Below are 130,358 nucleotides of genomic sequence, written 5' to 3' on the forward strand. Positions count from 1 at the left end.
GGAAGGAAGGAAGGAAGGAAGGAAGGAAGGAAGGAAGGAAGGAAGGAAGAAAAATGGATGCATGGGTCTGACAGGTAAAGACATAACATCCTGTGCCCTGACTGTTTAAGGAAGTAGAAGGACATGGGACACAAGGCTCAGACTCACCACAGACTGTGGAACTATTCCATCTCTGTAGTCTGCAGCTGACCTGCCTAATGTATTCTGTCTATAAAGAAAGTCACAGACACTGTGCAGCGAGGTCCTGAGATGCTCGGCTTGCTTTTCTTTTAGGTCTCAGGAGTGGAAGTTACTAACATTGGTGGGGAAAGAAGGAGGGAATGTTGTCTTATCTGGAATCATTTCTAATCGGCTGAATAGTCCTCTTAACTACCAGATTTTTGAATTCATAGAAAGCACCGAATGCAGCTGGGCAGGGGAAATCCTACATCTTTCCCTGATGATTGTTGACTGATCACCCCATGATCACAAACTGCTCTGCCCTTATTTTTAATTTTTCTACATATTTAAATTTTTGTTTAGCCACCAAGAGTCCTTTTATTGCTGCTGTGTTTTTTTGTTTGTTTTTTGGAGAAATAATCTTACTCGTGTTTATAGATAAAATATTTCCCTCCTCTCTGAGAAAGTTAACAATGGTATTTTGGAAGTTGTCCTCTTTCGACAGCCTCGCTTCTCCTCGTGGCTGTCTTCTGCCAAGTCTGCTTTCCACCTTGAAAGTCAGGGCCTTCAGTCCTTTCTCTGACTTCTCCATTCTCAGTTCCATGGTTGGCTGTGAGCGTCCGCCTCTGTATTTGTCATGCTCTGGCAGAGCCTCTCAGGAGACAGCTATATCAGGCTCCTGTCAGTATGCACTTCTTGGCATCAGCAATAGTGTCTGGGTTTGGTGGCTGTACGTATATGGGATGGATCCCCAGATAGAGCAGGCTCTGAATGGCCATTTCTTCAGTCTCTGCTCCAAACTTTGTCTCTGAATCCCCTCCTATGAATATTTTTGTTCCCCCTTCTAAGACAGACTGAAGCATCTGCACTTTGGTCATCCTTCTTCTTGAGCTTCATGTGAATTCTGAGCTTTTGGTCTAATATCCACTTATCAGTTAAGGGTTTTTTTTTTTGTTTGTTTGTTTTTGTTTTTGTGATTGGGTTACCTCACTCAGGATAATATTTTCTAGTTCCATCCATTTGCCTATGAATTTCATGAAGGAGCTGAAGGGGTTTGCAACCCCATAAGGACAACAATACCAACCAACCAGAGCTTCCAGGGACTAAACCACTATCCAAAGAGGACACATGGACAGACCCATGGCTCTAGCTGCATATGTAGCAGAGGATGGCTTTGTTGGGCATCAATGGGAGGAGAAGCCCTTGGTCCTGCCAAGGCTTGACCCCCAGTATAGGGGAATGTCAGGATGGGAAGGCAGGAAGGGGTGTGTGGATGGATGGGGGAACACCCTCATAGAAGAAGGAAGAGGGGGGATGGGATAGGGGGTTTGTGGAAACCAGGAAAGGGGATCACATTTGAAATGTAAATAAATGAAAAGATCCAATTAAAAAACAAGAAAGTCAGGGTCCCTTTGAAAATCAGGTCTTCTGGGTTGGATCTGAGGTTCGAGTTCTGAGTGGTTGGATGTTTTTGAGCTCATGCAGCTCACGTGATCTGCTGTGCTTTGTAGGTGGGTGTCCCGGATACTGGTCGTGTCTTTAGGAGAATTTCCCCCTGAGCTCATTAGATTTCTGAGTAAAGCTTTTCATCACTTGCTGGAGGCCTTGAGTTCTGAGAATAAGTTGGAGGAAGCTGAGGATCTTGGTATTAGGACAGCTCTCCAGGGAATACAACTGATAGTTCTCCTCACTCAGGAATTAATTTACACCTCTCAAGGGGCTGCAGACAGACCATTTCCTGGCAAGAGTTCTGAGGTGGGTTGAGGACCTGTTTTGGTGACCTTAGCAGGTTTGCTTTCCTAGGAGAGGAGGAGTCCGAGTAAAAAGACCATGAGGAGAAACCGAGAGGGTGCAGAGTCCCCTGGGAGATGACCTTCATTCCAGAGAGGATAGATGTGGTTGTTCTGGTTTGCCTTACTCAGTCCACTGAGCGGAGACCAGTGCCCTCCTCCAGTTAGATTTTAATGTTCCTGTTGGCAGTCTTTGAGGTTAGGAGCTGTGGCCACTCTTTGGGATCTCCCGTGAGCTTTCAAGGCAACATAGAGGACTGAGTCTACCCTGGAACATGGAAGGAACTAGATGGGCTGGGATCCCAGTGTGAGAGGTGCTGAAAGGCCCCTATCTGTGCAACTGGATGAGTCCCACTATTGCCAGAGATGACAGAGGGAAGACTGGGTCATACTCCTTGTTTCCCATTGGTGAGGAAGAATCTGCTGCTTCCCTGAAGACCAATAGGCCCCTTAGAGAGTCCCCAGTGTCTGCAAGAACAGGGCACACTATGGCCTTCTCCACTGGAGAAGTTCTTGCCTTCTGTCCTGAAGCAGAGCCATGAGCAAAGAGGGTGGGTACGGGAGAAAGGACAACCAGTGTGGGCCAATGAATGTGGTTGTAATGTTGTGTCCTGAAGTTCGAGCTGTGTAGAGTCAATAAGAATGCCAGACCTCCCTGGAACCAGGATGCAAAGCCCCAGTGGACTGTGGGTAGGAAAAAATTGCTGCTTAGTTACCTGTATGTCAAGGCCCCAAATCAGGATCTTAGCCAGGATCAGTCAGGAAGGGAGGCAACTTTGCTAGGTGGCAAAGACTCCCTATCCAGAATATCCCAGGGGAAGACAGCAATGGGAGGAGACATAACCTGCCTCCCCACCCCTGGTTTCCTGGACACATTCAATTAAAAAAATCTGTCCAGTGGCCCCAAGCACAAATTGTAATGGGGGAAAAGGCAGAAGCTCAAATCGGAGATTTGCATCTTATCATAATGAATGTAGTCTCAAAGATGAAACTCTCTATAAACTTAGTGACTTAGAGTCTGCCAATCAGTGGAAAAGGGACCAAATTGGACAGCATGGTGTGTGTGTGTGTGTGTGTGTGTGTGTGTGGTGTGTTTGTGTATGTGTGTGTGTGGTGTGTTTGTGTATGTGTGTGTTTGTGTATGTGTGTGTATGGTGTGTTTGTGTGTGTGTGTTTGTGTATGTGTGTATATAGTGTGTTTGTATATATGTATGTTTGTGTATGTGTGTATGTTTGTATATGTGTGTGTTTGTGTATGTGGGTATATAGTGTGTTTGTGTATATGTATGTTTGTGTATGTGTGTGTGTTTGTCTATGTGTGTGTGTTTGTGTATGTGTGTGTTTGTATATGTATATGTGTGTTTGAGTGTGTGTGTGTGTGTGTGTGTGTGTAATAAGTTAACAATCTGCCAATCTGCCCCCAACTGGGTTCCTGATGAGAAGGGCACGCTACTATTTCTAATCTTTCTCTTCCCAAACAGAGTCCTGAGACTATGAAAGAAAGACTTGAGGTTATTTTCCTGTTACTCGACTCCCAAGTTCCCAAACCTTGTCTTGAACAGCATCTGAAAGCAAGATTTCTTTGTTCTTGGTCTAGACCCTGGGTGTAGAGTGAGGGTTCCATTCTGTTTGCATTAAACCTTCCCAGAAATCCGCTCTCGCATGGCTTCGGTAGCACGTGCAGTTAGCTAGGCCTCTGTCTAAATAGCTCCAAAGGCAAAAGCTTACATTTACTTCTTTGGTCAAGTAAAATTGAGCTTCAATCAGAGGTGACATGTGACCCATTCTGACACTCCACAGTGTCAGACGACATCACGACAGATGAAGGGGTCCTGGGTGGAGGCTTTAGCAGTGAACAAAATTACATGTATCTTCCTGAGGCACCAGCAGTGCTACTGTTCCTAGGGTTGGAAGGCTGCCAGTACGCACCTGGACACGGCTGGGAAAGGCTTCAACCTGTCTCCGGCTTTAGGCAGCTGACAGCGCTCCAGCCACAGGAGGGAACTTTTGCTCATTCAAACCTCAGGGTCCGGCAGCGCCCCTCCACGTTGTTTCAGGAAGGTCTCTGGTTAGAGCTCTCTGGATTACCTATACTCTCAGTTCATTCTTACTTGAAATTCATGATTTGATAATAAGCCAGCATTCAAGGCACTGTGGTCCTTGAGAGTTATTCATTGAATGAATCAGTATGGGATAATGGAGGTCTGGGGACCTGCTGTTGGATTCCATTGCTGGAAAACATCTGCCTTTGTTTTCTTTCCCTTTCCCTCTCTCTCAGCATGAGGATTGAGGATCTGGTAGAAGGGCAGCAGATGTGTAAAATGAAGCCATTAGTTTGGGAAGGCCCCATCCAATGGTTTGGCCCAGCACAGCTTAATCTCTTAATTTTTCAGCTACTTTCACATTCCTCCATTCTATCCGAGTTGGTTTTCCCACTACTGTCAGAATACCTGGGACACTGTACACCTCCAGTTTGTAAATGTCTTTTCTTTTTTTGTCTTCACTGTTCATTTCTCAGGAGTTCTCTCAGATCTCCTGCTCACAGAAGAAATTTCCTCTAATGATCCAGAGAGAGGCTCACCGCAGAAGGCAGCTCTGTTTTCTCGGTGTCTGTGGCAACATCATATATGCCCCTTTGCTCTTCATCAAGCCGTATGCCAGTCTTCTTCCCATGACCCTGGGTCCTCTAGGACAGCCACATCCTTTGGTAACTCTAGGCTGTGGAAAATGTAGCTTTGCAATTCTGTAGCCCTGTAACACTTAGGGGGTGTGCAGTGGGTTGAAGATGCAGCCCATGGTGTCTCTGAACCTCAGCATGGCTACCATTTTACTGAGAGACTCTTTGTTGGCTCAACATAGACCCTGATGACCCTAGCTATCTCCACTCCTCCCCCCATCATGTCCTTAAATATATTCATTGTGCATTTCTTTCCATGTAATCATTTTAGATAAAGCTATCCGTCAGCTTCAACACTTTCACCACACACACACACACACACACACACACACACACACACACGTCTCCCATGTCCACCTTGAGGAGGGATTGACTGTGTGACAGAAAGTCAGGAGAAACTTCCAAAACAAAATGTTGTTAAAAAGTAAGAACTCTGAATCACATTTATGGTGAACAGTGACATTTATAAGTGACCTTATTTTAGAAAACTTGTAAAAAAAAAATTCTCATGGGATTTCGGCTGTACCAGGGAAAATCTGGTGGCTGGTTCCATGGGAGCTGTGCCAACATTTCATTCACATCGAGTAAACGATATTAATGTAGAGAGATGGCAAACGCCTGTCCTGGCTCGGCCACGTCACACACATGGAAGCCCCTCTATTCATTAGACATATTATGAGCGGAATGACATCCCTTCTCACTAGGCTGAGGCTAAGTGAGGACTGTGGGAGTCAAAGCTGCAGCCAGATGGAGAAACAGAACACAAGGGTAATCAGTGCCACACAGCACTGGGAGATGTTGATAGAGACCTAAATGGGATGTTTCAGACATGGAACACGGTAGCTATGAATTCCCGGCCAAGGGGTAGAGACCAAAGAAGAAATACACTTCAAAAGAGACGGGGAAGGGCTTCCAAGCTGTTTTAGTTTAAAACTGTTGCAAACAACCGAAGGACTGCTACACTTGCTCAACAGCTGCTCCCCACCCATCCCACCTCTTCTTTCAAGCTGTGACATTCTCAGAGACAAACAATTACAATGTTTCCTCTTTTAAAATGTTACGAAGTTGCTTAAAATTGGGTGTTTTAAGAATTTACAGGAATTTAAGCTGTAGACTCCAGGATTTTAAAAAAATTTAAAAAAAAAATAACCTTTGGCTCTTTCAAAGTTTCATATATTATTCTATGTGTATTGATTATAGTCGTCCAAACCTATCTCCCTAGTGCTCCCCTTACAGCCTCCTCCTCACTGTGTCTCCTTCCTAACTTCATGCCTTTTCACTGTTACTAACAACTCACTGTTAATGCCTACCATATGCACATGGCTATGTGGTCATTTACTAGACTGTGAGCAACCTACTGACAACCACTTCTCTAAAGGAGAGTGACTGTCCCTTCTTCAGCAGCCATTAACTACCAATATCACCTCCTGGAGGGGTGGGGCCTCAAGGGCTCCTTCCCTTACACGCTGACATTTTGGCTGGCTTCATCTCGTGCAGTAACCATAGCAGTTGTGGGTTGACATGAGCAGTAGCCATGTCATGTCCAGACAGACTGTCGGATTTCTTCACTGCATTTCCATCAGCTACTGCTCCTATTGTTCTTCACAGTAGGACTGAAGTTGTCTACTTTGCAATGTGATCAACTAGTGTTGCGAGACAGCTGTGGTGATGGTAGGACGGACCGCAGTGCCTGAGACTTAACTATTCCACTGTGTTGAGATTTGATCTGAATGACCACTCTCCAGACGCTGGTGTAATTAGAAAAGGGCAGGTTCACTGTTAATATTTCTAATGTGTTCATATTTATTTCTCATTATCACTCAGTATCCTCTGATGAGCTGTAACAAATATTATCCTTTAAGTAATATATACATAAACGTGTAAACAAATTTCTTTAAGTCTTTGATATTTTTCACAACAAGAAGGGTTAGCTTTTTAAGGGAGCCAAATGAGGCTCTAGAGGAGTGTTATCTATTTTCACAGTTACCATGGAATTCCACACCTCAGTTCCTTCCTTGTAAATTATGGGGGCTGGGTTGTTGTGGGGAACGGCCACTTTCAGCTCTAACATTTTGCTGCACAGTACATGGCAGGCAGCTTGGAGAGATGCTGGGAAGTCATCTGGAATATCTACAGCCTTCCAAAAAAAATTACTCCTTAATCAAAACAGGTAAAAGAATTTGGATTGGAAATCCTCATTTCTTATTCCCTGATTCCCAACACTTTCCCCAAAGAAATTACACAGCCTTGTTAGAGAACCGACTTTGAGTTGTCCCAAGCTCCCCATCTGGACTCGAACAGCTTACCTCCACTCTGAGGCCTCTTTTTGAGCAAGGTAACATAAAGAATGAGGTGACCTGTCAAAGACTTCACAGTTCCTAGCATCAGGGGAACTTTCTTCTCTGCCATTGCACCACATAAAACTCACTGAGCTGCTACAACAGATGGGCTAGCCAGTGATCTCTGAAAGGAGAGCATGCCTGTGTCAAGTTGATGTTCCTGTCAGACAGGGGAAGCAAAAGCCGCATGTTCTGATGAAAATATTTTCTGATAATGTGGAACAAGCATTCTGTTTCTCATCATCCCTCAGACCAGAGCTGCATTTGAAATCAGGTTAACGAGAGCTAAATTTAATCATTGTGTGACCTGATTGGGTATGTGCAGCCCGGGTTATCAAATATCCTACTTTCTGTTGCTCTTGGTTTCATCTTGCTATTTCCTTAGGGAATGCAAAACAATGATGGCAGAAAAAAAAATGAAATGTGGTAAATCTGGTCAGAGAGAACTGTGACTAAAATTCCTTCCTTTGTTTCATTCCTACAGCCTCATATGTAGTGTGGTTACTTTGGTTTACAAAGCACTGAAGCCATTTCTTAGAAGGAAAGAAGCAGAGTGCTCTCCTTTATAACATATAAAAGTCCTTTGTTTTATAGATACCTTACAAAAACAGGTCATAACCATTAACTGCCATTTGTACAAGTTTTCTGAGCTTTCACAGAAAGCATGTCATCAGTTCTCTGTCTACACAGAAGGCTCAATTCTCAGTCTACACAGAGGGTTCTTAGGCATCCAACCTTTCATCCCTCACCTCTGACCACACGCATGGATCTGGAGTTCAGAGGGTGGCAGGGAAACATGTTGCTCTGGGAGACGTTGGGCTCCCTGAGGACAAAGCTGAGTGTCTGGCCATTCTGATAGTAACTGTGAGAAACTAACAGTTATTTCTCATATAAGTCTCAGCATTGTAGGCTAGGAAGATTTTTTTAAAGCATTATGTCCTCTATTTTTTAAAGATTTGTTTATTTATTTCATGTATGTTGGTACACTGTCGCTGTCTTCAGACACACCAGAAAAGGGTATCAAATGCCCATTACAGATGATTGTGAGCCACCATGTGGTTGCTGGGAATTGAACTCAGGACTTCTGGAAGAGCAGTCAGTGCTCTTAACTGCTGAGCCATCTCTACAGTCCCCACATCTAGATTTTTAAAGAGCTTTGTCAAGAATGTCAGTTCCATGTGTCACCCTGACTCCCTCCTCACCACTGAGTGAAATACATGTTCCTAAAAGAAGTAAGTTTATATAGGAATGCTGAAAGAGAGAGAGAAAAAAAGGATAGCGAAAACGGATATTACTCTGAGGAAACATCTCAGAAGCTGTGTGTTCATAGACTACTCACATCCTTTCAAATAACTGTGTTAGGATGTCTTCTTTGCACTTTGGTTGTATCATGTTTTAAAGTCACAGAGCAGAAATAAAACCAGGCCAAGCTTCCTTCATTCCTGTTCTAGTTTGCTTCCTGTTGCTGTGAAATATCACTGTCCAAAACCAAACTAGAAAGGAGAAGATTTATTTGGCTTACACATTGCAGTCCATCACTGAGGGAAGTCAGGACAGGAACTTAAAGGCAAGATTCTGGAGGCAAAATCTGAAGCAAAGACCATAGGGAAGTGCAGCTTACTAGCTTTCTCCACTGGCCTGAGCAGGTGCCTTCCTTATTCAACACTTCCAAGAGAAGGCATTGACTATGGTGGGATGGGCCCTCGGATGGGGGCTCCTGTATCAATTACTAAATTGCCTACAGGCCAATCTAATGGAAGCAATTCTTCATAAGGTTCCTTCTTCCCAGGTGACTGTAGTGTGTTGTCTAGTTGGCAAAAACAGAAGTTGAAATCCAGCAGGCGTGTATGCAGAATTACTAGAAACACTTTCAATAAGTCATTGACCCCCTTTACACTCATGTTGATATCACAACATAAAAAGAAGTCTGACTCAATCTTTTAAAAAATTGACACTTAGAAGATCAAAGTCTTAACTCTGTGCCCTTGTAAAACTAAAAAACAAACAAAGCAAAGCAAAGCAAACCATGCCAAGATTAAATACTTCCTTAGTTCAAAGGGGAAGACGGAGAGAACAAAAACCATCACACTGAAGCAACACCAAGGTCCAGCAGGGTAGCGCCAAACTTTGACATCTGGGGCTCACTCACAATCTTCTGAACCTCAGAGTGCTTCACTGTCCCACTTCTCTGCCTCTGCTATTTGCAAAACCCACACAAACATCTCCAAACGTCTCAAACGTCATAAGCTAAATCCCCATGGCTCTCATAGAATAATTCATCAAGCTCTCAGCACTCAATGACTTTTCTAGTCCAAAATCCTTGCATAAGCCTCCCTCAGAACAACGTGGTCAGGTCCATCACGACAGTATCCCACTCCCTGGTACCAATGTCTGTCCTGGTTTGCTTTCTATTGGCATAAAGCATGGCACTTTCTTCTTAAAGCCTCAGTCGTCTTCAAGGACAGTCAGTATGGATCAGTGCTGCCTTATCTTTATCCACATAAGACAGGGTCTGAAGCCCAGCAGAGCTCAGAAGAACAATTATAAAACCGAAGAGTCTTACGACACAGCAAGAACAGGATACAAGGGAAGTGGGGTCCCTGAGAGAATTAACAGTGGGTCTTTTGGGAATAACACGCAACATGCAGTGCCCTAATCATTAATTGACACTTAGATGGATATTCCACACGGTGTAGAGATCTACTTGGGGTCTCCAGAGCTTCGCTGTCCTCTGTTTTAGAGCCCTATAGCATGAGCAAAGCAGCCATCCTCATCATTGGAGGAGGCAAAGAGGTTCATTGTACCCTCACTTACCACTCTCCAATTGCTCCCTCCTGAACCTCCCATATACAATTCTGACCTAATTGCTCGTAATCTCATGGTCTTGGGAGGCAGTTGAGTACTTAGTGTGTGGAAAGCTAGCTCAAGAGGGACTCCACAAGCTATGAGAGTGTCATCATCCATGTAGGGACAGCATTTTCTGCTGGTGTGGCTACTTGGGTGTCACCCATGGTCTTGTATATAAGCCTTCACTCTTGCTCTTCAAAGCCCCATAACTCATTGCTTCACCAAGTAGACTGTGATGGAATTGGACTTATGTCTGTTATCGATGCTCTGTCTTGGGGAAGCAGATGTCTCCCTAAGTAAAGGTTCACGTAATATACTCTGATTTGGAGAGGTGGAAAGAAAGGTGCTCAGCCAAACTCTTATACCCATCCTTTTTTGTGTTTTATACTAATATTGTCTAGTGCTTACTGAGTGGCTTTCCCCCCTACACCATAATAGTTTTCTCGTGGCTGTGAAGAATGCCTACCTACCATAAACAATTTAAAGTTTTATTTAGCTCAGTTTCAGTTCATCATGGCATGGAGGGATGGCAGAACAGAACAATTCACAGAACAGGATATCCCAACCTTCCATAGCCCTTCTACCTCCTAAGAATCTGCTCAGATTTTGATCCCATCAATGAACTAAGTATTTGTTGAGGTCAGACCCCTCAAGGGACTATGGAAACACATTAACAGTCACACTCCTAGCCGTGCTTCTTAATCACCTAGATATTTCTCAAGCCAATCAAGTCAAGCATAACCACCACCACATACAATGTGCTGCAGTATTTCTTATCCTCTACCAGGTAACAAATTACCTCCAATACTGTGGCTTAAAACACACACGAAAAAGATTTATCTCATACAGCTTCTGTGAGTTTGAGATTTGAAAGTGGTTTGGATATGAGAGAGAGAGACCCAAACAGGCCTCTTTGGGAGGCCTTTAAAGCTTCTGGTGGTGCCCATAAGGTACTGAGTGAACTTGACCTTTTTCTTTTCATTCCAACACTGAATATATAGAGATTATGTTTACTCCATAATTCTTATATAATTTAGCTTTAAATGTCTGTCTCCTACTTTGGGTAAGTTTGGGGTTAGGGGTATTTGATAAGTCGATAGATATGCTAAGCTCTAGTTACTTCTCAACATCTCTTACTATAACACTTGTGTTTGTTTTTTATGTTAATAGAAGGATTTTTTTGTTTTCTTGTTCTTTATAGTTAATCATGAAGGTGACACATAGCTATTTCAGGCCAACACTAGTCATGTGCATGCCTAATACGAGAATGCCCTGCCTCTGCCTTTTATTCTCAGGTCTGCATCTTCATTATGTATTAACTAAACTGGAAACGGGGTACAAGCATTATGCTTCATATCAGAATGCACATAAACTGACTTCTTAGGACCAAATTCCATAAAATAAAAGTTATATAAGAGAACTGTAGGCCAAGGCTACAGCTCAACTCACTATGCTTTACTTTTTCTAATGAAAATTCCTCAAATGGCCTGATGTAATTAGAGCATTTAACTTCATGCTACGGTAGGTCATGTGTAAAATTTGTACTCTACTTCTAGCCAGCTCAGCAGTGACATTTTCTGAGAACTCTGATTATTCATAGATTTAGTTTAAAATTGCAGTAGTACCTAAAGTCTTGCCAGTTACACAAATTGACTTCCACCTTATACAGGAGAAATGCCTTCTTGCCAATAGACAGAATTTCCCATATTGGTACCAGATCAGGAAGATAAATAATTTCTTCTTCCATTTTCTATATTTCAGACATAGAAACATATTTCATTGGATGATGCTAGATCTCCCCCCTACAAAGCAACTGTCCTAAAGAAGACCAGAGCTTAACTACAACAGGACAATCTTTCCTGGAGGAGAGGGGCTCAGCTCACCACATAGCACCTAGCCTTTCCCAGCAGTCAGGGGTACCCTTACCTTGTGGGCTGTACAGGGCTTGTCTGTCTTAAGAGGGGAAGCACCAGAAGCAAGTTGGACTTTGGATTATAAGAACTCTGAATGTGGAGCTGGTGAGATGGCCCATCAGGTAAAAGTGTGTAGCGTCCTTGCAGAGGACTGGAGTTTGTTTGGTTCCTAGAAGCAGTGTGGCTCACATGGGCAGCTCACAGTTCCAGCTCTAGAGAATCCTAGGGCCTGCAGACACTTAGGGTCACATGCTCATATACTCACATGTACACATAATTAACTTGTAAAAAGTCTTAAAAAAAACTCTTAGAGTTTTCCCTTCCTGTGAGAGGAGGACTAGGAAAGCACAGGGGACATTGCCGCTGTGAAGGTGACTGGAACTAGTGCATGGAGTCGCCTGTCTTTGTCACATACCAGACCAACTTCTAGGTTTTCTCAGCTCAGGGGAGGTGCATTTACTTTTCTCATGGCCATTACCCTGTATTTTAGCCTGATCCTGCCACACAGTTGGATGTATTGGATTGAGCAGATTTTGGAAATCCATCAGTTTTCTTAACTCAAACTTACCATAATTTTCTCATATTATAATATTTAAATGGAAATGGTGGCAAAGTACTTTTAATTACAAAGTCTATTTAACAAACTAATATCATAGGTATTTTTTCAGGGTTTGGTATAAATAACAATGATTATCAGAAAGCTTTTTTGAACTTGATAATTAACTGTAAATACTTAGAAATTGTTTTGAATACCGATAATACAGAAATATTAGGGCCTAGAGTAGTGCTTGTAAATTGTATAAGTTATGTCTTAGCTGCTTTTCTACTGCAGTGATAAGATACCATAATCAAGGCAACTTATAAGAAGAATCTGTAATTTGAGGCTCATGGTTCTAGGAGATTAGAGTCCATGACAATCATAGAGAGGGGCATGGCAGCTGAAAACTTACATCTTGAGACACAACCATGATGAAGAGAGCTAACTGGGAATGGAATAGACTTTTGAAACCTTCCAGCCCACCCCCAGTGACTCACTTCCTCCAACAAAGGCCCATACCCCCAATCCTTCCTAAACAGTTCTATGAGGAAGTATTTGAACATATGAGCCCATGGAGGTCATTCTCACTCAAACCATCGATAAATGATTTCTAAACTACAAAATTTCACTTATAATAAGTCACAAACGTCTGCACTTCCCTCTCTTTTTGCTAGTGTTTCAAGTAGAAGGAATGCTAGTGCATTTTAGGGGTTAATTTGTCACTAAGCTGAAACACTTTGGTGAAAGCAGTGATCACTCTATTTTTTAAAACAAAGGATTTTCCTACTAAGGGTTTAGAATCATTATTCGTTTTCCCCCTAATGATTTCAAGTATAGGAGAAGAATCAAGTATGTATTGGGGCATAAAGCCCCTGTGCTTCTGCCTGGTTCAGGCACCACAGGCTCCATTATGCTGGTAGAGACTGACAGAAAACACAGGCTCCATTATGAGGAAGGATGGCTCCTAATCCTTGCCCTCTTTGATCCACAGAAATTGCTCATCAGGGTCATCAATAGCCTATACACTGTGAAGTCCAATAGTCAATTCTATTCTTTCTACTCCATTCTACTCCAAAATCTGTTTTTTTTAAAAGAAATTCATCCTTTCAAGTAAACAAACTGAGAACATTAGAATCATTCTAGACACCACTGAATCCCCCAACCCCAAGCCAATGGGTTCTATTCTTCATAATATATCAAGAACCATTATTTAAAATGTATTTATTTATTCATGTATATGAGTACACTGTCACTCTCTTCAGACATACAAAGGAGGGTACTGGATCCCATTACAGATGGTTGTGAGCCACCATGTGGTTGCTGGGAATTGAACTCAGGGCCTCTAGAAGACCAGTCAGTGCTCTTAACCGCTGAGCCATTTCTCCAGCCCCAGAACTTTTTTTTTTAACTTCCTTAACTGCAACCATGGTAGTCTTGGCATTTATCAGATGCCTGGACTCTGGTCTCCCGCCTTCTTTCCCATTCCCTGAGCTATTCATAACACCTTAGCTAGAGTATCCTTCCAAACCCTGTCAGAATGGACCACTCTGTGAGCTCAAGGCCACGCCAGTTGGAATAGATCAAATCCTCTTTACAGGGACCGTGGGACCCAGGTGGTCAGCACACTCTCCGGCTGGCTCTTTGTACTCCAGCCATTCTAAGCTCCTGGATACTCTTGAGCTACAGGCTGTTCTTTGTGCTCGGGAATCTCATCTTTCCCTGCTCTAAGACAATATCACCACTTCCTTATAAACCTCACTAATGCTTGGCCCATAGCAAATACTTTAATGCATAACTCTCTTTTGATTGTTTTGAGACAGGGTTTCTCCATATAGTCCTAGCTGTCCTAGAACTTGCTCTGTACACCAGGATGGCCTTGAACTCAGAGATCCTACTGCTTCTGCTTCCCACCCAGCTAATGAATAACTTTTAAATGAAGAAATAAAGGTCTTTTGAGAGAAAACTCTATGATGTACTAAGGAGCTAACCGACCTTAGGAAATGAACTACAGTGGAAAAGGAATTTGCAGGGGACCTAAGTTTATCCATTTCTGTCTATAGTTACTCTGACATCTGAAAAATGCATGCATTTGAAATGCCTTTATTGTTTGCCATCTGAAATAATATACAGCATGAACAATCTAAGCATAACTATGTAAGGGTCATGCGTCTTTGAGTCCTCATGCTGATTATTCATAACCTCCAACAGATGCTTGTATATTAGCAGGTCCAGCATTACAACAAATCTTATGTCATGTGAAAACAGAGAGTGAAAATTGGTTGATAAATTAGCCAAATAAAAACCAACCACTGAGAAGCTTGAAATTTTTATTTGCTACATTTAGTAATAAACACATACTAAAAATAATTATAACATAATAAAAATATAAAAGCAATTACAAATATAGTAAGTGGCTCCTATACATGAGGAACATTTTTACATAGCTATAAATAAGACTCTTGGCATTAACTTAGGTCTATTTCCATAAGTTTGTTTTGGTGTGGTGGTTGATTTCTAAGCCTCTGGATATAGGCAAGCATAAAATTGTTTATGGTTTAAAAGTGTAATGGCCCTGTAATACAGAATTGAAAATAAGGAATGAATTTTTGGAAGGGGTCCATACTGCAAACGAAGCATCCAAACCTAAAAAAGGAAAATTTGCTTTTTTTCAATTGGCAGTGCAATTATTTTGGCTTTCAGAAGTTGAGGTCTTTTAAAAATATTTATTGTTTATGAGTTTTGCCTGCATTTATGAATATGTATCATGTGTATGCCTGGAGCCTGAGAGGCCCAAAGGAGGGTGTTAGAGCCCAGATCCCCTTGGAAACCACCTTACAGATGGTTTTGTGTGGCTACGTGGGAATAAATGTGCATCCTTGACAAGAGGAGCAAGCACTCTTAACGGCCGAGTTATCTCAGGCCCCTAGAAATCAAAATCTTTAATATGAACCAAGATCTTCGCTGATTTCTCTGGTGAATTTGCACACAGAATTTTGCTCTGTGTGTGTGTGCATGTGTGTGCATGTACATATGTGTATGGAAACAGACTCATATAGATTGGTTTTAGCATAGCAAGCCTCGCATGCATGTGAAACCTTACCTTAAATGAAATGCTGGTGCTGGAGTATAGCTCAGCTGGTAGACTGCCTGCTTTTAGGCCTCTCAGGCACCAGGCACACACATGATACACATATGTTCATGCAGGCAGAAACACTCATAAACATGAAATAAAATAAATATTTTAAAAAGACTTCAATTTCTGAAAGCCAAAACGAACAAAGCTCTGGATTCAATTTCCAGCATGACCAAATGAGCAAACTATAAGAACCTAGCCCTCTGGAAGAAGAGGTTCAGACAGAATCAATCCAAGCTACACAGTGAGTTCAAGGCTAACAGGGGTACATGATGCCCTCTCTATAAAGAAAACGGAAAGAAATATTAGCTGTCAGTTCTAAGTAGTTCAAACTAATAGAGGATGGATTACTAAGACTCTTAAGAATGGGAAACATTACACACTGCTTCAGCTGTAGACTTATCTTTTAACTAGTGTACTTATTTGAGTAATATGACTTGTTCACAGCCTAAGGCACAATGATGTAGCAGCCCCAGAAAGCAGCCAGGTAAGGGTTATCCATGAATGACCATGTGTGCCTGACTATGTTAACTACACATGCATATTTAAATACATCACTCTCAAACCAACCATGTTTCTACACAAGCAAAACAGTGTCCTAGTCTTACTGTGGCCTGCTGGCTCTTTATCACATGAACTTCATGGGAAAGGAGAGGTTCAGATGGGCTTTGAATGACATGTTTGTTCTTCGTATGAAGACATGTCGGGAACTAACAGGTCTGGAAAGCGTTAGTGCTCACGGTAAAGGTATAGAGCAAATCATGGGTAGGCATGACTTCAGGAGTGAGAGTTAAACTCACTCTTGTTTAACTGCAGTGTTTTGATGAATTGGTAGCAACAACAAGCCATGTTTAAACAATCATAGTTCAACTTAAACTTGATTTTTGGCTTTGTATTTGCACTCATATATCTATGGATTTTTGTAGTAGGATTTTCAATAAAGAGTTCTGACTTTTCAAATATATGCTAATCATGTTATCATCAAGTCTAATTAAAGCCTAAAATGTTTGGGAGTGAGGAATGTCTCATCTAAACAGCACGATTCATGCCTCTCCTTTCTGTTCCTTTATATGTTGGACAATTGTTTGTGGAGGACACGCAGGTGATTCTGGACACTTACTTCATCACATATATAACCCTAAGCCTGCGTTTGCTAAAGACTATACTCACCCTCAGAGCAAGTCCATCCATTTCAGGAGAGGACACAGAGCATGACCCACTAGCAGGACTAATGAATACTGTTGGGCATAGAAATCTTTGCTGCAATATGGGCTCTAATTCTGTAGTGAAATTGACCTCATGCCTCTGGGGGCTTTCTGATGGTCATATATAAAAACAAAAGTGAAATTTAGTGGCAATATACAACACCATCTGTCCCCCAAATAAACAGTAAAACAATCTGCCCAAGATTATGAAGAAACACAGTAATTACAAAATAGAATCTCTGTTCTCGTAGAACTGCAAGTGATATACTTGCTTTGGAAACAAGCATAGGGGATACTCTCAGAACGTACAATATAAATGCTCATACATATTCTTTTCTATCAAACATCCATTATACCTTATGTTAGAGTTATATTATGAAATGTCCATGAGTAAAATTACACAATGCCTTGAATTTGCTTTAAAATGTTACAGTAGAAGCACCTGGACAGAACAGAGGTGACAGTGTCCAGATGTTAACCACCAGCAGTTTCTCCACACTACTGTCTACTATCTTTATACTACTGATCTGTGAAGCCCCAAAATCAAATGGAATCACTTCAAACAAAGAAAATAGTAAGGGCAAAATAAAGGTATTTTCAACTATCAAAAGATGCCAGAACTTGGGAAGTGGAGGCAGGTGGATCTCTTTGGGTTTGAGGCTAGCCTGGTCTATGTAGCAAGTTCCAGGCTAGTTGGGGTTACAGAATAAAAGTATTTCTTTAAAAACAATGTATAACATAACATATTGATAACTTACAACATTCTGCAGCGAACATTTATATGACTTATAATATTAAAAGGTTGTAAATGTCTTACGTCATCAACCAATAGAGGTCTAGTTAAACATGGGACATGTCCACATCCAATGAAATACTGTGCAAAAATTAAAAAGATAATTGTTGAGTAAAATGAGAGAACCCAGAACAGTACACACAGCCATTTGCTTGGCCACAGGCAATGTCTGGAGGAACTTCATCAGTATTCCTAGTTATCCCTGCAAAGCGCAGTTGTAGATGGGTTTTACTTCCAGAAATGTATTATTTTATTTTATATGTATGGCTGTTTTGCCTGCATGTATGACTGTGTACCATGTGCAAGCGTGATGTCCACAGAGTCATAGGATGGCATTAGATCCCCTGGAACTGGAGTTATTATATACAGTTGTGAACCACAATATTGGTCCTGAGAATTGAACCTGTGTCTTCTGGAAGAGTAGCCAGTGCTCTTAGCTGGTGAGCCACTTCTCCAGTCCCCAATTTTTAACTTGTTTACTTAACTACTCCTCATTACTCAAAAGCTTTTACAGAAGTGTCTAGCTGATAATTGGGTGAGAGTATTGCCCCTAGAACACTATAGAAACTACCATGTTCTCATTATGTTAGTCTTCCTAATAAAATGATTCATGTTAACTTTGTGTCAGACATTAAGTAATCCAAAATAAGAAAGTGACATACTTCTAAGACAACATGGAACCTAGAACAGATTTCTCTCTAAAAAGACAAATTGCCATTTCTAAGGCACTTACCCTACTTTCCTTTACGACATGAGAACATTAAAATGAAGATGTTTAAAACTATATAAAATACCACATCATAACATATGTATGAATAGAATTATGTACCTTTTAGCTAATTCAAATCATGTTCAAAATTCTACTTGCTATAGGAAGAAATTGCATTTGGAAAAGAAAACTGTTTTTCTAGTTGGCTCTTAAGAATCTGAATGTATGCCAATAGTTTTATGTGAAGAATACTTGTGGATGTTTTAGCAATGTGTTTGCTCTTAGAATAGAGCAGATGGCAACAAGGAATCAAACGTTATTTACAGATGTACAGTTTTGTGGACTCAGTGTCAGGGACCCAAAGTGAGAATTAAGTCTGAAGCTTAAGCATAGCTGGCGCCATGGCATTCGGGAGAAGACTTTAACTCGATGATCATCTCTGGGCTCCATTTAAGGTCCTTTTTGGGTTATGCCCAAGCACAAAGACATGCTAGAGGGATCATGGTTCTTCATATTCACCCTGCTGCTATGGATGCAGTGTGGTGCTGGATTCCTAGTCTGTGAGACCCCAGAACTGGAGAGAAGAAAGCCTGAGGAGTCCTTTCTCAATGCCACTCCTCTTGGGAATACATAACATAAAACAGTTGCTTGTTCACAGGACGTGCTGTTCCTGTCTCCTTGCTAATCTAAGCTCAGCTCTCTCTACATGAGTAACTTAAGAGCTAAGTGCTGCCCACTGCAGTTACCTGGTGGACAGTCTATGTCCCTCGCTGTACTCAGATGCAGCGATGTTGAGGAAATTCTTGGGCTTGGCTGTATTAGAAACCTGTATCAAATTGAAGAACACCATTTTGTTACAAACTATATTCCTAACAGTTTTGCTTCTTAAGAGAGTTGGTCTCTCTTTTTAAAATTCTTCCACAATTTCTTACATGTGTATAATAAATTTTGGTCATTTTCATTCCAGTACTTTCTCAAATGCTCCCTCTTCCACCAGAGCCCTTTCAAACAAGTCCTGCTCCTACTTTGGTATCTTTATTTTGGTGATCAACTGAGTTTCATTTTGGTGAGCATGGTGGGGAGTTATTTGCAAGTAATTATGGATGGGCAGTTTATTGTGACTACGCCACTAAAGAAAATGACACCCTTCCCTCAGCAACTAATAGCTCAGACTCTGGTTGGGACTCGTGAGCCCTTCCCTGTCAATGCTGAGATGTGGAGAGCCCAATCTTCTGCAGGGAACCATAGCTACAGTGAGTCTGTGGGTGCAGTGGCCATGCCACGTCCAGACGCCCTGCTTCATAGCGCTCCTGCCATCCAGCTCACACCCTTCCTGCTCCCTTGTCTGCAGTGTTTGGAAAACCAGAGAGGTTTAGGTGTCCTTCTTAGGGTGGAGCAGAGAGGGCTTTTTAAATTACTATGTCTTTACATCCACTTGGGCAAGCTATTTACATTATTTTCTTCAAAATAAATTTTTGTGTGTTTTTATAATTTGTTATTTTTATTTTATTTACATTGGTTTTGTTGCCTGCATGTGTGAGGGAATGGGATTCCCCAGAAAAGAAGTTATAAATAGCTGTGAGCTGCCATGTGGGTGCTGGGAATTGAACCTGGGACCTCTAAAAGAGCAGCCAGTACTCTTAACTGCTGAGCCATCTCTCCAGCTCCAAACCCTTATTTTAGGGTCTAAAAATCCAGCCTAGTTTGAATTTGTGCAGATTATTTACCTGGGTCTTAGAACTATATTGCCTCTGGTGTGCAGCACTGGAACAGCGCTTTGTAGAAGCCCTTGAAGACTCAAGGCACACTGTCTGTCTGCGGCTGCGGGCTGCTCTGCTCTCTATTGGGCTGTGTTCAGCTGCGTCGGCTTCTTGAACCTGATTTGCTAATTGCTGCTGTTGGAGTTGGGAGTCTTCAGTTTCTAAGTCTGATTCAAAAATGTGTGGCTGGCTTTTGAGTTTTAGAGACTCGTGGCTTTTCCCCAAAATTTGTGTTATGAATCTGCTCGTTAGATTGTCTTTTCCACCAGGGTGGATGTCAACATTGTTTTTCACCCCAGCTACACTGTTTCTTGACGTCTGTGTCACCGCTCTAGTACACGATGGTCTAGCTTCTCTAAGGTGCACAGTCTGTCTCAAATCAGACAAGGGCTGTTCCTTCTTCCGATCATAGAACTCGGTGCCTTTTTCTTGCAGAGGTTTGGAGCCCTTCTGACTTAAGTTTCCAGCAAGTACTCGAATGTTGCTATTCGGTCTTTTTCGAGTGGCTGCACCTAGACTAGGTTTGCCTCCCTGAGTAGCCCCAGTCTCCTGCGCCAATGTGGTGGGTTCTGTAAATCCACTCTGTTTTCTTTTCAAGGTGCTAAGTGCTGAGACGTTTTTGTTCACTTGCTCAGATTTCCTTTTGAAAACTGGTATGAATGGCGGGGCTCTGTTACCTTGTGAGCAAAGATTTTTGTTCTCCGCTTGTGTATTCTCTCTGGTGAGCTTTGACTCAACCAAATGTAGCTGTGGTGCTTTGAGAGGCCAGTAGGGCTTTCTGTCCTGAAAAGACCCAGGCTGGTGGCAACCAGCTGAGAACAAGCCTGACCTCTGCTGGCCAACAGAAGGCTCCACTTTGTGCTTGGCGGCTGTTGACTGTGGGATGAAATTTAGAGCTCTTGTGGGTTTCACCAATGTGGCTTGAGTTAGAGACTCTCGGAAGAATTTTTTAGTGGTCAGATTGGATGGTTTGACTTTGTTTTCCTGAAAGGACAGAGATTAGGGAAATTTAAAGATGTAATAATACTATAAATGAAAAGAGAAAAGAAATACAAAGCATTGGAATAAGAACAAAGTAACACTAAAATACATAGAACAGTCCAGAAAAAGAATATAACTGAGCTTCTGCTGTAACGTGTACATTTCTCATGGCACAGTATAAGGCTAAGTTAATCAACTGTAGAATTACGCACAGCTACCATCTGTTTCTACACTGTCTTCCAGATGTGCTCAGGCAAGCTTCTGGCTCCCAGTGCTCCCTTTTCTCACTGCTCTAAGCGGTGGTCTCTCCTCTCTTTAAAGTCCCATCTCCCATGAGTACTGTGCTCTGATATTTTAGTGTGTGTGTCCTACCTCCTTAAATAGATATTGGCACTTTGGAGTGAAAGAACTATGGCTTATTTACTCTTACTTTTTCTAAAGTTACTAAGAAATTTTTGCTGAAAAAATCCTCATGGAAGTGAGGGTTCATTTGCATGGCATCTGTAAGTGAGATTTTGACTTCAGGCAGAGCTGTCTACAGGTTCTAGTGCCCAGTCCTAACTCAGCAAGTATCTGTCAGACTGAGTAGTAAGATACATGTCCTCTTCTTCGAAAACTTTGTGTACGTAGAAAATCAAATTTTACCATGCTCACTCTGAACTGATGCTGAAACAATACAGAGCAGGTTAGTATTAGATTAGCGCCCTGCACAAGGAGGACAGCCATATTCATGAAGTGCTCCATATTTAAATAAAACAAACAAAAACAAATAAAATGTTAGCATTCTAGGTGCATCACTTAGAGGCTTCAATCATACTTATTACTGAACTGGGTGTGAGAACTATCACCAGCCCCTTCTTCATCCCACACAAAAAATGAAAAGCTTTGTACTTTGTAAAAAATAATTCACATTTCCCTTGACACTGGGACTCTGGTAAGTCCTGCTTTATTTTCCTTTGCTCTGTGTCTGCCATTCTAGATGCCTCATGCAGGGTGACATAACGTTTTCTTCTATGTATTTTCCATTCTAGATGCCTCACGCAGGGTGACATAATGTTTTCTTCTATGTATTTTCCATTCTAGGTGCCTCATGCAGGGTGATATAATGTTTTCTTCAGGGTCAGGCTTATTTCACTTAATATATTATTGTTTTAAGATTTAGCTGTGTTGTAACATGTATCAGAATTTCCCTTCTTTTGACTATTCCATTGGAGGTGTGTGGCAGTTTGCTTCTCTGTTCAATTATTTAAAATACTCGTCCTAGTATTTGGAAATAAATCTACACTGAGCTTTAGCTTTTGTGAAAGAACAATTATACTAGTTAATTCTGGTCAACTTGCCACAAATTAGAGTCATTTGGGAATAGGGGGTCTTAATTGAGGAACTCCCTCTATCAGATTGACCCATGAGCCTCTTGTGGAGTATTTTCTTGACTAATCAGTGTGTGAGGGTCCAGGCCTCTGTGGGTGGTGCCCCTGCTAGGCATGTGGTCCTGGTTTATACAAGAAAGCAAGCATAGCAAGCCTTGGAGAGCAAGCTGGTATGTACTGTTTCTCCATGAAACCTGACTCTGCTCCTACTTGAATTCCTGTTCTGAGTTTCATCAACAATTGACTTACTTGGTGGGCCAAATACTCCTCTACTCCCATGATGCTTTTGTTCACACTATTAATTAGCAGAAGGTAAAATGTAGGCCATAGATTCATCTTCTCACTCTTACAGATTAAAAATATGTCACAAGCTAAAATTGTAAATGCTATAGGAATAATATGCAATTCAGAACAGTTAATCTTTCCTTCTTTAACCAAGTTCCATTTTTGAATGAAGCTGAGATGAGACCAGGAGTTTGTGGGAGGGTCAGAATTATAAGCAGGCACAGAAAATTATAAGATTGATCCAATTATCTACTAGGCATGACAAGGCACATAAAAATGAAGTGGCTTGAAATTAAGAAAAAACAGGACTTCAATATATACACTTTGGGGAAACACAATGCCTGTGAAGAATAAAAAAGAGGGTGTGGACTTTCTTCAGAATAGTCTCCATACAGGGAGCTAATGTAAAACTAAGGTTATCTAACAAAACCCTGTGTAGCATTTTTGTCAAGATACCATATGAGTAAAGGCTACCACCATCATCTCAGGTCAAGAAGGAGGCTTCTCCTACTCACAATAGATATGGTGGACTGCTTCTAACCCTCTACTCTGCTTTCTCTGTTGGTCTGGAACAGGCTCCTATGAAGCCTGAAGTGCCATTTTCTTACTTGCACTTGGGGTGTGTTGACTTTGTGGTTGCCTGCTAATCAGAAGCACATATCAACTATTTGGAAGGAGAAGAGGGCAGGGTGGGGCAACACCTGAGCCAACTTTGCTAAAGCGTTCAACTATAAATTTTAACTGAGCTCAGCCACCACCAGGCAGAAACTGCACCGTTCACTCACTGATTTCGGGTGTCCAGTGCAGACAGACATTATCCGCTCATCTGCTATTGGAGAGTAGCAGATAACCGACCAACATACTTCCCCACAGACCACTCTCTTTGTATTATCCATGCTACATAAGCACACAGATGCCGTCATAAGAAAGATGGCTCAATTTGGTTGAAATTCTACCAAATACCAAGAGATAGTTGTCAAAACTGATGGAGTCACTGTGGAGAGCATGTGTTTTTCTATTGCCTTGAAAGAAATATTTAAGAACTAAGTTGAAATTAATTATTGACAATCAAAGAATACTTCCTTTTTAGATCCTTGGCTTTCACAAACTGTATGATTTTTAAAATGTACCCAAAGATACCCAAAGAAACACTCAAGGCAGATTTGGATAAGGGCAAATTACTAGCACTGAGAGGATGTGAATCTGTGCCTGCGATATGTTCCACTCACACCAGCCCTTTTTTCTGTCTGAGGAGTGCGTGTCTGGTGAGAAGAGTTTCCAGGAGACCGTTGTGCTCCTAGGTTGTCAATGTATTATTTACTCATTGTCTTAATTTTTAAAATACTGTACACAGACAAAAGGGAGGAAATTTTTAGGTTTATGTTCAAAATGTATAGAAAAATAAAAAGGACCTATGTGAACAACGGATGAGATCATAAATAATTCACAGAATTCTCAAATGGTCAACAAACGGAAGCTTTGAGAAGCCAGGAGCTGATTAATAAGCACATGTGTCTAGGTTGTTAGAAGATGTAGCTTGGTCGACCTTTAGTTCCTAGCACTGGCATATAATATATACAACTTTGTATAGTGATAAGATTATATAAACTAAAAGTTTTACAAATATACATGGTGGCCCACTATTAAGGTAACTGTTAAAAGGCAATTTATATGAGCTATATACTTGAAGTTTTACTGTGGGGGAAAGTCCTTCTGTTTCGTCCAGACATTTGGACTGTGGGAGCGCTCTAGGGTGGAGTCCAGGGCATACTTTGTCAGAGGCCGCCCTTAGCCACACAGGTGGATCCTGAAGCAAACAGAGAAATTAACAGCCAAAGCAGGTTCCCACAGCTGTGGCCAGCCCTGTCAAGAGACCATTGCTCTTTGTGGTGACAAAAACAGGCTCCACAACCCCTCTGAGCTCTCAAAAGGAAGCTGATCTTCTGCAAAATTAAATTAGTAGGAGTGCTTAGCCTGGCTAGGTTTGCTTTAATTATGGAAAGTTTCAAAAAAACACCTAAGAGAAAATGAGTTGTAAGTGAGGTGCAAAATGGGAAATCAGGACGTATCTATCAGTGTGCCTCTCTAGATAGGTTGAGGTAAAAAGAGATATGCTAAGGCTTAGCAACTCACCACACACACACACACACACACACACACATACACACACACACACACACACACACACACACACACACACACACCCTGCAACTGCAACATCTGGAAATAAAGTAATCCAGGGTGTCACAACCTTCCTACACTAGCAGTAACAGGCAGTGCTGTAAAATGTCTGGGGAGGGGTAAACTGAAAAGCAGTCAGAATGACCAACCAGAGTTTTACCACTTATTAAAGCCAGGTCTGTTTGTGGCACCATACTTGTTCATCTTGCTTAAGGCAGAGCCCCTGGCCTATAAGAACATGGAAGGTGGAAGAATATGTTAGTTTTAAATGACATAATACACAAGGAAGCAAGTGCTCAAATCCAAACTGTAGGCTATCCTCCTGAGCAATGCTCCTGTTTCTAGCAGACAGCGGCCATAATTACTGCTGTATAACAAGGCAGATTAGCATTTATAATGACCAAATGACCTGAAATGGTCCGGTTTAGATTTTAACTTGACAAAAGTCTTAAAAATAAATCTCTGGGATGAATGAGAGACAGGGCATGACCTGTGTTTGGTGGCACTAAAGACTTATCATTCACCCTGGTGGGTAGAGCAGTGACATTGGACTATGTAGACATGCTTTTTAAATGATGCCTACGATTGAAGAACATTCTATAGGCTCTGCATAAGACAAAATAACATTTTATCTGATATTTGTTTCAAACATCCATTTTGCACCTCACTTATAACTCCTCACTTATAACTCTGCTTTGGCTGCTAATTTCTCTGCTTCAGGATCCACCTGTGTGGCTAAGGGCCGCCTCTGAGAAAGTATGCCCTGGACTCCACCCTAGAGTGCTCCCACAGTCCAATCAGAGACAAGTCCTCTCACCACCTCCACTGTCACCTCTAAAGTCTGCTCTGATTCCACAGTGGCAAGGGATTCACATCTAGACAGCCTGTTCAAAGCCTGAGCTCTCGGTCACCAATCTAAGACTCATCTTTTCTTTCCTTTCCTTTCCTTTCCTTTCCTTTCCTTTCCTTTCCTTTTCTTTTCTTTTCTTTCCTTTTCTTTCCTTTTCTGTTATTGGGCTAAGAATCTGTCAGGCTTTGGTTTTAAATCAGAAATATATTTAACTTTCTGTTGGTTAAGATACTTGTGCCCTGTGCTGTGGGCCCTTTTGTAACATTGAGGAAGCAATTCTTAGTCACAACAGTCACTACTGAGAATTACTTGAGATGTACACATAAAAGCAGTGACACACACACTACAACAGCAGTGACACACACACCACAACAGCAGTGACACACCCACCACAAAAGCCAGACCACAAGGAATCAATTCTTACTGTCAACAGCAGTGTGGAGACAAGGATTTCAGTTAAGTGCTTTTATACATTCATGAATCAGAACTTAGCCAATGGTCTGGATTTACTAGTCATAGAACAGATATGGACTTAAAATATGACGTATGCAATAAGTAGTTAACACAAATGCATGATGTAATGTCCATTCAGCAACAATTCCTTAGATTGGATTGGGCAAGCAACTTAACTTTAAAACATACTACGCTGTAGAGGGCCGCAATAACATTCGCCACCACTAGATGGCGCTGGCTTCCACTGCGCCCCACGTGGAAGGCCAGGATAGCCTCTGCCATTACAAGATGGCGCCAGCCTTCGCTGCGCCAGCCGGCTCCCTTTCAGGAAGTTAACTGTGCGCATGTGCAAGAGTGCCTTCGTGCCAGGTCTTTGCCCACTCCAGGGCGTGCCTTATGAGATCATGGGTAAACAACCAATCAGGTGTGGGTGCACCGCACTAGGGTGTTTATAAGCGCGCCATGTTGGCGTGGCGGGCCCTTCCTCTTCTAAGATTATAATAAAGTTGGTCACAGTAAGGATTTCTATGTACCCGCGTGTTCTTGCCGGCGGGAAGACGCGCGCGGGACACTGCGCCAGCTGGATTTGATGGCACATGCTTCTAAGCAATCCCAGTGCTTGGGAAGCACGTAGATCTCTGTGAGTTCAAGGCCAGCCTAGTCTACATAGTGAGTTCCAGGACAGCCAAAGCTGCATAGTGAGACTGTGCTCAAAAGAAAAGGAACACAACAGTTATATCTATCTAAAATTCGAGAGTATAATATGGGTATCAAGTAAGGCAGTTGTCCTCGCACACTCCCTTTTCAGGAAGTGGCCTCATCTGCAACCACAAATGCTCAACTTGAAAAGTTTTGCATTTCAGTGGGGTGTTCCTTGCCCATGAATACAGTCCATAGGCTAGCTAGTGACAGGTGACATGGATGTGACCAGACTGGAAAAGCTGGCATCTGCTGGGATATTAGAGAGTTCAGTGGTTAAGAGCACCTTCTCTTAGGCAAAACACACATGCACACCAAATAAATATTAACAAACTTTTAAAACAAAATATACCGCTGGCTCTGGTAAATTGGATCTGAGGAAGACAATGGAAATGCTGAAGGAAATGACATGGGGTGTGATGCTTGGCCACAGAGCTCAGCACAGGAAGGCAAGGCAGAGGGAGCCATGGTCAGCAGAAACCAGCTCAAGTGAAAACAGCTGGCCCATAGCATAGTCACAGAAGAGAGGCTGTGAGTGGTCTCTGCAGTGCTCTTGGCTCCTGGTAGATTTCCAAATACAGCTTCCAGTGTTGGTGTGGCCTGTGGAGTCCTCCTGATGACGAGCTCAGTAACAGAGAGGGACTCTTTGCATAAGCACAGTGCTTGCTATACACCAGCTATGCTTCAGTACAGAAGGCAATCCACAAGAGTTGATGCAACACAGGAGCTTTCCAAAATGTGCTCAGGCTCATGGAGTCTGAAGGAAAGGCAATGCTATCCTGATGCTAGGTTCCAGCGCTCTCAGTAGAGTGTGCTGAATAAGATCCAGCAGCCCCACAGTGGTTCTTATCGTTTAAGATAATAAGCTGAGAAACCTATAATGCACAATGTCAAATTCAAGTCATCAGGAATAAAAGCAATTCCAAACTCTCTGTTTTTTCTGGTGGTGGTGGTAGTGTGTGTGTGTGTGTGTGTGTGTGTGTGTGTGTGTGTGTGTATGCGCGCGCGCGCGTGCGCGCTTGCGGGAGCGCATGTGTGCAGGTGCTTATAGCAGCGAGAGGCATTGGGTCCCTAAAAATGTGCTCTTTTAACCACTGAGGCATCTCTTCATCCCTAAGAACGATACTCTTAAGAAGGGAAGGGTTCAAAAGAGCAGTCAGTGGGAATCTGAAAATATTTTGACGTAAAAGATAAAAGTTTAAGAGACCATTCATGACATTAAAACTATTAAATGAGAAATATAAATAAATATAAATAAAACATAAGTACATAAACTATGTAATATTACTGAAATATTTCTAAGTATATTTGAAAACAGAAGAGATGAGACAAGTTCATAGATCTCAACAATGTCTGTGGTCACATGTGCATGTATCTAAGAGTAGGCACAAGCTGACAAACTGAAGTGAGATGTCTACAGAGACTCATGGGTCAGGGAGAGCTCAGATGTTGCTGGGATTGTGCTGCAGGTCTATGATCCAAGCAGCTCAGAAGACTGAAGTGGGAGGATCAAGGGCAACCCGCACGGCGCAGTGAGCCCGGTGTCAAGGAGTAAAGGAGGTTGAAGATAAGAGCTCAGTGGCAGAGAGCTTGCCTACCATGTCTGGGACCCTAAGTTCAACCACCAGGTACCTCTCACTTGCCCACACAAATAGCTAGGATTCTTCACTAGATTTAAACATCTTTTAAAAATTAATGCTCATATAACATTAGTTACTATAGATATAAAGATAAAAAGTAATTATATTTCAGCAAGTATACATTTCTACAAGAATAAATAAATCAGAGATAGATGATAGCTCAGAGATATGCATTGGCTTTTGTAGTAAGAGGAAGGTGTTACTGTAGGACACTGGGGGAAGAATGGTCTTTTCAGTACCATTAGTAGGCAAACAGAGATATAATTAACAAAGAAATCTGATTGCCACATCACACTACATATAAAATAAATTCCAACTGGATGTTTGCATGGCATCATGAAAAAGCATACATGATTTTGGAATGCACATGCATTTTTTAAGGTGAGACAAAAGTATGGCATCATAAATGCCCTGGTCATTTAGACTATAAATTAAAACTGCTATTACAAAACACCATTAAGAGAAAGAAAACATGTTGCAGAATGGAGGGAGACAAGGTGCTCTACACAGCTGATAAACAAACCTAGCATATTGTCAGAATAAATGAAAACTGGTAGCCAAGCCCCAAAGCGACATCCAAATGACCAATACACATAACCAGTCAGGCACAAGAACATTAAGGGCCCATGGTAATGAGCATGTCTGCAGGACTGCTGAGGTGGAGACTGGCAATGCCTCACCTGAACAGGGGCAAGGAACAACAGCAGGAGGCTCACAAGACGATGCCACCACTTTGGGAGGTAGCCTGTCATGTGTCCTAAACTTGGCATACAATACGGATGCTACATTGATGGGATTCATGTACACGAGCCTAGAGGATGTGCACTGGAATGTTCACTACCACATTATTGCAAATGGCCCTCAAACAATACAGCTGTCAGTCAACAGTATTCTGGATGAATAAACCAACTACGGTACACGCATGTAACCACATGGAAATGAAAGTGCACAACAGTATAGTGGGACAGCATGGATGGATGACACAAACTATTCTAAAGCAAAGAGTCAGACGTAGAAACACAAACACAAGGCTTTCATTTGCATAAGGTTCAAAACTGGGCATAACTAACACCTAGTTTTAATGCTGTATACTTGGTAAAGACCAAGAACACCCCCATGCTGCCTTCTGAACACAGCTGGGTTACAGGAGGAAGGGTGAGAGCAGGGCGCTGCACTGGATCACATGAGTAATCAATCACCACGTGCATGTGCTGACCCGAGGGTTTGTGTCTAGACTCACTGCATCTTGTTTATGTTTGGTTGATATCACTGGGAGCCTACTCTTCTCTGAAGGGAAACGGAAGAGGAGCGAATCTGGGCGGTTGCTTGAGATGTATTATATAAGATCAACATCACCACCACCACCAAAGCCAGATTCTAAAACTCTCTTCCCCTAAAAATTTCCAGCTCTAATAAACATAAAAATTCAGAATCTGATTTCAAGTTGTGTCTTCTTCCCCTTTTCTGCTAAGTCTGGGGTGCAGCAAAACCCAAACAGCCATTTTTTTTTCACTTCTCCATCTGCATGGCGTCAGATCTGCTGGTTTACTGAAGTCAGTCCAGAGGCAACCACTGGTGACTGCTTTTCTCCTGTTGCTGGTTTCAGAGAAGTCCTCCCCTGACTCCACCTAGTGGGCAGCAGGCACCCAACTGCTACTGCTCAGGCCTGAACCCATAGTTCATCTGTCCAGATGAACACCTAACAAAACTCTTTAACTTCCGGTAACCCAGACCGTGAGCATCTAGATATGTATAGAACACATCAAAAACTACCGTGTACCGCATGAAATATAGTAAGATCACATGGCAGGGAGAACAGTTGAGTGCCTACACATGAAATACAATAATGTCCCATGGCAGGGCAAACAGTTGAGTGCCTACACATGAAATACAATAATGTCCCATGGCAGGGCAAACAGTTGAGTGCCTACACATGAAATACAATAATGTCCCATGGCAGGGCAAACAGTTGAGTGCCTACACATGAAATACAATAATGTCCCATGGCAGGGCAAACAGTTGAGTGCCACTAACCACAAACCACGCCTGTGAAATGCTGAGCTGCAAAGGGCTCATGAAAAGAATTCGAGAGACCCAAGAAAGGGGTAATTAGTGTGCAACTGGATGAGATGCAGTGCGCCTTACCTGTAGATGTGGCCTGGTTAGCTCCTGTGTGTAATAGCATGGCTTATATGTCATCTTTACGGGAAACCCACATAAATGTGGCAGTTTCAATCTTAAATCTGAAATGAAGCTTTTCAACACTCCATCCAAATCTACTCTTGGGAAGAACTGCATGGGCTGACTTCTGATGCAGCTGAGAGGGTACCTGAGCATGGTTAAAGAGCATCGGGACGCTTTCTGCCCACCGGATACGGCAGTCCTCATTTTTACAAAGGTGATAATGTTGACACTACAGACAAACAGTTCCTGTTTTTATGTCATATTCTACCGGTGCCAAAGCTAAAAGGCTTTCCTTCTATTTTAACTTTTTATTTTTTTATTTTTTTGGTTCTTTTTTTCGGAGCTGGGGACCGAACCCAGGGCCTTGCGCTTCCTAGGTAAGCGCTCTACCACTGAGCTAAATCCCCAGCCCCTTAACTTTTTTTTTATTAACAAATTGTGTGTGTGTGTGTGTGTGTGTGTGTGTGTGTGTGTGTGTGTGTGTAAGCTGCCATCCCCATACAGAGTAGAGACAAAATAGTGGACAACAACCTGCTCCCATCCTCAAAACCAAGGAACAACCTGGCACAGAGAAGACACACCACCGATTATTTCAAACTTCAAAAGCAGTCTTTCAAGGAAAGTCTCTTTTCCTACTGAGGAATAGAAACACGTGCGATGGTGCTGGCGCCTAATGAAAGGGAATTGCTGCCAAGTGTCGACTGTAGGTTTAGTGTAGATTACCTGAGCACTATGGCTCTTCTACTTCTAAATCCCAGGCTGCCAGAGTGGTGAAAGATTTAAGAGCTCCACCTAAACACCTTATGTTCTGTTTCTGTGTACATCCTAAAGCAATATTAAGAAAGTCATTTTCCTAAGTCAGTGAAGTCTGTTTTAAGTGCAAGTCAAATCTTCTAAAAAGGAAGAGCTCAGTAACCTTTAACTTTACCCTTCCAATAACATCCACAGAACACTGGGGGGAGCTCTTGGCTAAGGAGAGTCCCATGACTGGTTTCTTACATTCTAATAGGAAATATGTGTGCATATTTATTTTTTTCTATTCTGAATTTTCTTTTCTGTCTAAGTTTTTGCAATAGTCTTTACAGAAAATTCCTTATAGCCTGTGATGGTGGTGATCCAGTACTAAGGCGGCTGAGGCAGGAGGATGACCATTTCAAGGTTAGCCTGGGTTACATAACAAGACCTTATCTCAACCTCCTTCCTGCCACCACCATGGTTTCATATTAGCAACAACTAAGCTATGATGTGTCTTTTATTGCAAGATGAGAGGGCCAGAATGCAGCTCAGCTGTAAGGTGAACGCCTATCTTACAGCAAGTGCTGGATTCAATCCTATTCTTGGCATAAGCTGGGCTTGTGTTCTATGCCTATAATAACAGCACTTGAAAAGTACAGACAGGAACATCAGAAATTCAAGAATAGTCTGGGTCATCTAATGAGTTTCCAGGCAGCCTGCGCTATATGAGACTTGTGTCCAAAACAAAACACCCGAAAGAAACAGCCACAAGAACTCTTATTAATCATACCCTCTAAGCTAAACTGAAAACAACTAACTGTGCTCCGTTAAATAATGACAGCATAATAATGACAGCATGGGGCATGACCAAGGTTTGGCTCAAAAGGCAGACAGAGAGCATCTGCTATCGCTGGTGTGCAAAGGATACGTGAAGGTCCTCTTGTCAATCATTTTGAAGTAGATGCTGCAGTATATTTTCATATCTCCACAGTCCTCTGGAAGTTTATAGCCATACTATAAATTAAGCACACAGTGTAAATCATTTTGAAGGAGGCTATTCTTAGGTTTCATGGCAAGAAAAGAGATCAAATGAAATTTAGTGTGACACATATTTGCTTCCTACCAGGTCATCCCAGTGCCTCTGGAAATCTTCGAAGGAATGAAAGGGACAGTCAGGGGGTGCAGTATGAAGAAAATTTATTATCTGCCCCATTTTCATACTATGAAAAATGAGAATTGATACAACATTATGTCAATGCTTAATGTTCAATATTATCTGAGAAATTGTAATTTAGAAAGTATTCCAACAGACCTAGCAAATATTTTACTATCCAAATATAAACAACACACTAATGACATATCTAGTCCAAAATACAATTGCATTAAACTTTTTATCTTATGATATACATTTTAAGATATATTTAGCATGCTTTGAAATACAAATAGGTTCTGGAATCTCTTAATCAAATTAATATATACATTACTTCACATATGTATATGTTTGTGGTGAAAATACTTAAAGTCTATTTGTAGAGATTTTCAAGAACAGTCTTTGATACAAAGTATAGTGTTGAACAATGGATGTTGTTAACACAGTTCTAATGTCTGAGATTGACATTAATGAGCATCTCTCTAGTCTTGTCCAAAGCTCCAGCCTACCTTTTGTAACTGCAATCATACTGTTTTTATGAGTTTGATAGATGCTACATATAAGATCACGTGAATTTGTCTGTCTAGTCTACTTTACTTAATATAATTTGCTCTAGGCTTATTATCCATATTGTCACACATGACAAGATTGCCTTCTTTCTGAAGGCTGAACTTTGCTACATTGTATACAAGCCACATCTTTTCCTATTCCACCTAGAGGGACACTGAGGTTGTATCCACATTTCAGCTACTATGAATGGAGCTGCAATGAATATGAGAGTGCAGAAATATCTGACATATTGATTTTATTTCCTTTGGATCATATAAATATTATTAGGATTAATGATCATATGGTATTACTTTTTTAAAATTCCTTTTGTCATTGTGAGAAATTTCCATATTGTTTTACACAATATTTGTACTAATTTACATTCTTATGAACAGCATGCTGGCATTCCCTTTACATATGGTACTTATATTGTTCTTTAATTTTTTAAATTTAAAGATTTTATACCTAACTACATAGCATGTCCATCCTTTCTACTCTATCTCTGCTCCTCCCTCAACTTCCCTATCCTCCCAACACTGCCTGAAATATGATCTCTTTTGTGTCTGTTAGATATATGTGCACATGTGTGTGTTTAATGAATACATCACCTGCTGAATCCAATTAATACTGTACTTTTTGCATGCTTGCTGCTGATGCTTTAGGACTGGGGTCTAGTCCTTAAAACACAAAACAACACCAAAAATTGGTTCTCCCAATTTTGCCTACAGCCTTTTATATAGAAGTGGGACCTTATGAATTTTTCTTCCAATCCACATTGGTGTGGTCCTTGCAGGCTTTTTTTTTACAGTCAACCAAAATGTTCATGGGTGCAATTGCTGTCCAGAAAAAGTCCTAGTGTCTGTTTCTAAATCTGTCCACCCAAATGTCCGCGATGTTCCATGCAGGTGTTGTGTTACAGATTTCCCTTGCGGCTGGGGATGTACAGTCACTTATTCTCTGTATGGGATTATGGGTCTAATAGTCTCTGATGCAAAAAGAAGCCTCTTTTATAAGATGTGAGAGCTGCACTTATTATCTCGGAGCATAAGGATGAGTATGTGGAAGACAATTAGAATCTATATTACTTTAACAATATGGGTCCCTTCCAGCTATAGATTCTTGGGTAAATTTACGGTACCAGGCAGGAGTTACCTCCAATTGAATAGCTCCAGTTCTAATTAGACATTGCTTAGATGCCTTCAGGACACCAGTACCACTATTGCACTGATGTCCTGCAAGTACTGTTAATATTGTGGTTCTCAGGCTTTACAGTTGGGTAGGACTATTGGTAGATTTTCTACTTAGGCATCTGGTATAGCATCTTCTAGTACATGGTAACTGGCTTCAGGGAGATGTTATGCAGCCAAGAGCAATGGACTCCCAGATCACTCAAGAGAAGTAGCCCCTGCCTTACATTAGTTTTTGTTAAATAGTCTAAGTCTCCTGAGGAAAGTGTTACACTGCTCTGTGGGGTGACTGCATCAATACATATTCTCTTTATCTATCTATCTATCTATCTATCTATCTATCTATCTATCTATCTATCTATCTATCTATCTATGGAATACACACACACACACACACACACACACACACACACACACACACACACACACACACACACTGGTGGTTTGAATATACTTGGGCCAGGGAGTGGCACTATTAAGAGGTGTGTGCTAGTTGGAGGAAGTGTGTTACTGTAGGGGTGGGCTTTGAGACAGTTCTTTCCTGGAAGCCATCAGATCAACATACAAATCTCAGTTCCCCTTTGCACCATGCCTGCCTGGATGCTGCCACGCTTCCTGTCTTGATGATAATGACTGAATCTGTAGGCCAGCCCCAATTAAATCTTGTTCTGTGTAAGAGTTGCCTTGGTCATGGAGCCTCTTCATAGCAATGGAGACCTTAACTAAAATGCATGTGTGGGTTATCTCACTGAATATATTTTTTGTTCCATTTATTTACCTAAATAATTTTCATGACGTAGTTTTTCTTTATAGCTGAATAGAATTCCACTGTGGATATGTACCACACTTTCATTATGCATCCATCACTTGATGGACATCTAGGTTGCTTCTGTTCTCTAGCTCTTGTGAATAAAGTGGTAATGAAGACAGTTGTGCAAGTATCTCTGTGTTGGATATCAAGTCCTTGGGGTACATACCAAGGAGTAGTATAGTGGGCATGTGGTAGATTGTGTGTGTGTGTGTGTGTGTGTGTGCGTGTGTGTGTGTGTGTGTGTGTGTGTGTGTGTGTCACCATGTGTTCACTCTACACTAATTTCCATAGTGGCTGCATCAGTCTGTAATCCTACTAACAGTGAATAATGGTTCCCTTTTTTTCTTATATCTTCAGTAATATTTACTATCAGTTGTTTATTTAATCTTAGCCATTCTAACTGGGACAAAATGAAATCTTAAAGTAGTTTAATTTACATTCCCTGTTTGCTAATAATATTGAACGATTTTAAATACATTTCTTAGCCAATGTTGTTTTTCTTTGAGAGCTTTCTGCTAAAGTCCTGTATTAGTTATTTGTCCATTGCTTGTGATATCATGATAGTCACAGGGTCAAGTCCCTCATGGTGAGGACTTGGCAGCAAGTGGTGGCACAGCAGCAGGAGCAGGAAGCTCAGAGTCTATATTTTCAACTACAAACACAGAGCAGAGATAGTGAAGTGGAAGTGTAGTGAGGCTTAGACTCTCAAGGTCCGCCCCTGCTGACATACTTTCTTCAGCTAACATTCTTCCATCCCTCCCCAAATAGCATCACTAACTGGGGACTAAGTATTCAAATGCTAGAGCCCCGGGCGGGGGGGAACATTCTCATTAACTGCTACATTAAACCACTTCAGATTTATAGCACTCCTTTTTCTGGGTTGTTCCTTGATTCTTCATCTTAGTTCTTTGCATAGCCCTCTGCTGGAGGTAGAGCTGGCAAAGATTCACTCCTGCTTTGTAGATTTCCTCTTTGCTTAATTATTCCTTTACGACACACATGCTTTTAGTTTTATAAATTCCCATTTGTCGATTGTTAGGACTAATCCCTGGGCCATGGAGCCCTAGTAAAAATGTCCTTTCCTACACCTGCATCTTGTAGGGTACAGCATGTTTTCTTCTAGCAATTTCAGACTTTCAAGTTTCTCCTTGAAGTCTTTGATCTATTTCGAGTTAAATTTGTTCATGACAATAGAAATGAATCTAAAATCCTTCTTCTACATGAGTACATCCAGTTTCTTCTGCACTGTTTGTGGAAGATGCTGTCTTTCCTCCAATGTGAATTTTTGGCATCTTGGTCAAATATCAGGATGCTCTCACTATGCACATTTGAGCTGGGGTCTTCTATTCCATTCCATTGATCTACATTTCCATTTTTGTGCCAATACCATCCTGTCTATATTACTATCTGTGTATAACTTTAAGTCCTGTATGGCAATCCCTCCAGAATTGTTTTTTAACTATAGGATTGCTGTCATTATCCATGGCTTCATATGAAACTCAGAGTTTTTGTGTCTGCATACCATCTAAAGTTTAATTGAGAGTGCATTGAATCTGCAGGTAGGACAATCAGTTTCATACACTTAATTCTACCAATCCATGAATATTGGAGGTCTTTCCGTTCTCTAGTGACTTCCTCCCTTTATTTATTAAGAAATTTAAAAAAATTCACTGAAGAGATCTTTCACTTTCTTGGTTAGGTTTATTCCTGTTCTTTCCCACTTTTGTTTGCTTTCCTTGAATATACTGTCAATGGCATGTTTCTGTGGTTGCCTTTCTTAGCACATTTGCTACTAGTGTGCAGAAGGATGTTAATTTTGTAAATTAATTTTATATCCTGCCCCTTGTTGAAAGTGTTGATCATTTCTAACATTCTGGTGCAATATTTACGACCTCTTATATATACTATCATACCGTCTGCACACACTTTAACTCCTTATTTGTACCCTTTAGGCTCTGTCTCCCATCTTAATACTCTAGCTAGGGCTCCAAGGACTGTGCTGAAGAGCAATGGGGAGAGAGCACACCACTCTGTTTTTTATTTTAATGTGACTGCTTCTAATTTTTTTCCCATTTAGGATGTTGGCTAGTGGGTGTGGCATTATATAGCTGTTCTTACGTTAAAGTATGCTTCTTCAAGTTCTACTCTCGTTAGGACTTTTATCATGAAGGGATGTTGGATTTTGTCAACATCCCTTTCTACATCTATTGATATTTTTCTTTTTAATAATACCATTTACAACATACATGAAGTGATGTCTCATTATGACTTTAATTTGGATTTTCCTATTGTTACAGCTGAAGTTTTTTTCCATGTATTTATTGGCCATCTGGATATCTTCTTTTCTCTATTGAAGGTGGGTGTAGTGGCACCTGCTTTTAGTTCCAGAACTCAAGAGACAGAGGGAAAGTGAAATTCTGTGAGTTCAAGGTCTAATAACAAATTTTAGAACAGCTAGGGCTGCACAGTGAAACCCTGTCTTTAAGAAGAAGAAATGTCTATTTCTTTGTTCATTTGAATATCAAGTTGTTTTCTTGCTACTGAATTGAGTTCTTGTATATCTTCCTTCATGTAGATGGAGTGTTTGTTCCCTCCTAAACGTAATTAATATTTTAACCATTTTAAGATGGAATTAGGCTGTAAAGGTTCTTCTGACAATGAATATATTGGTGCAATTATCTCATGTTTGGGTTCCTTATAAAATAGTAATTTTTGCCTTTTTGCATGTCTTTCTGACCCTCTCTTTGCCTATTCACTGAGGAATGATACAGTGAAAAAACTCTCACTAGAAACTTAATGTGCTAGCACTTGGATCTCAGACTTCCTAGCCTCCAGACTTATATGGGAAATGTCTGTATTGCTTACAAATTATCCAGGATGTGGCATTCTATTATAAAAGCATAAAATATTCTATGAGAAATATGGTTTAGAACTATTTTCACCTTCTTCATGGGTGATCCTAATTCTTTTGACTGTTTTCTTTGATGTCCAAAAGCTTTTTAGTTTGATGTAGTTCTACTGATTCATTTCTACTTCTATAATACAATGTTTTGGGCAATATAAGAAAACTCATCCTCAGATCAAAGTCACAAAGTTTTTCTGTTTAGGAATAAATTATTAGAGTTTTATATAAAAGAGTAATAATGGTCTAATTTAATTCTCCTATTTGTGGATATAGTTTCCCAGCACCACTTTTGGAAAAGACCATCTTCTCTATTTTGTCTTCATGGAAATATTAATGAAAATCCATTGATCCTACATATTTACCTACAGACACACTGTTCCGTTCTCTACGTCTAAGATGCCTGCATATATACCAGCATCATATTGCTTTAATTACTGCAAGTTTGTAGGATAGTTTAAAATCAGAGTATGATGCTTCTGAGATTGCTTTATCCCCTGGGGACCTTCTGTTTCTATATGAAATTATTTTTCTCTAGTTTTTGAAGAATGACATGATTTGGTGGTGATTATATAACATCTATAGATTACTTCTGGTATTGTGGGCGTTTTCACAATTCTAATTCTTCTAATCCATGACTGAGTTCTCACTCTAATAATTTGTGTCTTTGTCAATTCCGTTTAGAAGTGTTCTGTAATTTTAACTTTTACTTCTTTGGTTAGATTCATTCTACAGTTTCTTTTTGGTAGATACTCTGAATGATATTGTTTCCTTGATGAATATAGAAATGCTGCTGGTTTTCTTATTGTTGGTGGTGTTCTGAGACCCAGTATTGCTACGTAATCCAGGTTTGTCTTGAATCCACTCCTCCTATGTCCCACATTGTGAAATTAAGTACACACCAGATACTATAGATATTTATAAGTTGATTCTGTGGCATGCATCTTTCAAAATTCACTTCATAGTTCTAGGTTTTGATGGGATCCTTATGGTTTTTCTATTTGTAGCATCAAACTCTTGGTCAATAGAAATGGTTACCTTCTTCCTTTCCAATTGCAATGACTTTAATTTTCTTCCCTTTCCTACTGCACAGGGTAGGGTTTCTAATACTATGTTGAATAGAAGCTGTAAGTGAAATTCTTGTCTTGTTCCTGATCTTAATGAAAAGCTTTCAACCTTTTACTATGAAAAAAGGGACCTTACTGTGGACTTACTATACAGTCTTTACTTGTTTTAAATCTTAATATCCAAAATGGTGAGGAACCATTGAGCCAAACTGCAAACAATGTGCCATTACAAAAGCTTCCACCAGTGAGAAGACTGTGAAGAAGTGAATGAGTCAGAATCATGTCCTTTCTCTCAATATTTTACTATGTATAAACTTAATTTTCCTGAGCAAGTTCCTTCTTAATAGTTTTTTTTTGTCTCAGAAACTATTTCTTTCTAAGGATAATACAAACAAAACCAGTTTACATTTCATTATAATAAATCATTATTAGGTAAGAGTCATAAATGTTGGTATTAGGACTGTTACGATATTGAGATTTGGTAATTTATGTATTTATTAAAAGAAGATCTAACAAAAGTGTAAATGTAAAACAAATTATTTTAGTAATTCAGAGGGGGCAAGTTACAGCTTCTGTTTCCATAATAAAGCTGCTCCAGGGCTCTCACGTTTGCAGAAGATGCCGGATCCTCTGCAAGCACGTGGGTGACGAGAACTGAACTAGGGTCTCTAAGAGCAAGTGTCCTTCATTGTTGAGCCGTCTCTCCAGCCTTACTCCAGTACTTTATAGTCTTATAATTATGTTTTTAAAGTTCAAAGTAGTTTATAGTTTTACACAAAATGTTAAGGAAGCCAGATTATAGAACATTACTATATTTTGATGGGTAATCTTTGTTTTCAATTCAACTGAATTTAGAATTACTTGGGAGATTGCCGAGGAACACTCCCTGTTGTCTCTGTGAGGAAAAACTCTAGAAAGAATTAATTCAAGATTTACCCAAAATGTGAGCATCACATTCCCATAGCCTGGAGACCCAGACAGAATAAAAGGGAAAATATAAAGCCTGCCACACCCTGGCCTTCTCTGTTTTCTGCTTTTTGACCTTTGATAACATTAACTATGCTGTCTCATCGTGACTTCCACAGCATGATACTTTGAACCAAGTAAAACTGTAAGCCCAAATAAACCTTCCCTCCCTTACGTGCTTCTGTAAGATATTATGGTCACAATGGTGAGAGGTGGCCATCACACCAGCTCCACATTGCTACCTCAAATCTTACCTGGGCAAAATGTAGCACCAGTTGCTTAAAATGGAGTGTCTCTCAATGACAGCATTCTGGTTGGTATGAAAATCCTCTATAATATGCTGAGAAATATCAAACTCCTGTAGCTTTTAATGGAAATAAGATTTCAATATGTAAGTCCTCAGAAAATTTGCCACAGAAAAAGAAACATTAAAATAATTCAAACTGACAGAGGTTAATAAATGTTTTAGTGATTTACTATTTTTTGAATCATGTATATATCCACTTTCCATGAGGCAGTGTTCCAACACATCCTACCTCTCCCCTGCACAGTATGCCAAGGTTATGTTTTCCCATTCATCTTCCAAACCCGAACTTGTATTTTATGCTTGATCCAGTCAATTTTACTGTGCTAACTTATAGAAGTCAAATCCCTTGGATTTGTATCTCCATGTATATGTTTAAATATGTGGAGATGTGTGCATATGTGAGAGGAGGCCAGAGGACAACCTTGGGAATGTATTCCTCCCTCATTTATTTACTTATTTATTTGTCTTTTGTTTGTTTGTCTATTTATTTGCCATGCAGAAGGGCCCAGAGAAACTTCAAATATGCACCACAATGCCACCTTTTTTTTTTAAGTTGGTATGATGTAGGGGAGATGATTGCCTAGGAAGGCCAGAAGAGGGTGTGGGTGTCCTACAGCTGGGATTGTAGATGCTTGTGAGCAACCTGATAGGAGTTTTGAGAACCAAATTCAGTTTTCTAGAAAGGCAATACATTCTTTTAGCTTCTGAGCCATCTCTTTAGTCTTAAGAGGTAAATATTTTGATGTGATGCACTGTGTGTGAGAAATCTGTTCCTAAGCTATGCTATAGAAAAAGAAAAGGAAGGAAGAAAGAAGGTAGGAAGAAAGGAATAAGTGGATAAAGATGGCCATATACTGGAATGTCCTCATATACTGGCACCAGGTACAATGACTGGCTTGAGAGGAAACAGAATGTGAAACAATCCAAAAGGCAGGCATTAAAGTAAAAGGCTTCTCACATGTATCTACTTACACAGCTTGAGTACATAACAACATTATTCAGAGGCTCAAGATACAGCATTAGTCCTTATCAATGTAGACTGTTCTGAACACTAAGAAATTCCTCATCTATTAATATACATCTCGAGAGAATGCTAACCATTGTATTTATTCACTTCAGCAATATTTTAAAATTATCAAACTGATGAGAAGGTACGTAAAAATAAATATTTCTTCTCCTTCATAACAATCTAAAGAATTCAAGCTTAGTTTTCTAAGCAATGTTGAGAACTTAAGAGATATTTAGGCTGGGAAGATTTGATTTAGAAATAGAAATCTATTGACATTGTGAAGAAGCAAGATGGGAAACAAGGCCTATGTGGAGATTAGTTAAAAGGCTGAGGCAAAAGAATAGGTCCAAATCAGAATACTGGACGTGGAGATGAGGTCGTTGCAGAGACCAAGGCAGGTAACAGATTCGACAGTGGAAGTGAAAAAGGGAAGTATTAAAGTAACAATGAAGTCTGAATGGAGGAAACTCACTGTCTTTACTTACTGTCCTTTGATGGCAAAACAGTAAATACAAAGGAAGAGGAGGTTAGTGAAGCTAGGGTTATACACACACTCAGTTTTAGATAGCATTAAGTCTGGATGTGTGATGGTTTAAGTGAGAATGTCCCCATAGCTCAGATGGTTGAATAGTTGATCACCAGCTGGTGATGCTACTTGGGTAGGTTTAGGGGGTGTGGCTTTGCTGGAGGAAGTGTATCACTGAGGGGCATCTTTGAGGTTTCAAAGCATCCTATCATTTCCAGTTTGCTCTTTGCTGTACTTGTGGTTCAATATGTGAACTCTAAGTTTTCTGCCTACCACCTGCTGGCTCTACAGCAGAAAGCTGATGAAGGCAGTGTCAGGTCAAAGACTCTAAGGCCCCAGAAACAGGGAATAGCTAACCTTTGCTGGCTGAGGCTCAGAGGCATGGCAAAGCCTTCATCTGGTCCAAGTACAAGTATTTACGAACAATTGCCCAGTGTATGTAGAAACTACCAAACACAGCTTTCTCCTCCAGACCTCCTATGGAGGTGCTAAACTGCTTCCTTGTACAGCTGCTCCCAGAGACCCACTGCCTTGATACAGATATAGAATAAATGCTCCTGGTTTCCAAGTTCCTGCTACACTTGGTGCTCTCCATTAGACTGAGCACAACCCATCTGATTCCACCTAGCTTTTCTGTGCATGTGTCTGTTTGTCCTTTCTTCTTTCTTTCATCACCTCAGTTAGGTCAATTCCTGAAGCTGTGTGGTGTGCTGTACTTTGCTCTACAATTGTGGACTCTAACCTTTTGGAACCACAACCCCAAACACACTCTTTTGTAAGATGCATGGTCAAGATATTGTGTCACAGCAATAGAATATTGATATAGGGTGTCATCAACACAGTCATGAGAAAGAGTTGAAAAGGACACAGCCACAACTATGCAAGAACATGTAAAAGGTATTAGTGTGTTGGCTGCAGATGAAACCCAGAAAACAGTGATATCCAAGTGGCAAAAGACATAGGAAAGCCAAGGATCAATAGGATTGGACTTTGGAGAAAGCAGTTTCAGAAATGGAGGAAAGAGATGAGGCTTTAAGAACTAAATGGTACAAAATAGTGTACAAGTTCCAATGACATCAAAGGCAAATTTGCTCAGACATCTCTCTTTCACCTGAATCTTAAAGCAATACAGCTCTTATCAAACTCTACCACTAGCCAATCAACATTATCTAACTATTATTTTTATTCAATATATATTATAGATATTAGGTATCTGTGGTGGTTTGAATAAGAAAGGCTCCCATAGGCTCATATATTTGAAAGCTTAGTCACCAGGGGGTAGAATTCTTTGATAGTATTAGAAGGATTAGGAGGTGTGGCTTAGTGAGAGGAAGTGTATCACTGTGAGTGGACTCTAAGGTTTCAAAAGCCCATCCCAGGCCAAGTCTGTCTCTGTCTCTCTCTGTCTCTGTCTGTCTGTCTGTCTGTCTGTCTGTCTGTCTGTCTGTCTCTCTCTCTCTCTCTCTCTCTGTCTCTCTCTGTCTTTCCCTCTCTCTCTGTCTCTCTCACCCTCTCTGCTTGTGTATCAGAACTGAGAGCTATGGCTCTCAGCTACTTTTGTGGCACTGTGCCTGCTTGCTGCCATGCTCCCTGCTGCTGCCATGCTCCCTGCTGCTGCCATGCTCCCTGCTGCTGCCATGCTCCCTCCTCCTGCTGCCATGCTCCCTGCTGCTGCCATGCTCCCTCCTCCTGCTGCCATGCTCCCTGCTGCTGCCATGCTCCCTCCTCCTGCTGCCATGCTCCCTGCTGCCATGCTCCCTGCTGCCATGCTCCCTGCTGCTGCCATGCTCCCTGCTGCTGCCATGCTCCCTGCTGCTGCCATGCTCCCTGCTGCTGCCATGCTCCCTCCTCCTGCTGCCATGCTCCCTGCTGCTGCCATGCTCCCTCCTCCTGCTGCCATGCTCCCTCCTGCTGCCATGCTCCCTCCTCCTGCTGCCATGCTCCCTGCTGCTGCCATGCTCCCTCCTGCCATGCTCCCTGCTGCTGCCATGCTCCCTGCTGCCATGCTCCCTGCTGCTACCATGCTCCCTCCTGCTGCCATGCTCCCTCCTGCTGCCATGCTCCCTCCTGCTGCCATGCTCCCTGCTGCCATGCTCCATCCTGCTGCCATGCTCCCTGCTGCTGCCATGCTCCCTGCTGCTGCCATGCTCCCTGCTGCCATGCTCCATCCTGCTGCCATGCTCCCTCCTGCTGCCATGCTCCCTGCTGCTGCCATGCTCCCTCCTGCTGCCATGCTCCCTCCCTGCTGCCATGCTCCCTGCTGCCATGCTCCCTCCTGCTGCCATGCTCCATCCGGCTGCCATGCTCCATCCGGCTGCCATGCTCCCTGCTAATGGACTAAGCCTCTGAAACTGTAATCAAGCTCCCAATTAAATGCTTTCTTTTATAAGAGTTGCTATGGTCATGGTGTCTCACCACAGTAACAGAACAGTGGCTAAAACAGTATTTAATTCTACCAAGGCACACACAAATGTGACCACGGAAACTATGGGTAAGTAGAGAAACTATGATGCCAAACAGTGTTGAAAGAAAAACTCTGCATCTTGACTCTCTTTGTAACCTACAGGAATTATTTAACCCATGTCTCAATTTGCTTAGTTGTGACAATTTTGACCTTCTGTTATGAATCTATGTCGTATGAAGCATTTGATGTACTTTATCTCACTAACCTCCTCAAATCTGTATGAGCTATATATTATTATCTCAAATTTGCAAATAATCTGAGATTAAAGGATGTTAAGTAGAATGCTCAAAGTGGGAGTGCTATTCAATGAAGATTTGAGAATGTTAATGTGATTTTGAATGTCTTAGGTATGCAAATATTAATGAGTATTTTGTAAATGTTCTCATCTTTATGCTGACTTCTCTCCTGGCCTTGATAAATTCTTTGGGAGGAAACACTTTGTATATGTACATAATGATACTCAATAAATGTCTGTAGAATAAACACAAATTTGTTTCCAGGTCTTAATTTCCATATAATTAAACTCCAAGGCAACAGTTAATATTACATAATGCCTTTCTGGAACATGCCCTTCCTATAATTACAGATTAAATTACAATCTGAATGTATCAATTTGTGGCAGTTTATGCATATAAACTTCTATCTTGACACTTACCTGAGTTTTAGAAAAATAGTATAATTTAGCACAGTGTAAAAACGGAGAAATTACTATTATTGGGGAAAACATGTGGATTTTTTTATTACAAAAAGAAGGGCTGAAGTACCATTTCTCACAATGAATCATGATAAACTATCTTTAAAAGTTCTCTAAATAAGATCAAAGATCAATGTTTTTAAAATTACTGGAATTTCTACTTGGATGAATAGATTTTAAATACTGAGGTTGCCTATAATTTAAATTAGAAGCTGGTCTTTCATGCCACTCCAACTTTAGTTCCTAAAAATTTTGCAGTAGTGACTGACAAGTGTTGTGTAGCTTCCAGGAAAGAAAAGTTAGAAAGACACAGACCTTTCCTCTAACACTCCCAGCATAATGATACACTTGCATAAACACCAGTACAAACAGAGATGAACCATGAGAGCTGTGAAGTCTTCACAAGTGGTGATGATGAGTTATGTCATAAAACACGAGCTAGAGACACATACTGAGAGCTCAAAGAACAGTTTGAGCCAAAACTTGAAAGAATGGAGGACTGTTCTGCCTTGGAGAAACAATTAACACAGGATACTGGGAAGAAGTGATGGCAGATGAGACTACATGTAAGGAGAGCTTGCATCAATTCAATGAGGTCCTCCTCTATCATAAGCTGCTGGGATTTGATTATATAGTCATTGGAGAACACAGCACATTTTTAACACCAGGAAGAGATGTATACAAGACAAGCTGGAGTGGGGAGTGGCATCTAGCAACAGCATCTGTCACCCCATAATCAACAGGATTGATGAGTCTGATGAAGTTGGCGAGGCATGTGTCTATCTCCTTCCTCCCTCACCATTTAACGTGTGTCCTGCCTAATCTTCATGCTGGGTTGCAATCCTTTATGGATGAGGAGAGGTTTTTTGGCCAAGGGTATGAGTAGCTGTGCTCCCCTTACAGAACTTCCAAAGAAGAGTTTAACTCAACACTATTGACATTTTGTGTCAAATAATTCTTTGCTGGGGGAGGGGTGGGTTTTGTTCGGTATATAGTACATTCAGAAGTTCTCCTTGCTCCAGACTGCTAGATGCTAGTACCTAATCACACCCACCTTCCCTACACGTTAGTAACCAAAAACCAGCTTCTAGGCATTGTCAAATGTTTCATGGAAAGCAAAATCACTATTTCTTCCTCCATCCTCCTCTGTTACCAAAAAGCCAGTGGCATCCAGTAACGGAAACATGTACAGGTTACTACTAATGGGTAAGGCTCTATGTGAGAGGCTGTGGGAATCAGTAATATAGAAGATAAAGACAGATGCGGAAAAAAGAGATGCAAAAACGCTACTAGAATGTCAAGGGCAGAAGATGAGTATAGTTCCCATGGCATGAAACTGCTTTTAATATTTGGAAGTGAAAGAGCAGCAAAAATGGGTGCTGAGACAAGATAAGGTAGTGACATTATGGATGTGTCTCATGATAATTTTGACAGGAATACTACGATAAATCCTTCGTTAAATGAGCAAAATTATATTGGGGAATTTAGAACAACATAGACATGTCAAATATTTAGCAGCATGCATTTTATTTATTAATTTTTTAAAAATTCTGGGTATGGTATCTGTCGACTACAATCCTTTACTCGGAAGGCTGAGGTAGAAGGATACTTACAAGTTTAGGGCCAGCCAGGCAGATACCAACTGCTAGGCATCTTGAGTTATAAAGTGAGACTGTTTCAAAATACCAAAGCCATACAAACAAATAGGAAAAACGAACTACCACTAAACCCTTTTAAACATTAGCACAAAACACCGTGCTTCGCTAAGACATTTATTTAGTCTAAGTGTCTACTTGTACTTTGTTCATGGTTGCCCCATGAGTCTCTCTTGTCTACCCTGCACTCCTGCTGGTTCTCTCCTCTTGCTTCTCCCTCCAAATAGTCCCCTTCTGTATCCACATACGTATGTATGAATATATACGTGTCAATCCTACCTGCAAGAGGAGACATTGCATGTGTTTTGGTAACAAAAACTTTTCTATCAACTTCCATGTTAATAATTAAAATCAAACAACATGTTAGTAATAAAAACATATTAACCTTATAGTAAATATAGGAAATTATAGAAATCAAATAGTTTGTACCTCAGGAGGTGGCAATCTGATAGTATAGACTTCTATACTTAGACAAACTTGTGTTTCTGTTACATTGATGTCTAATACTGAAAAAGAATTAACCATAAATTTTCTGGAGTTAGTATTCCATCCTATCAAATAAAGCATTTATAGTAACACATATTACTTTGTATATTAGCATATATGTTGCGAAGAGATTTTTATACATCTAGTAAAGTTCAAACAGTGAACCACAGGTTTGGCAGTTTATAAATTGCACTTTTAAGACAAAAATTTGAAGCAATATTGATCTGTGTGGGAGGGAGGTACTACGACAGGATAACAGTAAGAAAAATCATACTTCCTACAGTTTAAAGGACACTCACTAAATAGTTGCTGCCAACCTGACATCCATTACTAAATTCCAGTGCGGCCTTCCACCAGGCTTCCTAAAGAAAGCTGTGCTGGCATGTTAGAGGAACGGCATCTGAAGGCAGCTTTGGGAGCCTCAGGGATAGTGACCACATTATGTTTTGAACTAGGGAACAGTGAGGAGGCTGCATTTACTTTGTAAAACTTTAGTGAGTATAACCTTAAAATTTCTGAGTTTTATCTAAATATATTACATTTAAAAAACATAAAAACAGTCTTCTAACTGGAGCCCAAGAAATTTACTCTTCTAAATTGTTTTCTTGCTGCCCTAGCTAGGATCTCATGCTAGTGTAATGAAGCTAAATTTAGGTAACAAACAGATTCATCCAGAGTGAGATCAGAGCGACTGCTCCTGTCTAACTGACGGCCTACCTTCAGGGCAACTAGGCAGCAGTCAAACAATTAGATCGGAAGTTACACTATAGTCTATCTTTAAGATTAGTCAGGTTCCTTTAGAGAATATTTTCAGAATAAAAATAAAATTCTAAGAAAAGTAAGCTTTAACATAAGAAACACAATTTAATAATATAGCTTAGGAAAATATATTCAAATATTTGCAGAATTAAAGATTTTCACAATCATCTTCTTAAGTAGAGAAATTAAATACACCTTTTCTTCTGATTAAGTAACTTTTTCCTCAAGTAGGTAAATATGTATTTTGAATGAGAAGTAACTTCCTGGGTGAAATTCTGATTCTGATTATGTGCTAGTATCTTCTGACACATGGTAATCATCAAGACCGTGACAAGCTAACATGGGCTCTTAAACAACTGTTAATCATATTAATTCTTTGTCTATTGTTTTATACATTTTTACTTACCAACTGCACTTTGCTTTCCCATATTAGAAAGAAAATCTCTTCCTTAAAAAATTCACAGGATATATCACATTATTAAAGTACTGAAATAATCATTATTGATAAGTATAACCATTTGAAGAAAAGGTATCAAAGATATGAAAATTATAAAACAAATATATGACAGCTCATAGAAAAATATAATTATTCAAAAAGTATCTCTTCATTGAAAAGGACCAAAATACCCAATACTTTTTTCAAAAATTTATGTCTTGCTATAAAATACTTAGAAAACCATCAGACGTCATCAAAAATTCAGGATGGCCCTTTAGACCTAAAGTATTTCAACAATACTGACATTCTGTGTATATTTCATCAAATCCTTCATAACATATTTATTCTTAAGTATCAAGTATTAAATAATAAAAGCATTTAAAGCGGCATCAACAGGCCTCTGAGTATTATCCCACGTAAGAAGGTTACTGTGGGCTTCCCTGAAAATGATAAGAGTTGGAGCTAAAACTCTTCTCTAAAAGTAAGAATCCTTGAAATAAAAAACAGAGGTACACTGAAGTCATCTAGCTCAGAAAGTCCCAACGACTGGTAAACACAAAGTCACCTTGTACCAAGAGATGACCTGTTCTATTCCAGGCCGGAGCAAGTCTAGCCATGAGTGAGTAGGAAAGGCAGTTCTGAAGAATTGCAGGAGTTACTCTTTGTGGAGCCTCCATCTAAAACATTAAAGGAAAGATGAGCAAATTGAGAGAATTGCTGTACATCCATAGACTCAGGTAACGTCTGCAGATTAACATCCAATAAAATGAGCAATTCTAGATCAAAAATGTAGTTGTTCTCACGGCTAGTACTGTTTACTCGAAGGCTAAAGACTTTAAAGAGATACTCGTTGTGAAGCTACCTCTGTGGCAATGCTATGCCCAGTTTCCTGGTTATGCCTAAGCCTAACTCAAGAGCTGTGCTGAGTCTTTAACCATGTATCCTGTTCTGCAAAGAGGGACTCAAGCAAGAACGATATTGTGATGTATTTCATTTCGTTCCCTGTAGTTTAACATTAGACAAGGTTAAGTACAAAAGCACACATCAAACAAATATGTATCTATTTATTCAAAATTAATCTTTAATATTAAGGCCTTTGTTGCTGACTCACAAGTAATAGGAATCAGATTTATCTTCCCACTTGACATTTCTAAAAGAAAAAAATCTGGGCAAATTGTTTGAAACAATGGTTCATCAAATACTGGACATTATGGAACAAAGAATTATTCTTCATGGCAGGGGTGGGAGGACCAACAAGATGAGCCCTATCTTTTCAGCTTTTCCTCAACAGAGGGTAACATTCCCCATCATTTCTCCTGGCTTATTGTATGAAGTGTTTTCCAGGCTGTAGTCCTGGAAGAAACAATCTAGAGAGTCCATTAGTCTCTGTGAATTGAAGAGATAGAGCCAAGGGTCCACAGGGAGCCAAGGAAGTCAGAAAGTGCTGGTGAGGCCAGCTCTGAAGTGAAGAGACAGCAGATGAGCACAGTGCTCACGGAGTATTTTGCTGAATAAGGATTAGCACACATGTGAGGAAACTGCTGAAGGTTAGGATGAAAACCAAAGTTGTTTGCTATGTAAGTGTGGAGTAAAATCCAGAAAAATTCTGTCCTGGAATCTGTAAGAAATACAAGCATAAAAGCAGGTGAGCCAAGAACTGTCCTCCAGTATTAGTCACTGGGAAATCCAGTTACAGACAGAGATTTGATACCCTGATCCCAGTAATGGACACAAACAGAGGACAACAAGAATTTAGTAGATTTATCATTATCAAGCAATAAGACCTATTTAACATTTATAGAGTACTTAATACACTAAGACCAGAATACATATTCTTGTCAGGACGACAAAGGACATTTACTAAATCTATGATAAATTATACTCTTGACCCTAAAAAACCTCATTTTTTAAAAAATTAAAACTTTATGAAGTGTCTTTCTAAACAGTAACTGAATGAGAAGTCGGCAGCAGAAAGATCTCTGGGAAAGCCCCGTTTGGAAACCTGCAGCCTATTTGTAACAGCTATTAGGAAGTCAAAGGGACAACTACTCAGAGAACAAGCATATCTCTAACTATGCCTGTGTCAGAAAGAATGACTTCTCAGTGGCATCAGTGATCACTTTAAGCAGAAAAAAGGAAATACTATAAATAAAAGAAAAAAAAAAAGAAAAAGGTCAATGAAATTCAAAGTCGTAAAACAATAGAGAAAAATCAATGAAACCAAGCCCCCTCCTTTATCCCTGTTGAGGTTTGGCCTTTTGCTAGCTATTGTAATGATTTATTTATTTTTTTAATTGGATATTTTCTTTATTTACATTTCAAATATTATCCCCTTTCCTGGTTTCCCCTCTGGAAACCCCCTATCCCATCCCCCCTACCCCTACTTCTATGAGGGTGCTCCCCCACCCACCCACCCACTCCTTCCCACAGGCCACATGAAGCTCAAGAAGAAGGAAGACCAAAGTGTGGATGCTTCAGTCCTTCTTAGAAGGGGTAGCAAAATACTCCAGGGAGGAAATATGGAGACAAATCGTGGATCAGAGAGTGCAGGAAAGGCTATTGTAATGTTAAGTATGGGTCCCTAAGCCCTAGAGTCTGCAGGTAGCCCCTGGGGTTTAGGTTTCCTGGGCTTAGGGTAGAAGAGGAACAACAAAGGAGAAGAAGGTGAATGGAGGAGTGAAAGGAGGAGAGAAGCTGCCATGGGTTAGGTGAGCCATAGAAACATGGCCCTGAGGGCTGGCCAACTGGAGTTAAGAGCAGCCCAGATGATACATAGTAAATAGTAAGTAATAACTCGGGGTTATGATAGGAAAATAGGTTGTAACAGCATGGAGGGTAGGCAGCTGCCCAACTCTTGTGTTGTTTAAGATTATTGTGAACATAAAGGCTGTGAGTGTCTTTCACCCAAGAACTAAAAGGTCTAAGGCGGAGTAGAAACCCTGGGCTGGCATTAGAGTAATTTCCCATCAATGACTATCAACTCTCTAGGTAGACTGATAAAAGAGTAAGAAAAAGAAAAGAAAAAAAATCAGAAGAACACACATATAATCAGTGCTAAAAGTCAGAAAGGATACATCATGTCAGATTTTATAACAAAAGAAAATAAGAGACTACTAAAGCAATTTTGAGAGTTTAGAAGAAAAGGACATAATCCTTGAAATAAATAACTTAATATCCCTATTTCCTGTTAAAATAAAATTGCAGTTAACCTTTTCAGAATCTAAATTTCAGATAGCCCTATGGACGAGTTTCATAAAAACATTTAGTGAAGAAATAATAAAATTAGACATGACTTCTTCCAAAAAAAGTTTTCTTGCTTATTATGTTTGTTCTTTCATCTTTTGAGACAACATTTTCCTGGGCCTTGGCTGTCCTAAAACTCACTCTGTAGATCAGGCTAACCTGGAACTTAATTCTCCTGCTACTCAAGTCCTGGCATTAAGGCATGTGTCCCCATGCCTGGCCAAGAGTAGAGGTTTTTAAAGGTGGGGTGTTTGTTTTTCACTAGGTGACTCTGGTGGTAGGGTCTTGACTGACCCATAGCTCTGATGGCTAATGCTAACGTCAATAGACTAACTAGACAAGTCCGGAAAGGACCAGTAAGTGTGCTTCTGGGCATGTCTGTAAGGATTTCCAGAGAGAACTGATTGAGGGGCAGGACCTAGTGTGAGCTGTGTGGTGCCATCCCCACAGGCTGCAGATGAGGCCAAAGCTGGAGAGCTCAGGCCTTCTCTCTCTCCCCCACACAGAGAACATAAGATGAGCAGCTCTTCTCAGCTTCTTCACCTTCCCTCCACAGTGTACTCAGCCCTCTGAAGCTGTGAGGCACTGCCCCAACTTCCTCTCTTTAAAGAAGTTCACCACTAGTACAACACCATCTATCATTTTATTTCTTTATAGAGTAGCTAGGTGATTGTGGCAGTAATTCAATCTCTCAGAATTTCATTTTTTTTCCTATCTAAAAATGCAGAAAAACTATTAATTTCCTTCTGTGTCTCCATAAATGTGCACAAAATAATTGTTTGGAAAAATCTTGGTCTTTTCCCATGTATAATAATAATTTGTGAAAAAGATACTCCAAATGTTGTTTGTTGACTGAGCTGGTTAGACTTTGGCTATTTACTTATTTTTGTTTATTTATCTATTTATTTTTGGCTACTCAACATGCACTAGGGTCATCTGGAAAGAAGGAACTTCAACTGAGAAAAATGTCTCCATCAGATTGACTGCTATACAAGTCTGTGTATCATTTCTTCTTCTTCTTCTTCTTCTTCTTCTTCTTCTTCTTCTTCTTCTTCTTCTTCTTCTTCTTCTTCTTCTCCTTCTTCTTCTTCTTCTCCTCCTTCTTTTTATTTATTATTATTATTATTATTATTATTATTATTATTATTATTATTATAATGATTGAAGTGGGAGGGCTAGCCCGTTGTGGGTGTCTTGCGTTATGTAAGAAAGCATGTTGAGTGAGCCATGTTGCAGGCCTGTAAGCAGAGCCCCTCTGTGGTTTGTGCTTCAGTACCTGCCACCAAGTTCCTGCCTTGATGGTCTGCCTTGGCTTCTGTTGATGATGTAATGTGGTACTATGGTATGAAAGTGTAAGGCAAATAAACCCTTTTCTCCCCTAAGTTGCTGTTTGGTCACAGTGTTTTATCACAGCAATGGAAAGCAAACTGAGACACTGATAAAAGAAGTAGAATATACAACCAATGTAGCATCTATATTATTATTATTTTAAACACATACCTTAGCTTCATATTTTTCAATATAGGCATTAAGTCTCCCAGATTTAAAAAATGGTATCTATAACAGAAAGTTCATATTTGTAAAAAGAACTTAACATAGACATAAAACAAAATATTGTTACACATAAATATCTTAAGCAAAATGAAACAGAGGGGGGTTGGGGATTTAGCTCAGTGGTAGAGCGCTTGCCTAGCAAGCGCAAGGCCCTGGGTTCGGTCCCCAGCTCCAGAAAAAAAAAAGAAAAAAAATACAACAGAGGGCATAGATTCTGGCTATCCTTCTATATTTCTGTTCTCTATCCATTTGAAGAAAGACACTGTGGTAACCACTTTTTCCCTGAAGTAGGATCTGTCGCAGGTACACTGTCAAGGTGAAGTTGCCTGATATTGACCTGATCTTCAAGTCTTATAAAGGAAAAAGGAAATAAATTTTATATAAATACTTAACCCCTTTTAAATATACAAGGCATGCTTAGACATGAATGACACATTCTGTCTAGACATGGACCTAAATAGAAGTTTAAATTTAAATTTTTAAAGAGCATTATTTAACTTGGTAGATATTGTTTTGCTAAATGGACAGGGTAACAACCTGTGTTCTACATATGTTTATACCCATAGATTAGTACAGCTCTCAGTCCTCACCACAGACGCTTCTTCATGGGGTAGATGGTGACTAATACAGACACGCATAGCTGATGAATGTGCAGAGAGTAGGTGACTAAGAACTGCTCAGGCCTAAACAGGATAACTATACCAGATTCCCTACACCTAAGGCTCATGGGACCTCACGGAGTGGGCAGGGCAGACAGAAACACTGTAAGAGACAGAGGTCACGAAGAACTGCAGTGGAATAGTTTCTTCTGGGTGTTACAGGGTCACTGGACTCACAAATTCACAGCAGCTGTGTTGGCCTTCACAAAATCAAGACAATCAACGTGCCAGCATGGATGTGGGGGACACATGAGGTCCCACATCTAGCTGAGAAGCTATTGAGAGTGATGGTTTCTAGGGAAGGGAGAATCAGCTTTCTTTAGGGGTGTGGTATCTGTGAGGTGACCATGTACTAGATGGCCCTACCCCACGAAAGTACAGGAGCACTAATTAGAGTCAGCAGGCTCTGGTTTTTTTTCTTGGGGGGGGGGTTATCAAGTTGGGAAGAGGAAGAAGGATTTGAAGGGAAAAACTAGAGGGAGAATGTGATAGAAATAAATTGTATACTATTCTCCAAGAATGACAAAAAGTTGATTTACTGAGACGAGAAACTTACGTATAACTAAAACATTGATAAAATGCATTAAAGCAAATTCTGTCTTAGATACTGCACTACAACACATTCTGTTTATTAGTGGTCTCTATCTCAGCATTTATGCCGGATAAAGTTAAATATTAATTTAGAGTCATAAAATAGATTTAAACATAAGGCATATCAGTTAGTGGGGCATTCACTCAAACTAAAATATGGGGAAGTTAATCCTTGCAAACCATCTTCAATTTCTGATACCATACTTGAATACTGTTTAATCAATACTGTTTCAAATAATCAGTAATACTCACCGACATCACTACTGAAATTTGGTTTAATATTCCAGGCACAGGTGCTGTTAGAATATCTTCATGTGAAAGTAGCAGCTGCCTGTGGAGAGGAAATACGCTATTTTCAAAACGAACTGGTCGACTTCTATACTTGTACGTCACTGCAATACTTAGAAATGGTCTAAAAGCTCGCTTTCTACCTATTCTTGTTATTTTCAAAGGTCTCAGGGTAATTTGTAGTAAGTATAACTAAATTTCACCCAAACAAAGAGGGTGGAGTGCGTGGGGAGATACAAAACAGGGTCCACTCCCAGACTGCTTTCCTCATTCCGTCCTGAGTGTTTTGTTCTGTGCAGGGATCTAACTGCATAGTTTAGGATGCCTTTAACTTGCAATCCTCATTTGTCAGCCTCTAGACTGCTGGGGTTACAGTATAGGATTAAAGGTTTTATTCTTTAAATTTATATTTAAATACATTTATTTAAAGATACAATCTTGTCTTGAGTCCTTCTCTGAGTACCTCAATTAAAGGAACGGATAAATGTGAGTCCTTAATAATAAGGTTAAGGCTGAGCTGTTCCTTAAAGATTATCTTGGGATCCGGTATTACAAGATAATTCTTAGAGAAATATTCTCCATTGTCATGTTTTGGTATGAAAATTATATTAATCTTTTAGTATCTTTATGAGCAGATAGTGAATTTTTATTACTTAGTATCTCTAAGTTTTGGGGAGCCCGACTTAATTCATGAATTAAGTCTTATAGAGAATTAAAATTTACTATTTTGTTTTATGTGCATTACTGTTTGGCCGGTATGTCTCTGTGAGAGTGTCAGATCCCACAGACGTGGAATCATAGAGTTGTGAGCTTACACATGGGAATTGAACCCAGGTCCTCTGATGGAGCTGCCCGTGCTCTCAACTGCTGAGCTATCTCTCCAGCCCCAAGAATTAGAAACAAGAACAAAATTAAAGCAGTCAAGAGGTCACAAATATAAAAACTCAACATCAAGATATTTTCCTCAAGTATTTTAAGTCCCTCTTTAAATCCAACATACCTGGGTTCTTTGCTTTCAAAGTGTATACACAGATTTAATAAATGTTTTGAAGAATAACCTTCTAAAGTAGCAATAACAGGATTTTTAAAGCTTAAAAGCTTAGATAGGAGACGTATGTTTTTACCTGCACATCTTTATCTGAGTGCTCCTAATGTCTATTTCTGCCACCCTGCCACTCAGTATTATCTGGACGGTGCAGAGTTTGTGTAAATCTGGAAGGATGATGAAGAACAGGGACTGCACCTTGGGCTCGTTCATATTTTCCTGTTGAGTGTATGTCGGGTACCAGACCTTCAAAATCAAACGTCAAAAAGAGCACATGCACAGTTTTAGCATAAGTCAATACTAATCAATACTCAGCAGATAATGATTGATGTCATGTTAGAATAAGAAAATAAAAAACAAATTAGTAAACCTTAGCCACAAAACCATCAGTTTCATCTCCACCGTTTTCACCCCATTTCTAACCACTTGTATTTAGCACAGTTTTATTAAGATACTGTTCACCTGCAATTCTCCAGTTAGGGTCAAGTTCAATGCTTTTTCTTTGCTAGATTCACGGAGTTATGCAGCACACAATAAATTACAACACTTTCATCCTTCTCTCAAGATTCTAGATCTTCAGTTCTACAACACTAATTGATTGGCTGATTTAAATACAAATAATAATTTTAAAATCCCTAATTTGTTAACTGCCTAAGTCTTTTCTAGGTTCTGGCCATATTGTATTTAATAATTTCATTCTACTGATCCTGGCTATCCTTAAAGTTTTGTTTTCAGAAAAACAGAATCTTTCCTGCCACACAGTTTAAATATAAGAGTGTATAGCCAAGACCTCTGCTATTTTAGAGTCTATAAACTACTTCAAGGTTGAGGAATATATTATTTTTTATGTTTTATATGAGAGAAAATGTTAGCTAACTGTTAAATAGATTTCATTTCTAACAGTTTACTTGGCTTACACCTCTACTTGGGGGAGGCTTTTAAAGCTGCTAATTCACTTTCTGCCTTTGGGGTGTATAGCATTCACCTCACAATATTGGGATGTAAACGCAGAGCAGGCTGGGGACGGTCAACTACCTTAAGGTGCACATATACACCTGTGGGAGGTAACCTGGACTCTAGAACGTTAAACTTAGCACAAACATACCCTCTCTCTTTAAAAAGAAACGACTAGCCCTGAAATCTTATGTGTGACTAGCCCTGGAGTCCGACTTCTTTCACCAAAAGCCTTTGTGTTTCTCGGAGGAATGCTGACCGTGGGCTTCGGCTTGGACACTTCCAGCTCACTTAAACCACAGAAGGAAGCATTTGACATTTTCTTCAGGAATATTTTCGTGCTGGATTCACTCATGCTTCCCACGGGCCCTGGGAATAAGTTCCCTTGCCCCCTTTCGGCTCCACTTTCTCAGCGACAGCAATGTCTCCATCGTCTTTAAAACCAAAGTTTAAAAGGCGGCTCTGGAAGTGTCTCACGCTTTTTAAAAACCGAAACACACGAGTTTTAACGGAATAATCATCTCCTCCTGGTCCCAAAGCCAGAGCTAACCAAGAAGAGCTTGCTCTGTTCTACACCGGGGTCTTGGGTGCGGTCCTCAGGATGCGGAGCCGCGACTTTCTCGGGGCAGACAGGAGGGCCTCGCCGTCCTAAACGCCACGCTTCAGAAGGCCTGGTGCCTCTCACGTAATTTAAATATAAAAACGTGTAACCAAGAGCTCCGCTATTTTAGATTCTCTCTGTATACCACTCCGAGGTTAAAGAATATATTACTGTTCTTTATTTTACAGCCTCCCTTCAGGGGGCGAGGGAGGCCAGGCCGGCATCAAAGCTGCTCCCTCTATGGCCACCACCGCAGCCGGCCCTCTCTGTACCTCAGTCTGCCTGCCGGCGCTCTGTCCTCTCCTCAGCACTGTCCTGCAGCCCGGTGCTTCAGGGATGCTCTGTGCTGGAGGCAAGCCTCGTGCTCCAGTCAGAACCTGCTCTCCTCAGACAGCTCCGGCCAAGTCGCACGCGGAGCTCGTAATCCCATCAGGCCTTGCGCTCGGACCTGGCCTCTCCCATCAGTCCCTGCGCTATCCGCTCCCCAGAAAGTCCCGGGATCCCTTTCCCCTCTCTGGTCAGGTCTTGTGTTCTTGACCCTCGGGCTCTCAGGTTAGGACAGTGGTGCCCCAGGCAGTTTCCTGCTCCCTGCAGGGTCCGCACTGGGGTCAGGCCCCAACAGGCTAGGACTTCACCCAGGGCAGGCAGCACCCGCCCGTGTCACTGCCAGGATTAGTCAAAATGGAGCCGTTGACAACTCTCTGTTCCATTTGGGCCATGTGCTCCCACCGGGTCTAGCGATCCCAGAGGCTCTGTGCTTCTCGATGCCTTATTATGGCTGCTCTAGCACATTTCTTGTTCCCAGCATGCCCTCTGTTGACAGCATGCCACCATGCCTTGTTTTCTTCCACAGCACCTGGTACTTCGGTGCCTTCTCAGCAAAGGGCGCAGTTTTCAGCATGGCCTGAGTTGTTGGCCCTACTATCCAATCCATTCAGGCATGTTCCGTTACCACTCAGCACTACCAATGTGCTTTCCCCACCTAATCCAGAGTTCCATTAGCACCTTGCAGGTCACCGAGATGCCTAAGAGTGGGCGGTGCCCAGGTCAGGGCAAAAGGACAGCCGTGAAGCAGCAGCCTACACAGTTGGCTGAGGTGAGTAGATGGCATACTGTTTGGTTACAGGACACCTTTCTGCTCAGATTCTCGTTGCTCGGTGCAACTTCCAGGATTCCTATTATGGGAATAAAGCTCCACCACTGTGGGGTCCTAAAAAGCTTGAAATGAGCTCCTTTGACTCATTTGACAGATAGTTATTAAGCACACACCATACTCAGTTGCTCTTCTAGGTGCTTGATGATGGAGCATTAAGCAAACAGTATTTTCTGTCCCAGAAGAATTTACTCAGTGTAGGAAAAAGTAGTAGTGCCAGAGTGAGCTCATTCTTGTCAGACCCACAGAAATTGAGAGTTGGGAAGTAATGGGAGAATTGGGGAGAATTGTTTGCTCTTTTCGATAAGTTCTTTTGCAAGACTCCAAAGAGCTTTCTCCTTGCAGACATGCGAATAACTGTGATAAAATTTACCTGTAGCATTCTTCAAGACTGCAACAACTCAGATAAGATGTGCTTATCAGAATTCATGTCCAGAAAGAAAAATCCTCCACCAGTGAGCTCACCCTAACTGCTGATTAAGGTCTCCAACACTAATGGATTTTGCATGTAAGTAACTCACACCCGAGTTCTGCTTCTTAAATATACTAATAGTTTATCATGGCACTACAATGTTTCTGAATGGAAAAAAAAACATGTCTCAGAAAGGCTAAACTAAAGTGTGGCCTTGTTTAAAAATAAGTGATAGTTTTCTAAGCAAAGCCAGTTTGTTGGTGATAGATTTGATTTACTGCCATGTAATCCCCTAGTTTCTGACTTGAGTGACATCATCATCTCTAGTCCTGTGACTGTCAAGGATCCTAAACACTTTGCATAATTAAATATGGTATGTGGAATTCTCCTGTTCATATTATTTCATTATTGTTCTTGCTTGCTGTAGGGGTCTCTGTGACCACCCTGGCCAGCAGAGTCCTAAGCTAGAGTAGGTAAGAAGGCAGTTTGGTTCCTCACGACTCAGTAGCCAGTGTTAGTTCAAACTTCTGAAGTTTGACCCGAAGTAACTTATTTTAGGACTGTTGGAGCAGAATTTGGTGCAAACTTCTCCTGATGATAATCAACTCAATTCCGTGACCTCAACAGAGTATACATAAATCTTCTTCACTCTTTGTAAAGTGCATAAAAATAGGTCCCACAGATTGACTGAGAAAAACAAGCTCATGGTAAAGGTGTAGGGGGGGTACCCAGTACCAGAAGCATCTCTAGCCCCATAGTTGGAGCAGTGGTCAGCAGGCTGGTAAGCGCATTTGCTCCCAGCCTTCTGATTGGGTAGTGGGTATAGCATTCCTTCCTTTAAGAAACAAGTCCGAATACTAAACATTTGAGCACAAAGACCCGTCCAAGTTCGTGGGATCAGGTGATCATGCGCTGACTTCTCCGTAACGGTGAGCTAATAATAATTCTCCTTCTTCAAACATTTGGTTATTTACTTATAACTATGCAAAATTAGTATAAATAAATTTATAGTACAGTGTCCTCTATGTAATTACTTATCATTGTCTGAAGTTACTGTGATAAATGGCTGTAGATCGCAAATGAACTCCAGATACTTAAAAAAAAGTTGTCTACTTTTTAAGATTATAATTTTATTACAGTGTTTCTCCCTTCCCTCCCTCTAAACCTTTCCATTTATCAATCTCTGCTCTCCTTCAAACTTATGGCTTTTCATTAATTATTAGGGACACGCACACACACACACACACACACCCTGTTCAGTCCATATACCGTCACTTGTATGCATGTTTTCAGGGATGACCTCTTGGAATTGGATAAATAATCAGTGTGCTCTTCCCTCTGAAGGACCACGTCTCCAGATACTTTTGCTAGCTGTATGGTCAGATCCGATAGTTCATTGTACTTCGTTCTGACTCTGAAGGGATCTCAGTAGCTTTGTTGGTGTTTATGAATAGTCATGGGATAGAACAACTTCAACTCATGGAAAGATGTTTTATCTTTAAATGAATACATATTTTAGAAAAGTTGGGAATTCCGTTAGACGGACAATTATTTAGATATAACTAAGTATGCACAAGAGACAGGTGTTTCTGGAAAGGAAAAGCTATCCTACACTAACGTGGTATTCAGAAGTTTTGTGGGTGGGTTGGTGTCCATATCGCTCCATTGGGGTTCCCGCCTGGCTACAGGAGTGGCCTCTTCAGGTTCCATATCCCCAACCATGGGTGAGTCACAGCTAAGGCTGCCTCCATTGATTCTAGGGCACCTTCCTTATCTCTGGCCTCCATCTCTTCCCGGAGATGCCCCTGCCTTTCCACTCCTGTCAGTTGCAGGTTTCCTTTCATTCTCATGGTCATCTGGCCATGTCTCCTGTCCCTTCCTGCTGCACCTGATCCTGAACCCCCATTCCTCTCCCTGTCTCCCCCCCCAGATCCCTCCCTCCATCTGCCTCTTATGAGTATTTTATTCCCCCTTCTAAGTGAGAATCAAGCATCCTCCCTTGTGCCTTCCTTCTTGCTTAGCTTCTTTGTGTCTGTATAGTGTAGCATGGGTATCCCGTATTCTATGGCTAATATCCGCTTATAAGTGAGTATATATCATGCACGTCCTGTTGTGACTGGGCTTCCTTGCACAGGATGATATTCTCAAGATTCATTCTTCAGTTGAGAGACATCTAGATTGTTTCTAGTTTCTGACTATTACAAATAAAGCAGCTGTGAACATAGATGAGCACGTGTCCTTGTGGGACGGTGGAACATCTTTTGGGTACATGCCCAGGAGTGGTATAGCTGGGTTTTGTGGTAAAACGATTCCCAGTTTTCTGAGAAACTGCCAAATTGATTTCCAAAAGAATTGTACAAGTTAACACTCCCACCAGCAATGGAGGAATTTTCCACTTGCTCCACATCCTCGCCAGCATGTGCTGTCACTTGAGTTTTTGATCTTAGCCATCTGATGGGTATGAGATGGAATCTCTCAAGTCCACGTGGATCAAGGACTACAACATAGAACCAGGCACAGTAAATGTCATGGAAGAGGAAGTAAGAAATACCCTTGAACACTCTGGCACGGGAGATAGTTTACTGAACAGAACACCAGTGACTCAGGCTCTAAGACTGACAATTGAGAATGGGACCTTAGGAAACTTCAAAGCTTCTGTAAGACAAAGGACACTGTCAGTAGGTCAAACAGCAGTGTACAGACTGGGAAAGGATCTTCACTAACCCTACATCTAACAGAGGGCTAAAATCCAAAATTTATAAAGAACCCAAGAAGTTAAATGACAACCCACAAATCAGGCACAGAGTTAAACAGAATTCTCAACAGAGGAATCTTGAATGACCGAGACACACTTAAAGAATGTTCAAAGTCTTTAGTTATTAGGGAAGTGCAAATCAAAACATGATATTCTAAAGGCACAGTTGTATGCAGATTTTCTGTGTTCATATCTAAACTGAAGTCCATTTTAGTAGAAAAGTTTATTTGGTAAGGAAAGCAGGGAAAGAAGGGTGGGGGCAAGTATTTCTTAGAGTATATTTTTTATTTGCAGAAGGTGAAGAGTGGAATTGATTTTCTAAGTGTTTATTACAATATTCTTGCTGTAATAGTCGAATGGCATTTGTAAATATTTGTGAACTTTTAATTCCATAGGTTTCTGTGTGTAAATTTGCCTGTTTGCAGTACCTTGCCAGGTAGACCGCTTCCTCATACCTGTGTATTAGAGTAAGGAAGTCTTATGGAGTAAGAACAATTGCACTGTGTAATCTTTACTGATGCCACTGTGTTAAGCTCATGGGGAAGCATGAATTAACGGCCTGCAACAGTTGCTGATTAGGCCGTCGATCGTCACACCTTTATCATACACCCGATAAAAGTAAAGATAGGATTCAGGTCACCAATCCGAAGATGGTTTTGTTTTTGAGTGTATATGTGTAGTGGTTTTGGTTTGTGTGTATATGTGCACTGGTGGGTGTGAAGGTGTGTGCACATGTGAGTCCAGGCCTGGTGTTGGATGTCTTACTGAATTGTTCTCTACATTATTTAGTGAGACAAACTCTCCCACTGATCCTGATGGTGGCTGTGGTGGATTGAATGTGCTTGGCCCAGGGAGTGGCACAATTTGGAAGTGTGGCCTTGTTGGAGGAAGTGTGTCACTGTGGGCATGGGCTTTAAGACCCTCTTCATAGCTGCCTGGAAGCCAGTCTTCTCCTAGCAGCCTTCAGATGAAGATGTAGAACTCTCAGCTCTTCTTGTACCATGCCTATCTGGATGCTGCCATGCTCCCACCTTGATGATAATGAACTGAACCTCTGAATCTTTAAGCCAGCCCCAATGAAATGTCCTGTATAAGAGTTGCCTTGGTCATGGTATCTATACACAGCAGTAAAACCCTAACTCAGACAATGGCCAAGTGGGCAAAGTGCTTGCAGCATAAACCTGAGGACTCCAGAATTCAGAGCCCCAGAACCCACTTAAAGCCACAAACAATGAGACATGTCAATAATCCCTGTGCTTCTATGAGGAGATGTGCCATGGAGGCTAGCCTGGAGTTTTCAGGGCCAAGAAGAACATAACCCACCCATTATGAAACACCCATATTAAACAGTCCTTTAGTTAAAAGTACACTTATTATCAGTATGTCCTATTGGGATTGACTGAATTCGCCAGATACTGAGATTCCATTCGTGAAAATTTTGCCATATCTTTAAAAGTACACTTATTACAAGCCTGTCATATTGGGTACTAACAAAACAAAACAAAACAAAACAAAAAAACCTCAAAAAGAAGTCTGCTGACCCATAGTAGACCCACATAATTATTTAACTAGGAATTCCAAGAAATACATAAAAGTATTTACCAAATCCCTTAAAACAAGGCAACAGGTCCACCTTATTATATGCAACTAGATCCCTTCAATATTCAATCCTGCAAACTACAGCAGCTAATATGAGGCTGAGATAGAATCATCTTTCTTCAACACAGGCACACAATTGTAAACAAAACATAAATAGAACCCAACAGTATACACACAAATTATATACCACATACAAATGATGTTTATTCTAGAAACAATGCTAGTTTGATATTCAAAACACAATTCATCTCCTCATAGGAAAAGGCTAAAGAAGGAGAATCATGACCATTTCTACTGATGGAAAACAAGATTAAAGCTCTATTCCTCCTTGTGACAAAACTCAGAAAGCTGGTGGTCATGGAGAAGCTTTTCAACTTAGCAAAGAACATCCACACCTTTAATTCCCAGCACTTGGAAGGCAGGGGCTGGGGGGTGGGGCGGGGCCGGTAGGAACAACTCTCTTTGCTTCTTTGAAAAACAAAAAGCTTGATGTGTTTTACATGTCTGAGTGTCCTACCTACATGAGTGTCTGGTGCCTGTGGTTAGCAGAAGAGGGTATTGGATTTTCTGGAACTAAAGTTATAGACAGTCGCTGGGAATTAAACCCTGGTCCTTTTCGAGAACAGACACTGTTCTTAATTGCAGATCAATCTCCGCAGCCACTCTTCCCTGTTCTTGACTATAGATACAACAGGAATGACTGCCTCAAACTTCTCCAGACATGCTTTCCCCACCAGGTTGGACCATACCCTCAAACTGTAAGCCAGAAAAAAACTGTCCTTTAAAGTGTTTTTCCCCCAGTTATTTTACTGCAGCAGCAAGCAAGTATGTTATTATAGCCACCTTTCAAGATGGTTCTAGTCAATGAGATAAAGGATTTTTAAAAAAGAATAAAGCATTGTCAGATGATACAGTGGCCTACAAGGAAATTTCAACACATATGCAAAGAAGCTGAGTTCATCAAAGTGCAGAGCCAGGAAAAGTATAACCAGTTATGTAATTATATACTGAAAATGAATATGGGGTGTATATGAGAAAATACATCACCATTTATAATTGCTAGAAAATGAACACCTAGGACTGGCAAGATGGCTCAGTGGCAAAAGGCACGTGCCCAGCAAACCTGCTAGCACAAATTCAATCCTTAGAACCTACTTGTGCAGTCACACACACACATCTCTCACACAGTGATAATAAGGAAGACCTAAAAGTTGATGTAAAAACAGTAATTTAGATATATACCCAGAGAAGCATATAGAACTCGTGTGATGATAAAATTAAAAGGGCTGATGAAAAATATCTAAGAAGAATCTGTGCACAAATACTCTGTGCCCATATCGGAAGGGACTGCAGTAAACAGTCCTTCCTAACTCAACATACAGTTCTAATGAACAATATTCTGTGAAAAATGTGTGTGCATGCGCACCTGTTTGTATGAGTGCCACATACATGAAGGTGACATTGGAGGTCAGAGAAGGCTCTGGGGCAGCTGGCACTGGACTTACAGATAGATAACTGTGAGCAGCTCTGTGCCAGTGCTGGAAACTGAACCCAGGTCCTTTGCAAGAGCAGCCACCTCTCCTGTTTCTGGTGGATATTTTCATTAAAATCCCAGCAATACACTTGTAGACATTGTCTTCCACTGCCCGTCTCCTCTACCTCTTACCGATTTCCCTTGAATTGACCACCAGAGTTCAGAGGTCCACTTGCCTGTCATCACCACAAAAGTTTATTGTTCTTTATCTAAAACGTATAAAAGGACTGTGCTTGCTTCCCCCTGACCCCACTTTAGTGTCTTGTGAAAACCTCCATGAAATGAACAGCTCGTGTGCTTTCTCTTGCCAGTCAGCTCTTGTGTTTGTTCGACTGCTAGGTAAAGCCAAATAAGCCACACATTAATTACTGTAAGGCATGTGCAGGGCATTTCTTACTCCTTTTAAGTCTTCTCAGCAAATACTGCTTGGGCAGTTTGATAGAACTCCAGTGTAAGTCATTTACTTTACACAAAGAAAGCACTTGGAACGCATTGCAGTTGACACCTGGTGAGGTATACCTGTAGTCCGAGCTATTCAAGAATCAGAGACAGAAAGAGCTCTTTAACCAGGAGTTAGAAGCAGGCTAGGTTCCACAGTACATTCCCAGCCGGACTGGACTGCATAGAAAACATCAAAACAAACACAAAGAACTAAATAAAAATTGACCGTCTTAAAAAGTTGGGGCTGGGGATTTAGCTCAGTGGTAGAGCGCTTACCTAGGAAGCGCAAGGCCCTGGGTTCGGTCCCCATCTCCGAAAAAAAGAACCAAAAAAAAAAAAAAAAAAGAAAAAAAAAGTGATACCATTTGTTTTGACAAGGACTGAGATGATGAGAGGAAAAGCCAGAATGGGTTAAAAAAAAAATCCACAATTCTGACAATGATCTAGTACATCCATAAGATTCTTTTTTATAAAACAAAATACTCTCAAAACTAAAATTACAAAAGCAAAGAAAAATGAAGTGCAGGCGGCAGATAAGCACAGGGAAAGCTGATTCTGATTCTGAATGCTGATTAAATGGAAGTTAGGACAATACAGAATAAAGACAAAGCTGGAGAGCACAGTGAGAACCTGAGTCCCTCAGGCATTGCTGTAGTAATGTGAGGGGGAAGATGACTTAGCACTTTCTGACAAACTAATCAAACAGTTACTTGTATTTCCCAACAGCCACACTCCTTGACATTTGATAAAAAGTTACGTTCACACAAAACTCGCCCATAGCAACTTTTCTATAGTTAATCGAAAACTGGAAATAACTAAAATGTTCCTTAAGCAGAGACTTTCTAAACGAGCTGCTGTAACACAGTGCATCCACACAGTGAAAGATGACTGGAACTGTTATGGTCAAAACCTGACCCCTGGCAGCCCTAACAAGCCAGGCCCAGTCAACATTCCTCAACAGGCCAACAAACAAACAAGTAGTAGTAAATGACGGAGAGCATTGGGAAAGAGACAACTAAAGAGAGTTAGCTACCTCCTCCACCCTGCCTCAGTTCATTTTTGTCTGACTTAGAGCTTAGGCTTACACGGTAGGGAAAAGTTAAGCACGGCTAAACAGTTCTGGCTAAGCTTAGTCCCTAACCCATCTCAGCTCCAGTCTCCCCTGCAAAGGGCTTTGACAACCTGTCACAACTGTGTGAAGTCCTTTTCCTGGGGACAAGTTGGTTCTCTGGCTGACACCAGACTTCAGCCCTTTCCTTTTCCCAGCATTAGATTCATATGGAAATTCCAACTTGAGGGGCAATGCCTCATCCATCTGATAGCTCCTCCAGGATGGTGGTGCCACTTCTCAATGAAGATGATGAAGTCACTGTTGATGCAGTTCACATCTGGGATGGTTTCCCGGACAATAAGACAAGTGACAGTGTTGATCTCAAATGTGTTATTGTATGATTCCATTTATGTAATATGAATACAAACTAATACAGGAATGAGACAGATTCCTTATTACCAGGAGTTAGGGATAATACAGGAGGATGTGAGTGTAATTCAGGAATATAGTGCCAGCTGAAGCTTGTGACAGAGCAGTTATGCTTGTTTATACGGAGGCCACACATATACACATGCGTCAGTACTAAAACTAGAGGGAACCTTGCAGTATTGGAGTGAACCTCTCTTCATGATAAGGTCTTGCTATATAACTAAGGTAGGCATGGAACTTTCAAAGTAGCCCAGGGTGGCTTCTAACTTGCTAGCCTGTCTTTGTCTCTAGAGTGCTGGTTTAGCAGGTGTGAGCTGCCTCGTTTTGGTGTTACCTAGTTACATTAATATGTGGTCATTGGGGGAACTGGGTGAAGGATACAGAGAAAGAGGATGTACCCACTGCATACTTGTAACTTTCCATAAAACTATGCTTTAAAATGAAGAGGAAGCAGGAGCAGGCAGATCTCTGGAGTACCAGGTCAGCCTGGTCTACAGAGTGAGTTCTAGGACAGCCAGGGCTACACAGAGAAACTGTTTCCATCCACCCCCTGAAATCCTCCATTGAACTTCTTGGAAATGGTCCTACATTATATTTTAGTTGGTTGGTGTAAAATAAAATATTCATATGTTGCATGTGAACTAAGCTGATTAGTATCCTAATACAAAGAATTTACCTTAGAAATATTTCTGAGTAACAATTACAATCGGAAAATGTTTCCTTGTGGTTAAAAAGAAAGAAACAATGAAAATAGTTTGGAATGCCTTGAGCAATGTTTATTTCCCCAAAAGCAGGTCCTCCTGGAGAGACTAAGGGAAAGGGAACTTATTTCTGTCCAAGTCCTACTGAGTTCAGGACCTTCCTGATTTTCTGGGAGGATCACTGATGTGGCTATCACTAATGTAATGGTTTTGGAGTTAATTACCATTGTTGAAAAGACCTAGAAGGGCTTTTAAAATAAGTAAATAAGTTTAGTTTTCTGTTTTTTAAAATAAGTAAATAAGTTCCCCCCACTCCTGTTTTAGACATGTGTAATTTATATATGGTATTGACTTCCTGTCAAAAGGGTAGGGGAGTGCCAGCTGGGGGAGGGACTCCAGCGCTGTGTCTAGTGCTGTTCCTTATTTAGGACTTAAATTTACAGTATGGTGAAGGATAAGAGAAAGTCTTTGCCATGTCAGGGTCTTGTGACACCGAAGTTATTTCAGGTTAAAGAAATCATTTGATGCTTCTAATTTTAATGTAGCAATTTCCTTTGCCTGTTAGATGAACCACCCCCATCCCCCTGCAGATGCCAGTGAAGCGAAATGCATGGGGCTCATTATTTGGGGCCACACATTTATTCCCAGACCTTAATCTGTGACATTTGTGTAAGAGGCTCTTTCCACTCATCTGTGGTTAAGGAAAACTACTCAGAAGGTTACTTTGGACCACTGCAATTTTCGTTCCAAGTTATTATCAGGATGTAGGGCCGCTTTGTTTAGGAAATACGCGAGTTAATGTGAAGTCGGGTCTAAAGGAAGAACCTAAGGTTAGGATGGAGTTTGCCCTGGCCCTAAAGCTTCCTCTTTAATTGGGTGCTCAGATCGCTGATCGCACCTCCCCAGCTACCAGTGACCCCACCCGCTGACTCCTGCGCAGACTCAGAAAAGCGCCTCTCCACCCAACGCGCAGGGTAAAAGTGAAGGGCTCCTCCTTTAGCCAATCAACACCGCTCTCTGAACTGGAGGGAAAATGATTGGATTAATGGAGGGCGTCGGCTGAAGGCGGGAGCACAATACTGGCCAATCCCCGGAGGCCATCAGGTCCATGCCCAGTTTGAGGCACCACCCCAGCCCGGTCCTTGGGCGCGCGTCCCGGTGGGGCTGGGAATGTCCCGGGCGGAGGCAGCTCAGACCTGATCATTGCACTACCCTGCAAGGCTGTGTTGCAGGGCCCGGAAGGCTCACTGTTCCGAAATGGCCGAGCAGTCAGACAAGGATGTGAAGTACTACACTCTGGAGGAGATTCAGAAGCACAAAGACAGCAAGAGCACCTGGGTGATCCTACATCATAAGGTGTACGATCTGACCAAGTTTCTCGAAGAGGTGAGCTGGGCACGAACGCTCCAGTGGGGCGCGGGGAAGGGTGGCCCCCGCTGTGAGTACCCCAGGCATGACCTGGGACCGAGGTCCGAAAATGCGTCATCTGAGTGCTCAAGTATTTGCGAACATTTAGGAGGGCCTTCCGCGTCTGCACACTTGTGTTCGCCTCTGAGCATGCTCACCTGCTTGTGCACACCTGTGTCTGTGCTCCTGCGTGTCTTAGGTTCGCACATCTGGGCATGCCTCTGGGAGGTCGGGAAGCACCGTTGCCGTGTGAGCTGTTTTTGTAGGCTCCGATGGGCGGAGTATTTGGGAGCCAAAGCTGAATCCTGAAAAGGTGCTCAGGAGTGTCCTGAATAAATGCTACCCACTTGCTGGGAGAGTGCACAACCGCGTAAGGATTTTGAAAGATTCTTTTTTCTTTTGTTCTTTCTTTTGTTCTCATATGAGGTTCTTTCCATGTGGAATAAAAAACTCCTCCATTTTCGAATGGACTTCTAATATTAGCCAGTTGGAGGACCTCTGGTCTTAAAAGCTAATTCCCCCAGAGGGTTCCCTAGGGTTAGAAGTACGCGAAGTTGGGGGGTACTTCCAGGGCTACTCTGATGTCCAGAGCCTCAAGTTCACTAGTGTCCTCTCAATGGTGAGAGGGAAGGTGAAGAAATGTCATTGAGAGCCTGAAGAAATGTCGACCTTAATGGAGTAGTGACTTGTGTAAGAGCCCCAGCACCAGGTGAGTGGCCCAAAGACTCCCTAGTATGTGTCTTGGGCATTTACTAGGGAAAAGAAGTAGGCAGCAGGGTACAGTCAGAAAAATGGAACTTCATCTTTAAGCTACTTTGGAAGTTGTAAAATGGCTCAAGTTAGAGGAAAACATTGCCTCTGGCAATGCTGGTCTCAAGATTGCAGTTTTTGCTGCTGAGCCCATGGGCTTGTAGTCCTTCTCTTTATTCCTTCCAGATGCACTGTTACTCATAGTCACAAGACCTCTACACTCCGCTTCCTCCCAGTAAATAAGAGTGCTTATTGATGGAGGTGATTTGCACCTTTGTTATTTATTGGTGGGCTGGGCAAAAGTAGAGGGTCAGTGTTAAATTGTAATTTACCTCAAGAGACGTTTGTTTTGCAGAGAATGTTAAACACAGAAAAAACTTGAAAGTTTGGAGTTGAAGTTTCATGGTAAAATACTTGACTGTTAATGGTAAAAATAGGGCTCCAATTTAATAAGGAGTGGTTTGAAGTGGGGACTCAGATCTGCCACCCTTCTGCTGAGGCCAGAGCAGCTTCTAAACTAACAGTCCTGTATTGTGAAGCTGAGGGCCAGGTGATTGCCTCTTCATGTGAAACCGTCCCTCTGTCTGCCCGCCCTCCTACATTACATATGTAATTCTGGAATTTTATAACAAAATGCATCCCTTGACTTTGTGTTTATAATAAAGTGCAGCACTTGTAAAAAGAAAAGGACATACAGTAGCTCCTGTTAGGGAATTGCTGCCCCCCAAATAATTGTGTATGACTTTTCAAAATCAATCTTTGAAGTAGGTAACAGGGATGAGATTATTAACTTATACTCAAAAGTTCTCTTGTTTTATTCTCATGAGTCAGGGACGGCGTGAGAGGACCCCACAGACTTACTGAGCTCAGCTGCAGGGCTAACAAGAAGCTACTTAGTTGGGAAACAAGCTGGAAAACAAATTCCTTTGTTCTGCCTACGTGTTTGGTACCTTCTCTCTGAGAATGGCTTGGGAAGAATACTTCTTGAGCGAAATAGAGAAGCTCCCTGGGAACCAGTCATCTAGGACGGTGATGGAGAGGTCAGGGTTTTCAAGAAGCACAGAGAATGGTTGGGTCCTGTTGCTTTAAGGGTTGGAGGGACAGAGGACCTACCAACCTGCTTTTCTTACCCTGCTCCCACGGTGTGCGACTGTTCTTCTATGTTGAAATGGAGCATTTTCTGAGACCGTCAGGCCTCTCGGTATATCCAGGTCTGCCTGGTGCTGATGTATTTCTTTTCTTGCCATTTGACATTTCGTAGCTTGCTACACTCCTTAACACTGCTTGTTTCACACAGCATCTTTCTTGGTCATTGGCTTTCCTCCTCTAGCATGGATTGCCTTTAGGACCTCAGTGCACCAGCAGGCACTGTATGCTTCCCTGTGCCTGACTGCTTCCTGCAGTGTGGGTTACCACTTCCACACACACCTCAACATGTTGCCACAGTTCTTCTTTCTAGATTCCTTCAGCTTCAAAGGTCTAGGTCGTTTATCTCATGCTTTGTCTTAAAACAAATATTTTACAAGGCTCAGAGTGTCTGGCCCTGTGCCCCACTTTCTACGTCTCAAGGTCCCAGAAATTTCAGGAGGTACATGAGCCAAAGAATATGTCAATCCTTGTTAATTTACAAATGAAAAGGGTGGGAGGTGCATCCTTCTTACTTTTCTGGAACTTTCTGTCACCACAGAGCTGTGTCTCCACAGGCTCTGGGTTCATCCATCTAGGTGGCCATGCTTTCCTGAGGCTGCTCTGCCCTCCATCAAGAATCCTTCATTTCTGCTGAGGAAACGTATGCTGTGGTTTGTGGTTGGTTGGCCCCTCTCTGCCGCCTGCCTTCTCTGTGCCTTAGATTCCTCACAGAAATGGGAGACTTGCAGCGCCTGGTTGCAGCTGACATAGAATTAAAGCATTTGACTAGTGTAGTGTACATGCCTGTAATCTCAGCTTCTCCAAGACTCAGGAGAATTCCTAAGAGTTAGAGTGGCCAGCCTGGGTGACAGTGAGAATTTGTCTCCAGAAACCAAAACTAGAAAAACAAAAAACAATGTTTGTTGAACACAAACCATGCTGAGTTTTTCTGCTCATTTGGAAACTGCAGTCAGGGCCAGATTTGAGCTGTGATTTCCCCTTTGTGGTGTCCTGTGTAGTTGAGTGCTTGAAGTGTGTTTTAGGTGAGATGTAAATCCAGAAGGTGATCGTGAAATAGGAGAGTAGTAGAAAGATTATCTTTCTAGTCAGGAGCACAGTTTGAAGGTTACTTGTGCAATGTGAACTCTGTCTTCCTGAACTAATGTTCTGAGGTTCAGAGGTAGAAATCCAGCAGGGAGGCCATCTAAACCACAGCAGGGCTCTGCTTCCCAGCTGCCTGCCAACAGGATTATAAGCCTCATTACCTATATATTTTGAACCTTTTTTTCTCTAGTCCTGCCCCCTAGGTTTTTAGTTTATTATTTATGAAATTGAGTCTTGTCATATAAGATCATGGTATTAGCCAGGTTAATGATTATAGAAATCTGAGAGACCATTATTTGGAATGAAAACAGGTGTTAAGGGCCAAGGAGCAAGTTTGCATTTCCCTGTTCTGTGGTTGGGCAGGGTTTAAGCACAGCTGTGGAAGGGAGGAAGAGAGCATCATGTAATAATCCCATTTAACACTGATATCTGCTAGACTGTGCGGAAGGCAAGTTGATTCTCCTCCCCATAGAATATTTGTCTAGTGATGCTGTGATTTTAAAGGGAGTCTTGAATATTCCTACCTCGCAGAAGACTGTTAGCTTCTGACTCACTTGAGCTTTTTGGGATCTTAATGAAGTTTTGCTTTTTATGGCTGTTTACCTTCCATTGATGGAGAATTCAGAATCTGAGGACTATTGTGTTCCTGAGACGCTTAAGATGCCCACCTTTGTCTCTGAGAAATGGAGAGGTCTTCACTGTTTGGGGCAGCCACATGTACCTTTAATGATGTAAAGAGGAAACCCTCCTCCTTAATGATGTGTTTTAGGTGGTGACTTAGGCATCCTGGATAAATAGGTAGGAAAGCACCTCGTAAGACTGCACCTATGTGTCTTTTAAGCATTCCCACTGTTGGGGAAGGTGTTTCTTTTCTGAAAAGAGATTCCAGTTTTGTTTTAACACATCAAAAAACAAGACAAAAGCAATAGTAAAATCAAAACAAAGTCAAGGCACTAGATCATACTCGAGGCAACTAACTCATTTTCTGTTTGTCTTTAAGTTGATGAAAATTTTGTAAATAAGGAAGTAAAACAGGTTATACAGGCCAGCCAGGGTAAATAGGGACTAGGTAAGACGCTAATCACTACTTAATATGGATGCCTATTATTCTAGAAGACTCTGAAACCCTGAGAGACAACCTCTCTTGTGTAACAGAGTCTAAATGACTGTGGTCCTCCTCCACTCAGGGAACATGTTGAGCTGCGTGGTTCTGGCCCTAGAACATTGGGAAACATAATATGTGTGAAAAACACTCAGAAAACCGGGGAAAGAAAAGGCGTTCAGACAATTAAAAGGTTGGCTTTTGTTTTTGTTTTGTTTGGTTTGGTTTGTACTGGAAATTGAACTCAGGGCCTTGAGCATGCCAGATAAGCCAGTACGCCGCAGCCCACTCTTGTGATTTTTTTTTATTGTGAAGCAAGGTCTTGCAGAGGCTGGCCTTCAGCCTGGGATCAGTCCTCTTACCTCAGCCTTCTCAGTGCGGGATAACCGGTGTCAGCTTACCTACGTCCATTGATTACTGTCTTCCTGGGGTGACAGTATAGCTTAATGGCAGAGGATTATGGGACATGATCTAAGCTGTGGATTTGAAAAAACATTTCCCTTACCAGTTGTCATTAACGTTAGTTTCTGCTGCATGCTAGGCCCGGTATTGGTTTAATTGGAAATTAATAGTTATAATGTTCACCCGGCAAAAGAAGCTACTCAGAACTCAAATATTCACCCGAAATATGACTTTCCTAGGAAGATGTGTCACTGTGAAGACCTGGGTGACACTCAAGAGTGAGAAGAAGAAAATTGCAGTTGCCCAGAATTGCACACCACACAGAACAGCCTGGCGAATGTGCACAGCTAGTGCCACAAGTGTGAGTGTGTGCCACGCTTGCTCACAGCTGTGCGCTCTGGTGCTCTGTCCTCTGACACTTGTCCCACTGAACTCTGTTGAGGATTCGCCTTAGAGCTCATTGTCCTGGCTGCAGGCAGACTTTATCATACAGGCCACCTCCCTCCTGCTGGGTTTGTGCTTAGTCTACCTTGATTACTTACCATAGATCCTTGTGGTGAGAAGTTGTGTTCTTTTACATTTAATCTCCATAAGTATCACTGATGTACTTGGGGGTCATGGTCCTTGTGGGCACTTGCAAGGGCCCACATGCCTGGAGGGTTAGCTTTTTTTGTTGTTGTTGTTGTTTTTTTGTTTGTTTGTTTTTGTTTTTTGTTTTTTGTTTTCTCTTTCTGAGTCTTTTAAAGGTCTCACAGTGACCAAGAAACTTGCTTATGATTGATTTATTTACCTCTTCTAAGTTATATGAGTGTGTGTTGTCATCAGGAAAAGAAATGAACAGGTAAATGCTTGGCACCTTGCATGTATATTCTGCTAATATTGTGGTTTGAGGAATACACCAAACTGTCCCACAGAACATTAGCCATCACCAGCACCAGCACTGTCACTTTGTGTTGGGTGCAAGACCATTTGACAAGTGGCCTGAGAAACAGCAGATCCAGTGGAACTTGAAGTAGCAGTGCCCCAAGCCACTCCCTCTCCAAAAGAGTGCACTCTCTGTGTTGCCCTGGGTTATTGTTTTCTTGGGAATCCACCAAGTGTATTTGTGTATTTGTGTCAAGTGTATTTGTGAACTGTCTCCTGGGCCCTTTGCTGCTATTGGAACCAATGAGTTAGAGATTGGGTGTGCTAAACTCTAGTAGGTGGCCATTGTAGGTGGCCTACAGAACTTGGCCTTTGTGGCCTCTGGTCATGAGGATCACAAAGATGGGACTGAACTTTTCTTACATCTGTAGAATAAGTTCTTGTCAGGTGAGTGTCAAAACAACAATATGCAAATCACCACAGAGGCTGGGGAGATGCTAAAAGAAGAATGGATATTGGGGGGGGGGGGGGAAGAATGGATATCAGGAGGAAAGGACCTGAGGAGGTGGTAACACCCTCCAGGCCCACTTTGGCTGGCTGGCTGACTGGTGATGCAGCCTATTTGAATGGTTGCAGACCTTGTGGTACCAGTTTTTTCTCCCACCATGGCCTCAGTCACAAAATATATTTTGCCCGTTTCTATCTTTTTACTGTGTAAGTAAATGTCACCTATGAATTCCCTCCTCTTTAGTGAAGTAATAAAAGCTATTGCCAGGGACATTACTGGATGTTTATAACTTTCATTATGTAGCAGGCTGTTATGCCAACTGCGTTTTGGTTATAAAACCTTTGTTGGGGTTAGGGCGATTGCTCAACTGGTTAAGTGCTTGGTACACAAACAGGAGGACCTGAGATTAATCCCCAGGGCTTGTATTAAAACCTGGATGTGGTGGTGCCCATGTGTAATCCCAGTGCTAGGAGGCAGAGTTGGGAGGATTCCTGGAGCTCATTGGCCACCTAACCTCCCCAACTCCAGGCTGGTAGGAGTCCTTTTGGAGGGCTGGAGAGATGGCTCTGCGGTTCAGAGCACTGACTGCTCTTCCAGAGATCCTGGGTTTAATTCCCAGCAACCACATGGTGTCTCATAACCATCTGCAATGGGATCTGATGCCCTCTTCTGGTGTGTCTGAAGATAGCTACACTGTACTCATATACAATAAATAAATTATTTAAAACAAAACAAAACCAATGGAGACAGCATCTGGGAAATAGCCCCCAAGGATAACTTTTGACCTTCATATGCATGTGAACAGCCATTCCAGTTCACACAGAGGCTGTTGAGCAGTCTTGCCCAGTTTGTTCTTGGTCACTGGGCCTGGCTTAGCCATCTGTGTGATTTTCATCTGGAAAGGAGCAGTTCCCACGAGACAGGCATGAGTGAGGGGCTGTGGAGGACTTGCAGAGTCCCTTTAATCGGTGGACCTTGGAAGACACGTGGCTGTGCCCTCACCGCCTTGCTCGATCTGGAGTGAGCTTTTGGTATTTGTTCAGATTGATGGTGGCACCATGAGCTTTCAGCCAGCTAACACATGCTAGCATTACTCTGAGGAATGATGAGCTTTCAGCCAGCTAACACATGCTAGCATTACTCTGAGGAATGATGAGCTTTCAGCCAGCTAACACATGCTAGCATTACTCTGAGGATGCACTTTCCAGAAGCAAACAAACCTCCCCCTTGTGCAGGACGGTCATTTCTTCCCCGTGATTCCTTCCGATGGCTTCCCAATGTGCCAGGATTTAAAGCCAGGTGACTGGGCCTGCCTTTCTCTCTTCTACTTTAGGTAGTCACACGATTTCCTCTCCACCAGACCTCTGTTATTTCTCAAACCAGCTAGACTTCCCTCCCTGCGTGTTCTCTGTTCTGTGACCACTGCCCCAAAAGGCAGATTACAGCTCCATAAAAAGGGCAGTTCTCTGTCTTGACAATGTCATCAGTGGGCGCTTGAAGTGAGTGAGTGCTTGTCTCCTCTGGATGGCAGGTTTTGTGCATGTCTGCTCAGCAAAGGCCTCTGCGGTGGACGGTGAACCGTGAGAGCCCTTTGGAGGAAGACGGTTGCCACCCAGTCTCTACCCCTGTGGTATTTCAGCCCCACCCCTTTCCCACCAGTGGCACTTGGTAATGGCCTTAGGAACTTTTCTTGGTCATAGACACTTGGTGAGACTGCACTGAACGGCTCATCACACATCACTTTTGGGACTTAGTTGTGAAAATTTGGCTTGTTATATAACCACAGAGCAAAGAACACTTGAGCCAGGTCCTGTGCTGTACGACAGAGTGGTGTTTAGCACAAATAGCACATTCAGAGATACTTTCCTGCCTCTTCCTGTCTAAGCCAATGCTGCCATATTCTCCTTTCTCAGTTGATGACATTTCTTCCTTATCTTCTGTTTTCTGATCTTCGTAAACAGGTTCCCCACTCTGGGCCATTGGATTCATTATTAAACATGGTAACCCCCTCCCCCTCCTGTCCAAAAACGTACATACACATGATGGCTTCTCCGGATAGCTCTTCCCCAGTGTCTCTTCCACCATCTCCATCCGCTCGCCTCCACTCTATCTGCTCCTTTCTCTTAAAATTGTGTGAGTGTCTTGATGTGTCAGCTGAATGTCACACAGTTGTTTCCTGCTTGGCTTCCTGGATACCAGCTCCCTGCTACCCCTGCCTCCCTGGTCACATGTTTGGCCTCCTCTTCTTCCCTTCCCACCTATCTCTGACTTCCATATACAACACCCTAAACCAGGGGTATTTCATTCTTCCTGGACTATCCTGTCCAATGTCACAGCTTTCAGTGTATCATATCACATTAAAGTTAGAACTGACCAACTCTTACCAGCTCTGCTGCTCTCACCAGGCCAATCCCTGTCATCTCATGCCTGGCCAGGTCTCCTAGGACCCTGAGTTTGCTCATCACAATAGACTGACATTTTAGAGGTAAAGCCAACTTGTATCACTTTATTCTCCTTAAACGCTTCATGGCTGATGACTTTACCTAATTAAAAATCTTAGGCTATGACTACGGTATTCTGGAGAGCATGGCACTGGCAGAGGGACACATACATAGATCAGTGGAATAGAAATAGAAAAATCCAGAAACAGATGAGCACAGATATTTCTAATTGATTTTTCACAATAATATAATGGCAGTTTTATGGAGGAAGGGCAGTCTTCAGCAAGTGGTTCCAGAATGACTGGGTATCAGTGGTCAAAAAAGAAAGAAACCTTGTTCTTAACTTTCAAAGAATTTCTGTGGTCCATTTTGAGCTCATTTCCAACCATCTTGCTGGGTTGGTGGCTCCCACTTGTAATTCCATGATGTGAGAAGTTAGGATTGCTGTGAATCTGAGGCCAACGTGGGCTTCCTAATGGGTTCCAGAGCAGCCTTGGCTACAGAATAAGATCTCAAACCGATAGACAGAAGCTAGATAGCCAAAACCTATCCTGACTGCATTCTTCTGAGCTGGAAGTCCATCTAAATCCCTGAGTTCCTTACGGTCGCTCCCCCCCACCTCCCCACTTCGGTGGTCACAGCACGGCCTGGGTCATGCTGGGCAGTTACTGTATCACTGAGTTACATCCCCAGCCTTGTCTTTGTTTTCTCGTACATGACTTGGAAGCACATACTTTGTTTCCACTAAAGGATGCCCTCTGTGAATCCTGGAGCTTTTCAGTCTTACTCATAGGCATCTGTTAATCTCTAGAGCAATACTGAGAAGGGACTCAGTATATGTGAGTTGATTGAATGAATAAAATCTTAAAAGATATAACAGAAGAAAACTCATGGAGAATGGCTGTTGGGTCACATTGAGTAATTTCCTGGGAGCCTGTTTTGTTTTTCCTTCGGCCATTGTAGGTTCAGTCCTGTTCATTATTCTTAATACTTAATTGGAAGAAGAAGCCCCTAGTGCTTTGCTATGGAGGAGGAAGCAGGGGAGACGGAATGGCACCACAGTCAGCCCTCCTCTTTATCTTTGATGTCCATGAGGTAGAAGAGTTTTGGCTCTTCTGACTCAGGATAGATTCAGGAAGAGCAGCCCCTCTCAGGTCAAAGTCATCTGCCTCTTGGTCCCTGGTTTTGGTAGCTTTGCTAAGCTTAGTGAAGTTAGGTAGTCAGTCAAGAGTCCACTGTGATCACTGATTGGAATCTGTGGTTCTCCTGTTCCTAGGAAGCAAGCCTGACCCCAGCCTTTCTTCCCTCTACTTCAACGTCAATGCATCAGAACCAGGGGCTTTTGTGCCCTTCGGGAATTAGAATAATAATGTTTCCAATTTTTAACTTGCTATATCTTACCTAATGAGACAGCTTAGTGAAGGTAGATTAAACACATTGGCCAGGACACACTGACCAGGCATACGTATAGTCAGCATTATAGAATGTTTTAGTCCAAACACTATTTTATTTCTAAAGAGAGGAACTTTTCTTTCCTTTTTCAAGGAGAGAAAACCACTAGTTATCTGCCAGCTCACAGCTGACAGTCATATTACACAGATGTCCTCTTCATAACTGACCTTAAAAAGCTCACTGTTTTTATGATGTTTCTGTGAACTCTTAGACTCTCTGGCTTAGTAGAATTGAGAGGCTAGGAGTCAGGCAGAGTCCCTGGTGGAGGAAGCTGGCCTGGCAATCCAGAGATTCACTGCACTTACGACCTAGGCGTGGCCTCCTTCCCTGTCTGTCTCTCAGAATCATGGAGGCTGATTTAAAGGGGAGTTAGCAAGAATGGGGGTTCCTTGGGCTCTGGAGCTAGAATTTGCTTTCAACAATTTTTTGGGAGCAGGATCATGGGATAGCGAAGAAAAGAAACTACATTATTAGTTGAACAGTCTTGGGTCCCAGACTTAATACTGTTTTGCTGCTTAATCTTTAGTCTGAGAGGAGACTTTAAGGTTTTGATAAAAGATCATGGGAGGTTTATTTACAAAGTATTAAAAAGTGATATCTGCTCACTTCTCTTGTTTCTGAATAGACTGGAGAAGCAGATCAGCAATTTTGCCTGGGATTCCTGCATTTCACAGTAACACCTCAAAATTACTATCTCCTGTCTGTCTGTCTGTCTATATCTATCTGTCTGTCTGTTTGTGTGTCTGTCTACCTATCCATCCATCATCCAAAGCCTCCTATCCTTTCTGGCACCCAGCTCTCAATCCCTGTCCTTTCCATGTGTATAGTGAAAGGTCTCATGTTGGGAGCCAGGGATACTGGAAAAAGACACTGAGACAAGTTAAGGAGTAAGGTGTTTATTAAAGAGTTACTTAACACCATGCACTATCAGCCAGACAACAACATGGCAGCAGTTCTAAGGAGAGCTCAGGCCCCTGGCATCAGAGACAGCAAGACAAGAACTCTGGTAGAGGGAAATCGAGGCCCATGTAGCACAAGTGGGAATCTCTTCTCACACTTCTCTGAGAGTAGAGGTTTCAGTGTGTAAGCCCATAGCTCTGTCAGGCAGGAGGCAGGGAAGAGGGTGGGGAACAAATGTGTGGCCTATGATACCAACTTTTTTGTAACCTTCTCCAGGTGAGAGATCCTAGCACCTGAAGTCTGTGGATGGGGGGGACTAACAAGCTGTGTCTCAGTAGGGTGCCTGCAGTAACTGTGAGACTAGAGGAAGACACTGTAGCCCGAGAAACAGCTTGGGTCTAACAGGTAGTTTCCTCCAGATTAAAACATCCCATCCTGAAGGGTAAGGGGAGGCTAAGAGGCTCATGAAACTTAACACTCTCCACAGGGTCACATGAGGAGCAAACACTTGCTGAGGAAAAGAGGTGTAGCTGCCTGAAAGCTGCCCAGGGAACCCACATGTGCAGCTCCTGGGAATCCTCACTCATGCTGGGTGTGCTTTCTGGTGATGTACCAATACCAGATTTATATGATGCCAATAAATCCATTACAGGATGATTTCACTGGTTTGTTGTCAATGCTCATCCTGGGTGAATAGACTTGTCCTCACATCTCCCTGGGAAAAAAAAATCACTCAATGCTCGCTCTTCTACCAGCTGGGAAAACAAAGTAGGGACAATAATGTCAAATGACAGTGACACATTACATTTAAGAAAAGCCAACTCTATCAGGAAGAGTTCAAGTCTTTCCATATGCCTAAAAGCTGCCTATTTCTACCCTCATCCCAATTTTAGAGGCAGAAGCAGAGGGCTTAGATGACAAAGAGAATCTAGGGCAGGAATTCAGGCAGCTGGACTTCAAACCAAGTCTCCACACCTCTGTGTTTCCTGGGAAGAAAGTAAGGTCCTGGATTCTGCTCGCACAGATGTAAACCCGATCCCTGGCTTTTCCTCCTTGCTCTTGGGGTTTGGGCTAGCAATCAGATATCTGAGTTAGTGGGCAAGCCTGCATGTCAGCTGGCGATTGCATTCCATCTAAGATCTTCCAAATGGCCCAGGCTGTACTTGTGAGGAGTTAGTGAACTGATGAGTTCATGCTGCTTGGAGCTGCTGGCTTCTCTCTCCACAGTTTGCAGAGGAACAGACAGACATCTGAACCCAAACCAACTTCAAAGACGCCAGACTTCATTGTCTTAGAAAAACTCTCCAGAAATGAATCTTACTTAAACAGTTTTTGAATTTTTGTTTTAATGATTCGAGATAATCTTTAATAAGTTTTTGTTTGTGAATTCTTTTTTAGGGAGGGTGTCTGCTTTTTCTTCTGGGGTTTTGTTCTCACTGCTTTGGGAAACTTGTTTTGAACACTTGGGATGAAAGAGACAGATTCAAACCCCAGAGCGTGGCTTGTGAAGTGACTTCTGGGTCCCTTAGTTACATTTACATAGCAAAGCTTCTGCTTGTTTGTTTGTTTGTTTGTTTTGGAAGTTGTTTTCTAGGTTTTGGTCAGCAATTCTCAGAGGGCAGACCCTGACCTGTCTCCTCTCTGCTAGAGAGGGAGGGTGGGGGGGGGGAGGGAGACAGAGAGAGAGAGAGAGAGAGAGAGAGAGAGAGAGAGAGAGAGAGAGGAAGAAGAGATTGAGAGAGAGATTCTGTCCTTTAAATTAAAGAAGAGATTGAGAGATTCTGTCCTTTAAATTAATTGCATCTAGGAAGGTAAAGGTTACGTTTCTTGAGTCTAAAAGAGTGATTTCTGATCATATTCTCCAGAGAAAATTTTATAAAGGTTTTTAAAGTTTTACTTTTATATATAAAGTTACTTTGCTCACATTTTTAAAAAGACAGTCAGTCCATGTTGAGTCAGACAAGTGGCTGTGGCCCCATCCTTCCAGTTGCTCCTCTGTCCCTAGGAAGGTGCTTCCCCAAGGCCTTCTTAATCTCTGCATTTCTGGGCTTTTAACCTTTCGCCTACTGTTTGGAGTCAGGCTCTTTGGCACAGATGTGTGGTTCTGAGCTTGGCTCTGGGCTACAGAGGAAGAGGCCAGGCTGCAGGAATCTCAGAGTGGTGTGCTGCAAGGCTGGCAGACTGGCCTGGGCTGGATCAGATCAAGCAGGGATGACAGTTTTTTATTGCAACACTGTCAGGCAGCATTGCTGTGGCTTCCTGGAGTTGGCTTGCCATGGCTTTTAGCCTACATGTGCTGGGCCCTTCAGCCCATTGCATTGGGTGGACAAGCTCCTTCCGTGTGTCTGTCTGCCATGTTCTTCAGACCTCAGCTGGTCCTCAGTGTCTCCTGTAACATGCTGGCTTTTGACACCCTATGTGCGCCTACTTTATTCTTCAGTCTTTCGTGGTTTTCTTTGTTTAAACTACTTTCTTTGCTAATAATCCTCAGGCTCTTCCCATGTCAGCCAGTAATCTGGACTCTCTGACCTATGTTCCATTTTCATACTCTCTGAATTTCAATTTAACTGTCCAGAAAGGACTCATTGCTTTGCTTTTTATTTTGTTTTTTTTTTAATTCCCACTTTTCTGTCTAGACATGTATTCTATACTGATTAGTCTACAATATAGAACCCTCTTAATAGTTCTCTAATCTATATATGTCAAGACACTTGCCACTGAATTTGTTTGAAATTTCATGAGCTGTAAAACTATATTTATGTCTCTAGGGACCATATCTGACAAGCTAGTTTTCTCGACTAGGTAACAGATGTAGTAATTAAATTTAAACTTGGAAGAAACCTAAATAACTGTGCACAGTGAGATGAGAGTTTGTTTCTAGAGGAACAGAATAGGCAGCACTTGTCTTTATCTGAACCTTGCAGATTCCCATCTAAGAAATTTTGAATTTGAACAAGAGACATTCTCCTGGATATAAACCCTGATGGGGAAGTGAGCATTCACAGATTGCATCTAGTAATGGAGTAGTGATCTGTGTGGATCACTGCAGAGAGTCTGAACCATTGTCAGCTTCTGATTTTCCCACCATGTCTCAAGCCAGAGCCCTTTTTCTTTCCTCCTAAGGAGACAGAGCTCTAAGTAGATGTAATTGTTGTAACTGAAGAAATCCAAAGGGTTCTTCTGGGTCCCTTAACAACCGTGCACCCCTCCAGTGTGGTATAGACAGTTCTGATGTCGACAGCCTTGTTGTTGAGAATGCCCTTCATTCTTGCAGAACACATGGCAAAGCCACATCCTTACACAGGCTGCCTGAGGTAATTTCATATCATTTAACATACCTGTGTTTCAACCATAACCCCTTACGTGAAGTCAAATTTTAGAATTTTCCAACTGGGGTATCATGTCAGTCAGCACTCAGTAAGCTTTAGACTTGAGGATTTTCCCATTGGGAATGTAGGTGTTATACCATGACTTCCTGGTTGTATCTTTAGTGCAGAGGTGGAGGTGTGGCAGGAAATTTCTCCAGCTAACTCTTAGTGTTTTAAAACAGAGTTTCTATTTATTTTCAAAAGGTGAAGGCTATTTACTGGTATTCCCTAATCTCTAAGAGTCCTCATGGACTGGCAGGATGAGAATGTCTGAGGGCAGCTAAAGAAATTGGGAATTCACAAAACAGGAAAGGAATTGTGGTCTGGAAAGATTTGTGGACAGAGTGCATTGTCTCCACAACCAGATTAGAACTGGTTCCTAGGATTCCTGTTCTCAGCTCCTGCAGCTGTAATGGTTGTAGTTTGAGTCTTGTAAGCATCCAGTCACCCGTTCATTGGAAATCTGAGTCAGTCCTCAGTAACCAGGAGTCCTGTCACCTACAGACTCACACCTTGCCCCTCACACCTCCATCTCGTATCCATCCATTCTGTCTCCTGCACACCATCGTCTCTGTCTCACCCCATCTGCACCCTTCATCTTCCCATCTTCCTCCTCAGGGAGCTTGGCACGCTGAGCTGTCTTTTCTGGCCTGGGTTACTTACAGTGTCCTCACGTGCCCTCAGGACTCCTCTCAGAGTGAAGTCTGACTTCCTCACCGTGACTTATCATTGCTCAGCTGATAAGGATCAAGATCCTTGAAGAGACCCGGAAGCCCTTGGCCTCCCCTGGCCTGGCCTTCTCCTTCCTGGGCCCCTGGCTGGCTTCCTTCCTGACCCTGAACTCAAGATCCCCTGCATTAGACAGTCTTTCTGCTGTGACACCAGGCCTCACTCCTCCAGTTGTGTCTGCTCTTTCTTCTCCATTGGTGACACTCTTTGTCCTGTTGTGGTCACACCCACCCTGTGATTTCAGAAGTGGCATTCATTTGTAGTTCACAGTTGAGCATTGTTCATGTTTGCCTGTTAGACTATGGTTTCCAGGTACAGGAGCCATGGCTGTCTTTGTTTACTCTTGAGTCTTGTCTTTGGGGACACAACCCAAGTATTTGTCCTATGAATTATCTAGAGCCACACACTGAAAATGGAATATTCCTTTTGGAACATTGGAAACCTTCACAGAAAGACTGGCTGTGTGCATTCTCCCCCCACCCCCTCCCACACCCTTCACTTCCTTTCTCCAGGCTCCGCAGCTGCCTGGAGGACGGCCTTCTGGCGTGGGCATCACCTGTACCCTTGTTCTGTACAGTTGTGCAAGGCTTCTCCCTGACTCTTGCAGAGAAGTCCTCAGGTGCTTATTAAGCTGCCAGTCCTTCGTAGCTTTTTCTGAGAGCCACTCCCAAATTCTACAATGTGCCCAAAACGCAGGACAGGAACACTGTGCACTCCAGTTGTTTATTGCAGTTAGAGCCCTTGCTAAACTGCAGCATATCTACTGACAAGAGTGAGAGGATAACAAAAGAATCGCCAACTTCCAGGCAAGTGTGGCTTGGACTTAATTTATATGACAAGCCCTTTCTCTTTTTCTGTGTGAGTCACATAATCAAGGAAAATATTAGATATTACAAAACATTAGTCCCTTATCTTTGTTGTCTTATCAAGACTTGAAGTTTATTTTGTCTTATACCAATTTTTCAGGCTTTGATTTCCTTTTTAATTCTTCCAAAAAAGTGTTTAGGGTTAAAAATATTTCGACATCAGTTAGTTTATTCGCTATTGTGTCTTTACTAAGTTATTTACACACATTCACATGTAGCAGTGGCCAGTGAGACCAATAGCCCAAAGTATTTTCTCTTTTTCCCTTAGAAAATTGCCTGAGAAATGGAGGGGAGCTTCAGGTAAACATAGTCTTTGCTTCCTTTCTTTTTGGAGCTGGTGCTGAGGGCTGCCCTTTTGCACTGCTTAATTTCCAGGTCATGATTCGATTCGCATAACTGAGGTGGAACATGCCTCCCTCCACCACAGCACTGTCAGTCCAGGAGCCCCAAAAGACCACCAAGGGGCCGACCTGACTGCAATCACATTAACATCTTTATTGGAGCTTGGGCCCACCTGCAGTCACTGTCTTAGCAGGATAGGAGGGTGAAGCCCCTGAGCCCTCAGCAGGTCAAGATTTCATGGGAACTGGCCAGGAGCAAGAGAGGGGAGTTTAGCCTGGCAATCATCTAACTGACTTGTAAGACAACAGTATGTGCTGTGAAGCAAGACCATGAACGAACGGTCTCAAGGTATATCTGGAACTGCCGGACTAGTCCTGATTGGCTGTTGCTAGGAGCAGCTAGCTAGGGAGTAACTCTAGGGTGTGGGCCAGAGACAAGATATTTGGTTCTTCCTGGAACTTGGGTGCAGCATGGGTTTGGCTACAGATCAAGTTCTCAGGCCTTTTTCTTTTAGATGGAGGCCGGTCCCAAGATGGAGTAGGTTTGGCCTCTTGATGACATCACCTCCTTTGTGTCTTTTTGGAAAACAGGCTGTCCCTGGTGCACAGTGAAACTCCAGCAGATCTACTGAGGCTCACTTGTCCTGAGCAAGAGTCCCGAGTTGATGAACTTGTGAACTAAGTCATTCAGTGAGGACCAATGGTGTGCTACCTTTGGACTCTGGGGGATGTTGGTCACTAATAGTTCTCCTCTGCCTGCCTTTCTGTTCCTCAGCCAGATCAAGATTCACAGTTCCAGATTGTGCCAGAATCAGAAAACCTTGAGTACCATTGCCATACCTGTGAGATGCCTTTAGTGTCTATTTGATGCTTGTGAGAGTCTTATTGTCAGAACAACTGGAGGAGAACATGCTTCAGAGAATTAGAGAAGCGTTTATGCAATGCAAGGAGTCATGTTGAGGACAGATACTAATACTGGGAAGGGTGTAGTACAGACCCTGTCATGTTTGTTGGAATATGGTATGTGTCTGGCACATTTCAAAATACATCCTTCATAGCTTTGAGATAAGTACCAGGATTTTCTTCCTTTTATAAAATGGTCTGTGTATGTATATGTGCCTGGATGTATGTATGCAGGCCCCTTGTGTGCAGATAGATACACACTGATCCCCTGGCACTAGGATTATAAGTGCCCGTGAGCCACACAAGAGTACTGGTGTCTGAATCGGGTTTTCTCCAAGAGGCAAATGCTCATTACTGCTGAGCCACCTCTCCAACCCTGACTAGTATCTTCTCAAAAGTGTCTTAGTTGGTGTTCTGTTGCTACAAAGAGACACCACGACCAAAGCAACTCATAAGAGAAATCATGTCTAATCAGAGGCTTGGCTGCAGTTATAGATGGATAATCCATGGTTATTAAGACAGGAGGCAGTCAGGCATGACATTGACGCAGTAGCTGAGAGCTTTAACATCCTGATCTGCAGACAGCAGGCAGAGGGAGGAAAGCACTGGGCCTGATCAGGATTTTGAAAACTCAAAGCCCATCCCCAGTGATATATATATTCCAATAAAGCCACAACTCCTAATCCTTCCCAAATAGTTTCACTAACTGGAGACCAAGCATCCAAGCATATGAGCCTACAGGGATCATTTTCATTCAAACCAGCACACATAGCATGTAGTAAACACTTGGGCAGTACAGACTCTATATCCTGAAATGTCATCTGCTTTATGTAGTAAAGCTTTAGTACTAGATGTGTCCAAGTAAAGAAGTATAAGGAACAGGCACCTTTTGACAATGCTGAGTATCCCTGTTGTTTTCTGTTACTGGGAAGAAGGAAGGCCCAACTGAACAGGGAGGTGGCTTTTATACCCTAAGGACTTGCTTAAAGGTCAGGATGAGTTTGATCTAAGTACATCTTCAAGCTTAATTTAAGAAGTGTTTTTTGTTTTGTTTTGCTTTCCTGCTGGAATGTTTGGATGATTTAACCAAGTGCTTGCCTGCGAATTCTTTCTTGGGAGTCTCCAGGTCTCATCACTGGTTGTACATCATAGACTCATGGCTTCCCTCTGTATTAACAATGAACTGGAGCATCTTGGAGTACTGAAATGACTCTTCGAAGGGAAAGATTCTTCCTGCCGACCTGTGCGCTCGCTCCCTCCCTCCCCTCCCCAGATATTCTGACTGTACGGACAACAGTTACTTACATTCCTCTAGAAAGAGTATCGTGCCTAGCCTGGGCTTTCCCACCTATCCAGTGGGTGGTGTCGGCTGCACATTGCATGTGTACATAGTGTGCCCTGAAGGGAAACTTTGTCCTCTCCTCCCTCATCTCTGACCAACTGTCTCTCCTTGGTCCACACTCATACTGAGAGAGTCCCAAGTTTGAAGTCTTAAGTAGGACGCTGAAGAGACAGTTTAGCATCAGTTGAAGGGGGTAAGTTTGGGGAACTTTCTAGAAAAGCAGAACAAACATTACAACATCTTTAAGGCTATCCATGTAACACTGGTGTTGCTGGGTCTGTAGCTTGGAGACAAGTAACATCAGGAAGGTTCTGTTGTACCATCCCCAAGGAAGTGGAGAGGGAGGAAGCATGTTTAGAGTCCACGCTGTACATCCTGAAAGTCAGCCGTTGTCGTGTGTGACTTCTGGAGTGGGCTGACTGACTAGATAAGCTAACCCTCTCCTTTTAGCTCATCTGCCTGAAAAGATTTTAGTATTCATGCAACCTGTTCTTTAAACAGCATCCTGGTGGGGAAGAAGTCCTAAGAGAGCAAGCTGGGGGTGATGCTACTGAGAACTTTGAGGACGTCGGGCACTCTACGGATGCACGAGAACTGTCCAAAACATACATCATCGGGGAGCTCCATCCAGTAAGTCATTTCTTGGGGAAATTGCTTCTTCTCTTCCAAGGCTGCTGTTTGACATTGGGAAGTCTAAATTGATTTAGAATATTTCATTTGAGACAGGCTCTCAGTAACTAGCCCAGGCTGGCCTGGAACTCACTTAGGCCTTTAACTTTCAAATGCTGGGATTATAGGCGTGCATCACCATGCCTAGCAGGATAAAATTTTTGTGATAAATACATTGATTCAATCTTTCTTTACTTTTCGGTTTCTTTTGGTTGCACTTATTGCTAGACTCGGTCAGAGTGCTGTGCTCCAAGGCCTTGTGCTAGGGACGGTCCTTGGCCTCTGAGTGTCAGCAGAGACTCAAAGGGCAGAGAGTATCAGTCCATGTAGTTTGTTCTACAGCTAGGAGAGTGAAGGGTGGTCATGGGCACACTTTCCCTAACAAGAGATGAACAACGAGCAGCCCCAGCTCAAGTAAGCAAACTAAGAAACTTTAAAAATAGATGAATATAGGCAGATGCCTATTTATATATGAGTCTTGCTGTATTTGAACAACGGTTCTTGTAAGAACTGCAAATGAAGGAAAGATAAAAGCAGGCTCTTTTTAGAAGGCCCAGAAATCTATTTTAGTGTGTTGAACGTGTGTATGTGTGTGTGTGTGTCTGTACCTGTACCTGTACCTGTACCTGTACCTGTACCTGTACCTGTACCTGTACCTGTCTGTCTGTCTGTGTATTGCCTTATGGGTTTGCTGGGAGGATATATATATATATATAATATTTGAGAGAGTCAACTACTCTTATCTGGAGGGTTACCAGCCCACACATTTTCATAGTCATATTTCCCAGAACTAACATGGTTGAATTGCATCTGTGAGGTCTGTCCTTGCAAAAATTCCTCCCCATCCTGTTCTCTTAAGTTCTGTTCCTAGGAGGGTGACTTTATTTAGGTCACCTCTCTGCAAGACCGTTCTGTGGTCAGCATTTAGATGCCCTTGGATTTTGACGTCCTCATTCTGAGGTTTAAATAGTTTATAATTACATTGCTGGGGTATTGCAGGCTTCTCGGGGTCCATTGTAGCACAAAGATGCATATCTCCACCAACTCAAGAATAGAGAAGGGAGGGCCAGGTTTAGTCTTCAGTTGTCGCCTGAATTAAAAGTCAGTTCAACACTAGTAAACCTCTAAACACCTCTGTATATACATAAGACAGCCATGGATCCACTCTAAACTTTGGGACTGTAGATGGAAATGCTTCTTTTTTTTTTTTTTTTTTTTTTAAGATTTATTTTATTCATATGAGTACACTGTGGCTGTCTTCAGACAACACCAGAAGAGGGGATCAGATCTCATTACAGATGGTTGTGAGCCACCATGCGGTTGCTGGGGATTGAACTGGAAGAGCAGTCAGTGCTCTTAACCGCTGAGCCATCTCTCCAGCCCGGAAATGCTTCTTGTTCCTAACTCTACTGTTAATTTTTTTTTGTCAAACCACATGGATCAAATTTTGCATTTAACTTTGCTGAATGCCTATGCTAATCATTGAATAGTAATTTTTTTTTCAATTCTCAGTAGACGTCAGCTTTTTGGAAATGAGACTTTCACACATGTCCTTTGACTCTTAATGCCAATTCCCTTTTTATCCCTTACAGGATGACAGATCAAAGATAGCCAAGCCTTCGGTAAGTTTGTCCAAGTATCTCAAAGGAGTGGTGGATAGAGGTAACTATGTATCTACATTGTATGTAGCACATGTCAAAATGGGGCAAAGGTCACAGCCTACACAGATCTTTCTAGATAAGGGGAATATGTAACGTATTGGTTTTGCAAAAGTTTAGTTTGGGAGTTTTTTGTTTGTTCAGGTTTTTTTTACTCGTCCACGTGCTTTTGAGGAGAGTTTGTATGTTACTTTGTACAACAGAAGTATTACTCTTTTTAAACATCATAATTATCAATAAATAAAATCCAGATAGCTCAGTGGAAGACACTTATCTAACATGCATGAAACCCTGATTTCAATTTCTTCTGTGAAATAAAACTGTGCTTCTGCTCTGAAAGATTGGACGTAAGCCTCGTTTTCGGAGGAGTTGGAACTTGTTTAAGCTGAGGCATGTTTTCCTCCCTAACTCTGATGGTACAACCCGTGCCCCTTCCTTCTCTGCATCCCTGTGTCCTTGTAGGTGTTCAGAAAAGGCTGGTTTTACATTGGCATTCCTTTCTTCAGTCTGAGCTGACCTTCTCGCCCACATTTGCTCATTAAATCTAGAGTAAGAATTTATGAGAACAGCCAGCTGAAGTTCCTAAAAAGTATAAGCAGGAAAAGTTAATTCTTGCCTGGAAGTAATAAAGGGTGAAGGAAGGTTTTGCTTCAAAAATGGCAGCAAGAAAACTCAGCTTTTCCATTTTTCTCTTTGCTTCTTCTCAGTAGAGAGGGCGCACACAGCGGGTGAGCTTCTCTGAGGTTGCAATGACTGCTGGACAGTCCATTGCACAGCCACCGCTGTTTTCAGTGCGTAATATGCAGTGATCCTACAGTGTGAGCACAAATGCCCTGATTACTCCAGCTCTCACCCAGTGCTGGAAAAGGCCTGTCTGTGCTTCCCCACGCACAGCAATTGCACTTCTGTTTTCTGCTGTTGAAAACAAAGGGCACACTTAACATAGTGATAGTAATGTGTCACAAAGATTTTAAAAAAAAATGGTGCCTAGAATTTGAATGCTGTGTGTGACCATTGCTCAGAACGCGACTTTATCTTGTGGAGCACCGATTTGTCCCCTCAAAGTCTGTCAGAGAAAAGGTTTGTTCCTGTCCTCTTAGGTATTAGTATGTAATGGTTTTGTTGTAAGTCACCTGCAGAAAAACAAGGCTTTGGGGAGGTTTGTTTCCTGAGTTCTGGTCTGCTGTCTGCTAACCACAGTGCCTGTGCAGGTATGTGGTGGTAAGCATGTCTTAGGCCGCCATTTGTTGGCAAATGTGTTCACTGTGCAGTGGGCGTCTCTGTTGGTGAGTGCTTGCCTGGCATGCACGAGGGCCTGGATTCAGTCTCCAGCAACTGGAGGTCATTCTGCCCAGCCATAATCCCGAGTGCTTGGGAAGTGATTACAGACGGACCAGAAGTTGTCCCTGACTCCATAGTGGTCCAAGGCTAGCCTGGGATGTACACCTGTCCCAAAGAGTAGTGTGGAGGGGAGAACCCGCATGTCCCAGCTGTGTTTGCTATTCTCTGTTTTGTTTTAGTCTTCTATTTGAACTTGCAATCGCTTTGATGTTTGGAGTGAACAGAGCACACGAATTAACATCAGCATTGACGAAAGTCCTCCTGCCAGTGTTTGCAGGAGGGGGCAGCTCCCAGAAGCACTCATTTGATCATGCATGATGTACCTACCGGTGCAGAGCCTCTCACTGGATCTGCATCTGCTGACTCGATGTTTAAAGCAGATGCTTTTACTATCAAAATTTTACAAAGGGACAGCTTTGTGGCTTTTTCTTGTTGTACAACAAACAGACAGGCCCCCCTTTGTTCCCTGTGACTTTGCTTACATAGGAGCACAGCTGGAAGAAAGTGGGGTGACCCTGCTGGTTATTTGAGAGGCTGGAAGCAAATGACACAGAAGAAAGTGTGGGTGCTTTGCTATTTCTGCCAAACAATACTGGTCCCTTAGGAATGTGTTCTGTGGTCTAATGTTCTTCAGTAAACATCATACTTGGGACTGCAACTAGAGCTCAGCTGTAGAGCATGCGGCATTAGTCCTCAGTGTTGAGAAAGAAAGTGTTAGTTAAAACATCTAGTTAATTTTGTAAAGAAGATGTACCAGGGAGTCTTAGCTTGAACCTGCCCAAAGGAAGCTAACTTGCCAGGGTAAGGTATTTATAGACATAGAAATTGCGTGTCTTTAAGTGTATCCACAGCAACCACATTTGCTCATAGAGAAGATACAAGCTGTATTGGTGCCCTTCCTTATTAACTTTCAAAGCACCACGCTAGATGAGGATACGTTTGTCTCTGAGATCCCCAGACCTTGAGGCCCTGAAGCTCTGGTGAGCTGTGTGAGAGTCACCTGCTCAGCCCCTGGCTTGTCAGGAGTGGTCCCTTAGGTTCCAGGAGACACTGAACTTTGAGGAAGTTCACTGTCAGTTTTTCCAATAAAGGAGGGAGCTAGGTGAGATGCTAAGTGAGACGAACTTACACCGAGAGAACTGATTTGCAAAGGCTTGGTATATATTTTTTATATGGAGCTAATCATGATGTGTACTGGCTCGCATGACCTTTGTAGGTTGTGGTGCATGCCGTACAGTTGGGTGCCTCCCAGGTTTCAAGGAAGGCAGGTGACGGAGCTCAGTGCTGATTTGAGAAGTTCCTTCCCTGGCAGCAGAGCCCTGCAGAGAAATGACTACCAGAGAAGTGGTGCCTCTTTATCCTAGTGCTGAGCGGTGACTACAGCTTAAACCCGCAAGCATTCTGGGTTTGAAGGCTACAGAGACAATAGACAATCCAAAACCGTCTATACTTTTTAAGTTCTGTTTTTTGGAGGGTCATTGTTGCCAGTGACAGTGGTTGTGGTAGCATGCTAGTGGCATTTTATTTCCTTACATTTAACGCTTTTTAATGTTTATTTACTCCGCTGTGTGTGCGTGCACGGGCTTGTGCGCCACAGCACGCACACAGAGATCAGAGGATAACTTTTTTTTTTTTTTTTTTTTTTATTAACTTGAGTATTTCTTATATACATTTCGAGTGTTATTCCCTTTCCCAGTTTCCGGGCAAACATCCCCCTCCCCCCTCCCCTTTCTTATCGGTGTTCCCCTCCTCACCCTCCCCCCATTGTCCCCCTCCCCCCAACAGTCTAGTTCACTGGGAGTTCAGTCTTAGCAGGACCCAGGGCTTCCCCTTCCACTGGTGCTCTTACTAGGATATTCATTGTTACCTATGAGGTCAGAGTCCAGGGTCAGTCCATGTATAGTCTTTAGGTAGTGGCTTAGTCCCTGGAAGCTCTGGTTGCTTGGCATTGTTGTACATATGGGGTCTCGAGCCCCTTCAAGCTCTTCCAGTTCTTTCTCTGATTCCTTCAACGGGGGTCCTATTCTCAGTTCAGTGGTTTGCTGCTGGTATTCGCCTCTGTATTTGCTGTATTCTGGCTGTGTCTCTCAGGAGCGATCTACATCCGGCTCCTGTCGGTCTGCACTTCTTTGCTTCATCCATCTTGTCTAATTGGATGGCTGTATATGCATGGGCCACATGTGGGGCAGACTCTGAATGGGTGTTCCTTCAGTCTCTGTTTTAATCTTTGCCTCTCTCTTCCCTGTCAAGGGTATTCTTGTTCCCCTTTTAAAGAAGGAGTGAACCATTCACATTTTGATCATCTGTCTTGAGTTTCATTTGTTCTAGGCATTTAGGGTAATTCAAGCATTTGGGCTAATAGCCACTTATCAGTGAGTGCATACCATGTATGTCTTTCTGTGTTTGGGTTAGCTCACTCAGGATGATATTTTCCAGTTCCAGCCATTTGCCTACGAATTTCATAAACTCGTTGTTTTTGATAGCTGAGTAATATTCCATTGTGTAGATGTACCACATTTTCTGTATCCATTCCTCTGTTGAAGGGCATCTGGGTTCTTTCCAGCTTCTGGCTATTATAAATAAGGCTGCAATGAACATAGTGGAGCACGTGTCTTTTTTATATGTTGGGGCATCTTTTGGGTATATGCCCAAGAGAGGTATAGCTGGATCCTCAGGCAGTTCAATGTCCAATTTTCTGAGGAACCTCCAGACTGATTTCCAGAATGGTTGTACCAGTTTGCAATCCCACCAACAATGGAGGAGTGTTCCTCTTTCTCCACATCCTCGCCAGCATCTGTTGTCCCCTGAGTTTTTGATCTTAGCCATTCTCACTGGTGTGAGGTGAAATCTCAGGGTTGTTTTGATTTGCATTTCCCTTATGACTAAAGATGTTGAACATTTCTTTAGGTGTTTCTCCGCCATTCGGCATTCCTCAGCTGTGAATTCTTTGTTTAGCTCTGAGCCCCATTTTTTAATAGGGTTATTTGTTTCCCTGTGGTCTAACTTCTTCAGTTCTTTGTATATTTTGGATATAAGGCCTCTATCTGTTGTAGGATTGGTAAAGATCTTTTCCCAATCTGTTGGTTGCCATTTTGTCCTAACCACAGTGTCCTTTGCCTTACAGAAGCTTTGCAGGTTTATGAGATCCCATTTGTCAATTCTTGATCTTAGAGCGTAAGCCATTGGTGTTTTGTTCAGGAAATTTTTTCCAGTGCCCATGTGTTCCAGATGCTTCCCTAGTTTTTCTTCTATTAGTTTGAGTGTGTCTGCTTTGATGTGGAGGTCCTTGATCCACTTGGACTTAAGCTTTGTACAGGGTGATAAGCATGGATCGATCTGCATTCTTCTACATGTTGACCTCCAGTTGAACCAGCACCATTTGCTGAAAATGCTATCTTTTTTCCATTGGATGGTTTTGGCTCCTTTGTCAAAAATCAAGTGACCATATGTGTGTGGGTTCATTTCTGGGTCTTCAATTCTATTCCATTGGTCTATCTGTCTGTCTCTGTACCAATACCATGCAGTTTTTATCACTATTGCTCTGGAATACTGCTTGAGTTCAGGGATAGTGATTCCCCCTGAAGTCCTTTCATTGTTGAGGATAGCTTTAGCTATCCTGGGTTTTTTGTTATTCCAGATGAATTTGCAAATTGTTCTGTCTAACTCTTTGAAGAATTGGATTGGTAGTTTGATGGGGATTGCATTGAATCTGTAGATTGCTTTTGGTAAAATGGCCATTTTTACTATATTAATCTTGCCAATCCATGAGCATGGGAGATCTTTCCATCTTCTGAGGTCTTCTTCAATTTCCTTCTTCAGTGTCTTGAAGTTCTTATTGTACAGATCTTTTACTTGCTTTGTTAAAGTCACTCCGAGGTACTTTATATTATTTGGGTCTATTATGAAGGGTGTCGTTTCTCTAATTTCTTTCTCGGCTTGTTTCTCTTTTGTATAGAGGAAGGCAACTGATTTATTTGAGTTAATTTTATACCCAGCCACTTTGCTGAAGTTGTTTATCAGCTTTAGTAGTTCTCTGGTGGAACTTTTGGGATCACTTAAATATACTATCATGTCATCTGCAAATAGTGATATTTAGACCTCTTCTTTTCCGATCTGTATCCCCTTGATCTCCTTTTGTTGTCTGATTGCTCTGGCTAGAACTTCAAGAACTATATTGAATAAGTAGGGAGAGAGTGGGCAGCCTTGTCTAGTCCCTGATTTTAGTGGGATTGCTTCAAGTTTCTCTCCATTTAGTTTAATGTTAGCAACTGGTTTGCTGTATATGGCTTTTACCATGTTCAGGTATGGGCCTTGAATTCCTATTCTTTCCAGGACTTTTATGATGAAGGGGTGTTGAATTTTGTCAAATGCTTTCTCAGCATCTAATGAAATGATCATGTGGTTTTGTTCTTTCAGTTTGTTTATATAATGGATCACGTTGATGGTTTTCCTTATATTAAACCATCCCTGCATGCCTGGGATGAAGCCTACTTGATCATGGTGGATGATTGTTTTGATGTGCTCTTGGATTCGGTTTGCCAGAATTTTGTTGAGTATTTTTGCGTCGATATTCATAAGGGAAATTGGTCTGAAGTTCTCTTTCTTTGTTGTGTTTTTGTGTGGTTTAGGTATAAGAGTAATTGTGGCTTCATAGAAGGAATTCGGGAGTGATCCATCTGTTTCAATTTTGTGGAATAGTTTGGATAATATTGGTATGAGGTCTTCTATGAAGGTTTGATAGAATTCTGCACTAAACCCGTATGGACCTGGGCTCTTTTTGGTTGGGAGACCTTTAATGACTGCTTCTATTTCCTTAGGAGTTATGGGGTTGTTTAACTGGTTTATCTGTTCCTGATTTAACTTCGGTACCTGGTATCTGTCTAGGAAATTGTCCATTTCCTGAAGATTTTCAAGTTTTGTTGAATATAGGTTTTTGTAGTAAGATCTGATGATTTTTTGAATTTCCTCTGAATCTGTTGTTATGTCTCCCTTTTCATTTCTGATTTTGTTAATTTGGACGCACTCTCTGTGTCCTCTCGTTAGTCTGGCTAAGGGTTTATCTATCTTGTTGATTTTCTCAAAGAACCAACTTTTGGTTCTGTTGATTCTTTCTATGGTCCTTTTTGTTTCTACTTGGTTGATTTCAGCTCTGAGTTTGATTATTTCCTGCCTTCTACTCCTCCTGGGTGTATTTGCTTCTTTTTGTTCTAGAGCTTTTAGGTGTGCTGTCAAGCTGCTGACATATGCTCTTTCCTGTTTCTTTCTGCAGGCACTCAGCGCTATGAGTTTTCCTCTTAGCACAGCTTTCATTGTGTCCCATAAGTTTGGGTATGTTGTACCTTCATTTTCATTAAATTCTAAAAAGTTTTTAATTTCTTTCTTTATTTCTTCCTTGACCAGGTTATCATTGAGTAGAGCATTGTTCAATTTCCAAGTATATGTGGACATTCTTCCTTGATTGTTATTGAAGACCAGTTTTAGGCCGTGGTGGTCCGATAGCATGCATGGGATTTTTTCTATCTTTCTGTACCTGTTGAGGCCCGTTTTTTGACCAATTATATGGTCAATTTTGGAGAAAGTACCATGAGGAGCTGAGAAGAAGGTATATCCTTTTGCTTTAGGATAGAATGTTCTATAAATATCCGTTAGGTCCATTTGGCTCATGACTTCTCTTAGTCTGTCTACATCTCTGTTTAATTTCTGTTTCCATGATCTGTCCATTGATGAGAGTGGGGTGTTGAAATCTCCCACTATTATTGTGTGAGGTCCAATGTGTGTTTTGAGCTTTAGTAAGGTTTCTTTTACATATGTAGGTGCCCTTGTATTTGGGGCATAGATATTTAGGATTTAGAGTTCATCTTGGTGGATTTTTCCTTTGATGACTATGTAGTGTCCTTCCTTATCTTTTTTGATGACTTTTAGTTGAAAATTGATTTTATTTGATATTAGAATGGCTACTCCAGCTTGCTTCTTCTGACCATTTGCTTGGAAAGTTGTTTTCCAGCCTTTCACTCTGAGGTAGTGTCTGTCTTTGTCTCTGAGGTGTGTTTCCTGTAGGCAGCAGAATGCAGGGTCCTCGTTGCGTATCCAGTTTGTTAATCTATTTCTTTTTATTGGGGAGTTGAGGCCATTGATGTTGAGAGATATTAAGGAATAGTGATTATTGCTTCCCGTTATATTCATATTTGGATGTGAGGTTATGTTTGCGTGCTTTCATTCTCTTTGTTTTGTTGCCAAGACGATTAGTTTCTTGCTTCTTCTAGGGTATAGCTTGCCTCCTTATGTTGGGCTTTACCATTTATTATCCTTTGTAGTGCTGGATTTGTAGAAAGATATTGTGTAAATTTGGTTTTGTCATGGAATATCTTGGTTTCTCCATCTATGTTAATTGAGAGTTTTGCAGGATACAGTAACCTGGGCTGGCATTTGTGTTCTCTTAAGGTCTGTATGACATCAGTCCAGGATCTTCTGGCCTTCATAGTTTCTGGCGAGAAGTCTGGTGTGAGAAGATCAAACCTAAGGATAATAGGTATAGAAGAGAGTGAAGACTCCCAGCTCAAAGGACCAGTAAATATCTTCAACAAAATCATAGAAGAAAACTTCCCTAACCTAAAAAAAGAGATACCCATAGGCATACAAGATGCCTACAGAACTCCAAATAGATTGGACCAGAAAAGAAACACCTCCCGTCACATAATAGTCAAAACACCAAATGCACAAAATAAAGAAAGAATATTAAATGCAGTAAGGGAAAAAGGTCAAGTAACATATAAAGGCAGACCTATCAGAATCACACCAGACTTCTCGCCAGAGGATAACTTTAAGGAGAATTGGTTCCCCTTCCACCCCGAGAGCCCTAGGGATCAGTAAAGCTCAGGTTGTAAGGCCCTGAAGCAAGTACCTTTGCCTGCTGAGCCATCTCGCCCGCCCGCCCTCGTGACAGCATGCTTGAGCCTCAGCAGTATTTTAACCTGACACTGGTGCTTTTACATTAGCAACGCAGACACTGAGACGAGGTGTCAAGGAAGGCGCCTGAGGTTGCATAGGGTCTCCTGAGATGCAGATATCCCTGCATGTATCATGAATCACGAGCCAGTGGCCTGTCCTGTCTGCCTCCTCACTCCAACTTCCCAGCATGCATAGTGTCTCCAGAGAGCCCTTTGGTGTCTTACATGATTGTGTTCCTTCTAATAACTGATTACCATTGCTTGCATATTTAATTGCCATAATCAGTGTTAATAATATTCATGGAAAGTAATCTTGTGGTTGTGAACTCTATAGTTACTAGGATTTAAAATTGCTTAAGACAATAACAGATGTGAAGTTTTCTTTTTAAGACTTGTTTTTCTTCCCCTCCGTGTCAGGAATCTTAAAGGTGTGTCCAGGTTGGTGTGCGCTGCTCTGCTGCTTTGCTTATGCGTCCCTGAGATGGGTTTGCCTCTCCCAGGGAGTCTTCCTCACCTGTCCTCAGGGACACCGCTGAGCCTTGCTGCAAACAGCTTGCTTTACTGATGTGTTTCGCATCTGCAGAATGCTATAGACACGATTTTCTGAAGGGTCTGGCTTGTCTGTGACTGCTTTTGTTGAAGCACTAACAGTTTTTTTGCTGGTGTGGAATATTACAAGAGTGTTTTCTAACATCTGTTAAAGCCTACCTGTGTGTGCTTAGTGGGCTGCAGTTTGGAATGGTTTGGGAATGTATGCATTTTTCATGGTCTTCATGAGAAGGGCTGTGCCTAGACACTGCTGGAAGGTAGACACAGAGTTGGTTAGGCAGAGCGGTTTCTGAGTTAATCGGGTCTTCCTGGTGCCATCGGTGAGTTAAGGAAGCCTCACAAAAGGTGGTCTAGCATGGGACAGGACAATTCTTATTGTTTCATTTTGGTTGGCACACTATTAGTGTAATTTAGGTGTGTTTTAATGCCCTACTATGTTTGAATGTAATAAATGTCACATTTATTTCATATTCTATTCTTCAAAGAATTTCCTTTTCCAAAAGACAGTGATGCAGCAGCCTTATGTGTGTTCATGAGGTTCTACATTGAAGTCCTTAAATGTCGAAAGTGTGGATTGTTGTATTATTCCATTAATTAATATTTTCAAATTATGAAGTTTATGTTCTTAAGTAATTTAAATATAGTTCTTAAAATTTTATTTCCTTGAAAAGTTGTGAAATTAGGCTTTTTAGTAAGAAGAACTTGGGAAAAATTTTGCCTTTTAACCACTTTTAAAAGATAGAGTTGAATAAAATAAGATGATTTTTATCTTCAAACAAGATTTTGGTCAGGGGGCTAAATGCTTGGACAAAACCCTAACTTCATGGTTTCTCTTGTGTTCCAGGAAACCCTTATCACTACTGTCGAGTCTAATTCCAGGTAGGCAGTGCTGTCTTTTTTGTTTCCTTCTTGGTTGCTGTGTTTTGAGTCAAGGTCTCTTGGAGGGTTCAGGAGCCAGAGCTGCATGGCGCCTGCTGTGTGACCCGGGCTTGGATTCCCACTCCGCCCTCCGCCTCTGGTCTGCGTATGCGTTCCCAGAACTTCAGGGCATTCCATCCCGTGACCCCGGTACCCTCTCCGTCTGGATGTGTCCGTCCAGGGGATCGGGGCTGCGTTTGTTCTCACAAGCAAAGGTTCAGCTTCATTCTTCCTTGACACACGAGCACCTTGACGACTGGTCACTCTGTCCCCACAAGCGTGGCTCAGTTTCCAGTTGTTACTCAAGCTCAGCCCACCAATCCAACTGCACGGTGACTCTTGTTACAGGTGCCAGATTTCCTCTCCGTATTCCAGTCCAAGCTCGTTTTTGGCAGTCCTGCTGTGTGGACTTATATAATAATGGTCTTTTGTTGTTTTCATTTGTAGAATCAAGCCCAAAGCTACACACTGATATTTCATTCTGTCAAATTGAACCACGCCCCTCTCGGCATGCCTGCCTCTTGGGAATATTCTAGAATACAAACCATCTTCTTTCTACTGGCAGGCTTCCTCTTTTTTTTTTTTTTTTTTTTCGTATTTATTAAATTGGGTATTTCTTTTTTACATTTCAAATTTATTTTATTTTATTTTTATTTATTTTTTTTTTAGGCTTCCTCTTTTTAATGTGAAACTGAAAAGCCCCCACTCCACTCCGATGGAGATTATCCTTTCAATCCTCTCACACTTTACATCTTCTAACTGAACTTGTTCTTTGAGCGCTTTGCTACATGAAGATTGTTTGACAGTACGAGGGAAGATGCATGCATGCATTCTTGGGTGCTAAGTGTAGGTATTAAATTTCGTCCCCTAAAAAGTTGAAATTTAGAGATTGAAATCAAATTTCTGTCTGCATTAAAGTTCTTCCAAGCCACATCCTTGATTTTACCCATAATCTCTTGTGCGCCACCTATCGAAAGCTTATACATTCTGCCTTTGAATTTGGAAGTCGACCACCCACTAAGTACTTAGGGCACACTATTTTTTGAATGACTTAAATCCACCTAGTACAGATGCTAAGTAAGATTGGGTGTTCAGAGGAGGATCTGAGAATGGTGGAGCCAAGGCCGGCTGCAGGTTGTCTACTCTGTGGTTTGGGGTGGGGGGGGGGGGTGGGGCTCTTGGCTGTAGAGCTTGCTGACAGCATATTCAGTGAGGACATTGGTCTGATTCTCATCTAAGTGACATTAACATGCTTGTTTAGTTCCTGTGGGAGAACAAAAGGGGTCAGGACCATTCCCCTTTCCCCTTTGTGGGTTTATGATAGAGAACGCAGAGTTTAATTTCAGGCAGCGTCTTTGAGGGAGCTGTTAAGAGCTCTCTGTGTAAATTCCGTGGAAGAAGATAGAAGGAGAGCACGGTGTTAGTTTTCTCATGGTGACAGCAGGGAAGAGTAGCGAGGCCAGCACACTAGGGCCTGCATTGTGCACATGAGAGCATTAGCAAAACTGAGCCATCCTTTTAGCCAAAGAGGTTCTAGAGGTAAGGAAAATATGCTGTGGTAGTTTTCCATCAGAGGGGGTGCGGTCTCTGCACTGAGGTTCACTCAAACATCTCTTTGCTCATGTGTCTTTCTAGTTGGTGGACCAACTGGGTGATCCCAGCCATCTCAGCCCTGGTGGTAGCTCTGATGTATCGCCTCTACATGGCAGAAGATTAACCTGTCTGTCCGAAGCCAAGGAAGGAAAAGACTGCCCCAGAGAGGGGAGAAAAGAAGCCAGTGTTAATCACTTCCACTGACAGAAACCCTCCCCCTGAGAATGTAATTGTAATATATCTGTCTCCCTCTCCTCCTATGCTAGGAGAACAAACATGGGACTCTTTGTACTCTTAAACTTTCAAATGTGCCTTTTTACTCAACTTCATTTTGACATTTCTTCACTACGTAATTTACTTATTGTAAACATGATCTTTTTAAAATATATCTGGCTTGTAAAGTACACCAGGTGTGCCTGTTTGTGTGGTATTTTATATTTAGTATTTAGTGTTTTGGATTGTTTAACAGAATTGCTTAACGTACTAACTGTTTGGACCCAGTTGTCTGGCTTGTCCTTGTCTTGATTGCTCAGTGGTAATTGCGATCAGCCTGCCTGTACCTATTGCATTGTATTACATGCCTGTCTCCGAAAAGATGGCTGAATGAAGCAAGGGAAGCAGAGGAGAACCTCAGTCTCCTCACTGCCAGGAGGAGCCAAGGGCTAGCATGCAGGCCTGTGCACTAGCATGCGGGGCTAGCATGTAGGCCTGTGGGCTAGCATGCATGTCTGTAGGCTAGCATGCATGTCTGTGGGCTAGCATGCATGTCTGTGGGCTAGCATGTAGGCCTGTGGGCTAGCGTGCAAGTCTGTGGCTAGAATGGATAGTTTTTCAAAACAACTTTTCAGTTATTTTCATTGTATGCATGCAAGTGCTTTGCCTGCATGTATGTGTGCTCACTACATGCCTAATACCCATGGGGGCCAGACTGTTGGAACTCCTTGCATGAGTCTTGAACTGTCACATGAGTGCTGGGAACTGAGTCCAAGTGCTTTTCACCACAGAGTGTGCTGAGTCATCCTTCTCACACCGCAGAGTGTGCTGAGTCATCCTTCTCACACCACAGAGTGTGCTGAGTCATCCTTCTCACACAGCTGAGTATGCTGAGTCATCCTTCTCACACCACAGAGTGTGCTGAGTCATCCTTCTCACACAGCTGAGTATGAACGGTTTTGCCGTCAGCTGCATGCATCCCCCTTTCCCACCATTCCTTGTTGTGGGTCAGTGCAAGGCCTCATGCATGCTGACTATATGCTGTGCCACTGGCCCGTCGTCTCCAGCCACTTGTCTTCCTTGCTGATCTCCTGTCCCTTCAGGTTTCCTCCTCTTGACATCGTTCCCTATGTGGTACTTAGAGGGCTCTTGACAGAAGAATAAGCAGCTATGAGCTGGAGTTGACGAGTGTGTGGGCTAGAGTGTAGCGTTTTGCTAGAAAGCGCCAGATTTTTGCGTGTTATAAAACATTTCTCTTAGATCGTCTATGAAGTGAATTGACATGGATCTATCGTAACCTAGGTGGTGTTAGGATTAATTTATAAATCTGTTTTATCCTCTGCCTAATTGGAAGGGCAGGTATGTGGTTTGTGGAGGCCAGAGGGCATCTTTGGGTATTATTCCTTGGGAAGCTATCTTGGTTTTTTGAGACAGAATCCCTCGCTTGACTTGTAAATTAAGCTCAGCTGGGCCAGCCAGTGAGCCCAGGATCTGCTTGTCTCTGACTCCCTCAATGTTGAGAATAAGAATACATCGCTTTGATTATACATGGGGCTGGGGATCTGTGCAACAGGCACTATTTTCCACAGAACTGACTCTCTAGCTATGACTGATGCTCGTTCTTGAGTTATGTACTGTATAGTTGAACTAAGCTGCCCGTGTTTCTTTATGCAAAAACAAAGCTGTGCCAAGGAAGAATTGATTTATATTGTATTTTGAACATTTAGGGTTTGTACAGCCAAAATCTCAAGTTTAAAACAAAAACTTTGCGTTTGTGTGCGTGCTGTATGCACACAGGTCAGTGGTTATGGGTGCCCAGGTGTGCACATGGAGAGGACGTAAGATGTCTTCTCTAGCCTTTTGCCTATTGCCTTGAGATAGGGTCTCTTTCAGAAGCAAAAGCTTGAAGTTTTACTTAGCCTGTCTGGCCAGTGGATTCACCTGTCTGTGTCCATCTTCCAAAGCTGGGATACAGGCACAGGCAGCCATGGATCTGCACTCAGGTTCTCTGGTTGCAGAGGAAGCACACTCACCCACTGAGCCGCCTCCTCAGTCCCCACTTCCTCCCGTGCTAGTTTACATTTTTCTACTACTTTCCATTAGGAGAATTTAAGGTTTCCATGGCTTCCCAGTGCTCTTTATCACTGTGTCCTTGAGAATACTGTGTGGAGCAAATCGGTCTCCTTGTCCATTGGGTGTCAAGACCTGTGGACACTCTGGAGGACAGTTCCCTTAGAAGGTTCCCCCCTTTGAGGGGTGTTTGGATCTATTTCCAAATTCTGAGCTTCTCTGTGGAACTGTGGTGCTAACGTTCTAGGGCAGTCCTAGGACAAAGTAACTCAAACTCTGGTTTAAACAGCACAGCTTGGTAATTCTAATAGCTCTGAAGCCAGACTTGACGGAAGTGGGCAGCAAGTCTTTGTGTTGCCAGGTGGTCTGTGTTGGCATACATGTCTCTGTGAGCTCTGCACCTAGGAATACTGGAGTCTCTTGAGCCAGACTGGCCTAATCATAAGTCTACTCAAGGATGGAGTTATCATGAACGTCATCAATTCTATTCTTCATAGAGAAGAAAAAAGAGAAACAATTGTACTCGTTAATAGACTGAGTCCCCTGGGAGTAGGGAACAATGCAAAATACGCAGCTGAAGAAATATTATCTTTAATTCAGTAAAGACTGTGAAAGTGTGAGGGCCCAAGCCCAAACCCATAGATCCTACATAAACTGCTGGGGATGGTTATGTGCACTTGTGACCCCAGCACTGTGAGAGTGTTGGAACCAGGATCACTGGGCTCCTCCAGGTGTAGGAAGAGACCCTGTCTTAAGGCAATGAAGAGTGAGTTATGCATCCTACATCTTTCAACAGTCACGGTGGATGTGGATGTGCACCCCCACCCCCACACACATATGTGTATACTGCACACATGAATATACACAGATTACTAGGACAAGAACCATTAAAGTGACATATTGCCATTTTTTAGGTTAAAAAGTTCAATGTGTTTTAATGTTCCTGGAGCCACAGAGAACTCTGGAACTGGATGAACCATTAGAAGCTTGAGCAGCCCTTGTGCTTCCTAATTGTGTGGCCATATCCTGTGTAATGCCTACTCTACTTCTCAAGGCTCTTGTTCTGTCATCTCAATACCTCGTTGCTGAGTTGATTTCTTTTCTGTCATTGTACCTGTCATGCTTTGCAACCCCATAGCAGTTTAGGAACAGTCCCCTTGAGAACAGCTGGACCTGAAACTTTAATGTTGTAATGGTAGCATTATCCTCACATTCACAGTCTGCCTTCACCAATTCAAAGGCTCTAGAGAGGATCGATAAAATTGAAAGAAAACAACTGAATCTGAGTGATTTGGGGCCAGACAGCATTGTTTTCTTAGATTAAAAACAGCAAAAGCAGGGGTTGGGGATTTAGCTCAGTGGTAGAGCGCTTGCCTAGGAAGCGCAAGGCCCTGGGTTCGGTCCCCAGCTCCAAAAAAAAGAACCAAAAAAAAAAAAAAAAAAAAAAAAAAAAAAAACCAGCAAAAGCACAAATCACAAAAGAACAAATACATACCCTGAAATTTGTGAAAATGACTTGGATTTCCAAGAATACTACTGAGTAAGGGTAAAGAAGTAGACAGAAGGGATGGAAATGCTTGAAGATTTTGCATCGTATCAGAGGGGCTTGCATTTGTAATTTATTAGGAAAAAAAAACAACTCAAGAAAACAGACCACCGATACAGAGAAAACGAGACCATGGAATATTTAACCCTACACAGGACACATGAATGGTTTCCCTGCCCCGAGGCTCGGGAACACTGCAGGGAGGATGTGTGGGAAGACTGTGAGAGCCCCAGGTCGGGGAGGTTCTTTGGCAGTCAGTCATCAATGCTGTTGAGGCTGCCTGCCTAAAACCTACAGTCAGTCAACACTTAGGCATGCATGAAGTGGGGGCTCACCAGGCCTCACCCCTGACTGAGGAGCTATGAACATGATGGCTCCTGGGGAGGGAGACTCAGTTCTTTTCAGGGGTGTGACCTCAGGTAGGTTGCTCAAGCTCCAGTGGGTGACTCCATGCTCATGTGCACATACATGGCCAGCACCCATTGGCTTCGGTGAGTTATAAAGAAAGGGAGCAAGAAATTGGAAGGAGAATGGGGGGGCTCTGAGAAGAGTTGTCTGGGGAACGAGGGGCAGATGATCCTTAAACAAATTGTACACATGTGTGAAATTACCAAATGATGAATAAATTAAAAGAAACATTCACGATAGACAAAATATAAGTATAGACTCCTGTGAAATCATGCTTCTAGAAGCCTCTTTAACAGGCTCAACATCGTCAGTTGTTAGGGATCATCAAATCAGAACTTCAATGTAGGCCACCCCCCCACACACACTAGGAATACCATAATAAATTTAGAAACAAGTTTTGACAGAGATGTCGAGAAGTTGTGCCTTTCTGGGGGATGTAAAGGTGATCGCTATGGCCTCTGTGGGAATGGCAAGTCTTTCAGAGTTAAATGTAGAACTGCATACCAGGAATCCCTTTGCTGTGTGTGTGCCTTGGGGTAGACACAGGCATTCACACAAAGGCTTGTAGGTGGATTCTCATTCATACATCCACATAGTGGAGACAAGTAGAATACTCATGACTGGAGAAGCAAGACACACGGCCAAGTAGGCCGTCAGATGGCTTAGTAGGTATAGGTGCTTGCTTCCATCGAAACTTAGTGCCCTAGGCTAGCTCAGTAGGTCATGGTAGAGGAATAGAAGTGATTCCCACAAATGCCTCTGTCTTCCACTTGAACTCTACTGTTAACCTCCCCTCACCCCACCCCCTCACAGATTCACATTAATAATTATACAATCTGATAGTATGGTCAGTGCATGCAATATAGCATGTCTCAAAAACTAAAAGAATACTAAGTAGTGGATGCCATTCTAAATGTTACATTTTGTGTGATTTCAGTATTCAGAGCTGGCAAATCTGTAGACACTATGGTTTTCTAGGCCTTTAAAGGTCAGCTGGGGAATGAAGACAGTGGCTACAGATGGGAACAGAGTTTCTTGGAGAGTAATGAAAATGTTATGGCTTGGTTATGGTAATGGTTGTGTGGCTCTAAGTAGTCTGAAAGTCACTTATGCATTCTGCATGAATTCGATCCCAACATAGCTCAATTTGGTCAAGACACACTCATATCTGGTCCCTAGAACCATACTCTCTGTTGTTCTAACCTCCAGGGTTCCAGTCCCTTTCACTCCAGAATGGAAGTCCTCTGCTACATGGCCCTCCCTCCCCTGTATGCTTCCTGCTGTCATGACCATCGGAAGCAGTCTCCTTTATGGCTGTATGTGAAGCTCAAGAAGGGACTTTGCCCTCTTTAATGATGTCTGAGCTAAATCTGTGACTTTCGCAGTTGAATGTAAACTATTTGCCTGCAGTATTTGCAGTTACTCCACTTGACGCCCATCTCTCTGCCTGTCCCCCATGCCACAGCCTTCTTCCAGGCCCACAGTTTTTCTCTCTGACTTATTACTGCAAGCACTGCTAACTAATCCACCCTGATCTGCTCAGGCCGTTGTCTCTGCATGCACCGTGTCCCTGAGAGCTTAGTTCAAGGCTTGAGATACAGGTGGTGTTTGCTAACTGAGTTTCTGAGCTATACATGATTGGTGTCTAACTGGTGTTCCACCTTTAATCTGCTTTTCTGATCCCGTGTCGTCATCGTCTTCAAATTACTCTTGCTTGACACTATCTGGATATTCTATAAGCCTTGGAAAAGGCACCAGATCAGGGCCATGCTGAACTCTCCAACCGTTCAGGACCGGGTGTTCTGAGAGTTGCAGACAGATGGTCAGTTCCAGATTCTGATTGTTTGAGTGTTAGGTGTGTTTTGCTGCAGTGGTTGCTCAGACGGGCAAGAGGAGAAGAAAATGCTAATGCCCATAGCTCTCCAGATCTTGGCTTGTGAAACACTGTAGAGATGGAGGCAGTGTTTATCTTGAAGTCCATCCAAGAACTCCTGGGTGAGGGAGGGCTGGTAGAAGCTTATCAGAGACAAACACAGAGGGTGGGGCTGCCCTGTGCTCTTACAGCCAAGGAAGCTCTGACCTGAGCTTCAGAACTTCGGTTATCTTTGCTCAGCCATGGTGTCTCATGACAACAACCGGATGAGGTCTCAGGGACTGAGTGTCTCAGGGTCAGGGAGGTTCATATTTCAGAAACCGTGCCCAGTCCTGACTCTACTCCATTTACCCCAAACCAGCAAGTGGCACTCTCGTCCTGGAAAATGGTGATTATGTCAGCATCCAAAATGTCCTGCTGAGGTCTGGCAGTAGGAGAGGACACAATCTGGTATATTTTGGGGCACATGCCATTCATGTGCCCAAAACCGAGCACCTGGCAGGTCCCAGGAGATTGACTTATAGAAGCTGATGTTTTGAGTTGAAGTTTTCCTAAACCATGTTTCCTTCAGGGAAAACATATGTGGCAATGGCACCTTAGAGAAGAAGGACTAACTCCTGTTGTGCATCCAGTAGTAACCTGATTTTCTCAGACGAGTTGGCTTTCCTGTTCTAGGCTGAGACTCTAATCTAAGACGTAGTAGCGATGAACAAGGCACTCTTCTCTGTGTATTGACCATCACGGCAAATCCGGTAGCAACAAGGAACAAGGAACCTTTGACTTCATTTCTTTTATTGCTGTTGTTTATTTTTGAGATTGTAATTTAATTATAACATTCTTTCTTCCCTCCCTCCAAATATGTCCATATACCCTTCCTCGCTCTTCTTCAAACTTGTGTGGTCTCTTTTATCATAAGTTATTATTGTGTGCACACATACATGTATTTACACACACACACACACATACACACACACAATTTTCTTAAATAAAACCTATGGAGTACATGCTAATTGTATGTATTTTCAGGGCTGACTGGCACTGCACAACCAATTGGTGTGCTCTCCTCATTTGTCTCTAGTTCTTTGTGGAGGCAACCATCAAAGTTCTTTGTGGACTTTTCCCCCATCAAGTTTGTCGTGTCCACTGGTGTCCTCCTTGTTCAGCTCACATCGGGTGAGACTTTTTGAGTGTAGCTTCTGATGTTATTAGGAGACACAACTTCACAGCAAACTCCCCGATCCTCTGGCTTTTCTTAACCCCCTTCCACGGTGTTCCCTGAGCCTTGGATGCTGGAAGGTTTTGTAGATGTATCATCCATTGAGACTGGACTTCACGATTCTGCGTTGATTGTGGTTTTCTGTAGTGGTCTCTGTTGCAAAGAGACGTTTCATTGATGAGAGGTGATGTTTTGTCTTAATCTTTTATAGAACCCTTATTAGGGAGAAATAAAAAGCCCCCCCCATCTTACTAACCAGAGCACCCAAAGCAACAATAAAAGTTAAAGTCGCTCTCTTCAGTGGTTGTTATAGCTCTCTCTCTGTCTTCTGTTACACCTGTTGTAGGTGATCTCTCTTCTATCTGTTACAGTCACTCTCTCTTCAGTATCTGTTATAGGTTCTCTCTTCTGTTATATCTGGTCTCTGTCTTCTGTTATATTTGTTGTAGGTGATCTCTCTTCGATATCCCTGCCCTTTGCCATGATGTTGCCAGGAAAGAGGTGGAGCGAGACTGAGGCATTTCAGCTGCAGGGAAAGTAAAGTTGGTGCACTCTAGCCCCCTTCCTTTCCTGGGCCACTCTGGTTTCCCACTCCTTCCTGCTTTTACAGTTCACCAAAGCCTGTGTAACTGTGGACTTGGATTGCCAGTTTTCTAAGTCAAGGCAATCCGAAAGTCATAATAATTTGTATCTTGCTAAGATAGCTTGAATGTTCATTCATCTTCCAAAAGCTTCTTAATGAGTGGAGTCCACTGAGTGACTCTCTGTGTCCACCAGACACATTGTTGTAAAGTCCCCTTCTCTTCCCTCAAGGTGGAATAAAGCTGCAGGAACTCCCACAAAATCCCATACCAGAGCAAAAACCATGTACTGGGCCCCCTAGGAATGTTGGACATTACGCCTCTGACGTCTCATCACACAATGCCTAAGTATGTGCTAACAAGGATTATATTCCAATAAACATGCTAGTGAGATGAGGAAAAGCCCATGAGGCCTCAGCCCTACAGGCAGCTGAGGAATGTTGAAAGTGGGAGAAATGGTCTTCCCATAGAGCACACTCATCGTTCATTCAGTACCAATGGTCAGCACTAAAAATATACAAATGAGTAATATTATACAGGCTGAGTAGGTTGAACTTACATAATCGGAGTATATGGGGGGGGTAGAGGGAATAAATGAAGGGGGTATGGATGAAATTACATAATATTAAAAAATTAAAGAACTAATTGAACAGATACTTCTGTCGCAAGCATTCCTGGAGTTCCACAGCTTTCCTTGGTCTGTTTAAATTCCACTCCATCCCTGATGAATAACTTTGGTAACCCCTTAAAGCCTTCAAAAGTGTTCTGCTTCATCACTATAGGAACAGCTTTCCTTTTTATTTATTTTAAGTCTGAAAATTGTTTACTGTTATGTGCATGATGTGTATGCACAGGTGTGCACACATGGAGATCAAAAAGTAGCTTTGTGGAGTAGGCTCTTTCCTTCCACCTTTCTGTGGTTTTGAGGATCAAACTCAGGTCTTCAGGCTTATGCCGCAAGCACCTTTACCCGCTGAGCCATCTTAACCACCCGTGCACTTTTTATCTTTCACATTATATAACATCAACTAGCACAACAGCAGCTGTGATAGAAAACCAATATAAGGAGTTGGGAAACAAATACACAAGAACGGTCTAGTTAAAGCAGGTATCGGGTTATGTGGGAGCATCTACTTGTCTACGCCAGTATGATGTGGCCATTTGACCCTTGTGTTTCAGACCATGTACCTGGTAGGTTGGACTGAGATGGATCAGAGGTTTTCTAGGTAGGCTGTTGAGTGAAGACTACTGGTTGTCTTTCAACACCTTAAGTTCAGTTATGAGTCTGCATCGGTGTTTGGATGCCGTGTGCATTCATTCACATGTTACTGACTGCCAGTCAATTGCAGTGATAGTTCTGGATCGGTAAGAGACCCTGGTGAAGCGACAACGTAAGGGATTTTAGAAAGTCAGTAGTGTTGGGGCAAACATGTGGAGGAGTGTTCTCTTGAAGTGGATACAGATGAAAGGCTAAGGAAGACTCATGAATGAACGTTTTATTGAAGCAGACATAGGAGAAAGGATATTCTATTAAACATGTGAAAGGACACCAGGTAAAAGTTTTTGTTGTTGATGACATGTATGTATTGGTCTGTCTTATATTGTGTAGTTCAGCTCTATTTGTTGGGACTCCATAGAAAACACCATACCAAAAAAACTTTTGGTGGTGTGTTCTAGTTTTTTGTCTTTTTTGTGGACTCGGGCTTACTGACAGAGTGATGTCAGCTGAGACAGATGTCAGTGTTGAGGCCATGTGATGTTTAGAGGGAATATAAATAGAACTTGATGGACAATGAGTGAGAGAGAGCAAGGCTTGTTTATAGAGCTGGCTATATGACACCTGTTGGTCTCACACCTTGACTAATCTTTGCTTCTCTGAGACACAGTCAAGAACTTTTTTCTGTCGTTCCTCCTTGGTCCCTTCTATTGACTTACGTCAAAGCTGAGGCCTCGCTGTCTTTACTAGGTCGTGTCACCGCTGTTGTTAACCTCTGTCAAACTAGACTATTGATATATCTATAAAATATTTATAAATAGGTTGAGCTGCCGCTACTGACCTATAAACTAAACAATAGATTTTTTTTTTTTGGTTCTTTTTTTCGGAGCTGGGGACCGAACCCAGGGCCTTGCGCTTCCTAGGTAAGCGCTCTACCACTGAGCTAAATCCCCAGCCCCTAAACTATAGATTTTTAAACAACATAGATGATTTTTGTTGTTCCAAAAATCAAGCAAATAAACAAACAGGTTTAAACAGGTCCATTTTCTCCATATCCTTTTCTTTTCCATCACCTCTAGAGGGTAGTGGACTAAAAAAGAGGTTAAAGCATTAAAAATAGGCTTTAAAAAATTGAAATCACACCCTAGTAGCTTCCTGAGTGCTGAGTGAGTTTTAATGAGTGGTGTGGTCAATGTAAGCCAGAGTTGGATATCCCAAACTCTCTCTCTCTCTCTCTCTCTCTCTCTCTCTCTCTCTCTCTCTCTCTGTGTGTGTGTGTGTGTGTGTGTGTTTGTGTGTGTGTGAAATAGTAAATTGTCCTCAAATCCTTTGAGCCAATCCCTAAAGTCAGGAGTCACCATTTATAAACACCTTTATCCATTCAAGGGAAGAACAGCTGTGGTATCTTTGGTGGCTAAGTTTCTCCAATGATCAGAAAATTCTGACTTGCCCAAGATCAAGCCAGTCGAATTACCAGCATGGATCCAGCGGGGGAGCAACCAGCAGTTAAGGGGCTATTTGTAGTTGATGGCTTCTTGGGCAGAGATAGTCAGTTTTCCTCAAGAACCTTCCCAGAGGCAGGTTTGTCAAAATCCAGTAGATGGCCCAAACCTTTGTACATACAGGCAGCAGAACTGGACTCAGTGGACTAAGGAAAGGGTGCATTCCTAGATGTGAGGGTTGCTGGTGAGCTGGCCCCAAGGGTGTGAGTGCGGGAGAGCTGTCCCTGCCTCATATCTGCTGTGTGATGGCATCAGCAAAGGAGAGATTTCCCTCTCTTCCCTTTTGCTCTTGCCACCTGGACAGGTGGGAGGATAGGCCTTGAAGGTGTCAAGTGAGCAGGAGAGCTGTCTCTGCCCCTCACCTGCTGCAGCACTCGGGAGAGAAGGCTCTGGATGTGCGGGTTGCAGGTGAGCCAGCCTGAGGGCATGAGCATAGGAGACCTGGCCGTGTCTGCTAGGTGGTAGCACAGAATGTCCTCCTTCCATCCCTCATCCCTCAGCATCTATGCCAAGTGTGAGACCTGGTCCTGGGGCCATGAGAGTGGGAAAAAGTGGCCATATCCCTCACCAGCTACAGCACAGGGGAGAGTGGGCTAGAACCTCACCTGGGCAGCAGGGTAGAGCTGGCCCTGGTTGCAGGTGAGGTACTCTGAGGGCAGGAGAGCAGGAGAAGCTGGCAGGCTGACCAGCTCATATACCCTCAGGCTCAGATCCAGGGCTTTGAATTGACCCACCCCATATTTATCCCATTGATGAACTGCATGAGGGGGCTGGTCCTATGGATCCAAAAACTACAGGATGTCCATGACGCAGAACAACAACAGGATATCCAAGAAGAGACCCAGTGAGGTTCTAGAATTGACAGAGTAACAGAAGCCAGAGGACTTGTACCAGACTAACAACTGATTGCAACGGACATTTGCAAATAAGGGTGAACGGAAAGGTGTACTGTGGGACACACTGTGACACACCACAGCTTATACCTTACACAGCCAGATTTTCTGTTGTTGTTGGGTGGAGAAGGAGATTAGTGGGATTGGGTGTGTGAAATTCACAAAGAACTTATAAAAAATTTAAAGGTAATTCACTACAAAAAGAGAAAGAAAGAAAAGAGTGCATAGATGTGGAAGGGATGAGTGGTAGAGAGCATCCTGGGAGGAGCGGGAGGAGAGGACAGGAGTATGATTAGCACATGCTGTGGGGTGTGGACCAGGGCCAGCTTTCATGGGAAGTATCACATGTATGAACTCGTCTAATCATGGTAGCCCTTGGTGGAAGAAAAGCATCCAATTTTAAAATGGAGATAGGGAGTTACAGTGGACTTTGCCGCAGCCCCATCCAAGTGAACACCAGGGCTGGGGTCCAGTTGAGGACTCCTCTGGTATTCCTAGTGCTCTCAGACACAAATGTGACATGTCCACTTGGAACCTCCAATCATGGCGTCTCACCCTAGGGAGCACCAGGGGAAGAGGAGGGGCTAGGAGCTGGTTCCTAGGGGACCAGAAAAGCAGGGACTGAAATTTCAAGAAACTTGGCCATGATCCTGAGGAAAGAGATAGATAGGTGGTGGCTTTTCCTTGCATCTAATTTATAGGTGGAAGATAGGATACAGTTACTACTTCAGATCAGGGCTGAACCCCCAAAGGAGGTTTGAACCTGAAGAGCCCCTGATACAGGAATCGGGGAGAGGTGGCATCACAAATGCTTATGTGACCCTGACGTCTTCTATTCTTGAAGCCACCCCTAGAGAAGGTGTACCACATGACAGAGGAGAGGCTGTGACAATTTTTATGGAGACCATGATAGAACTGACTGAACCGTGAAAGGGCACAGTGCCACGAAGCTGAAGCCTGGGTACCAGCTTCCCCAGTGCCTACTGAGAAGCCAGAGCGAGGCTCCTCAGGGCCATCTGTTCTCCAGAGATTTGTCTTAGGGTTTTATTGCTGTGAACAGACACCATGACCAAGGCAACTCTTAAAAGAACAACATTTAATTGGGGCTGGCTTACAGGATCAGAGGTTCAGTCCATTATCATCAAGCCAGGAAGTATGGCAGCGTTCAGGCAGGCATGGTGCAGGAGGGGCTGAAGTTCTACATCTTTATCTGAAGGCTGCTAGCGGAATACTGGCTTCCAGGCAGCTAGGATGTGGGCCTTAAAGCCCACACCCACAGTGACACACCTACTCCAACAGGGCCACACCTTCTAACAGCGTCACTCCCTGGGCCAAGCATATGCAAACCATAACACAGGTTTCCTCCATCAGTGGCTCAACAAGTTAGGTTCACTCTTTCTACTCATCTCAACGCTAGCAGTATACATGGATGTGTCTTTGCCAGTGAATAACAGCAAAATTAACTTATATAAGAACTTCTGCCTCATTCCCAACTACATAGCATACATGAGGTAGACCTCACCCCTACTCTATGTGAGTTAGAATTAGCTTGAGGTAAAAGAGTATCCTATATCTTCACCAGAGTAGAACTAAATGGCTTCTTTGTTTAAAGAACCCATTAAAAGCTCATGAGATGAAAGAGGGGCTTGTCAAGGTTTGAGGGAAACAATCTGCCTCCCTCTTCTGTGGATGCTGTGAGAAAGGCTTCCTTTCTTCCCCTCAGTGATAAAGTGTAATGATGCAGGCCTGGAACTATTGCAGATGTCTCAGCAACGTAAGGCACGTGGTCTCTCCGAGATGGAGCGCAGCGAGATTGAAGACGCAGCTGTCACCAATGCCCAGAGAAATCTGAGTTCCTGGAGATACTGGCTCCGTGTCAGGTGATCTCTCTCTTGAAGCCTGTCTGTGCTGTGACTTTCCAATAGGTTTTCAGTCTGAGATGTTGTCGATACTTTGACAACTGTTGACCTGTGAGAATAGTAAGTTCTTTCAGTTTAAGGGAAGCATTGAAACCTACCTATGGTTGCTTAAGACAATTCAAGGTGGGTCTTACTCACTTGCACCTGAAAGATTTCTGTCCAATAGAACCTAGACCTAGGACTCCTGCTCTGAGGAATGAAAGCACATCACACTCCTTAGGAAATAACAGTTGCACAGAACCTGTCTCTGATGCTGCTGCTGTCACAAGGAGGAAGATACGCAGAGAGGGCCAGAGGTTTTCAACTGGGCGGCTTCCTCTGGACCCCACTCTGATAGCTTTGGGGGTGCACCCTCAAGAGTCTGCTGCAGCTTGAGTGGATTGAGATTCAAGCAACATCCAGCTCCCACTGGCAGAGGGGAGGGAGTTGGTGTTCAGAGCAGTGTTGAAGGAAGAATTCTTTCTTTTTAGGCTCCAGCAGACCCAGAAACCAATGCCTTTCCATAGAGAATCCACCAAAGGATCTCAGGTTGCAGACACTTCACCTTTCTCTTCATGTTCTCTCTGCCCCATGTGTGTGTGTGTGTGTGTGTGTGTGTGTGAAAGAGAGAGAGAGAGAGAGAGAGAGAGAGAGAGAGAGAGAGAGAGAGACGGGGAGAGAGACAGAGACAGAGAGACAGAGAGAGAAACAAAGGTCAACTTTGGGTGTTGTTCTTCAGGCTCTGTGGACTTTTGTTATTGTTTGTGTTGCTTTTTTAAAAATTCATTAATTTCTATTGCGCATGTATAGGTGTTTTGTCTACATGTACGTCTGTGCACCATGTGTGTGCCTTGTGCCCGAGGCGGCCAGAAGAAAGGGTATTATATCCTCTGGAATTGGAGTCACAGACTGCTAAAAGCATTATGGGAGCCAAGCCTAGGCCCTCTATAAAAGCAACCAGTGCTCTTAACCACTGATCTGCCTCTCCAGCCCCTACTGTATTTTTTTGAGATCGTCTCTTACTGGAACCTAGGGTTCACTCATGCTAGTCTGACTGGTCAGCCAGTCCTAGGGATCCACCTGCCTCTGCCTTCCCACAAGTGGGGTTTCAAGGGCTTGCCGCTGTGACTCACTCTTTCATATGGGTACTGGGATCAAATTCTGTGCAAAATTCCTGCATGGCAAGCCTTTATAGCTTGAACTTGAGCTGTTTAAAATGAGTTGTTTATGGGGATGACTAGGGAGATTTAGCTGAACTAGGCAGGACAACTGTGAGCGTTATGGGCTGAAAGATGCCTTTTATAAATTCACAACACAAATGAGATTAAACTGGCTTTTTCCTGCTTGTGCCATGCAGCTGGTTTCTCACTATGTGTACTCTAGGCTAAACTGGAAGTCGTGGCTAAGAGCTCAACATACTTGTTTCATCAGGCTCTTGTCATCAGTAGGGAGAGAAAACATGACAGAATTTGCATTGAAACGACCGTGTGGTTTGTTTTGTATTCAATGTGCTCAACTGAGAGCTGGCTAGGTACATTTCAGGGCAATTCTGGGCTGCTGGGGTAATGCTCAAAGGGGCTTTATTTACATCTTTGTCTCTTTAGCTTGTCCTTCCAGAGGAGCTTGTCGTCTCAGGGGAGCATCATGGCAGGTGACACACTCATGTTTCTGTTTGACTCTTCTCAGGGGGACTGCTCCAGCCTCCTGGCTTCCCAACAGTCTAAGAGTACTCTCAGTGGGTTGCTATGGCAGGAACCTCGCCAACGCTCAGAGCCCAGACTGGCCAAATCAAAGACCTCACTTGCTTGTTAGTCTCTAAGAGGAGACAGCGTTCAACAGGACTCATTGATTTCTCCTTTCTAGTCTCTTACCTCAGGAAAAGTTCCTGTGTTCCTCACTAAGCCAAGACAGACAAAGGACATTTTAATCCTTTAGTGAGCCCCATGTTGGGTAACCACTTTCATTGCAGGGGTTAAAGTTCACGTAGTGATCACAGCTTGTAAAGGCCATGGGGGAATGAAGAGTCACGTTCTGATCACTTCTCAATATTTACCTCTCTGGGAAGGAAAGTCTTGTCCCGACAACTGTGTCAGCATTTAGAAGCAGAGGTTGTTCTCGTGGCAGCTCTCTCTGTTCCCCTTAAAAGACTATAGGAGCTGCCCAGCGCCTTGCACCAACCAGCACTGCCTAACCAGATCCTGATTCTTGTGTGGGCATGAGAAGTTTTGTGACATACCATGTGAGTCAGAGCCAAACCAAAGGATTTCTCATTCGCACCATCTGTGTCATGATTTTGCCACTGAAATATGACTCCCCGTGATATGAAACCTTTCACTTCGTACAAGCAAAAGAGAATGAATGATTCATCCCTTATTTATTTGTTGTGTGTTTATTTAGGGCAGTGGTTCTCAACCTGTGGGTCAAGACCCCTCTGGATGCCCAAAGGCTTAATGAGTGTTTCATATCAGATATTGTACATATTAAATATTTACGTTAGCAAAACTAGGCTATAAAGTAGCATCGGAAATAATGTTATGGTTGGGAGTCACCACAACATGAGTAACTGTATTTAAGGGTCACAGTATTAGGAAGGTTGAGGACCACTAATTTAGAGGGTGGAGTGGGTTGATGGGCCCCATTGCAAATCATTTCTCACAATCATGAAAGGTAGAATAGCAACCAGGATCTACCTCCTTAACAGCCCCGGGTCACAAGTGGGATAAAGCTCATGCTAATAAAATAGTTGATAGATAACCAAGCCTGCTTTACATGCCAAATGAATTCAGTTAGTTACGTGAGGGACTGATGTCTGAGTCATGAGCTCCTGAAGTCAAGGATGTACTTTCAAGGTCAAGGGAGGAGCTGATGTCTATTTATTGATTTGGGTATGGGGTATTCATTATGGCCGACTAATATTATTGGGCCAGAGTTGGCATTTATTACTTCCCAGTGGTTCATTTCCTTATCTAGACATGCCCAAAGAGGAATCAGACTGTGATAAGAAGGCCTACAGGTGAAGTCCTTGAGGCACTCAAAACAACACACGGATGTCCGTAGAAACTCACAGGTAACACCCTAGCACTAAAGATATCACTCACTTTATTTGCAGTACTTGCAGTTCAGAGAAAAAGCCTTTTGGGTTCAGATATCATTTTAAAGAACCTGACTCAAGGTTGAACTCAGGTTAACTAACAGGCTGGTACCTAGCACCAGTTTCCAGGCTACTCCCCACCCCCCAACCCCCCAACAAGACCCACATCCAGCAGCACCAGTGTCTAGGTTATTCCCCAACAAATCTGCACCCCCCAGGATACAAGCCCATCCCTGACACTTCACTTCCCAACAACCACCAATCAGGAGGAAAGCAGAAGCTAAGTTTGTGGTTTGGCTCCCAGCACCAGCCAATTATGTTAAAGGTCATAATGGCTCCCTAATCAGATGTGCCCTAGGCTAGAGAGCCGCTTTTTATCTCTATAAATGCTTACCTGAAACTAGACTCAGGGCTCCACCTTCCTGCTGGGTCAGGATTGGCGGGCAGCCCAAGCTCAGGCTTGAATAAAGAGACACTAATGCGATTGCATTGGGTTCAGCTCCTTGGTGGTCTTTTGAGGTTCGTGACCAGGAAACTCTCTTTGCTGGCTAGTTTATGTAGTGTTGGGAGGTGTTATGAAGGCAACCTGGGGAAGGAAGACACCAGTCGTCCTGCCCAGTGCTGGATCCTGCATGCTATATAATATTGACTAGTTAGGCATCTTGTGCCCGTTGGTGTGATGGTAGCATTATAGTTATGGTGGTAACCAACTACTTCCTAATTGGATTGACAGCCTGCTCCACAGGAAGAATTCCATGTCTGCCTGCTACTGGAAACTTGACTAAAATCCCATGACTGTGGAGTCATAACCCTTAGGTAGGAATCTACTGTTTTTGTTTCAATAAATGTTCATGATGTCAGAGTGTCCTCTGGATGTCTGTGTCTATAGCCATGGATCTATGCTGCATTTAACTTAAGCAAAAAAAAAAAAAAAAAAAAAAAAACAAAAGGTGGAATTTACAGGTGGACTTTCTGATGGACAGGAGTCTTCTGTTCTTTTAAACACAAGTTGTTAGTACTGTAATAAGACATTACCCTTATTATGGTTATGTATTAAATATTGATGAATTGTTATGATTTATTAGATAGACAGTATTCAAAATAAGTACACTAGTTTGCTCAGACTGACATCATAAAATATCACGAACTGGGTGACAGGAGCTGCTGAATTGTGCTCCTCACAATTCTGGAGGTTAAAAATCCAACCCTGGGGTGTCTGAGGGGTACCTTCCTTCTGAGAGCTTGGAAGGAGAATCTTCTCTGGGCTTCTCCCTCTCCAGCTTCAGGGGTAGCTGGTACCTCATTCAGTTTCTCTTTTCAACTTCACATGGTGTTCTCACTGGAAGTGCATCTGCATCCAAATTTTTCTTTTCAAAACTACTTTCCTTATTTTGTGTGTATGAGTGTTTTGCCTGCACATATGTTTGTGGACTGGAGGGTTACCAGAAGACCAGAAGACAGTATCAGTTCCCCTGGAACTGTAATTAGATACTTGTGAGCCGCCATGTAGGTACGAGGGTTTAACCCTGGGTCTTCTAGATGAGCAACCAACAGTCTTCACCACTAAGCCCTATCTCCATTCCCCAAACTTTTCTTTTTAATAAACACACTGGTCATACTGAATTAGAGTCTGCCCACTCCAGCATGACTTCATCTTAGCTCATTACATCTGCCATGGTTGACCCTCTTTCCTAATCAAGTTACACTCTTGAATTATGGGGCCCGGGAAGAGAGCAGGTAACAGCTCTACATATGGACTGTATGGAGGTTCCAAGTTCAGCCTACCAAAATGACTAAACTTGATATCAGGCCAGGCATTCACAGGAACGTCTTTGCAGAACCTGTTTTGTTTGTTTCTTTTGTTTCTAATTTATAAACTTTTAAAGCAGAAAGGCAGGGCTAAGGCTGTAGTTGGCAGAGTGCTTAACTAGCATGCGCAAAAGCCATGGTTTGACCCCTAGTACCACATGGATTCTATTTGGTGCTAACACAATCCTCTAATCCCAACCTGCAAAGGTGGAAACAGGATGATCAGAAGTCCAGTCATCCTTAGCTCCGTGGTGGGCAGAGGCCATCCTGGAAGACCTGGTCATCTGTTAAGAAGAATGGAGGGAGGGAGAGAGGGGAGAGGGGAAAAGAGAGAGAGGAGGAAGACAGAGAAGAGGAGGAGGAAGAACATCGAAGAAGAAGAGGTAGTCGAGGGGGAGGAGGAGGAGAAAAGGTGGGAATAAGAAGGAAGAGGAGGAGCAGACAGGTGACAGCAGATGCTGGCGAGGATGCGGAGAAAGAGGAACACTCCTCCATTGTTGGTGGGATTGCAGACTGGTACAACCATTCTGGAAATCAGTCTGGAGGTTCCTCAGAAAATTGGACATTGAACTGCCTGAGGATCCAGCTATACCTCTCTTGGGCATATACCCAAAAGATGCCCCAACATATAAAAAAGACATGTGCTCCACTATGTTCATCACAGCCTTATTTATAATAGCCAGAAGCTGGAAAGAACCCAGATGCCCTTCAACAGAGGAATGGATACAGAAAATGTGGTACATCTACACAATGGAATATTACTCAGCTATCAAAAACAACGACTTTATGAAATTCGTAGGCAAATGGCTGGAACTGGAAAATATCATCCTGAGTGAGCTAACCCAAACACAGAAAGACATACATGGTATGCACTCACTGATAAGTGGCTATTAGCCCAAATGCTTGAATTACCCTAAATGCCTAGAACAAATGAAACTCAAGACAGATGATCAAAATGTGAATGGTTCACTCCTTCTTTAAAAGGGGAACAAGAATACCCTTGGCAGGGAATAGAGAGGCAAAGATTAAAACAGACACAGAAGAACACCCATTCAGAGCCTGCCCCACATGTGGCCCATACATATACAGCCACCAAACTAGACAAGATGGATGAAGCAAAGAAGTACAGACCGACAGGAACCGGATGTAGATCGCTCCTGAGAGACACAGCCAGAATACAGCAAATACATAGGCGAATGCTAGCAGCAAACCACTGAACTGAGAATGGGACCCCTGTTGAAGGAATCAGAGAAAGGACTGCAAGAGCTTGAAGGGGCTCGAGACCCCTTATGAACAACAATGCCAAGCAACCAGAGCTTCCAGGGACTAAGCCACTACCCAAAGACTATACATGGACTGACTCTGGGCTCCAACCTCATAGGTAGCAATGAATCGCCTAGTAAGAGCACCAGTGGAAGGGGAAGCCCTTGGTCCTGCCAAGACTGAACCCCCAGTGAACGTGATTGTTGGGAGGAGGGTGGTAATGGGGGGGAAGAATGGGGAGGGGAAGGGATTAGGGGGACGTTGGCCCAGAAACCGGGAAGGGGAATAACAATCGAAATGTAAATAAGAAGTACTCAAGTTAGTAAAGATAAAAAAAAAATAATCACTGCCCACAAGAGACCCAATATCAGACCTATTGATAATCCCTCAGCAGGGGATTCCTGCTGCCTAGACACACTCTCATTTGAGCACAATTCTCACCCAGCCTTGTTCAACCACCGGAAATGTGTGATCAAGTGTGTAGAGTATGGAAGGTTAGCTGAGGGAGGGCACCCCATCCATAAGGTACACAGAAGCCATCCATGCTGGGGTGAGACTCTTCAGTGATGGGACTGTTTCAGGGTCTTCCTTCCTCCAGAATTAACCAACCCATTATCTGCCTGTGAGTAACCCCAGGAAACCCAGCGGTTCCTCAAGAGAGACTTGGGCGGAATCTTTCCTTTGTTCTGTTACTGGTACTGTATCTGTGTGAGTAGATACACGTGTGTTAATGCCTTCCCAGGAGGAATTCATCCAACAGCGTAACACAAACAGCAACGTGTTTAGAGCCATTTCAGAAACCGTTAAGGATTCGCCCAATTCCCTGACAAAATTTGCTGAACGATTTTCTTTTGAAGCTCAATTTAGCAACTCAGCTGATTTAAAAAACAAAACATTCTAATACAATCTAATCCAAAGGAATAATTTGATACTTATATGCTGATGAATGGTGGTATAAAAGTAAATTTTTTAATTAAACCATTTTATTCCCATAAGAGGCAGAAACTTTGTACATAATAATAATATTTTTCCAGTAATTTTAGACAATAAAGAAATCATAAGATATAGTAGCCCAGTATATGAGTAGGGGTGTTTGGTGTGTTCTGATGGCAAACACAGTACCAAGTGGGCATGCTGTACACTCAGAACCCAGGCTGCAGTGAGTCACCTAATTACACAGGCAGGTGTGGCCAGCAACACCTCAGACTCGGCATGCACTTAATTTTGAGCTACATTTAGGCCCTTACACATTCAGAAACATTGTTTACAACCTCCTATACATAGTGTGAAATCCATAAGGGGTTGTGCCACACATTTGCAGACTCTGGGGTTAGCCCAGGTGCAGGAGGAGCTTCCACATTCTTGGATGTTATTATTCTGTGTTAAAATGTACAGACTCTCGGGAAGGCCACGGCCAGATGGTCTGGGGCTCAGCCCTAGGCTGCCACCCTGAAGCTCCATTCTCAGGAGTTGGTAGTACCTTTAATTACAAAAAGATGTTTCCGGTTATTTCTACCATCAGCATGTAAATATCAAATTCTACCTTTGGATTGTAATATATTATAATGTTTGATTTTTAAAGCTGCTGAGTTGAACATCAAAAGCTCATGAAATTAATTTTGGCCAGGACTGGGATGGGATTCCTACCAAACTCAAAAATGGCCCCGACCACATTGCCGTTTTGTGTTACACTGCTGGATGAGTTCCTCCCAGGCACACATGAATACATATCTACTCACCACAGATACCGATATCAGTCACAGTAACGATCCCACCCAAGTCTGTTAGGAAACTATGTAACCTATATACTAGGAAACTGGTGTTTCCTGAGCTTACTCACAGGCACATGAAGAGTTACTCTGGAGGACAGAAGACCTCAAAACAGCCCATCATTGTAGAATCTCACCCCAGCATGGCAACGTCTGTGCACCTGAATGGAAAAAGTCTTCCCTTCAGTTAACTTTCTATACCCTTTGGGTGTACTTGGTCTCAAAGTGTTTACATATTAATATCAATACTGTTACTTCGTTATGCATTGTTTTATTTTTCCTTTGTATTAGACTTGAGGTCATTATAGTGATTCTTTTAAGAAGTATGTTTTGTCATTCACAAGTCCCATTTTATATTCATAATTATAAAGCAGATAGAGGAGGGAGGATATGGGTCATAGAGACCTATACAAAGGAGAACCTCTAATTGGAGCCTCCACTGAAGTACATGGTTATGAAATATTCCAGAGATCAAAGCTGTTGAGTGTTGACCTCTACAATATTTTTAGGATACTCTTCTGCCAGCCTCTTTGTTGAACCTCTCAGCTTAAGACACTGAGTGTCAAGGAGCCTTGTTGAGCCAATGGGCAAAAAGCAACCACACAGAGTCGAGATGTTAAGGTCAAAGGTCAGTTGAAGGCATTTGGTATTGATTGGTTTCCTGCTGTTTCTTACCACGGTGGTAGTTTCTTATTTAATTCTGCTTCCAGAACTTCCCTATAGACCTTTGATAGAAGGATTAATCCCCTATGAATGTATAATCAGGTTCAGAAGGGTTCAGTTGTTGGCCAAGACCAGCTACCTCATTTCAGAAAAGCCAAGTGCCCTGCTGTCAGATATGCAGCAGGTGTTGCTGTCGGACTCCAGCGGCTCCAGGTCTTACATCTTGGCTCTTACTATTCTGCATCGTAGGTTGCGAGCATCACAGTGCCTGGTGTGCATCCTGCACTTATTTTCCAGTGCCAAAGAGCTTTATGCTGTTTATTAATAACCTTGACTCAAGCCCTCCTAACCTGGATAACAGGAAGTGAGCTCATACTTTCATCCTGCTCAGATCAGGGGCTGAACCCTGCTGTGCCACTTTCAAGGAGATTGCCCCCTCAAGCACAGATAGAAAGAGAGCTTGACAGTCTATCTTCATTTGGACCTGTGTGTGGGTGCGTAAGTTACATTGAACCCATTTATGAAAGACAGTGTTAGTGGCAAATTATACCATGCTCCTAAGATCGTGAAGTCTTAACCCCTAGCATTTCATTGGGAGGAGGGTCACCGCATGTGCGATTAGTTAAGAGAAGGCCACTCTCGAACAGGGTAGGCCCTAATCCAATAAGATCAGTGCCTTTATACAAAAAAATAACCACTGAAGACTGATGCACAGACAAAACAGTCACTGGAGAGATGTGGCCACAAAGGCGCTGACACCAAGTGTTCACACCAATATTAGCAGCTGGGAGAAGAGAGAGACCTTTCCCTCAAGCTTCAGAGGGACCAGGGACAGACTTCCAGCCTGCAGAACTGAAATAAAACAATCTGTTTGCCTTGTGTTAATCAGTTTAAAGAAGTAACTTCAGGAAAGACGATGTGTGTCCGCTCAGGAGCGGTCAGATCATGAAGGACTGAATTGTTTTCATCTTACGGTGTGATTCTTACTGCCTCATTGGCCTCTTCGTTCCTGTGGATTTTAGTTCTATCCCACATTCAGAGGTGGGGGAAAGATTAAGATTAAGATAAATTAAATTAAACCAAAATTATCACTGTAAAGCAAGCGATTTTCAGGAATGCTGCTTTGTTGTTTGGCTTTCAAAGACTATAAAAGGAGCTGAGGATTTTTCCATGACTGAGGCTAATGAAAATGTGGGTACTCTCTGGTCCCCAAAGCACAGTTCATTAAAGGTAATGCCACAGGGGCAGACACTGAAATCCCATGGAAACACTCTGTAACCAGCTTCTACAAGTTTGAAAAACAAGTCTTTGGTTTTCCAAAAACAAATAGTAACTCATTGGTTGGTTGTTGCCCAGCCTACTTCCTCCCCAGGGAAGTGAGTTCATGTCAAAGTCCAGCAGGGCTTTGCTGGATTAGAAGTACAGTCTGTCTGCCTTTCTCTCTTTCCTTCTCACTTTCCTTTGCACTTCTGTGCCCTTTCTCTTACAATCTTATACTGACTGCTGAATCACTTTGGCCTTTGCCACTCACTGAGCCAATGGTTGGATACTTTACCTTTTGTTAACCGGTCCTCACTTGGTACAAGCAGAGTAACACAATGTGGCAAGTCCTATAACCTAGAACCTAGGTTCTTCAACAAGCAAAGGATATTAAAAGAAAAGAAACAAATGTTGCACTTGGGTGGAGGAGAGAGTGGAAGTTCTGAATCTGAAGGCAGCCTGGTCTACAGAGCAAGTTCCAGAAAAACACAGAGAAACCCTGACTCAGAAAAAAAACAAAACCAAAACAACAACAACAACCACAACAACAGTAACACCAACAACAAAAGCCCGAAGCACATTACATAAGTTGTGTTTCTTTACACCTTCACTTAGGCAAAATATAAAAACATATTTGTAAGACATCTGGAGAAAATTAAGCACAGACTGGACTCTATTGGATGATTATATCATTAGGTAAAATTTGTTGGATATGATTGGTAACTTGTTTGATATGATTGAATTATAAAGTATGTTTATGATTTGCTTTAAAATGTTTTTTGCTCAGAGTGTTGGTGAACAAGGGCATTGATGAAATATCAGTTATGGTCACAGGAGGTTCTTCCATGTTTTTGCATGTTTGAAAAGTTTAACAATGAATGTTTGTGTGTGCATGTGTGTATGTACATGCATGGGTATGTATGTGGTGGCATCGGTGTGCGTGTGCTCAGGTGTGTGTGTGTGTGTGTGTGTGTGTGTGTGTGTGTGTGTAGGTTGCATGTGGAGGCCAGAGGTCAATCTTGGGAATTGTTCCTCAGGTACCGTTTACCTTGTTTTTTCTCTTTATTTTTTGAGACAGGGCCTCTCTGTATATCCCTGTCAGGTCTGGAACTCACTATGTGACCAGACAGACCTGAAACTCACATCTTACATCTTGCTTTTGAGACAGGGTCTGACAATGTCTGGAACTTATCAAGTAGCCTAGGCTGGATGACCAGTGAACTCCCAGAGATCCATCTCAGTATTGAAATCACACTCAACCCTCTCTTTACCAAGAGCCCTGTGATCAAACTCTCAGGCCATCATGCTTTTAAGAAGGCACGTTTCTGACCTAGCCACACTCCAGGTCCACCAAAACATTTTTGCTTATTTGTTTTGCATTCAAATCAGCAAATGGGCTTGAACTCTTTGGTACCAGCATTACAATAGAGTCACCCTTGAGGAGGTGCCCAGGCTGTGGAGCTTTGTAGGGTGTCACACAAAGACAGGAAAGTGTTCAAGTAGATTCCTAAGACTGCAGAGGTGTCTCTGACAGGGCATGGCAGATTTTTCCAGTTATAACAATCTAGTATCTTAAAGTCCAAGCTAAGAACCAAGTCAGCTGGGCTGGGATCCAGCTTTGAAACCTTTGTCCTGAGGGGAGCCTGCAGGTCCTGGCAGCTACCCTTTGCACAATGAGTCATCCTATTTTTCACCTTGTCTGTATCGACTTCCCTCTCTTGACTTGAACTCTTGTACTCTCTGTTCTGTGTGAGGACAGAGCCATGTTTTATAACACTGATTTATAAAACGGACTTCTGAAGTTTCACCTCTGATGGAAATGCTCTGACTAGTTCATTCCTACTAAGAATGGATGGGCCCTGGCTGTTGGAAGGGTCTGAAGGCTAAATCTCCATAGCATGAGCACAATTCTTGGTCTTGCTCATAGAGGGAGCCAGGAGTCCTCAAAGAAGTAGCTGGTTTCATGTTAGGCAGTACGGGTACAGCATAGATATGTAGTATATTATCATGCTGCCAACTAAGTTGTTAAAAAAAAAAAACATGAACACACTGAAAAAAGACTTAGTTGACAGATGCTGTAATGCTTCAGGATCACATGTAGCATGTGATCTAGACAATGACGTCCGGTGATGAATTGTGAACCACCAGAGAAATATAAAAATTAAATCCATAAGGATGGCAACATTACTGTGAGGGAAAGTAGGACTCTCTGCCCACATGCCTGATGAGTGTGGAAGAATAGCAGGGGACATCATTTGCAGACACTGTGATAGCAGATTCAGACAAGAACCACTGAAGGATGTTAAGGCCAAGGGGAAGATTTTCATGATGGTCCAAATCTGGGCATGATCTTTTATGATTTCCTCATAGATGTCTAACTTGCTGCAGATGTCTCTCCCCAGATCTTTGAAATGCCCTACCTCTAGAGAGAAATAGTCAGGGAGGCCAGGCATGATGGTGCACATGGTGTACATCTTTAATCCAAAATTCAAAGACAGGCAGACTGGTCCCTGAGACTCTAAGAGAGAAGGGGGACAAAGAAGGGAGGAAGGGAGGGAGGGAGAGAGAGACACAGAGAGAGAAAAATAGAAGAAAGTAGATAGTAGGTAGATTAGGTAAAAATGTATTGACATTAAATATAACAAAAGCCAGACTGTCTTACAGGCTCTCTCTGTTCATAGGAAACATTTAAGCAGGGAGGACCAGTGTATGCAGCTTGCTCTCAAGCATCTTACAAAGACTACTGTGCTTGGTGGTAGCAAAATCGTGGAGCAAATGTGACCTCGTGGGAGTCACTGAAAAACTGGGTAATGGATAGAGGGGTATTCTTTCATATAAAGTTTTCCATAAATTTAAAATTATCTCTAAATATAAAGTAAACATGTCCAGCAGCTCAATTATTTTTTGGTATTTGAACCAGGGCCCCACATTTGATGTGTCTTGTGATACAGAAATGGATTGCTGGGAGCTGGGGGATGCCTGCTTTCATGTTTGAGGTCAATGAAATGACCAGTCATTTTCAATAAATTAGAAAAAACATGGAGCTTAGAAATCAGCTCTGGGTTTTTAGGAGCATGGAAAATATCACGTCGTAATGAAATCAGTAGGTTCTGAGCTCCACGAGGGTAGAATTGTTCTGAGATTTGCACGTCTGTCTCCCAGATCCAGCGTGCTGCCTGTTAGATAGTAAGGGTTCAGATATCTGCCGGATAAATATACAAATTATATTTCAAGCTAAGATTTGAAACTTGAAGGTACCATCTTATCAGGATTTGGAGTAATTCATGAATTCAGGTGCAAATGATTCTACCTGCTGTATATGTTTGGATATAAAAAAAAATGGCACCCCTTACCAAAGAAATTCTGCTATTAAACCTTCCAGTCTACTAGAGTCAATACAAGTCTGTGCTAAAAAGAGCTCGGAAGAAAGCTCATGCTCTGTACATATTTCTTATTCAAAGTATTTCCACGAATCACTTATCTTCTCTGAGTCTTAATTACACTCCTGCTATAAAAATGATGTGCAAAATCAAATAATGTCTTGGAGTACATTTTCCATAGAACATGATTTACTGTTGAACTGATTTTCTAGAGGATGGGAAGCCACCCTTTAAATTGCTTCTTAGAAAGGGGAGCTGGTGTGAATACCCAGAGTGCTGGCAGTAGGGAGAGTGGCCGGAGTGGGTGTGAAAGAGTGGATTTCTGAACCTGACCTACCCAGGTCTCTTGCATCATGTTCAAGTCCATGTATTTATAGCCAGTTGTAAAGAAAGGCCTTGAAAAACAGGGATACAGGTAGGACGAACAGTCTCTCCCTCTCTCCCTCTCCCTCCCCCCCCCCCTCTCTCTTTCACACACACACACACACACACACACACACACACACACACACACACACACACAGATTTCATTTACAAAGTATATATCAGGCGCTGAATTCCTTGAGATTTCTATCAACCACTGAAGATGAAAAGCTGCCAGCACCTGGGTGTGTGTGGGGGTGAGGAAGAGAGGAATGTAGTTGCAGGGAGAGCAATCTGTGAGCTTGTGAGTGACGCAGGCGGTGTGTTCCAAACCCAGCAGAGCCCGGGATGAGAGGCCAAGCAAAGACGAAGAATTCAAACTTGAAATGTAGCATCTAAAAAAATAAAAATAGGGGCTAGGGATTTAGCTCAGTGGTAGAGCGCTTACCTAGGAAGCGCAAGGTCCTGGGTTCGGTCCTCAGCTCCGAAAAAAAGAACAAAAAAAAAAAAAAATCACTCTCTTGATTCCAATTAAGAGCTGGAGTTGGCCAGAGTCAGAAGCCTTCTCACGCACATTGGTGTCATCAGAGTCCAGTCTGTTACAGATTTACCTGTGATCTGAAGCCAACTTGCAACACAGGTTAGGTTGGTGCAACACAGGAGATGTGTTGGAAAGCAGCGAGGTGTTGCCTCATTCTAAACTCCAGGCTGAAGCCGAGCCAACGCTCTTATAGTACCTGCCCATTTGCTCTTGGCAATGCTTGACTATTGAAACCCAAGGAGCACTGAATTTGGAATCAGCATTTAAATGTGGGTTTTCCCTTTAAATAACCACGTGACCTTGGACACTGAGTCATATGCTTCTTTTTTTTTTTTTTTTTTTTCTTTTCTTTTCTTTTCTTTTTTTCGGAGCTGGGGACCGAACCCAGGGCCTTGCGCTTGCTAGGCAAGCGCTCTACCACTGAGCTAAATCCCCAACCCCCATATGGTTCTTTTGAGTCCAGTTTTCTCCATTTGTAAAACAATGAGCCACATGTACTAAGCGACACTCTGTTGAGCAAGAGGCGGTTTAAGAAAATAAGGGTAACATCATGTGTGTGTGCGTGCGTGAGTGTGCATGTGTGTGCTCGCGTGTGTGTGCTCGCGTGTGTGTGCTCGTGTGTGTTTGTGTGTGTGCGTGTGTGTGCATGCATGCGTGTGTGAGTGTGTGCGTGTGTGCATGTGTGTGTTTGTGTGTGTGTTTGTGTGTGTGTGTTTGTGTGTATGCGTGTGCATGTATAAGTGTGTGTTTGTGTGTTTGTGTGTGTGTGTGTGGTGAAAGGGATCTCCATGGTTAAGAGCATCTGCTATTCTTGCAGAGACCCAGGTTCAGTTCCCAGAACCCACATAGCAGCTCACAAACATCTGTAACTCTAAATCTAAGAGAGAGAGAGAGAGAGAGAGAGAGAGAGAAAGAGAGAGAGAAAGAGAGAGAGAAAGAGAGGGAGAGAGAGAGAGAGAGAGGGAGAGAGAGAAAGAGAGAGAGAATATCTTGTACTTTCCTCTTGCATCTGGGGGTACCAGGGATATACAAAATATACACATATATATGCAGGCAAAGCCTTCTTGCGTAGAAAATAAATAAAAGTTAAGAAACAGTACGTCGTCCCTCCTCCTCCTCTTTTTTGTGTGACAGGATTTTATATATTTCAGGATGGCTTCAAGCTCATCCTGTGGCAAAGGATGCACTTGAAATCTGATCTTCCTGCCTATACTTCCTCAGTGCTGGGATATGGGTATTTCTATGATTCTGGGCTTATGCAGTGCTGGAAAGTGGACCTATGGCTTTGTGTGAGCTGGGCAAACACTCTACTGTCTTAAGCACACTTCCAAACCAAAACTGATAACTAAAAGTTCATGTATTTTTATTTTATGTATATAAGTAGGTGTATGCACCACACACATGCGTGGTACCCATGGAGGCCAGAAGGGGGCATCAGATCCTCCAGATTTGGTTTAGAGGTGGTCATGAGCTGCCACGTGGGTCCTGGGGACTGAACTTTGCTGATCTTTGTAAGAGCAGCAAGTGTTCTTAGGCACTGAGCCATCTTTATAACTCCAAGAAAAGATAACTTTTATATCGTAAATTGGAATATTGTCTCTGCTCTTGAACTCGGTATTTGATGTCTCTTTCTTTGGGAGTTAGTATGCTCCATTAGGATACTCCACAGATACATCACCTCCAGAGCTCTTCTTTATAAAGCACTGCCTCCTCCTGTTTGAACCTCGAGTGCCGTGGGGCCTCTGGGGCTGAATTTGATACCTTTTGAGAATGTAATATGTCTTGGAAAAATGTATGCCTAGTGTTGGGGAGGAAATGTTTAGACTTGAAGTCTGTGTTTATCTCCCTAGAGTTCCCCATGTACCTGCTGGTATGCAGAGGTAGTGGGTGTGAGCATGAGTGGATCAGACTCCCAGCTTCTGGTTCAACTTTAAACAGAACATCGTTTCAACCTCTGATTTGTACATCAAAGGCATCCACCCGTCTAGAACACCACATCTAGAATGCTGAACTTTTCAGACATGTGCTTGACTCATTTGATTTTTCTGGCTTCTTTTTCTTTCCTTGGATTTATTTACATTGAGTGTCTTTATGAGAGGCCATTTAGGCCAGAGTCAGTGCTTTTGTTTTTAACCACAGCATGCTCTGTGTGCATAGCTTCTGGCCTTTCTATCCCTACTCTGCCCAGCACTCACCTTCAGCATCAGATCTGAGCCTTCTTGGCCCCCAGGAGACTCTGTACCATCACATGGCGACTCGGGATAATGTTCCCGATGTTCTCAGGAAGCATCATGTGGCCAGT

General features: G+C 42.4%; 2 protein-coding genes and 1 long non-coding RNA gene across 3 annotated transcripts; 2 read left to right on the top strand and 1 right to left on the bottom strand.

Moving 5' to 3' along the window:
- Positions 1 to 16,303: 16,303 nt before the first annotated feature.
- On the bottom strand, positions 16,304 to 57,579 carry C18h18orf63 (similar to human chromosome 18 open reading frame 63). Its single transcript, NM_001419729.1, is given in 13 exon segments — positions 16,304 to 18,929; positions 19,831 to 20,847; positions 30,468 to 30,651; positions 32,170 to 32,255; positions 32,365 to 32,461; positions 40,128 to 40,237; positions 46,958 to 47,034; positions 48,180 to 48,221; positions 48,775 to 48,886; positions 52,953 to 53,009; positions 54,509 to 54,587; positions 55,669 to 55,835; positions 57,417 to 57,579. Coding segments are annotated over 12 exon segments (2,079 nt in total). The 5' UTR covers positions 55,803 to 55,835; positions 57,417 to 57,579; the 3' UTR covers positions 16,304 to 18,845.
- Positions 57,580 to 57,607: 28 nt separating this feature from the next.
- On the top strand, positions 57,608 to 58,805 carry LOC147999899 (uncharacterized). The gene is made up of 3 exons (XR_015643098.1): positions 57,608 to 57,696; positions 58,147 to 58,240; positions 58,677 to 58,805. It is a non-coding gene; the product is annotated as an uncharacterized LOC147999899 (long non-coding RNA).
- Positions 58,806 to 68,405: 9,600 nt separating this feature from the next.
- Positions 68,406 to 100,904, top strand: Cyb5a (cytochrome b5 type A). Its single transcript, NM_022245.2, has 5 exons — positions 68,406 to 68,605; positions 87,328 to 87,456; positions 89,088 to 89,117; positions 98,835 to 98,869; positions 100,544 to 100,904. The coding sequence occupies exons 1-5, from the start codon at positions 68,477 to 68,479 to the stop codon at positions 100,623 to 100,625; spliced, it is 405 nt and encodes a 134-aa protein (NP_071581.1). The 5' UTR covers positions 68,406 to 68,476; the 3' UTR covers positions 100,626 to 100,904.
- The last annotated feature ends 29,454 nt before the right edge of the window (positions 100,905 to 130,358 follow it).

Source organism: Rattus norvegicus, chromosome 18 (genome assembly GCF_021556685.1).
Source record: "Rattus norvegicus strain SHRSP/BbbUtx chromosome 18, alternate assembly SHRSP_T2T, whole genome shotgun sequence".
Taxonomy (NCBI): Eukaryota; Metazoa; Chordata; class Mammalia; order Rodentia; family Muridae; genus Rattus; species Rattus norvegicus.

Bases quoted from the DNA above. Each gene is read 5' to 3' on its own strand.
- Cyb5a (NM_022245.2), top strand. From the start codon at position 68,477: ATGGCCGAGCAGTCAGACAAGGATGTGAAGTACTACACTCTGGAGGAG. The intron at 68,606-87,327 runs GTGAGCTGGGCA...TTCTTTAAACAG, and splicing joins TGACCAAGTTTCTCGAAGAG to CATCCTGGTGGGGAAGAAGT. The intron at 98,870-100,543 runs GTAGGCAGTGCT...GTGTCTTTCTAG, and splicing joins ACTGTCGAGTCTAATTCCAG to TTGGTGGACCAACTGGGTGA.